This window comes from Schistocerca gregaria, chromosome 3 (assembly GCF_023897955.1).
Source record: "Schistocerca gregaria isolate iqSchGreg1 chromosome 3, iqSchGreg1.2, whole genome shotgun sequence".
Lineage (NCBI taxonomy): Eukaryota > Metazoa > Arthropoda > Insecta > Orthoptera > Acrididae > Schistocerca > Schistocerca gregaria.
Genome location: NC_064922.1, coordinates 324,967,813 through 325,111,991, shown reverse-complemented (window position 1 = coordinate 325,111,991; position 144,179 = coordinate 324,967,813). Strand labels below are relative to the sequence as shown.

Sequence of the window (144,179 nt, the reverse complement as noted above, 5' to 3'; positions counted from 1 at the left end):
TTATCAATTTTCAAAAAAGTCACTGCAAATCATTTCAGCACAAGCAAAACATAACACCTTGGAAACGTTGCCAAACTATTTAGTTGCACTGTCTTTGCATTTGTCGCAACTTCCCCTTTTGCCTGATACTGGATCTTCAACTATTCCTCTTCCTTAGGTGCCTGAGAGCTTAGAGAAAAGCCTGTGAATCTCATGTGGAAGGTTTGGATGAGTTGCACACATTGTCAAATACGGTGTTATGAGAGACTTTCATAGAGTTCTGAGGTATTCTCTTCCAACCAATACGTTTTTGTTTGTTTTGAATACAATGTATCCGTTGAGAGCTGCAATGTTCAACAACTGAAAAAGCAGACAGCAGCGGCGTTGTCTAGTCTATCTAGCAACAGTGTATTCAGCATAGATAGTGTCAACGACAACTTCGCCACTATTTGTTTCGTTATATTGCTTTATTATACTTGTACTTTTCTTTTCGCCTCTGTGCCTGTCTGGTTCATCAGCAACATGCACTGACGAAATAAATAGTACTGATTTGTTTCATTTTGGTACATATGAAAGTAACGTCATGTATTCCAGAAATCCAAACATATTTGAGCACTCTTTTTTCGATTTTTAGGTAAAACCTCAACTGGAAATTCAGGCTTATTTTTTTGACATACCAACAACAGTAATAAACTTTTCTTTTTTGACGCTTCAGCAAGACGTAAACCCATTGTCTATTGTCAGAATTCTTCCAGACTCTTTTTCCTGGGTCTACAAGATGCAAAACAACATCGTTTGCTTATTACTGCCTCTGTATACTCTTTGCGGTTGTGCACGTGCATAGACTTCCAAAGGCTTTACATAGAACCTTTTTAGCATAATCCAGGATGAAAACCTTGATCCCATACTTTGAAGTTTTATTTGGGATATACATCCTGTACCTGCATCTGCCTCTGTATCGAACGAGCATTTCTTCTGAAGTAACATTTTCTGATGGAGCAACATGTGCGCTGCAGTTGGAGACAAACACATTGAGAATTGATTTTATGGCAGCACGATTATCTTGTGCTTTTTTTCTTCCCTCATATCGATTTTGTCAAACCTGATACAATGAGTCAAATATGAGAACCTTTCCAATGATGTAGTTTCAACAAGTCAAAGGACAAAGCAGTGCCATTTCTGACAATGACATCATGGTGTTGTGAGTACCTACAACATAGAAAGACAAGCGAAATTGCTCACAAAGTAATAAAGTTTTGAGATAAACGAAAACTAACCTTTCCTTAAACTGTAACGAAGCACTGCATTAGTGTCACCACAATAAAGAACAAACTGATTTGAGATGGGGAGTAATGAATAGGTCGAAAATGAAGTGTGAAATGCGATTTTGAGGGTGATGACATCAGAACCAATTGAGAAAGTAACCAAGGAAGTGTATTATTATCATTGCTTATATAGAGAATAAAGCTGATAAATAACTCATACATATGGCACAGCAGCAAAGGTGAGATTTGATTTCCTTTTCAAATTATTTTCATCATTGGTATCAGAAGTTCCAAATTTTTGTCACTTCCCATGAAAGTGAAACGATGTACATAGAAACTTGATACACAGTAAATAAAAAATACATATTGTTTCTCAATATGGTTGACAAGTGCAACGTAATGTACATTACTATACCTGTGTTGACAAGTGCAATGTAATGTACATTACTATACCTGTGTGTACTTATTTGTCTCCTGAATAGAATTTATTGTAAAGAATTTGTTGGTAATCCATGAGACATTGTTTTCTTTAATCAGAGGAACTATACACAATTGTAGCAATAATATTAATCAAATAATGGGATACTTGGAACTATATATATGCAATTATTTTGTTAAACTGCAAATTGATCCATTTAATTGCCAAATAGGGGTAATACTATTACAAAAGTGCTTTATTTTATAGCATGAAAAATTCATAGTTTTTTCATAAATTTATAATACAAAAACGATATACACAACAGAGATATTAGTCATCAATAATATCTTCTTCACTATTAAAAATAGTCTGCCAATGCAGGGACTGGCACAGTGGTTAGCACTCTGTGCTCACATTCAGAACAGCGACAGTTCAAACTCGTATCCAGGCATCCTGATTTGGGTTTTTCATGATTTCCTTAAATCGCTTCATGTAAATGCCAGGATAGTTCCTATGAAATGCCATGTCCAGCTTCCTTCCCTATCCTTCCCCAATACGTTGGAACCGATGATCTCGCTGTTTGGCCATCTCCCCCCAAATCAACCAACCAATGCAGGGGTAACTATTGGATTATGCAACTGTAGAAATCACGTGATTTTGAGGCGAAGAATTTGTCGAGTCATGTTTGGAGCTCATTTTCATCCAGTAACGAAATTTCTTGAATGTTGTTTGGCAGTGAGCGAAAAAGGCGAAAACTTGAGAGCGCAAGGTCAGGTGAAGAACATGGTGAGGAATGACTTCCCAACCAAACTACCATACAAGGTTTTTTTTGTCAGTCTAGCAGCATGCAGCTGGGTGTTATCAAGGAGCATCATCATTCCACAGTTTTCTTGGTCATTGTTTTTGGACTGTGTCTGCAAGATGTCTCAGCTGCTGACAGTAAATGTCATCAGGGAAGGTTATACCTTGGGGAAGCAATTCGCAGTAATCATCACTGTTCCACCAGATACATAAAATTATATTTTTAACCTGCAAGAAGGTCTTTGTATGGGGGGTTGCTTCTTTGTTTGGGCTCAACTGTATGTTACCATGAAGACACCGTTTCCTACCACCAGTAACGATAAGGGTAGGACTGTTCAGTGTTGTTCACAAGCCAATTGATAATGTGCAAGCAGATATGCACATAATGTTCCCCTCTAATTTTTGTGATTGTATCTCAGAGCACGTGGTACCCTTACATCCGATTTTTGAACCTTCCCCACAGCATTAAAATGTCGCACCATGGTGAAACGATCACAGTTCATCACATTCACCAGTTCTCGAGTACACTGAGATGGATCATTGTCAATCAATGCATTTAAATGACCTTCATGACACACCAAAGGTGTTCCTGAAGGTGGAGAGTCACCAATGTCAAAACCGACCCATCTTAAAATGCGAAAACCATTTTTTGTCACACTCTGTTCAATGGCATTATCCTATTAGGCGGCGCAAATGTCTCTGACTGACTTCGCTACTGTCACTTCTCAACTGAACTCAAACAGATGAAAATGTTAAAAATGTTCCAATTTCACACTTGACTCTCCACTTCCTAGTGTCCAGAGCTCTATTAACTATTTCCAAATGACAAAATGATAACACATAAACTCAAACAACAACACTGAACTACAAACAAAAAATAACAATCGATAAATTAGATTAGATTAGTTTTTCGTTCCATAGATCCATCCTGAGGAGATCCTCTTGGATATGGTATATGTCAATATCTTTTTTTTCTTTTGTTAGCTGAATTAACAATACTAATAGTATGAATACATCATTTGTTTATATTAAGAAATTCATCAATGGAGTAGAAGGAGTTGGCCACTAGTAAGACTTTCAGGCTCCTTTTAAAGTGATCTTTATTTGTAACAATTTTTTTTATGTTTGCTGACAAACTATTGAAGATGAGTGTTCCTGAGTAGTGGACCCCTCTTTCGATTAAAGTAAGTGCTGTTCAGTCCTTGTGCAGATCATTTTTGTTCGTGGTATTGTACGTATGAACTGAGCTGTTTCTTGGAAAAAGAGATATATTATTTAGGACAAATGTCATTAAGGAGTAAATATACTGAGAGGCAGTAGCTAGTGTACCAAGTTTTTTGAAGAGGTAACCAGAGACCCAAAATGCAAAACAAGAATGATACAAACTTGTGCACCAGGCTAATCCAACAGTTTGTAGCATCAATCATTATTCAAAGAATCCTACATATGTAATAAATTCCATATTCTGAGTTCAGCCACTGAGTGGTTCCATTTCTATATAACATAAATGTCCATGAGCTGTTTGGATTGTATCTTTATTTTTGCAATGAATTTTAATCCAAATCTCTACTGACATGTGATCCACTGTACATAGCTTTTCAACAGAAAATACCTGGATTATGTAAATGGGTCCATTGTCTCTTTCTTAGTCTTCTTATGCGTCTAACTCAATTTTTGGCTATAATGAAGATGTTTCAGTAAACATTTATTTGCTATGAACTGGATCTCCAACAAGCCTACTAAGTGTGAGTGAATACTCTGGGGATGGATTTGTGAAGAAACCTGGCTTTAATATTCTAAGTCCATATCCTGACAAGTAATCACCTTTTGTTGTCAGTTAAGCTTAAAATGTATTGTCAGATCATCATTAAAATTCCTACAATCTTACTTCACAGCATTTACATGACATTAAGATTGGCACCAATTTCACAATCTGTCTTGAGTAACCATGTTATTAGGTTTTTTCTGTTTGTTTATCTTTTAAGCCAAACTGTTGTAGGAGCTTCATGACACCATTCACTCTTCATTTCCAGGGTCTCTGATGTGGAATCGTCCTCCAGCCCTCACACAATCACAGCCGCATGTTCTGACCACCAGAGTCATCTTAGTTATAATTTTTCATCAATGTTAAAATTTTTTCATCTCTTCAGAAAGCTATGGGTTCTTATTTCTTCTCAAATTATCAGTATATTTCCCTGGACCAAAGATCTTCCACAAAACCTTACACTATAAATTAATAGTCTCTAGTCATGATTATTACACACAAGGCCTCAATATGTCTCAGGAACGATGGAAAAATTGCTGCATCATATGAAATTCTACTGTTTTACATTCAGCATTGAGATGTTGTGACAGTCGAGTTAGATGCCAAGGCACAATTGTGCACTCTGCATTGGTCTTTCAAAAGCATTTGGGATGACTGAAATTCAAATCTCAGTAGGGAAGAGTAAAGCTTTTGGTTTTCCATCATTTGCCTAAATCATTTAAAATAAATATGTGGATGGTTCCTTTGTAAGGATTTGGTTGATTTCCTCCCCCACCCCTTCCGCAGTTAGAGTTTGTGTTTCATCTCCAGTGACACTGATATTCTTTCCTTCTAATGACTTTATCATCTAAGGGCTGTTAAACCCTAGTTTTCCTTGTTCTCCTGGAAACCAACATCACTTATGTCTTCTAACATTAATTTTTCAGGCTGGCTTTGTTGCTTTATATGCATATTTCTTGTAGTATCAACCATCTAATCCCCTTATCTTCAAGGACTGTAATACCTTTTGCATATGTTAACATATGAATTTTGCCATCTAGATTGATTACTTATCAGTTAATCATTATTTATCAGACTATTTTCCAAAAGCACGATGTTTTGGTATTTAACTCATTAGATTTCTTCCCCTATTGTTTCACATTTATATCTGATCCTATAGCACAGGCTGTCATCACACTCAATGATTTTTTAGTATACCATGTTCCCTCCTGATGATGTAGAGGCTCAGTCTGTTAACACAAGAGAACGTCTTGGTAAAGTTGTCAAAGCCAAATAGCTTTTTGTAATTCTAAGTACTTCTCCCAATCCTGACTAAAATATTTTGATGTTCTTGCAAGCATGCAATACAGAAATCATTGATGTTACATTATTAATTGGTTTGAGTATTTACAGCCATGTTGTTCAAATTACTTGAAATAATATTTAGATGATAAAGCGATTTTGATTTAATTTCAGTACAGTAATACAGTTGATACAGCGAGAGAAAGTCTCCGACAATTAATATGGACTTGGTGTAGTGTCTTTGCACTTGTGCCATAACCAAATGTGTAACATGATTTTATTTGCTTTTCCATGCTAGTGTCTCAGTATCGTCACAATTTTAGTTGATTATGGTTTCCAGTAGTATTGAGGTGCATTTTGTCCAAGAGGTTTGTGTGTACATATTTCACAGATTCTGTAAGTGAATCCTGACATTTTTATGGTAATGGCTTGTTATAATACTAGGGAAACTAATTTTGGCAATGGGAATTCACTGAAAGATCAAGCAGATAAAATTTTGTTAGATTATGGTACACATTGTAAGGATAAGGTTTAATGGTGGTTCTTTGACAGCAATCAGTAAAATAATCAAAAAGATGACAGAAGCATTAAATATCTCCACAGAGACGTCAAATGGGAGAAGACTGCACATTGAACTTAAAGCTCTCTTCTTGTGACTTTCAGAAAGAGAAAGAAGAGATCGTACCATATAATAAAGATGGATAGTTTTGATGAGAATTAAAGTATAGCACATATATACATCATACAGCAGGGAAGTGTTCCCAACACTTTGCAAATTGGTTCTTTCATTCTCATAATGGGAGAATGACAAGCCATGACATACTTTTAAAGAAAATTAGCTCCAGTTGTAAATGTTTTTCAGGGACATAGGGCTTACCTTAGAGAAAGGAACGTCGTTTGCTCCCTGAAATGCTAGCAGAGAATCTGGAAAATATAATATTGATTGCAGTACCATGTGTCATACAGTGTGTACAATCACTTCTGTTAACAGGCAAAACGCATCATAGAACAAGGAGTATACCAACAGAGAAAGTTGAGGAACTGATTATTTATACATATTACCTCCTTGAACAATTTTCTGGCTGGTCTATTTTGATTTTTCAGTAAAAATACTGTACATTATCATGAAGAAGTGAATCCTGGTTAATTTAAAGTAAGTTCATTTCTATGTTGCTTCCGGTAGTCTATATACATAGTGTTTTCATAGTGTGCTCAATAAAGCACAACCTGTGGCCACAATGAAGGACAAAATTTTAATCTGACTGAAGCAAAGTAAAGTAGACTTCGATCAGAACATGCTAAAAACATAACCTTTAGAATTGATGGTTTATGCAAAAAAAAAAAAACAGCAACTACAGTATATAACTGATTGATAAATACAGAATGACAGTCATACAATTATAAGTCTTTGTCTGTACTGTTACTGCCACATCAGTGACACTCAACGTGACTGCACTCAGCTTTAGCAGATGTTACAAGGTGAAAAATATATCCATTGCAACACATAGAGAAATTCATGAACGACTTGACAAGCCAATAACTCCAGAGAAATGAAAAAAAATGTCAACCACTGTTGGAATAAAGAGGGTATAAGAGATAAGACATTATTAAATACCGTGGTGTCTTCATCACTCGATGAACACAACAGCTGTGACTGAGTTGCCACTGTACTCATAGGTGCGTGGAAGACAGTGTGGCAAACAGTGCTAGCACATGAACATTTTATCAATAAACACATAATTTCGGTACTTGCTTCGGCAGTTTACACTTTACACCTGAAGCACTAACAGTTATCAGAGCCGTTTTCTCACTATAAGAAGTATAGCTATATTCACAGTCTGCCACTAACTAGGTCACACTCCATAAGCAAAGCATTAAACTCGTCGTTTCACAACATACCGATATAGACATAAAATTCTTTTGACTTTCTTATCTTATTACTGGTTGCCATATGGTCATATTATTCCCACCGTTTTTCCTTATTAAATATAAACATTTCGTAACTAGTATGAAGTCATGTGTCCACAACCAACGAAAACTTGTACATGCACCACTCCAACATTGCAGTGAACCAGTGAAAATACCATACAGTCTCAATTTCATGCCCTCTATCATTGCAGTAGAAGGCTTTATTAGCCTTGTGCAACTTTCTCTACTACTGGCCAAGAATTTCAGCAATGGCTTGGTGTTCTGTTTTCAACCTCTAATTCTGCATTTGTCCATTCAGTAACACGAGTTATGAACTGTTAGTGTGATGACCGACAGTTTTTTGACCTACAGGGGTAGTAATCGTAACAGAATTGAAATTATTAATTTTACTAATAAAACTGAACCATTTAAGTATGTTCGAGTTTTATAATTAATAGTTTAACACTGCAAGGAATAAAAAGAAATGACAAAATAATGTCAGTACCAGAGGGAATCACATTCAGGTCCATGAACTGCTATTGTATGCATTAGGTTACTCGGCCACTGTGCCGTTATGACAACAGCTAATCAAACACCCCTCATAGAGAGCGTTTTACGTTTTTCTATATTCCAGTCAGGCGAAATATTCTAGAAACTTGAAAGAGGCATCTACCTGGTTCTATTCACGTAGTTTTACTTTATATGCAGTGCCTGGCAATGGAATTAATAGCCTTTTGGAAATCAACAAACATCTTTTGAATTCAGTAATCTATAGCAAATGGTTGACTTCATATTACATATTTTTTTAGAACATGGTCTGCCCTTCCTAAAGCCATCTCGATATTCATGTAAATTACTGTCCAGTGTTCATTCTGCTCTGTTTAGCACAATCTTGTAAAATATGCCATATGCAAGTGGTTCCTCTGTAGTTTGTAAACATTTTATTTATTGACCTTATGTAATGGATGTATATAGGCCACCATCCACACTCTCAGAAAATTTTCTGCTTTCCATGTTTTCTCTAAGATTAATTTTAGCTCATTTTTTTTGGTTAGATATTGTTTCTAAAGTTCTGGTATAACCGAGTCTTCTCTGCTATCTTCATAAAACTTCTTCAAGCTGACCCAAATGTTTTTCAAGTATTTCCGAATTGGATTCTTATGTAATCTAAATTGACGAACTTTGTCTCATGCTCCTATATTAAATTTACATTTGACGTACACCTACGTAACTCTTTAATCTTACTTTCTCCTCCAATTATCAATTGAAAAACGGCCTATTTAGCAAATAATCTATAGGAAACACTTTCATACTAAATTTCTTCATATACGGGGACTCGCTTTTTTTTCTACAATCTGGCCTGTTGACTTTTGTCTCCCAAGGGTATTTAAGGTGAACATGCTAATTTTATGCATATAAACTGAACTGTTTAAATACATTTAAAACTTATGAGTAATTCAAACTGTTTTGCAGTGATTTCTAATCTGATAGTACATGACAAACTCAAAATTGCAGAGTAAGGAGCTTTCCCCTAAATAAAATTCCATAATGTAAGTTTTGGGGCTTCGGTATGACTTCATGCCATGGTCTTGCCTCATCAGCTGAATGTCCAAAAACCAAAATCGTGGCTTTAGGGGGAAAAGAATCACAAAAACACAAATCTCATCTGATTCCAGTTTTTTCAAGTGTAATTGTCAACATGTCTGTTCAATTCGTTTTCAGGTCTGGGAATCCTTTCATTTGCCAATACGCCTCTTGGAATGTGATAATGTTATCATCGCCATGTGCATTTATTATGTAGTTTACACAGTATCCAAGTATTGGACTTCATCTGTGGAAAAACTCTGAGTGAGGGCAGAGGAGTGTGTCAGTGTTGCAGTTGGTTTCTAGGCTTCTTGCAAGGAGTGCTATTCTCTTCCTGACTCTTTTGCAATTCATTAAATATCAACAGTAAGAGAATATATGTTGCAGCATATCCACTTGACCGTATCTGACGTGTTTGTCAGTGTCACTTAATACAACCCAATAGCTTTTCATTTGTTACAACTGTGTTGTTCACAATTTTATATAATGTTGAAACTACTTCTGAAGGATGAATTGGTTAACTAATTTTGTCCCAAACAGTCTTCTGTATTATACTTGGGTGCTTCAACTAAATTTGGTTTGGGATGTCAGTCTTCTTCAGTGCATCAACCAATGCATTATTTGTTAAAATGGTCTTTCGTAATACATTTTCACCTAAGTAAATTAGTTCCACGTAAAAACTCTTTGATGTGTTTCAGTTTAATGTTTAACTTGCCTAAATTTATTGATGGCTGCATATCTTGCAGCCTATGAATAGCTTTGAATTGATGGTGTCAGTCTCATTGTTTATGATCATGGGTATTCTTCTTGTGAATAATATGCTCACCTTCCTCCTGGTGTCTTGATTTTGTGAGCATGACATAGTTTAATTTGAAGAGAATGTCTTTCCACACAATCCTGCTGGACAGTTGCATTATCCTTTTGGCATTCATTTTTGAATCGAAAGTATCTGCTTTGCAGAATACAAATGTGTAAAAATTCTTTTTTTTTTTTTTTTTTGATGAGATTCTTGGACCTCCAAAAGTTTTCTGTTATGACACCTTGTACGTTGTCTATATTTTGCTTCCAGTTTCTCATGGCCATTTTGATGGAAACCTGTCTATTACAATTCCTAATGTGTTGTAGTTTTCCTCCATCTTCACTTATGATACACATGAAAGAAGGTTACTGTTAATGAACTAAAAGATCCTCACAGTGGACACCAAATGAAAAAGCTACTCCTTATGTTTTTGATCTAGACTGCCATAAAAATGTGAAGGAACTGTTAATCAGAACTCAGGGAGAAGTTGTAGTCTAATTCACAATTGATTTACTGATCTTAAACATGACAAGACAACAAAATTATTAAAGAAACATCATACAAAAAATATTTAACTAAAGCCTTACAAAAATGGAATCTATGGTGGACAAAGTGATCTGTGCGGGATCGACACACGACACTAATCAGAGCACTACTCGCTCTATCTCACTTTATACACGTGAATCCAGGTTATGGCATCAAACCACGCCACCTCCAAGCACCTATATTCTACCATACAAAAAAAAAAGGAAAAATATGTTTCGAAAGAACAGGGTGCTGAGAAATAGATATTATAGCCTTACTTCGCAGCATCGAATACTTTACCATCCTATTGCTCAAGGTGCCACACTACGATGAGTTTGGCGAGTGAAGTCATATACAGGGGCAATCTGTTATTAAATGCGCGTTCCCGAAAAATGCAAGTACGCGGCCTTGCGTTCGGTTAATCCAGAATGCAGGTACTTCCCTAAGAGCATCTGAAACCCCAACGGATTCCAGTGTGCTGGTGGACCTGTTTGCTGCTCTGCCAAACTAGTTTGACTCCATGCCATGACTGTGCGTGTCAGAAAACGTCAAATGTTTAGGCGGCCGACTCAAAAGAAATAAGTACACCCATGCATCACTCATTGTGACTGTGATGATATAAGCAATACCTCTGATGGTTCAGAAGGTGACTGGCACAGGCTCTAAGTCGCGCCCTAGCAAAGGACACAAGTCTCACCATTTAGGTAGAGACCTGCAGTTCTTTACTACAGAAGTGCCAGTACAAGAGACTTGTACAAGAGTGTGTGATGATCGCCCTTCTCTGTGTTGCCTCCTCTGCTCGATTCCAAAAGCACATTTCTCTTTTTTGACTTCCCCCAATTTCGCACAAGCCAATCACGAGCTGGAGCCCGGCATTCTAAGCTCAGTGAATGGTCTTTGCACTGCAAACCAATTTCTTTTGCGGCTTGCTCGCTAACAAGGCCTATAGTGCGCTGTCGGCGACTTTTCGGCACTAGGCCATATGCCTGGACATCTGGCGCCAAAGCTAATGTGTTTTGTACAATACGACCACGGCAGAGGGCCATCTGGAAATGTCTCTTCATCGTTCTCCGGAAAAAATTCGCTTTGTCGCCCAATTTTTACACCTGAGACTGCACTCTATTTGTCAATTTCAGTTTTCAATGTGTGTATGTTGCTTTCATGACATAAGAGATTCAGAACATCATTGGCATCACCTCATAAAGCGAGGTTCGCTCCCGAAATGGCCAGTAAAAATTTGTTTTCATCCAATCTCCAGAGAAGTGGTCCCAGTGACAGCTCAAAAAGCAATGTGGAAAGCAAACTAGCTTATGGTATAGCTCTCTGTATTTTGATGGCCTTTGCCATTTGTCTGTTGATGGTGATCTTTGCCGTGAACGCTGTTATTGTAGTCTGGATTTCTTGTACAGTCTTTTCTTCAAGTCCTATTTGTTTTATTACTTGTTCTAGATAGTGGTGATTTATTCAGTCAAAAACTTTACAGAAGCCTACAAATCGTTACTGAGAATGGTGTCGTGACATAGCATCCCAGAAGGCAGAATTGATGTTTCTTTATAATTTTCTCAAGTAAAGTCCTCATTCTGCTGTTAACTGATTTGGTAATTGTTTTATAATCGAAATTTAGTGAAGTTATCTATTTAGTATTTAGTATTTAGTAGGGTTATCTATTTTCATCTGGCCTTTTCCCTTAGGCACTAGAACAATTCATCTTACTGTGAAATCTGTGGGAATAGTAACATATCTCATTATTTCATTTAAAATGTCACTAAAAGTAGATCTGATGATATTCTAGAATCTAGGATAAAATTCCTTTTGGAGGCCATTTTGTTCAGGTGATTTCCACTGTACTAAAAGCAGCTAAAATCAAATATTATCATTATTTGCGAGCTCCCCATTAAAAACTTGTATCACTACGCCTATCTAAGCTGCAATTGTGTCATTAGATTAGTATAATTGTTCGTAATTTTATAGGTTTTTGCGAACAATGTCATTTAGGTTTGTGAGTAACCTCCCACTGCCTGTTTCCAGGCCTTCAGAAACTGTTAAACTGCAATTTTTCTGGTACCTGAATAAATGGTATACTTATGTCAGTTATTCTTTAATAATTGATTTGGTGTTTCATTGGATCTTGGTCCCTTCCATTTTCCCCATTTAACACTCACCAGTTTAGAATTTATTTGTTATATTTCCTAAATGAGTGTGTCTGTCATACTGGATTTGTTATATAGTCCCTCAGTACGTGCAGTAGAGCACAAATGTCCTCATCATGTCTCTTGCTTTTTGAGATCTATAATAAATTGAACTTTGTCTTAATTTTTATTTGGCTAAACTGGTGCAACATTCTGCTTTAGAAGAATATTTATTTACTAAGTGTAAACAGGCATCCCATGTTTCGCTAACAGGAAGAGGAAATTAATTTTTAACATCTCATCAGCAATTAAGTCATTAGAGACAGAACACAAGCTCAGAATGGGGAAGGATGGGGAAGGAAATCGGCAGTGACCTTTAAAAGGCACCATCCCGGATTCTATCAGAAGCAATTTAGAGGAATCTGAATCAAAATGGCCAGATGTTAGTTTGAACTGACGTAATCCACAAGGTTTTGCTATAAACTCGACTACTTTGCCGTCTTGCAAATGCGAAATGTTGGAACTTACACATTTTGGTGGGCTATTTATCTAAGTTTGCACTTACTTTTAGATTAGATTAGATTAGGTAAATTAGATTCAGTCTTCATTCTGTAGACCCAAAAATGAGATGATTATCGTGGGTGTGGAAGAAGTCAGAAAATATAACATAAAAACATAAAACATTTGAATATAATACTCACTATCCGGATTAATTATAATGAGACTGTCAAAATACGTGAATACATTACTGTAAACTGGAACTGCTAATATTTACAGCATTAATACTCAGTCAGAAGAAAACATGGAACTTTAATAAATTTATTATACACAAAATACCTTACCTTCACTGTTGTGACTAAGTGCTCTCAAAACTGAAATCAAAGACATTGTTACTTAAACGGTTCGAACAGTCCCTGTTAAGATAGTCATCTCTAGAGGTAGTAGGAGTTGTCTACCCAAAAGTCTTTCAAACTCTGTTTAAACTGTGTTTATCTGAAAGTAAACTTTTAATGGTTGCTGTCAGTTTATTGGAAATGTGTGTTCCTGAATAATGAACCCCTTTTTGGACCAAGATAAGTGATTTTAAGTCTTTATGTAGATTGTTCTTGTTCCTAGTATTGCCATTATGGATTGCAGAATTGGTTGGAAATAAAGACTTATTACTGGTAACAAATTTCATTCAGGAATAAATATACTGAAAAGCAGTAGTTAGAATACCGAGTTCGTTGAACAGGTTTCTGCATGCTGTCCTTTAATTTACACCAAAAATGGATCTTATTACACACTTTTACATACTAAATGCTTTTGCTTGGTTTGATAAGTTACACCGGAATATGATCCCATATGACGTAATAGAATGAAAGTAAGCAAAGTTTGCAAGGTTTTTTTGTTTTATATTTCCTACATCTGACATCATTATGATTGCAAATACACACTTGTTTAGGCTCCCAATGGTTTTAAGTCTCAATGGTCAGAGAAACAAGCTGCAAGGATTCTTTCACATGTAATTTAGAATGCCTACATTCTGACTAGCTGGCTGCACGAAGTTGAAGTGAAAAACCTATATTTCACTAAGGTGAGATGCTTCAAAAACGTGTATTTCACTTAGGTGAGATGCTTCAGTTCCCAGCAAAGTGTCATTCAGTTTCATGTAGGTAACTAGGTGACGCAGCTCCTTGAAGAAGTTGAAGTTTACAGACTGATCCTTTTTGTTTAATACATAGTAAAAATCACTGCCTATTAAAAGGTTTTGGGGGTTTCTTCTCCAAGATAAATAATATCGTCTTTTTACAAAAGTGAGTTTCTCTATCCTTTTGCAGCCAATAGATGACATGTACAAGTCTCGATAATGTATAGTGGAATGCCGTCTCTTGATAAGATAAATGTACCTGTGCAGTGTTCAAGTCCTGCATTCGATATTGTTTTAAAACCAAGTATTGATAAATGGAAAATAGCAACTTCGTTTATCATAACTATATCAGCTTCTAAATCATAAATTAACTTTTGTAAACATGCAGTTTTTAATTCTATTAATATTCAGGGAGAATATTTCATAAGCTTGAGTCATAGTTACAGAGAAGCTCAGTAATGTTGACTAATCGATCGTTCTCTCAATCTATATCCATTTGAGTTTCAGACTGGAATTCTCTTCTGTGAATTGCAGTACTAACATATTTAGAGTCTTTGTTTTCTTTTGTACTACTTTGACAAGTGGCTGTATTTGTTTTACACCACACACCACTCATGAACTTCTCGGCAGGTGGAGGTGTCCAAGGGCCTTGACCGATGTCAGAATCCATTTGTTCTCGAATCTTTTCTTGTGTAATCATCACACATGTATTTTCCTCAACAGGCAATCTGCTTCCACTTTTCCTTTCGTTTCCTTCTTGTTTGTTTTCACTGAATCTTTTGTCATGGTGGTTATGGGTTTGGAAGGGACACTTTTCTATTAGTGCACAAGCACTGATATCCTTGTTTTGCTTCTCTAGGGATCGTACTTGCGGTTTTGCTTTTTTGGCTTGGCGACTCTCAGTTGCATGTGCAGCATCAAACTAACCTATTATGGCGCAACACCTGCCTGTGGGTTGGTCAGTGTGGTGTCCTGAGCTGTTGCCTCCCCTGTGACTACTATAGGTTTTGATCCGTTCATTTCATGGACTAGTTTTGGACTCTGTTGCTGCATGATCTATTCTAAATTGGGTAAGTCGTTGTCCGTTCTGCTTACATCATGTGCTTGTTTTTAAGCAGTTGTGCATCAGGTATAAGGAGTGGCTTTTCTGCTTCTGGATTTGATAATAACAGAGGGAAACATGCACGTGGTAATGTTGGCTCCTGTTGTACTGCTGCACTAGGACTTGACCCTTCCTTATTTACCACTTGGTTTACCATCACGAGATCAGCTAGCGTCAGTATCTTGCATTGCTGTAACGATTTTTTTCTAAAACGAATATTCGTCTGGGGCAATTCGTTCTTTCATGACCACTTTCATTATAGATAAAACATGTGTCTATCTGTTCTTCATAAGTAGGAAGCACCTTGTATTCACAAGCAAATAGAGGACAGTGAACATTTTGCCTGACATGCACTTCAGCCGACCTGATACTGAGAAAATGTTTCAAATTTATGTTGCCTGTACCAGCGTTAACCACAAATTTGTTACATTTCTCCATAATTGGTTGAAACCTCTTGTAAGTATGGTAACTATTCTCAACTATAGGAGGCAGATTAAATGCGTGTACATTTTTGTGCCCTATGTCAGGCTTTGAAATCTTGCTCACAGGGACCTTGCAGTGACGGAATCTTTCCTCCATGTGTGAGCAGAATCCTTTCTAGCAACGCAGGGTTTAAGAGATTCACGAAAAAACAGTGGAGTGTTGTATCATAGTAAGCATTGTGTACTTGATCTGATGTGATTCCAGCAACTGACATGCTCCAGTCGTGGACTTCTAGTAAACTTGCTTGAACATTTCTTGTTGGCTTGTCAAATTCGAAACAGAGTGTGCTGGGAAACATTCTTTATAGCAGGTCCTACTAATTTTTTTCAATACTGTTACGTAAGATTGTGTCACAGAACAGTACTGAGGGAAACTATGCTAGCAATTTCTTTTAAATGTCAGCATAATGAGAGAGATTTCAAAATACGAAGCAAGCAGCATGGAGAATTTTGCTTCAGTTATGTATGTGCTGTCACCTCAGTTATAAAGTGATTTCTATCAGTAGCATTGAAAGAGGAATTGAATAAAGCTCTGTGTTGATGTCTGCAGCCATTTCCCTCATCCTTGCTCTTAGTTTCTCATGAATGTGTGACTGCTATCTTCTTCCTCTTCTTCTTCTCCTTATCCATCAGTAGAGGATAGAGACGATATGATGCATTGATTTTTTTTTAATTCTATGAACCACAGTATGTATTAGTCGATCTGCACTTGATAATCCTGTTCAATGCTTTATGTTATCTAACTAAGATATCCTACTTAGTGCGTTTCTTCTTTTTTCCTCAATCACCTCGTCTATTATCGACGGCAGAAACGTGTATTTGATGTTAAAAAGGGTATGTCGTATGTATGCAGTTTTTCTTCTTTTAAATGTTGTTAATATTTCTCTCTGTTTGCATTTTCTTTGCAATGCTTTGGTGATGGTTACTCTTGCTGTCCATGCTATTTTAGGTGTTCTGTGGTTAATTCACAAGAAAAGCCTTTATCTGCCTTACCATTATCATATTTAGTGTCGATCCTTCAGAAATACGTCGAAATGCAGTACAGAGCAGATGTAGCACCTTACACACTGAAATGTAAGATTTAGGTAAAAGTATGTCCTTGTGAGAATTTTCTGAAAATTTATTAGTGGCTTATGGGTGTTCTCTATGTAGCACTTTCTCTCCATTTTTCTGATCTGAAGTCCTCACAGAGCGACGTTCCAGGGTACTTAAACTTGTCTACTCTTTTTATTAAGGAGTCGTTGAATCGTAGATTCGCATTAGTAGAGGAGCCAGGCTGCCGTGTGACATTCACAATATTCGTCTTTTTGGTGCTAATATTGTGACCTATAACATTGCTGTGGCCCTGATGTCCTACTAGAGTAGTTGTTGAAGTTCATTTAAACTATCAGGAACAAATACTATATCGTCAGGGTAGCGAATGCTGTTGATGAAGTCTCCGTTAACATTTTTGCCCTTTCCTATATCGTCAAATGCTTCTTGAAAAATCTCTCTCGGGACAAATTGATGTTTATTTCTTTATTTATTTTATCCATCTTTCAGCATTAACATGCAATTGATGTCGTCAGAAGAGTTACAGCTATTTGTACGTTATGTTTTACATACCAAAATATTACATAGTAAAAATATAGCAATGTTGTAAACTATTAGCTTACTACAGCCTCTACACCTAGATCCATACATAACATTAAGCTATAATTTATCAGCATTGACATGCAATCAATGTTGTCAGAAGTATTATAGCTATTTGTACATTATGTTTCATATAACAAAAATATTACATGGAAAAAAATGACAGTGTTGTACCCTATTAGCTTATAGCTAGCTGCCTCTACATCCATAAATATACATAACAGTAAGCCTTAGTTTATCAATAAATTAGATCATCTTTACAACTATTCTGAAATTCTTCTACACTGTAGAAAGTATTTTTCTTCATCCACACTTTGGTTTTACTTTTGAAAATATCCATTGAAACCAATTCAGCCTGTATGGGTAAAGTGTTGAATAATTTTATGCCTATGTATTCATAGCTAGATTGGGTTTTCTTAAGCCTGGTTGTGGGTATATCAATCATATTTGTTTGTCGAGTATTGTGTTGATGAACTGATTTCCTTATAGTGTAGTGGTTTAAGTTTTCTTTTATGTTTAATAGGCAACACTATGTGTAAAGAGATGGGACTGTGAGAATTTTTAAGTCTCTAAAATAAGGTTTACGTGAGGTCTTGTTGTCAGTGATTCCGTAAAAACGTCTAATCGCTTTCTTCTGCCAAGTGAAAATTTTTTTGGCTCCTGGAGAGTTACCCCATAAAAGAATGCCGTATTGTAGATGGCAATGAAAGAAGGCATAGTATGACTAAAGTAATAAATCTTGTATAACACATGTGTGTAGTTTGGCTAGTAGGTAGATAACTCGTGATAGCTTTCGACATACATAATCTGTATGTGTGTCCCAAGTTAATTTTGAGTCAACGTGTATTCCTAGTAGTTTAACAGATGATAACTCCATGTTACTGTTTGATAAACTGAAGATTATCTTGACAGTTTTTTCATGGTTTATAGATAAGTCATTAGCTTTAAACAAGATATTAGATATTTTGAGACACTCTTCACTTTCCTCCTTCAGTATGTTTATATCGTTTCCAGAATTAGCTAATGTTGTGTCATCAGCGTAGAGGATAGATTTACAGCGTAAGTTATTCGGAAAGTCATTTACAAACAATATAAATAGTAGAGGGCCAAGCACTGAGCCCTGAGGAACACCTCGTTTTACACTTCAAGTCTGTGACTGTTGGTCATTATGCTTTACTATTTGTTTTCTATTGCTGAGGTATGATTCAATTAGTGAGAGTTCCAAGTGTTTGATTCCCTAGCAACACAGTTTGTCTAATAATAATTTGTGGTTAACTGAGTCGAAAGCCTTACTCAAGTCAATTAGAATGGCTTCAGCAGATAATTCTGACTCAAATGCGCTTAGTACAAAAGAGATAAGGTTTTCAACTGCTTTGACTGTTGATAAGTTTGACCTGAATCCATACTGAGAATCATTTAATATATTATTGTCTGATAGGTGTATGCATATTTGCTGCAGTATGCAATGTTCTATTATCTTTGAGAGAATAGGCACAAGTGAAATTGGTCTATAATTATTGATACAGGACTTGTCACCCTTTTTGTGTAATGGTATGACAACTGTTTTTTTGAGACATTGTGGAAAGTGTCCACTCGAGAGCATCCAGTTTATCAGTATGCAAAGAGGATATGATATGAGATCTACAACTTTTTTAATTACATAGTTTGACAGGCCATACACATCTTCAGATCTAGAGTATCGTAATTTAGAGGTTGCTTTAATTATATCAGTTACTTGTACTTCTCTCCATTTACAAGCTGACACTATGTTTGTAATGTTTTGTTGAAAATTTCTGCCAGATATGGGGTGAGAAATAGGTGTATGTGTTGAATTGGAATTTTGGTTATTGTGGGTTGGAAGGCTAAGATTGAGAGAGTTGACCAAAAAGTCATTGAAATCATCAGCAGTGACATTAGCAGCATTTGTGTTGTCTTTGTAGTTTATATCCATACCTAGCTCCGCTTTTATTACTTTCCATGCAGCCTTACATTTATTGTGTGATTTTTTTAATGAGATCACCATTTGCCTTACACTTGGCTATTTTAATTTCAGATCTATATTTTCTTTTCAGGTTTTTGTAAGTTTCTTTATCTACTGCTCCCTTTTTTACCTTATTGTGACAAGTAATTACCAATAGTCTCAGTTTTTGTATTTGGAGTGAAAACCACGTCTGTAAAGTTGAGTGGCTAGGTTTTCTAACTTTTTTGTTTTTTAACTAGTGGACAGCATGTGTGGAAGACTTCAGAAAAGATTTTGAGAAATGTGCTGAAGGCTTCAGCAACATTTCTGGAGGAATGTATAACAGTATTCCAATCTATAGACTTAAGTTCTTCTCGATACTTGGTAACATTTGTATCTGTAGATGGTCTGATACACTGAGTTTGTTCCTCATCTTATTTTGGTTTTTTAGTAATTAGTTTCACCCATATACCTCTATGGTCTGACAGGTAATCGACATTAAATAAGCCTAGCTCAAAATCACATTTGTATACATTTCTTATTAGATTGTCAAGACAGGAGAACTGCCTTGTAGGACTTTCATTAGCACAAAAGAGGTTATAGGATCTTAATATGTTTACTAAATTAACATTTCTGGCTGTCATTTTCCTAATGTCTATGTTTAGATCCCCAAAGATTAAAATTTTGTATTTAGTATATTTTTGTATACTGATCACAAGTTTTTCTAAACGTTCTATAAATTGGTCTACATTACTTTCAGGAGTGCGATATAAAGACACAGTTATGAGCTGCATACTAGGTATAATAAAAGCAGCTGCTTCAAAAACACCTTTAATGCATAGGTCACTAACTTCAAGAACAGAAAGCTTTTTAAGTCTAAATCATTGCTAATATATGTGGATGAACCCCCATAGGATTCACTGGGTCTGCAGAAGTATGTAGCTAATCTGAAACCTGATGGTACATACAGTTTTATATCCTCTTCCTTTAACCAATGTTCGTTTATACATAAAATCATTCTGTTGTTACTTTTTAATGGTATACCAAGCTCATCAGCTTTATTTTTCAGAGACCTGGCATTTAAGTGCAGAAATAAGATAGAGTTACTGTCACAGGAGGGGAGGAGTACAGTATTATGGGGCAATGGAGAACATTTAATTTTTTTTCAGCCCTGGAATCTATGTTAGGTGGAGGTTGGACTTCCTTGGGATAAACCATAAAAAATCTTCATTTCTCTTTGGTAATTTTTTGGGTCTGTTTGAAACACAGTTGGAAGTTTGTTTCACTTTACTGTCTACAAGATTTATAGGAACATGTTTTCCCAAATCATTTGGTATCACTTCATCATGAGACAAAGATGATACTTTACTTACTGTGACTGGCCTATTCCTTTCTGCTACTCTTGTTGGTGATGGAGGAGGAGCTGCTACTGTTTCTGCTGTTGGTGAAGTTGGTTTAGTTGCTGCTGGTGGAGGAATTGGTTCTGCTATTACTGATAAAGGAGTTGGTTCTGCTACTGCTGGTGTGGGAGATGGTGCTGTTGCTATAGGAACTGGTTCTACTGCTGGAGAAGTTGCTTCTGCTGTTGCTGATGGTGTTTCTTCTGCTATTGCTGGTGAAGTAGTTTGTGCTGCTACAGCTGGTGAGGGAGATGGTGTTACTGCTGTAGGAGCTGGTTCTAATGCTGGAGGAGTTACTTCTGCTGTTACTGAACGTGGTTCTTCTGACACTGCTGTTGATTCTACTTCTGTTAGTATTGCTTCTTTAGGTACTTCTGCTGCATTTTCTGTTACTGTATCTGATCCTGCATTAGTCACTCCTAGAGATACTTTCTGTGATGGTGATACAGGTACCACTGGCGATGTCGTTGGTAATTATTGCAGTTTCTGAATAATTTCCATTAGCTTTAATGTAACAAGTTGCTTTCCAAGGCCATTTAAGTGCAGCCCGTGAGTAGTGAAGAATCTGCGTCCAATGGTATTAATATTAACAACAGAAACATTTCTATAGCGTTTGCATATACTGGAAAAAAGTTTATTGGCGGCACTAATTTCCTTGTTTACACACGACCAGGACATCAAGTCGTACCTTTGTGGTATATTTACGAGGATAACATTTGTACGACTTAGTTCAGATAAGCACTTGTTTAATTCGCAGCAGGCTTCAGATGTATCATTTTGATAAATGTCATTAGATCCACCAAAGAGGACAACAAAATCTTTCGAAGTCAGCTTTTTTATTTCTTCAGAAAAAACTAGTTTTCTTATTTCTGAGAGGGACGCCCCAGGCTCTACAAAGCTCATCGATTTTACATTTGAAGCTTTATTTATGCGCGAGACAATACCGTGGCTGTGGCTATCGCCTAAAATGTAAAGTTTTGGAAAATGGTCGGGAGTTTTAGACTGGTGTTTTTTTTCGCACTCGCAAGAGGTTACACCACTGTTTGTGTTTTTCCCGCACTTTCTACAAACATAAACAACGGAACTGTTATTAACTAAAGTTACAGTATCATGAGGTAAAACGCGAAGCCTCTTTGCTTCTTTTTCATATTGTTCCTGTTTGTGATGTTTTATAACTGAAAACTCTTCCAGTAGAGCACTGATAACTTCGTCTTTGGCGTTCCTAATATTAGGTTTTTGGCCTAAGTCGCCTTTGAAACAGCTATTGCAGAACCATAATTTCCTTTTAGGACTGACATTAACACAGGAATAATGAAAAACCGTTGTACAATTTAAGCACATTATACCTTTTACAACACGTTTCTTGCAATCGCATGTTGTAACGAAGTTCACTATTTCCCACGAATGAGTCGAAGTACTTGCTGGATGAGATGCCTGATTATAACATTTTCCTGTTGCCAGGTTTTTTTAGCGTCTACTTTTGCGATACTATAACATGAGATACATGCACTGTCATAATACACACAGAATTTGTTGCCTGTCGAACACTTTTGCTCGTTATTTTTATACTTTTGTACGGAACTAACATACTCCCGGTCTACACTAGGCGCCATCTTGAAACAGACACGTGTACTTGTAGGACAGTTCTACAGATATTTATCAAGTCAGTTAGCTCATTATCTAACTTAAACTGTGGCAACTGATTCCAATGTCAGCTCTCAATAAGGCAGATGTCTTTCTGATCTATAAGAATTCAACTATACAGTTATATAAATTCAGCTTAAACTCTTTTGAGCAGTGACTTGTATCCGCCATTTTAAAATCCACTGCTCACATACAGACAAGTGACGCTAGGCTGGACAAATAACTCACTCGAACGGAACTCGCACACCAGATTTGTGGAGATATCCTGTCTAAACTTTACGACCTATCAACGTTTATGTGACTGGTGTCCACAGATTTGTGCAATTTTCCAATTTTGCACACAACTCGTATCTGTAGAAATCTCCTGTTGATTTGCAACAATCTGTCTGCGGAGACATCGTGTATACGAATAGATCGTGGAATGTAATGAGACGCCAGGCACAAGTCTGGAACAAGTAGTCCTTGCGTACGCATGTGCAAGTTTACAATGCTTGCTGGAACGTTGTGTCAACGCTAAAATCCTTGAGTGAATAATTTTTATCTTTGGACGTTTAGGCATACGTCAAAGATGCGAAATTAAGTATATCCTGGACGCCATGTTACTCAGGAATATTGGGTGCCGTTGTTAACAGATTTAGTGTAATATAGTTTCATAAAGTGTAAAAATTTAACTTTTTTTGATATGGGTCGCAAGAAGAAGAAGCTGTCCAAACCTTGGTGCTGGTATCCTTTTGCAGGAGTTATACATGTTTATTGTAATTGCGTATTTGTTCCAATTTAGCTCCAATTTTAGTATTAGTAAATAGAACTATATGTGTAATAAAGTTGAGATGTTTGTAGACTGGGATGTTTCAAATTAATAATTAACTCTTGTGCATCCGTTGCAAAGTTTTTGAGTGCCAGTATGTGAAATTTTGAAAGAGGGTGTTACCAACTATTATAGACAGTGTTTATGTTGTATAACTATTCATTTTGAGAGCTAAAGCTGTATTTAAATTCTGTGTGTTCATCCCATTGGTTTTGTGGAGCTCAAGCTGTATTAAAATGGTCTGAGTTCATCTCAGTGGTTTTGTGCTGTCTGGTATACAGTAGACCTAATGCATTCTTGCATATTAGTGGTGTAGAATGTTTGACAGAAGCATTGTTGATTAGCATAAGTGGAATATTGGAGTTATAAAGTGATTCTCTCGAAATTATAATTTTATCTCTACTAATGGGTATTAGTTAATTCTGGTGGTTGATGAACTGTAAATACAAGAAACATTTATTATAGAGTTTGTGATTGACGTGATCAATTTTGTTATCGACAAAGAAAGTAGTTATGTTGCACAAACTCTTGTAGACTGAGAGAAGCTATTTGACTATTTTGTTAAGTTGTAACGCAAATTATGTGTAAAATTTTGGTGACACGATGAGTAAAGCAGTTCTTTGTGTGACATCACTAGATGCTGTTGGCCTGTAGTTAATACCAGGACCTGTACATACATTGCTCATTTTTTGAGTGATTGGTACTTAGAAGTATAGAATTTTGCTAATATATTTTGAGGGGGAAGTCATTTTTTATTTGAAGGTTGCATAGGATGCAATATGAAATTGTTTCAGTGGATTCTGTCAAAGACATATATGAGTTTTACGGGTCAAGTTTCCATACCTTTCACACTCTAGCCGAAAAATAAATATCTAGGATATTCAAAGCAGGCAAACCATTAGACTGAAGTAGAGCTGATTTTTCACTATATTTCACCTATTGACTAAAAGTATTTTTAAGTAGTTCACGACAATTTGCTTGAAATATAGGTTGAGAAAATGAGTGTTTTGTTTGTTTTTACAAATTACCTTTAAACTGTTATTTTTAGCTTTAAATGTTAGATATTATTTAATGGGGCAACCAAATTTGAAAATAGTTAATATGAACACCAGAGTCTACTACAGATGGTATCATAGGTTGTGGTATGCACTTGCCTGAAAGTGTCTGATGTGCCCATTTGTGAAAGCTTTGTTGTTTAAAGTGGACTCTCAACCCTGGTTCAACTTTGCATTTTTCATTGTCATGTGTGAAAGAAGCAGTGTGTGTCAGGAAACATCCTAGCGTTGACTACGGATTGAAACTTGGGGAGAAGAGGAGTAATCTGTAACAGTTGTTGTTCCTCACCATTGACGTAGGAAACATGCAGCAAATGTCATAAACAACGTAGTGACTATAACATACCAGTGATGATTTTCCAAATGGGCTATGCTACATATTGGTCTGCACACCAACCAGGTTTTGTAGTACCACATTCAGTGGCTTCACTAACAACTTACAAACTTAACCTAGAACTTAAGCAAAGCTACAGATGAGACTTTCACCAACACAAGGTTTTTTTTTTTTTAAAAAAATTTCTCATTTGTTTGATTTGCCAACTAATAACAAAACTGCAAATACACACATCAAAATGTGACTTCACAGCAATCTTTAACATTATGTCATTTAGACAAAGCTGATGATCCTTTTCTTGTTCTTCTTGGCCCAAAATATGGATCTTTGTTGCTGAAATCTAACAGTTAACCACTGTGCACACTGGATGAAGTGGTAATATACTAAGTATTTCAGAGGAAAGTATTGTTGTTTTAGATAGTGGGCACTGTACTTTGTCATGTAACAAATACTTCTCAAATATGTTAAACTGATTTGTAAGTGTGGGTTCAAACATCAGGAAAGTTTATAACTATAGATATTTACTGTCAGTAGGGAGGCCTCTTCTGATATCCAATTTGTGATACATTTTTGGGTGAACTTCAGAAAGAGCTCCATTTCTTGGTGGTATCAAGCAGATGTTGCTAATGCATCAGGCTGTAGGTAGCCAATCAACATCTGTTAACAATGTGTCTTCATGTCTCGGATATACAAATTAATCTTATTTTGTGGACATTCTTTTATAACACACTGCTTTTACCCTGTATACAAATGTAAAAAATTAAGATATTCACTTGTTATGTTGAAATATTGTAAATGAGTTTGTCTGAAATATGAGAATCTTTGGTGTGGTGACGAAATTGATTCCTCTCATTGCATCGACAGCCATTCTTTGCTTCTGGTTTTGCTATGCACAGGAGTTCCTTTTATTGATGTATTCAGTACTGCTGCACTGCCTGCATTGCAATAAATAAATGATTTTCTCTCAGAGGTGGACAATGATCTGCCCCATAGCTAGAGATCTGGGTTATGTTGGGAGGTGAGTGTTTCGCTGTGAGTTGGTGAAGACAACAGATATGATTACCAAATCCATGTTCTGGTGACAGATTGTAACTGGAATAAAATAACTATAATGTATCTTAAACACCTTGAACAATAAACAGTACCCAGTAAGTGAAAGAAAGCACTGGTCAGACATGTCTACAACAAGAGTAGCCGAAGTGACACATGAAACTACTGTCCTACATCCCTGACATTAATTTGTTCTTGTAGATTCTGAGAACATGTTCTGAGCTCAAACATGCTGAGGTACAGTATCTCAAACAGAATGACCTCCCCCTGGCGAGCCAACATGGATTCTAAAAACATCAATCATTTGAAACCTAACTCGCACATTCCTCGCATGCTGTACTGGAAGCCATAGATGAAGACAGTCTGGTAGAGGTAGTATTTCTCTATATCCAAAAAGCATCTGAGTCAATATCACATTTATGCTTTTCATCAAAAGTATGATTGTATGGAGTAACAAGCAATATTTGTTACTGGATTGAGGATCTGTACTTCAGCCTCAAATGACATCTCTGCCCAAACTCTTTGCGTTTTCACATGTCTGCTTGTGTCTGTATATGTATGGATGGATATGTGTGTGTGTGGGGGGGGGGGATATTTTTTCTTGTTCACATATACAGACTGTAGAAGTAACATCGGGTGTGCCCCAGGGAAGTGTGTTGGGATGCTTACTGTTCACATTTTATGTTAATGACCTTGTGAACAATATTGATAATCTTCGACACTTCACAGATGATGCAGTTATCTATGATGATGTACTGTCTGAAAGAACCTGCATAAATATTCTGTCATATTTCAAAGAGTTGGAAAAGATTGGCAACTTTCTTAAATGTTGAGAAATATAAAATTGTGCAATTCACTAAACAAAGAGCGTGGTATATTAAGACTATGGAATAGAAGTCACGTACATTAGAATATTGCTTAAAGAAGGGCAGCATGAATTTTCACAGGTTTGTTTCACCCATAGGAGAGTCACAGAGACTAAAGAAACTGAATTGGCAGACTCTTTGAAGGTAGGTGTAACAAATCCTGAGAAAGCCTACTAACAATGTTTTCAAGAACTGGCTTTATGTTATGACTCTATGAATATACTGCAGACCCCTATGTATTGCTCCCATAAGGATCATGAGGATGAGATTGGATTAATTACAGCATGCACACAGACATTTAAATAACAATTCTTCCCACACTGCACACACAAATTGCACAGGGGAAATACCTAGTAACTGGTCCAATGGAACATACATCTACCCTGCACTTAACAGTAGTTTGTAGAGTATAAATGTGTATTGAATTGGGGAGGGGGGTGGTGGCACGATCTGGCATGCACTCAGCCATGGTAGATAATGCTCTTTATGTACAGGCAAAACACAAAGTACGTGGCTCTAGAGAAACAACAACAATTGGCTCTTACCATTCAGCTCACTGAAAAATAAGTCACAATATTATTTTTATCGGAGTATAATTGTAGTGTAGTTTGAGGTCTAGACCTGATCCGAGCTAGCTGTTCACAGGACATCTACCAATGCAGCAACCAATCAGAACATGAGTTGGCTACCTCATTTGCCAATTGCTAGTCAGCTGGGGATGACAATTGCAATCTACAACACAATTTTTCTTTTTGAATTGGGTTAGTTTCTCTTTACAGTATGTTCTGTTTACTGAACGTGCTAAGCTAACTGAAAGTGTTTAGGTATGTGGAACTTCTATTAGTACAATTTGAAGTGAACTTAATATTGCACATTAACAGGGGACACTTGAACATAATTGGTAAAGAAACACACATGTGCTGTTCTGAAGCCATATTGGACTTGTGCATAATGGTGAACAGACCATGAGCTCAAAAATGTGCTCAACATACAGTTACTTTGTTGTTCTGTTCCAGGTATAGGTTAGGTTGGAAAGTGACAACTAGGTTGGCTGTTGCCAAAACCAATGAATGTGAATGTGAAATTGTCGTTGGGGCGATGGACTGATGTGTAGTGTAGCCAGAGGTCTTTTTTGTCCGGAAGCTAATAGCGTCATTTTCCAATATTTTCTGTTTACTTGCTCCAGAATCCTGCATTATATGTGGCAGTGACAGAAATGCCAAGGCATTGCTCGCAGGAAATTAAAAACTCAACTAATAATTTATTATGTGCTAGTGTGAATTTTTTTATGCAAGTGAAAAGTTTTCCATAAAAATTCAGTTTGATCACCTTCTAGCATGTAGGATGTTAAGGTGTTGTATAATAAATACTTAATGCTTACTCTGTGTGGTAAGTACTAGTCCATCCTCCCCTTATTATTATTATTTTATTATTATTATTATTACATGTAGGTTTTATTAATTGTAATGTCACAGTGCTGTCTTTGGCTTAAGAATGTTGTTTTGCCCTTTAAACGTTTTTTATGTTATTTCCTTAATAACTTTGGTATTGTAACCGAGAATTTGATGATGAAAAAATTCTCATCCAGCATCAAAAGGCAAAACATTTTAAATGTCACATTTGTCACAAGAAACTCTATACTGGACCCGGATTATCGATACATTGCATGCAGGTAAGAAATTTTGTTAGCATTTGAAAAGAAAAGAGTACTGTCGCACTCTTGTGTGGACACTATCTGTATATTTTTGAGAGATGTATGTGATTTTACATTATGCTATCAAATTTTATCAGTATCATCATGCAATATGGCAGTAGGCTGTTATTGTAATAAATGTGTTGCACAGTGGACGTTGGAACATACAATGTCAGTTTAAAGTTTAAGATGATTTCCTAGCTTGATTTTTCACAAATGAAACTGGTTATTGCAGAATTAATTCATTCAATGTGACATTTTGGGTGCAGATTATGTTGGCTTCTCAAATAATTGGTTTTTGTCTAAAGGTGTTTGTACGGCTTAATAGAAACTCACTTATGTTAAAATTTTTATTCAAAATTTCAAAACAAACTTTTAAGAAATGTTGATCAGAGCACGCTAGACAAAATTTCTATCTGTTGAGGACAGTCATTTCCTTGGTAGATGTGAAATTAATTTTAATCTTGTTAAATTAAATGTAGACTAGAGAAACAAGGATTATAAACACAAGGCCTTTTGTTAGCAAAAGATTAAGTTATTCATTTGTTTTGTTGAGTTACCTGAAGAGCTGTGTAAATGATATAGAGATGTAAAGAGAGCAAATGTGTGATAATAGCATCAGTAAACAGTATTAAACAATTCTGTAAGCTACTTAATTGAAGATGGTGCTTTGAAAGTTTTGTTCATGGTATGTACAGTGTCATGCCCATGGCATAACAGTTGGTTTTGTGTGATAGGCTGTCTGTAGTCCAGAGATACGGAAAATAATGTTGCAGTTACTGTGTTCCTCAGCATAATCTTTCAGAGTGGAACGTGATTTGAATAGTTAGAGCATTGTTTGAAGTCCTGTAATACTGGTTAGGTTCAAGCTCTACTAGATTGTGGGACGATTTAAGATAATTTTCTTTTTTTCTTTTCACCATTGTACTCATGAAAGATATTACAGCTGTGTGAATTGTCACCTGCGAACAGTTGGTGCTCGAAATGAATGTGGCATTGTAAAGTTTGCAATTAATGAAGCTTTTAGTGCAGCCACTCAAGTTGTTATTGACTAGTTGAAAATAGTCAGAATTAGACTTTCCTCATTTAACCCTAGAACACTAAGGGGGAACATTACATAGTTACTAAACTGTCGTTAATTGTACTACTCCATATTTTACTCAAATGAAGCCATAATTTATAGTTTATTCACTAATTAAATACAATTATAAGGCCTCCAACGGCATGTAACGTACAAAATAGGTATAAAATGTCTTGCTTTACACCCTATACCGACAATACCAGACTGAGGAACCATGAATTTGTACCAACTGCAATTGTAAATTTTACGAGGGTTTACTAATCTAGTGTTAATTACCATTTTATGAGGGCAGCAAGCATAAAGATCTGGTAGAACATTCTAGCTGTGTTACATTTTATTTCTTAATGTTTGCCAATATGTCTCAATTTATTATATCTGAATTCATTATTTCAAAATGATTGATTGATACCATATTGTGTTCTTCTACACAACATTGCGTTGTTTGGTGTATTTTTTAATGTCTTTTGTAAACACTTATTCCCTTATCTACTTAACCATTACCTTGAAGAGGATAGATTGCTACTCACCATATAGGTGACATGTTGAGTTGCAGACAGGCACAAAGAAAAAAATGTTACACATTGGCCTTTTGCCCAAAGCCTTCTTTGGAAATGAAAAGAAAAACACGCACACATTCACAAAAGCATGCATGGATGATCTCCATCTCTGGCCCTAGTAGCTGGTGGCAGCAGTTACTTGTGCATGATGTGTCCTTGCTTTTGTGTGTGTGTGTGTGTTGTGTGTGTGTGTGTGTGTGTGTGTGTGTGTGTGTGTTTTAAGAAGGCTTTGGCCGAAAGCTCAATGTGTAATAGTCTTTTCGTTGTGCTTGTCTGCAACTCAACATGTCATTCTTACTGTGAGTAGCAGTCTATACTTTTCACAATAGTGTTGATATTCCAACATGGACTTTCGTTGGTTAATGATTACCTTTGTACTAGTGTGCACTAATGACCTTGTAAAAGAACATAAACAACATTATAGCTGAGAATGTAGCAAATTTCATCAAATTAGCAGCATTCTCTTAAAGTTGGAGTGCACAAAAGTTTGTGACTAAATGAAATAGTTGTTTTGTTGCTCACTAGTAAGCTACGTTACAGAAACACACTCTAAAAAATTTGGGGTATTTACAAGGTGGTACAATAATCTCATTTCAGTGATATAAAGAAACATTAAGGTCTTGGAACACTGTTTTAACTCGCTGAAATAGCTACCTGCTGGTATGTTCATATTATATATTTATCATGTAGTAGCAGGCATAGCCTTCTAACACAGTTTCTCAACTTTCCTGCTATACATTAAAAGTGGAGCCTAAATCTGGAAGTGCAAGTGGCTGTGGTTTAAATTTAGAAACCAATGTTTACTGTAGGTAACACAGCTGACCCAGAAATTTTATTGTAAAAAATTGTACTAAAAATTGTTTTTCTTGAAAATCTGTAACATGCCAGGAGCTCAGAGTAGTATATTTTGCCAGCATGTAAATGATACAAAAACCTTAAAGTACGATACCATAGTTTTAATTGTGGTATTGTCCAGTATAGTGTGAAAAGTAGTTGTCAACTAGCTTCAGTTGTTCCAGCTGTGAAATAATTCATTACCCCCTGATGGGCATTAGAACAAATTTGACAACTGTCAAAGATTGGTAGTTTAAAAAACCTTTGCTATCATTTAGGAAAAAGATAACATTGTTATGCACACAATCAAAAAAGGTATCTAGATACTGGACACTAATCATGATGGAAACCTCGACTATTAAAGAACTTGGACATGTTGCTGAGAGATTAGTTATTTTTGACCCTCAATAACGGTATTTTAGACTTTCGGGCCACAGCTTTCACCTGTATTTGAGTGTAGAGGCAAGCGGTTCTCTAAATAGTTAAAGTTCTCTTTGTTTAATTCTAATGTGTTTCCAGTTTAGTGCTGCTACATTGATATACACTTTTGTAGACATTGTTACAGCCAGGCAGGACAGTGCCAAATCCCCCACATACTATAAATAATGGCATTCACTGTAATTGAGTCCTGATTTATCTAATGTAAAATAAAAGTAATGCAATATGAAAAGATCTAGTTAAGAAATTCTAATAACTGTTGTTCATTAGTGTTATTGGGTTGCATTAACTCTTAGGATCAGTGATAAACACGACAGAAGAAATTAATTTGTTGACAAGACACAATAAAGAAATGACTAAATACATCTGCAAATGAAAAGGTGCCATGAATTGTCTGCAGTCAATTTGTTACAGAGAAAGGAATGGTTTTGAGCTCCTGAACTAAATTTATGTTCTTGCAAGAACAATCTTATATTTTATAAGTTTAGATGCATCAACATTATTTGCTGATTTTTCGCTTTATACATAACTGAAGAACCCATTTTGGTAATCAGATCCTAGTTTCAGTTCTTGTACTTCACTTGAATAATAATTGTGATTAAAGATCACAGCTTTCTTTAGATGTCCAGCATGCTTCTTTGGCATACCTCCTTCAAACATTTCCTCAAATCATCAACAGTAATACCCTGCCCAGCAGGTGCACTTAGCTGCTGCTTTTTTGCTCACCAGGAAAAGGAATTCGGGTTGTAACATTTCTCTTGTGAGTATTGTAAAAAGGCATCTCCTGTAGCATGATGTGCCAACCCTTCATGTTCCTGAAATAGCTTGGAGGCTCTTAATTACGTGTCAGTTATTCGTGAAACATTATTAGAGTTGATTATTAATATGCAAACTGGCACTTGAATGCACTATTAAGCTGTTAATGCTTAACACGTCACATCTTCTGGATCATACATATGAGATCTCACCTCTGGTGCTTTTCTTGCAATGAAAAACTTCAAAGCCAAAACACACTAGTACTGCCTTTCATGAAGTTTCCTAAAATTTAAATAGTTGTTGTTACATGACCAACATTCATTTTAAAATGAAAGACAACCTAGTAAATCAATATTTTCTTACCAACTTTGTCAGGAAAAAAAATACATTTTAAAATGTTACGCAGTACTGTTGGTTCTACACTGCAGCCTTTCGTTATTTTGGTGGTAGTTACATACCAAATTATCTTTCTTTAAACCTGGAGTTACTCAAGATTGCCAATATTTTATAGTGTACAGAACATTGAGTTTGTAGTGACCTGAGTGAGATATGCTCATGTTTCCCAGTTGATGCTTTAAACAGTTTTTTTTCAGTTGGCAATATGATTATGGATTACTATGAATGAACATTTCATGAAGAATTTCGACTAATTCAATAGGGCAAAGTGTGAATTTGGGGGCAGTAGTGAGTGTACTTTTGGAATATTAAGCACCTGTAGTAGTCCATCCAGGCCTCTTTGTATCTCCTATTGCATTTTTCTGTAGGAGACTGCTTGCATGGACTGTGCTCAATTTTTCATTTACTGTGAGTACTGAAATAGCTCTACCTGTTCCCATTTTTCAACACAACACAGCCTAGTGCAACCCTGAGAGACAGGAACACACTACTGTTTGTTAGGCTGTGCAATCCATAGTAAAGAGGGGAAAAAATGAGATGCTCATTTCAGATGTATCGTGGGCTGTGGGTGATCAATATGCATGCTATTGTAAAGTAACATTTTATGTAACTGGTCTTTATTACCAACACTGTCCCTTGGATTCTTGCAGTGTTTTCTTTGTGGTTCATTTAATAAGTATTACAAACATTTGCAAAGTCAGTGCCTCAAAAGTTTGTTCCTCTCCCTCCACCCTCATATTATAATGTGGGTTGTCTCATATCATCGGAGTATTTTGTTTACCCTGTATGATTGTACACTGCCTAGTTAACCTGTCCATTGTGGGGTGACAATTATTTGGCATCTGTTGATGTTTTGGAACTGGTTACTGGGAGCATAAAATTTTGATCAGTTATATGTTGGCATCACCAATTTGTATCAACACTTCATGGGTATATTGTTGCATTTATAAAGCAGTCTTTTTGGGCATTAGAGTTTGTTGAATGTGTTTGTTGTCATTGAATGTTTGTGGCACAATTTATGTTTATGAAATGTTAATTCATATTGGTTGCAAAGTGCAGCTGTATAAACATCATTTCAAATACTGTGCTAAGTCACTTTTCAGCTAATGTTCATTTTGACTAGAATATGTTTTGTTCAGGAAAACATGTACCTATGTTTTAGAATTACATTGTTTTAGTAGGGGACAAAAGCTCCACTTAATGGAATAAGAGCACATTTAGTAGTGCAGGTTGGTAAAGGTAAGGTATTGTGACAATTGAGGGTTCCCTTTCGTGCAAGTTTTTAACCGTTGTTCATCTTCATTGAAAGTAGTTACTGAAAAAATATGGCAAATAATATTAAACACCTTATGCCAAAGTTGAATAAATTCACTTTTGGCCTCTTTTTTACAGGGGTTAGAACGTCATCTAGCACACCACCCAGAATTATCACTCTATAACTTGCTGTTGCCACGCAGGTTTGACGAGAAAGTTCATATTTTTGAGAAACTTTTAGCTATTATTACCAAGAATTTTTAAGCATGATATTAAGAATTTATGTGACTTGTATTGTTTATGGCTTTGTTTGAATCACACCGCTTTTTTGTATTAAGAACATTGTAACATTTTAGGCACTATAGATGTTTTTCTGCTTGGTGGGGTTTACTGTGAGTAAATTAGGAAAATTGGGATTACTTTGATTTAGTGCAACTTTTTTTAAAAAAAATTTCTGATAGCCGTTTTGGAAAGTAAACTAGCAAATCTTATGGAAACACACAATGTATAGGATTAATATTGCATTTATGTTTATGTCCATTGAATTCAGTGTAATAGATTAGATTACAGGCAAATAATTTGATAATTTTACTGCACAGTCATGAACAGAACATTGTCATAAAATATTTTCTGTGTATATATACTGCCCTTAATTTCAGCAGAGCTGTAGATCACTTTTAGACGTATGAATTAATATTATACTTTACATTCCATTTTTTTGTTTACTGTTTTGTATCTCATGTGTTACAAATTGTAACTGTGTTGTGCAGTGTCAATAGTATATGATAATTTTGGCAGTATATGATAGCTAAATGGACAAACTGGTTTAATTAAAATATTTGGCTACATTTTTATGTTAAGAATGTTTATTGTTGTCTTGGAGTATGGGTTTCTTGGTCACATTTTCCTTTTTGTTCCCCTGTTTTATTTTTGCTACTCCATTTTTTATAATTCCACCAACTCATTCTACATTTATTGAGTGTATAAATTATGAGAAGAAGAGTTCTTTGTGCATAATGAAATTTAATCAAAACCTGCTATATAACAGAATTTTCTTTGTGTCCACAATAAATGGAAGTAAAATATTGCTTGAACTAAGCAGTTCAAGGTATTTATAAACAGTATATTCTGTGTGTCCAGCATATTGAAGACCTGTTATACATTATAATAAAATTTACTCAAGCTTCCGGCTGCTCTCAAGTGAACATTGATCCACTTGATGCAGATGGTAGCTCAAATTTTGTTGGTATATATTACCTTGAACCAATGCATTTATTATACATTTCTTAGTGGTATAAAAATTTGTCATTTATACATGTCTGGAAAGTGTAAACATTTATTTTTGAGCAGAATTCTGTAGAAAATTGTGTATGTTTTGATTTTCTTGGGCGTATAATTTCTTTCTTGGTGTCACAGTGGGATTAATGTTTGCTAACTTTCAGGGTGTGCCTTAATTGTTTGCATGCGTAATACAGTGTTTCTGAGTAGTGGTTTCTTAACCTCCACTCTTAGGGAGTCCTAATTTACTTCTTGTGCATGTTTGCCAACTGCAATTTTCTGTTGTAGGTCCATAAAGAAACTATTGATAAAGTACCAAATTCATTACCAAATAGATCTAACATAGAAATCGAAATTTATGGTATGGAAGGCATACCACCAGAGGACATAAAAGAACATGAGAGGCAGAAGCAAGGGAAAACATCTGGTGGTAAGTACTTTTGTCTGTATCCACTTTTATATACCCTAAAATTGTTTTAATAATGTGTATCCTGCAACTCCCCCCCCCCCCCCCCCCCCCCCCCCCCCCCCACCTCTCTCTCTCTCTCTCTCTCTCTCTCTCTCTCTCTCTCTCTGTGTGTGTGTGTGTGTGTGTGTGTGTGTGTGTGTGTGTGTGTGTGTGTGTGTGTGTGTGTGTGTGAGAGAGAGAGAGAGAGAGAGAGAGAGGGAGGGTGGGGGGATTACACGCATGCGCATGTTTCTAGTTATCTTTACTGTAATGTGAGTCCATTCCTAATATATGTATTACAATAACTAGAAAAGCTTAATTCTCAGATGTGTAGTAACATTAATTTTAAAGTTTTGTGGCAAGGGCTGTATGTAGACGGCAGCAGATCCTCATGCCTACGTCATGTTATTCCTGCAGTTTGAGATCATTTGTGTTTCAGTCTCACACTAGGTAGCAACATGGATTTGGTGGATAGGGAGATGTATATATACTTCACAATACTGATTCAGTGGTAGACTTATGGTTGTGTAAGTGTCCTATGTATGTGCTTCTGACCATTGGTTACAGTTCAGTCTGTAAAAAGTACTAATGACTACATGACTTCATCTTATTCGCTTGTTGTGCATGTTATTTTGTTTTCAGGTATTGACTAACTCATCGATTGATACAAACGAAATGAAAATTCCATTTGTCTTACCTGGAAATTATTATCAGGTAACAAAGTACACAGGTTTGGTACAAAATGTTTGTACATTGCTGTTTTCTCAGGTGATAGCAGTAAAAGTTTCTGTGATTGTAATGACCAGATATCCTGTCTCTCTGTACCAACCAAAATTATGAGAGTCACACTTCACACAAGCAACAGTGCTAAATAAATTGTAAGGGGACACTGTGGAAACAAAAGAAAAGGAAACTGATGCGAATAGAAACATCACACTTCCCTTTTCTGCATTATTAATTTTCATATGCTTTTCGTTTCTTACATTATTCATTTTTGTATGCTTCTTTATTATAGTTGTACAGAATTAATACTCATTGACATTAAAGAGAATTTTTGTGTACAGTTTTGAAGTAGCTGATGAGTGTTATCCCTTGTCCTGAGATGATACACATCTGTATTTCGTGTGCTACTTGCTGTGGCCAGTTTTGTACGCACCCAAAGTTCTGCTCATTGTTATTTACTTTTCACATTGTAGGTGAACTATTTGTTTGTGAAACTAGGTAATTGCAAAAGGCATAATGCACACCCTGCTTCTGTTGTAAGGCTGCCACATGACACACTAAAGTGAGTAGCTGCCATTTACTTAATAAGCCAAACTGTGGCTACAGTGAGCTGAGGTTATCTTCACCTCTTGTTTGAAAGGGTACATGCACTGAGGTGACAAAAGCCTAATATTGGATCACCTAGTTTTGCCCTGCACAATGAAACAACTTAATGTGGCATGTACTTTATAAGTTGTTAGAAGTCTCCTGCAGAAGTATTGAGCCATGCTGCCTCTATAGCTGTCCATACTTGCAAAAGTATTGTGGTTTAGGAGTTCGTGCACAAACTGACCTCTTGATTAAGTTGTATAAATGCTTGGTGTGTGGCCAAATCATTTGCTCGAATTTTCCAGAATGCTCTTCAAACCAATTGTGCACAAGTGTGACTTGGTGACATGATGTATTGTCAAGGTAACTGGAAGTACATGGATGGCTGCTAATGGTCTTCAGGTAGCAGGTCATAACCATTTCCAGTCAATGATTGATTCACTTGTACCAGAAGACATTGCCCATTCCATGTAAACACAGCCCACACCATAATGGAGCCAACAGCAGCTTCCACAGTGCCTTGTTGACAACTTGAGTCCATGGCATTTTGGGCTCCATGCCACACTCTATCCCTACATCATCTCTTAACAACTGAAATCGGGGCTCATCTGACCAGGCCACAGTTTTCCTGTCGATTGTCTGTTGCCATAGCACATTAACACCACATTCCTAATGTATATGTTCGTCATACATCCCACATTGATTTCACTCATTATTGCTGACTGTTAGCACTGACAACACTATGCAAATACTACTGCTCTTGGTCGTTAAGTGAAGGCTGTCAGTCTCTGCGTTGTCTGTAGTAAGAGGTAATGGCTGAAATGGGTTTTCTCGGCTTACTCTTGACATTGTGGATCTTGGAATATTGAATTCCTTAATGATTTCTGAAATGGAATGTCCCATGCATCTAGCTCCAACTATCATTCCACATTCAAAGCCTGTTAATTCCCATCGTGCAGCTGTAACCACATTGGAAACCTTTTCATAGGATTCACCTGAGTACAGTATTAGCCGTGCCAATGTACTGCCCTTTAATACCTTGTGTACACAATACTACTGTTATTGGTAAATGTGGCTATCCCTGACTCTTGTCACCTCAGTTTAGTATTCAATACTTGTTAATCACTTCAGGTCTTCGTATCTGGACCTCCTGCTTTTCATGTGAAGGCAATTTGGTAGAGTGTGCAAGTGAAAACTGTAGGGTAGAAATATAGTGGAGGTTGTTTGCCTCTGCCTCTGCAACAACCTTAAATATCACGCTCTTATATACAAGGTGTTTGTGTTACTAAATTAATCCGGTTTGTCACATGAGCTTTAATAGTGTCTGTCATACGTATTGGTTTCTGTAGTGATGCTTTGAATCCATTTTCAACACCTTTGTTTACACTTCATGGCCTTTATTGGACAGCTTTAGTTAATTTATAAAAAACAGGTTTTTCATTTTCCGTTTGGTCCGTTACATTTTTGTTCTCTTGGATCTCAATTTATTCATCTGAATAATTGTTTGTTTGACATCCTTATCTTGTTGCTTTTGTTTTTTAAATCTTCATTGTAATTTCTAGTTCTCTCATGTTTACCTTGATTTCCATAATCCATCCAATGTTGCACTTACTGTCCCATAAAATCTGTTATTTTTGTGATGACTCTTTTTTCTAGTAACCTGATTGGATGTCCAAAGACCAAAATATATTTATTCCTGATTGTGCTCATTACCAGTTCCATTTCCTTGTTTTCTTCATTAGAATTTAGTCGCCAGTCCATTTTCTTGGTATCTTTTGTTTGTGCATTAGATTTCTCTGTAAGTGGAGTATTCAGTCTGTTTCTGCAGTGTAAGTTGTTTCACTTGAATGTGTTATTTTTGAATGTGTATCTGCTTTGTAGCATTTTAAGTATGTGTATATTGACAGGTCTCTCTTGTTGCATGTGTTCTGTTCTGCTGTTGTCACAGTTTTGATTTCCTGTTATTCTGTTGTGGTTTTGTTTGCAAGTGTTGCATCAGTTAGTATAATTTCTGTATTTGCAAATGACATTGTTGGGTTTATTTTCTGTACTATTTATTTAGTGATTTAACTTGATTTTCCTGAATGCTGTGGAGGAGAAGAGTAAGGTCAAATGAAATAAAAAGAAACAAACTTTAGGAGGCATGAGATATTCTGGGGCTGCAAGGGGGGAGCGAGTGTTTCAGGTAGAACTAATGCCCGAGACCTTGTGTTGGTTTAAGTGAGTTTCACCAGTTTTACTAATTTTGGGTGCAGCTCAGAGTTTTATAAGAAGCCTGTTCCCAGTCTCTCTCTCTCTCTCTCTCTCTCTCTCTCTCTCTCTCTCTCTCTCTGTCTGTCTGTCTGTCTGTCTGTCTGTCTGTCTCTCTCTCTGTCTCTCTCTCTCTCTCTCTCTCTCTCTCTCTCTCTCTCTCTCTCTCTGTCTCTCTCCCCCCCCCCCCCCAGCTTCCTAATTGGTCACTACTAAATGTGTCTACTACATTGCTGTGTTTAACACCCAGTTTGTGAATCACATAATATTGAAATTCACTGAGTTTCAAAGCCCTCCTCATTAGATGACTTGAAGGCTCTTTTAGTTGTAGTAGCCATTTTAAAGCTGCATGATCAGTAATCGTTGTAAACTTAAGTCCATAAACATACCATCTAAAATATGAAATACCCTCTATTAACGCTAACATCTCCTTTTCCCTGGTAGAATAATTTTGTTCAGCCTTATTAAGCTGAAGAGATGCATATGGAACTGGGTGTTCATTCCCATCAGTGATTTTTCCCTAAAACCACTCCAAAGCTGTACCACATTTATCACATGACAATATGATGTACCCTATTTATCACATGACAATATGAATTCCTTTGTGAAATCTGGAAAAATCGAAACAGGATCTGAAGTTAATTTAGGTCCAGTTAAATGTAATACCTTTCTGCAATGATTTTGTTAGGGTTTGCGCCACTTCAGCAAACTCCCTTCATGAATTTTCTATAGTAATTTGCTAATCCAAGGAAATATTGTAATTGTTTAACGGTCTGAGGGACCAGAAAGTCATATTTTGCTGAAGTAAGGTGTGGATCTGCCCTTAATCCATCTTGGCTTATTATATGCCCCAGGTAGTTTACTTTTGATCTTGCATAATGACACTTATCAACGGTAAGCATAAGGCAAGCCCGTCTCAACCTGTCTAATACCATCTCCAAACGCTAAACATGCTCTTCCAAGGCATTCATGAATATAATTATATTGTCGTGATACACCATGCATTTGTTTGGTTTTAAACCTCTGAGGACTCCATCTAATAAATTTTGAAACGTAGCTGGTGCATTTTTCAACCCAAAAGCCATCCTACAATTATGGTAGTGACCAGAATTTGTGGCGAGTGCTGTTTTGTATCTATTTTTTTGAGGTCTGTCCTCGGGGTGTACCTCACTGTGATGATATCCATTTCGTAAATCTAGGGTTGAAAACAACTTGCATTGACGCAGATTATCTAATGTGTCAACAATATTTGGGATTGTGTACACATCTGTTACTGTTTTTTTCAGTTAAAAATTTGCAGTCTCAACAAAACTGCTATTTCTTTGTTCCATTTGATGGTTTCATACCCACAGTCACAATACTTGCTGACCTTGGACTATCACTATGGTCTATAATTCCATTAGGTAACTACTGATTCACCCTTTCTTTACTGAAGGCTGTAAATGCTTAGGTAGCTGATACTGTTTTCTAAATACAGGCAGACTATTGTCTGTCGGTATTCTATGTTGTGTGATTGGTGTAGCATGTAACACTCCTTGTGGACTGAACAAACTGTTATACCATAGTACCACTGATTCCATTAATGCCCTGTCATTACGCGAAAGGCATTTAACATTCTCCTGCCATGCAGGTATGTCGACGGTTTTTTCTGTTTTACCTTGTACCCTGCAGTGCTCAATGTCTTCATCTTTGAAAACATTTAATGTGGCTGCCAGTAATCCTTTTGGAAGACTTACTTCATCTCGCCCAAAATTATCCAGGCATATTGGCACCATAACCTGACCATTAATACCCCTTCTGTGTTGTTATACATCTATGTAAGAAACAATGTAGCTCATCCAACATGTCATTACTTGTTAGTGGTTCTCCCAAACACACTACACCCTGTGGAATGTTACTGTCTAATACTGGTACCCAGAATAGTGTTCCTGTACCTGGTGGTACTCTTGTCATGTAGAACAACTTGTAATGCACTTATAAACAGTTTATTCAATGCCACCTTTGCAATGGGTCCATCTTGTGATATAGAAACATTTGCAACTGTTGTACCCAACAGAAATACTTACCATAGAGTTCAGTCGTCCCATCGCCCAAGGTTGATTCTGCGTGATGCCTAACCAGAAAATCTAACTCAAGTATTGCAGTGACATCTTGTCCAACAGTTGGGAACTCTTCCATTTGCTCTTTAAACCCAAGCCATATTGTCCCGTTTGAATCAACTGCATTGCCGCCTATTGTGTACAACCTGTACCTTGGCCCTTGTAGTCCGCTCTTATCCACGAGATCCAGACTAACAACCGATGTGTGTACCCCTGCATCTACCAGAAATTCATATTATTTCCCTTTCAAACAAGCTACAAATGATTCGTCTCCAAGTGTGCATTAAATGCACTTCTATTTAATAGGAATGTTTCTCAATGGAAGGAAGATTCCCGTTATCATTTAACGATTTCTTCCTCCCATTATGCCTTGTTTCGTGACCGACACCCGTGTGCCTTAAGACCAATACATTGACAAAACAATGCTGTTGAAAACACTGTGCTTTAAAATCATCCTTTCTTCCACAACGATAACATTCTTTGTTCGACACAAATATTTTCTGACCATTCCGAGACTTAGCAGCACTATCTATCTCTTGCAGATAATTGGCTACGTGCAGTGATTCTTCTACATTTTGTGGATTTTCCATTCTCATTGCAAGAAAATTCTGGAGAAATCCCCCTTAGGAAAACATCCAGCACTATCCTCAGCCTTTCTCAACAAGACTGCGTCAGCATCTGGTTTGTTAGCCAGCTCATAAGTTTGGGTGGTCAACTTGTGTATCCTGTCTGAAAATGCTTCGACAGTCTCATTTGGAAGTTGTCTCAAATTACTTAACTTTTCTCTAAAGAAACGCGTACTATTTATTTTTCTGTTCTATTACCTTAAGCCAATTGCCAACTCTGTAAATGTGGTTAATTTGCTTAAAATCTTACGGTACGTGATGTACATCTTAGCCTCACCCACCAATTTGCCCATCCACAGTGATGTTTGTTCAGACCAGTTGCACAAGCTGGCTGTGGATAACACTTCCTGAATAAAAATAGTGGTATCTTCCGGTGTTTCGCCAGAAAAAAGCAAAATAAGACAAGCGGTTACAGAATTCATGGATGCGGAAGGTACTGCCAGTATTGATTTAACTTTACTGGTACCTGATTGTGAAGGGTCTCCCATTTTACGTAACTGTTGTGCCATTTACTCTTGTTGTTGTTGTTGTTGTTGTTGTTGAAGTCTTCAGTCCTGAGACTGGCTTGTTGTAGCTCTCCATGCTACTCTATCCTGTGCAAGCTTCATCATCTCCCAGTTCTGTTCTTTTAATGATTTCTTGTGTTCCGTCAAAGCTGACACCATTTATGCTGTAGAAGCTGCTCGCATTTGTGTCATATCTGTGCAGTTTCTGTTTTTATCACAGTAAGCCTTATACACCACAAATACACACTATAATAAATGTCAAAATTTACTTATTACTCACGTCATTGGCACTCAGTGACACTTCACAAAGCTCTCTTATGCATGACCATACTGTTCGTGAAATAAACCTGTCACGAGGTGCTCTATGGCTATACAAATTACAATCCACCGATACAAAATACACTTTACTGCAACTCCCTGAAAAGTAACTCTGAACTCACTGTATCCTATTCCGAATGTGACCGCCACCAAAATATACTTCTGAGAGAGAAAAAGCTTCTCAGCACCTGGCCCAACAGTTGTAACTGCTGGTGTTCTTCTGTACGAAACGTTTCATACAGCCTCCTGATGTAGATGCTGCAAGTGTCAGAAGCTTGACCACTTTCTGTTACCAATTTTGCAAGAGGTGACTGTTGGGAGGGCATGGTTCTGTGTCAGGAGGCACTCTCCCCGTTCACTCCTTGCCCATTTTCCTCAGAAGGATGATAGTGACCTGTGGTCTCCAGTAGGCACAGTGAAAGAAGATTCAGAATTCTTTATTTGTTTTCATAAAAATACGGATAGTGCCTTGACTTGTGGTTGCCATTGTCTCTCAATACCCGCCGAGGAATCGCATCGTAAGTGGCCTTCAGCCAGATCACGGCAGCTGATACTGCACCCTTCATTCTAGCTGGTTGCTGCACTGGCGGTGTGCTGTGCTGTTTGCAGTGGCACAGCTCTGTCTGTACCATGACGTTGTGGCATTGAGTGATGGCAATGCGTTTATTGAACTTAACGCATGCTGACTTGAGAGCTGCTCTGTCCCCTCCCACTCACCACCCTTAGTCGTCATTCGTTGTACCACGATGGCGGTTGCCATGTAGCCATGCGATTCTGGTGATAATGGCCTGCCGTCCAGTTAGGGCCCATTCAGTCCACTGGAAGGTCAGGAATGCTGGTGTCATGATCCTGGTGGGACTGAAAGACCTCCAGGTGCTCCCACATGTGACGGGGGCAAACTTTGTTGCTGAACTCTGTGCCTGATGACTATGGCAAAGTGGCCCTCTCACACAGTAGTGGCTGTGTCCATAGCGTGGAAGAAATCTAAAACAGACTTGTGCCAGACGTCACTTTGCTGCAATAATGGAATTGAGTGCGAACATCATTTACCCCCTCGATCCATCTGACTGACTTACTTATGAGCTAAACCACTGCGGTGTTAATGGAGCAGAGTAGTAGCCAGTGTTTACCTGACATCATTCGTCATGATTGCATAGGGCTTACTAATATGAAGGTATCAGCAGTTTCTCTTCTGCAGTTCTTGCTTAACGAGTTTGTTATAACATAGAACCGGTTCGTGAGAGCTCTTGGTACTATCTGTTGCAATTGCCTTAGCCTTTCTTTCATCACATAATGAAGGTGACACGATACTGTTTGGCTGCTCTGGTCCACTACAGTGCACTGAATTCTGTTGCCTGGCTCGCCAGAAAAGCCAATATTGTGTTTTGCTCTGACCTGGTCTTGGTAGTAAAATGTTTTCTTTGCCACCGCCTCATTTTGATATTGCCAGCAAGTGGACATTTTATGATATTCTGCCAAACATATGTAAATGAAAATTGAATTACTACTGTCGGAAATAGTGTCAATATCTGCAGTTTATTAGTGATGATTGAAATTATTAAAAGCATTTGTTTTTCATCAGACAATGCAAATTTTCAGAAAAAACTCTCTCTGCATAACAGTTCGCTCAAAATCCAGTGTGATATTCCTGTCAGTCTTGCTATATTTCAAAAACCAAACTTCTGGATGATGTCCTCCATAAGAAACTGCCAGGCCAAAATACATTCAGCTGCGGGTCTCAAAAATTGGGTAAAAAATTCTTGTCATGAGCTAAAGGTGTGGAAGAAGAAAGTGCTACAAAAGATGCCAGTTCTGAAAAATACAGCAAAATTGCAGTTAGAAGTGTTTATTTCATGTTTTAAAATAAGCAATTTACAACAATAAAAAAATAATAAAAGAAACTGTTACCCCTAAAGCTAAACCTCGAACTTCCTCGTGTTCTTTTTCATCAGTAATTAAAAACAGAAAAGACAGTTAAATAGGAGAACCCTTCTCTGTTTCCTCTGTGTTCTACTTGTTAAAGGGGACCTAGTTTTCAGTAAGGGGAAAACCTGTGTGGTTAATCCCCAGCAGTGGTAGAGAGCCTCCTTCTTATCACCCTAGAAATTAACACCACCAACTTGGGTTCTGCAGAATGAAACAGAAGATTAATGAATTCCAGTTGTCAAATCCTACATGAAGTACCAGTTTTCGACCTCTTGCTGTAACGGATATGGTAGAAGCATTTTTATGTGATGAAGGAAGAAGAGGTACGGTAAGCTGGAAAGAATTACCAGTCAAAAACATTATTTTTCCAAAATGTCGTCCATATACTGTAGTGATACTGCAGTATAAATTTGAAGTGTTAGTTAACAGTACATTCTTAGTTAACATATTAATTCATTTTTAATCCACAGTTGCACTCATTATTTTAATTATTGATCGGTTTCGCCTTGCAAAGTGGGGTGCACAAAAATAGAATCAGCTTCCAGTGCAGTGAATCTGATCGCTATTTGGAATTTAAATAAAATATATTGGTGCATTTTCAACGGCATATGAAATTTGTAACCTAAACAAGTTTTTATAGGAGGATTAAATTCCAATATTGTTACTTTTCCAGAAAGACAAAATAACTATTACAACTGAGAACTTTCTTTCTCATAAATGTTACTTCAGAAGTGTTTGTCAGTTTCACTGATAAAAAGCATGAACCTTTTTTTTATATTAAATTTCTCTAAGGCAAAATAATTTTTATTGAATCCTTCATTTTCATTTGACTCGTGCTGTCCTACATCATTGTTAAGGTGTTCTGGAGACTCAATCAGAATAATAAGGTAGGGACACTGCTTTCAGCTGAGGTGTTAGAAAATAGCACTGTAACATCAACTTCACTAACAATCTGTCACTCTAATGGCCTTTGTGATAACTCCTACTTTATTTTCTAATGGTTGCCTTCTAGTTTTTCCTTGACGCAGTGGACCTACTGTGCAGTGTCACCAATTGTATAGAGGGACTTCTTTGCAGTCTGTGGAGGGTTGAGGACTGTAAGAAGCATCAAACTATATAAACTAGTACAAAATCATGTAACCACTTCTGAAGCACTTTCTTGTATTGTGTTTATTGTATTTAACAGTTGAAGCATTAGGTGACTAATCTCATATTAACTCATATGTATGAACAGCATCTCAGTATCGAACGAATATCGTACTAGACTATTTCAGAGTTACATTGACGTTCTTCGTGAAGTCTCTTCAACTGTTTCATGCCAACGTTTACATTGTCCCTTGTTTACTCTGTCCCTTCCAAAACAGCGTCACCGCTGACACTATAGTATAAATGCCACCTCCGTAGCAGGTGGAGAGTATTAATAGCATCATGCCTTACCAGTGTTCTGTACTCTCATCTGTTTCCCATTGTAACTGCACAAACCAAAAAAAAAACCACACACAGTGAACAATAATCTACCTAAATAATGTTTTTACATGATCGTCTTTCATACAATTGCGAAGAAGAAGTGGAACAACATGTTACACCACAGGCCTCGCCACTAAGATAAAAGATGTGGTGTAAGTTAACTTACTTAACTAATTACAATCCTTTTATAACTTCCACCTTTTGATAAATTATGATTACTAAAATTAATGTCTCGTGAAACTGAATTCAGTTTTATTTCTCTACACAACAGAACGCGTATGAACACACCTCTTAAGTCAGTCATTTTTAATTAGTAATCACTAGGTTTACCTAGAGTAAGGCGTAGTTTATGTTCCAATTTTGGATAGTTGTTTATGGTATTCAACTTCATTGACAAAAAAAATTCCACATCATTTTAATATGTCCATTATTTTTTACCTGAACTATTTTCAGATTAATAGTAAAAACTGATTCAGATGTGTGGTTGTTTTGGTTATTATAATCTAACTAATGATTATGTCATTAGTAATTCTACCAAATTATTGTTAACAGCCAATCAGTGCATTCTAATTAAAAAAAATTCCTGGTTGATTCTGCTCTATCCTTGGTTCATTATTTTTATTCAAAGGTAATTTCATAGAGGTTATAAAAGGATTGTCATTATTGCAGACAACCTTATAGGTGGTGCAACCAGAGCTATGAGTAGTCACTTTGTGTATTAATAACTGCTTCAGCTGTATTTAGTCCTTTATTATTGGATCACTACTGTTTTCGTGGCACTAAAAACCTTATCTTCAGGTGAACATCTGTATAACAATAACTCCAGAAGGAATAACAACCGTGAGATGTACACTGGTATGGCAAATTGTTTCATTGCGTTTGTGCACATCTAAGCAACACAATTTAATAATTAACAATGGGTAAATATTTGTTCTGGTCTACGATGTTAATTCCATTTCCTTTTGTGTCGAAGAATATCAGACATGTTCTGTTTGTATTTATATTTTCGTATCAATCTAGTGTAGGACAGGAAGAGATTAATGTAGAATTAAAGACTACAGTATAGTGAAGATAGTAGAAACAGCACCAGGGAAAATTGAAAGTGAAATAAAGTAACAGTTAACGGTTTTGGTTTCTGTGGTATTGCACAGAGAACTAAGTGTTACGATGACAGATTCAGCTTTATGTTGTACTTTCAATTCCATTATGGAGGTGTCCATTCCTCCAAACTAGTCAAGTATTAGTCTCACTATCTACCCCCCATGAACCATGGACCTTGCCGTTGGTGGGGAGGCTTGCGTGCCTCAGTAATAGAGGTAGCCGTACCGTATGTGCAACCACTACGGAGATGTATCTGTTGAGAGACCAGACAAACGTGTGGTTCCTGAAGAGGGGCAGCAGCCTTTTCAGTAGTTGTAGGGGCAACAGTCTGGATTATTGATTAATCTGGCTTTGTAACACTAACCAAAATGGCCTTGCTGTGCTGGTACTCCACACGGCTGACAGCAAGAGGAAACTACAGCCATAATTTTTCCCAAGGGCATGCAGCTTTACTGCCCTCTTGGGTAAAATATTCCGGAAGTAAAATAGTCCCCCATTCGAATCTCCAGGCAGGGACTACTCAAGAGGACGTTGTTATCAGGAGAAATAAAAATTGGCGTTCTACGTATCGGAGCGTGGAATGTCAGATCCCTTAATCGGGCAGGTAGGTTAAAAAAGTGAAAAAGGGAAATGGATAGGTTAAAGTTAGTTATAGTGGGAATTAGTAAAGTTTGGTGGCAGAATGAACAAGGCTTCTGCTCTGGTGAATACAGGGTTACAAAAAAAATCAAATAGGGGTAATGCAGGAGTAGGTTTAATAATGAATAGGAAAATAGGAATGCGGGTAAGCTACTACAAACACCATAGTGAATGCATTATTGTGGCCAAGGTAGATACTAAGCCCATGCCTACCACAGTAGTAAAATTTTATTTGCCACCTAGCTCTGCAGATGATGAAGAGTTTGATGAAATGTATGATAAGATAAAAGAAATTATTCAGGTAGTGAAGGGAGACGAAAATTTAATAGTTCTGGGTGACTGAAATTCGATAGTAGGGAAAGGAAGAGAAGGAAATGTAATAGGTGAATATGAAATGGGGTAAGGAAAGAAAGAGGAAGCCGCCTGGTAGAATTTTGCACAGAGCATAACTTAATCATAGCTAACACTTGGTTCAAGAATCATAAAAGAAGGTTCTATACATGGAAGAAGCCTGGAGATACTAGAAGGTATCAGATAGATTATACAATGTTAAGAAAGAGATTTAGGAACCAAGTTTTAAATTGTAAGACATTTCCAGGGGCAGGTGTGGACTCTGACCACAATCTATTTGTTATGAACTGTAGATTAAAACTGAAGAAACTGTACAAAGGTGAGAATTTAAGGAAATGGAACCTGGATAAATTGGAAGAACCAGACTTTGTAGAGAGTTTCAGGCAGAGCATTAGGGAATGATTGACAAGAATGGGAGAAAGAAATATAGTAGAAAAAGAATGAGTAGCTTTAAGAGATGAAATAGTGAAGTCAGCAGAGGATCAAGTAGGTAAAAAGACGAAGGCTAATAGAAATCCTTGGGCAATAGAAGAGATATTGATTTTAATTGATGAAAGGAGAAAATACAAAAATTCAGTAAATTAAGCAGTCAAAAAGGAATACAAAAGTCTCAAAAATAAAATGGACGGAAAGTGCAAAATGGCTAAGCAGGGTTGGCTAGAGGACAAATGTAAGGATGTAGAAGCATGTATCGCTAGGTGTAAGATAGATACTGCCTACAGGAAAATAAAGAGACCTTTGGAGAAAAAAGATCCACTTGCATGAATATCAAGAGCTTCGATTGAAACACAGTTCTAAGCAAAGAAGGGAAAGCAGAAAGGTGGAAGGAGTATATAGAGGGTCAATACAAGGGCGATGTTCTTGAGGATAAAATGGAAATGGAAGAGGCTGTAGAAGAAGATTGAAATGGGAGCTATGATAATGCTTGAAGAGTTTGACAGAGCACTGAAACTCCTAAGTCGAAACAAGCCCCAGGAGTAGCCTGACGAAACTCTTACTATCTGGTGAACAAGGTGTATGAGATGGGTGAAATACCACCAGACTTCAAGAAGAATATAATAATTCCAATCCCAAAGAAAGCAGGTGCTGACAGATCTGAAAATTACCGAACTATCAGTTTAATAAGCCACAGCTGCAAAATATTAACACTAATTCTTTACAGATGAATGGAAAAACTGGTAGAAGCCGACCTCGGGGAAGACCACTTTGGATTCTGTAGAAATGTTGGAACACATGAGGCAATACTGACCCTACAACTTATCTTAGAGAATAGATTAAGGAAAGGCAAACCTACATTTCTAGCACTTGTAGACTTAGAGAAAGGTTTTGACAATGTTGACTGGAATACTCTTTCAAATTCTGTAGGTGGCAGGGGTAAAATACAGGGAGCGAAAGGCCATTTACAATTTGTACAGAAAACAGATGGCAGTTACAAGAGTCGAGGGACATGAAAGGGAAGCAGTGGTTGGGAATGGAGTGAGACAGGGTTGTAGCCTCTCCCCGATGCTATTCAATCTGTATATTGAGCAAGCCATAAAGGAAACAAAAGAAATGTTCGGAGTAGGTATTAAAATCCATGGAGAAGAAATAAAAACATTTAGGTTCGCTGATGACATTGTAATTCTGACAGAGACAGCAAAGGCCCTGGAAGAACAGCTGAACAGAATGGACAGTGTCTTGAAAGGAGTATATAAGATGAACATCAACAAAAGCAAAACGAGGGCAATGGATTGTAGTCGAATTAAATCGGGTGATGCAGCGGAATTAGATTAGGAAATGAGACACTTAAAGTAGTAAAGGAGTTTTGCTATTAGGGGAGCAAAATAACTGATAATGGTCTAAGTAGACAGGATATAAAATGTAGACTGGCAATGGCAAGAAAAGCGTTTCTAAAGGAGAGAAATTTGTTGACATAGAGTATAGATTTGTGTGTCAGGAAGTCGTTCCTGAAAGTATTTGTATGGAGTGTAGCCGTGTGTGGAAGTGAAATGTGGATGATAAATAGTTTGGACAAGAAGAGAGCAGAAGCTTTTGAAATGTGGTGCTACAGAAGAATGCTCAAGATTAGATCAGTAGATCACGTGACTAATGAGGAGATATTGAATAGGATTGGAGAGAGAAATGTGTGCCACAACTTGACTAGAAAAAGGGATCAGTTGGTAGGACATATTCTGAGGCATCAAGGGATCACCAATTTAGTATTGGAGGGCAGCGTGGCAGCTAAAAATCGTAGAGGGAGACCAAGACATGAATACACTAAACAGATTCAGAAGGATGTAGGTTTCAGTGGGTACTGGGAGTTGAAGAAGCTTGCACAGGATAGAGTAGCATGGAGAGCTGCATCAAACTAGTCCCTGAACTGAGGACCACAGCAACATCTGTTTCACTAAATACTTTAATATGTTTACATATCCAAATGTATCTGAGATTTGGTTACCGTATTCTTTCGCCTTCCAAGTTGTCTAGCTCAATTTTTAACTTCTTAGGTAAGTTTACTTTAGTGTGTTTCTGCATCAGAAAGCTTTTTTTATTTCCTCTTTAGAAGAGTGTATCTTAGAAGATACTTCATGTTCTTGTTCCTCTAAATGAGACATACTTCATTGAAGCAATAGTCAGTACAAAATATTTAGATGAATGTATTATTTAGACATTTGTCACATATATTAGAATGGTACCTTGTAATTAGTGTCATTCAGCAAAAGGTTTGCCATTGTTGTTGTTTTTTTTTAAGGAAAAAAAAACATATTCATGGAAAAATGTGGTGAAAAATTGAATACAGTTCATATTTGTTGTCATCTGAAATAGCTGAATTCCGTTTCAAAATCAAGTTAGCATGAAATATTTATAGGTTTCTTAGGTTTTTGTGTGTGTGTGTGTGTGTGTGTGTGTACACCTGTCCTTTTTTCCCCCTAAGGTAAGTCTTTCTGCTCCCAGGATTGGGATGACTCCTTACCCTCTCTCTTAAAACCCTTATCCTTTCGTCTTTCCCTCTCCTTCCCTCTTTCCTGAAGAAGCAACCGTAGGTAGTGAAAGCTAGAAATTCTGTGTGTGTGTGTGTGTGTGTGTGTGTGTGTGTGTGTGTTTGTGAGTTTTATTTATTGTGCCTATCTACCGGCACTTTCCCACTTGGTAAGTCTTGGAATCTTTGTTTTTAGAAAGAAACTTCCACATGGGAAAAATATATTAAAAACAAAGATTCCAAGACTTACCAAGCGGGAAAGCGCCGGCAGACAGGCACAATGAACAAAACACACACACACACACACACACACACACACACACACACACAGAATTACTAGCTTTCGCAACTGATGGTTGCTTCTTCAGGAAGGAGAGGGAAAGACGAAAGGATGTGGGTTTTAAGGGAGAGGGTAAGGAGTCATTCCAATCCCGGGAGCGGAAAGACTTCCCTTAGGGGAAAAAAAAAGACAGGTGTACACTCGCACACGTACACGCGCGCGCGCTTGGTAAGTCTTGGAATCTTTGTTATATGTGTGTGTGTGTGTGTGTGTGTGTGTGTGTGTGTTAGAAGAGCACCACTATAATTTTTGGCGAAGTTACAACATTATAGGATCACTCCATTGTTAACATACACAGCTGTATCAGTTGTTTTACAGTGATTAGTGGCTGAACCCTCCCCACTTCCCTCAATTTCTGATTCCTTCTTCCAAACACACTAAGCCATCTAAAATAAAAAGATTTATGTGCCAAGGAGTGCTTAAATAATTGTTTAGGGAGGACGTCACCAAGCAGCGGTGAGGAAGAACCACCACCAAAGAAGGCAAAGCCAGAAGGCCTGCTTGGTAATGGACCAGGAGCTCTTCCTCCTGGATCTGTGATGCCAGGTATGATGACACCACATCCTCAGGCCCCTATGCCACCACATATGGGACCTATGGGACAATTTGGACCTCCCATGGGACATCATATGATGGGACCTATGACACCTCATATGGCACCACCATTTATGGGACCAGGGTAAGATGACCATCTTTCTTTTTCTTTCCAATTGATGCTTGTTTTAGTTGTTGGTATTCTACCTACCTTCTTTCATTGTTACATTTTTAGTGGTATGCCAGTGATGGGACCCATGGGTTCCATGGCACCTCCTCCAGTGAACATGGGTATGAATGCATCAGTAACAACAACTCAAGCAGCTCAGAACAAACCACTGTTTCCAAGTACTGCCACTGTAAGTATATTTGTTATTATGTTACTCTGATAAGTGTATAACATTTCAGGGAGATAGTTTTAAATGAGAGAAAGGTACCGTAGCGAGAGGGGGGTGGGTGATCATGGCCTTGATACTTACGCTGTTATGGGAGACAGTACAATAAAATCAATAATGGAGGAAGAGGACAAGCTGTGGTAACAAGATAATAAACATATACAAATAACACATCAGCCTCAGTTGCAAATAAAGATAATAATGTTCTAAATAATGTAATGGCAAGGGAGATGTTCCTTTCCATTGAAGCAAAACCATAAATATGTAGCTTAATAATTATTGAATTAAAAGTTGTGAAGGGTTGAAGAGGATTTCTTTCTTCATCAACAGTTCTGAAGCAAGGGTCTGTCAGAGGAAATAAACTGGTAATGCAAGTGACAGAATGCCGTTGCGTTGGTCACGACAGTGTAGTGCTCCTTTGGCTTTCTTGTGCCATGAAAGCTTAGTAATGGACATACTAGTGCGGGTGGCAAAATATTATTTATTTGGTCATGAACCGGCTTTCGGCTTCTTGGGTAAGCACAACAGAACATAACAATTACATATCAAATCGTGTGCGACTTATTACAGGTGACAAGATCCGCATAAAACTTTTTTGTTGTAATTGGAAGGTTATGATTTCTGTAATGATTTTTTTAATAATTTCTTTTGGAAACACTCTCTATCTCATTGTTTTATGTATCTTCTGTATCTGTGTAAGTAATACAGCATCTGCATAAGTCACACATCATGTTATGTATGGTTGTGACATTCAGATGCCACCTGATGATGGCTTAAGAAGCTGAGAACTGGTTTGTGATCATATAAACAATGGAATCAAGAAAGTGCTACATACTAAATATCACTGCGCACCCCCCCCCCCCCCTCCCCCCAAATACCACCATTCACAGCAACTTGCCAACATTTTAGACACTACCATTGTAATTGTAAATGATTACACCTTCTTTACTTTGCAGTCTGTGCCATTGGGAGATGTTGTGGTCTTCAGTCCTGAGACTTGTTTGATGCAGCAACATCATCTCGCAAAGGCATAGACTGCAAGGTAAAGAAGGTGTACTCATTTACAATGGTAGTGTCTAAAATGTTGGCAAGTTGCTGTGAATAATGGTATTGGGGGCGGGGAGGGGGCAGTGATATTTAGTATGTAGCCATTGGGAGATAGTGATTGCAATTTGTTCTTAAACAGTGATAGCTCTAGAATTCTCACAGGATTGGTCCATTGCATGAAACAGGAGATATAGTACTACTATTGTAATAAGCTAGTTTCATCAGTTTGATGGATGGGAAATATCTATATCCTAAAAGAGAATTGTTGGAAGTACGATCAACTTACAATAGATAAGTTTTGAGTGTATTCAGAAACAAGTATAAAAGATTTTACTGTCTCTCCCAAGATATTTTAAGGACAAGAAAGGCTGTTTGTGTCATACACAAGTCTTTAATCAGTAATCAATGACTCATCTTATTAGAAACTTGAGCATTGATGTAAGCAAATAATTGTGGATTGAAATATTCTCCACTTTCCTTATTGTAGATTTTTTTTTGTCCATGTTATCTCCGCAGGTAGTACAAAAAGTGCAGAATATATATGAATGCCTGACTCACCTGAGGTGCTTTTTATATCGGATGTATCTCAAAACTCTTGTGATATATGATCTTTTGGCGACACACACACACACACAGAGTCTTCTTTGCTGCATTTGTTACCTGTTAGACCATCTCAAGATTTCCATTAACTTTAATACTCTATCTCTCATAGTGTTCTTTTGTCTACATTATATACTCTTTTGGTTTGTTATATTAAGTAGATTTGCATCTGATGTAATGCTCCCAAATGTCACTTACCACCCTTTTTATCCCTCCCACCTTTTCGTAACTCTTATGAGTAACATGATTAGAGAGACTAATTAGGTTTGTAGAAAGTGGTCACAAAATCTGAGTGACAGTAATAAGAATGGGAATTCTATAAAGGTAGGGATTTTATAACTGGTGACACACAATTCAGTACTGCTGATACACATGAATGAACTCCATAGAGAAAATGACTGAATTATTTATTATGTAATTGAGAAAACCCCTGTATGTATGGATCGTGAAAAAGGACATTGACATGTTTACATACAGCAGATGTGAAGTGTTTGAGAACAGCAGCTGTGTCGACTTGGTATTTTATTGCTGTAAACTTCATTAGAAAGATAGACAACGATTTCATTGAAGAAAACTTGGTGTATTGCATTGATGGAAAATGCGTGGATAGAGTACGTTTAATTATGGATAAGCATAATTTTTAACTTACTGATAGTTGTCAGGTAAATTGTATCATTGTATATTGATACAACAAATCATTATATGTATAAATTTATGTGTTTGATTATAAATATTGGTAACTTTTATTGAATGTGGTTTTTCTTATTGTGCATACTATTACGTTACTCACTATCAAGAATAATTTTTTTCCAAAACTTCTGTTAGTGTTATAAAATATGTTGAATACATATGAAATAATGATTTTTTTAAATATTTATGTTTTTAATCAAACATTGTCTGTAATGACATAACTAATTTCTGGTGCCAGTAAACAACTTGTAAATGCTTTCTTTATAAACCTTCCTCATTAGCCAACAACTTCAGTCACCACGACTGCTACACCTGGAGGAACTACCACCACAGCTAATGCACCCATAGGCCCCGTGAAACCCACATTTCCAGCCTACAGGTAAACAGTTAATTTAAGTTTGTAGTTAGTATAGTGGTACACAAACTATATGATGCAGTTTATAATTGCAAATTGCATCAGTGTGACTGTTTTGGTAATTTGTATTCAGAAATTATCTGCTTGTCATTATTACTGGTAATGTATACAGAATTTTCTCTCTGCAGTACGGCAACGACTCAGAGCAGTCAGACTACGTCTTCACCTGCTGTTAATGAGAGCCCACAAAAAGTTGCTCTTATCAACACGACTGGTGCCTCAAGCAAAATTATCCATCCACAAGAGGATATTTCCCTTGTAAGTAGCACAGTGATTAAGATGTAATTTGCATTTATGGGTAATGAAAATTGGGCACGGGATATAGCTTTTCCAGGAAGGGATTAAAACATTATTCTGTGGCTATTTGTGTGATTGTTTTTTGTACATTTTTGCGGAGTGTTTCTGTCTATATTTCAGCTTTGCTTTAGTATGTAACAGTCTCACATAAGTGTGTTGAGCCATTTTTACAGATACAGAAACTCGTACATTATTTGTTGCAACTTCTGTAAGAAGGTTGGGGGCAACCTCAATTCATACATTTGCTTTTGTTGTCCTGTCATGTAAAAGTTTGTGTTCATTCAGATGCTCTAAAGTTATCATGTCATTTTAAAATGTTGGTGGCTACAAATAGAAATTGCATAGACAAGTAAAATTCTGTTCACATTTTCACCATATCTGCATATATGCATCTGGAATAGCATCTGCTAGTCTGTGATCTGTAGTTGAAAATATTGTAGTGTAATAGGTCAGAGAACTAGTGAACTGTGACTCTGTTTCACAAAGCTAATGTTTTGCAGATTAGTCAGCAGAAGCAGCTTAAATCAAATTGAGGGAAAGGAGGGAGGGGGCACTTAAATTGGTTTTGCCCAGTCTTCAAGGGAGATATCAGTACATATACACTATGTGATCAAAAGTATCCAGTAATTCCCAAAAACATGTTTTTCATATTAGGTTCATTGTGCTGCCACCTACTGCCAGGTACTCCATATCAGCGACCTCAGTAGCCATCAGACATCATGACAGAACAGAATGGCTCCGCTAAACTCGCAGACTTCGAATGTTGTCAGGTGATTGGGTGTCACTTTTGTCACACGTCTGTATGCGAGATTTCCACACTCCTAAACATCCCTAGGTCCACTGTTTTTTGTGTGATAGTGAAGTGGAAACATGAAGGGACATGTACAGCACAAAAGTGTACACACCGACCTCGTCTGTTGACTGGCAGAGACCACCGACAGGTGAAGAGGGTCATAATGTGTAATAGGCAGACATCTATCCACACAATCGCACAGGAATTCCAAACTGCATCAGGATCCACTGCAAATACTAAGACAGTTAGGCGGGAGGTGAATAAACTTGGATTTCATGGTCAAGCGATTGCTCATGAGTCACACATCATGCCGGTAAATGCCAAATGACGCCTCACTTGATGTAAGGAGTGTAAACATTAGACTATTGAACAGTGGAAAAATGTTATGTAGAGTGACAAATCACGGTACACAATGTGGCGATCCAATGGCAGGGTGTGTGTGTGTGTGTGGCGAATGCCCAGTAAACGTCATCTGCCAGCATGTGTAGTGCCAACAATACAATTTGGAGGCAGTGGTGTTATGTTGTGGTCGTGTTTTTCGTGGAGAGGGCTTGCACACCTTATTGTTTTACGTGGCACTATCACAGCACAGGCCTAAACACCTTTTTGCTTCTCACTGTTGAGTAGTTCGGTGATGGCAATTGCATCTTTCAACACAATTGAGCACATGCTCATAATGCAGGGCCTGTGGTGGAGTAGTTACACGGCAATAACATCCCTGTAATGGACTGGCCTGCACGGAGTCCTGACCTGTATCCTATAGAACACCCTTGGGGTATTATGGAATGCTGACTTTGTGCCAAGCCTCACTGACAGACATTGACACCTCTCCTCAGTGCAGCACTCTGTGAAGAATGAGCTGCCATTCCCCAAGAAACCTTCCAGCAAAGGCTAAGGGTGTGCCAACACCATATTGAATTCCAGTATTACCAGTGGAGGGCGCCACAAACTGGTGAGTAATTTTCAATCAGGTGTCCGGGTACTTTTGATCACATAGTGCACATGTCTCGTCAGCAAACCATTGTTCAGTGCATGTGTGAGATACTTTGTACCAGTGTTAGTGTTGTTTTTCATTTGTGTGTTGATGTAGGTAAATTAGTTGTCCCATGTCTCTCTATAAGCCTAAACTTCCTAATCATAATTACATGATCCCTATGTGAGATGAGTGATGGTGGCAGCAGAATAGTTGGCCATTCTTCCTCATATGCAGGTTTCCTAAATTCATCCAATATGGTTTTGTGAAACCTGTTGGCTTTCTACCAAGGATTCTTGTATAATTTCTCCAAGCATCTCTAATACACTTTCATATCACCTGGACTGAATTGTTCTTAACTTAGGTGCATATCTTTGAATGTGTTTGGTATTGGCTGTCGTGCATATTTGATAAGGACTCTAAAATTCTTCACACTGGTGTCTTGTTCCTAGTTTTCTTTAAAGGTGCACTGCACTTTCCCAGAACCTTTCTAACCACTCTGTCTTTCATTTGCCTTCCACAATTCTGATTTTACCTGAAAACCCATGACATCACTTCTTAGTATTACCTCTTAATATTTGCAAAATATGATGTGCTGAAAATGTTCATCATTTATCTTGTAAGTAGACACTATTGAGTTATTTGTCTTTGCAGTTGGCTTTATCTTGCATTTATCCATATTTAGAATGCTCCTGTTCATTACACGCCAAGTGAAAATTTTGTCCAAATCTTTCTGCATTTCCTTACAATCATACGAAACAGTACTTCCTTAAACATCATCACTGAACAGTCTTACAGCGGTGCTGATCATTTCTGAATATTATGAATGCATATTCAGAAAATTAGAAATCTAGTTACACTTCCTGGGAGTACATCTGATGTAAAAGTAACATGTTTAACATTCACCAGCCACTGTCATGTACAGATTCAAATATCCATAACACCAATCATATATCTATAAAGATCCTCTTCATGATTATATCACCATTACTAGTCAACAATGTGGTACAGTGTTGAACACCATATTACAGTCTACCGGTTCATGAGCATTTGATATTGGCTATGAATAAAACAATTTGTCTCACTCAAATGTTGTTTTCTGAATCTATGCTGATACTTTTAAGAGCAGCTTCTTTTTGTTCTGGAACATTGTAGTTTTTGATCTTAGAATAAGCTCTAGAATCCTGCAGCAGGTGGACTTCAGCAATATCGATATATAATTCTGTACATCCGATCTATTACCCTTTTTGTATTATTTTCCAATGACTGCTGCTTAGGAAAATATTGATGAATATGAGCTAGGAAAAGAACTAATTCTGCAACATCTGTAAATCTAACTGGAATCCTGTCATGACTTGATCATGGGGTTCTTTTGAGTAGTTTTAATTGCTTTTGAATATGAGGGTGCTAGTATCAATATTTCTCCTTTGTGAGTCAGTGAAGTGCTGAAATATTGGTACAGCAGTATCCTCATACGTAAATACAGTTTCAAATGTGGAATTTAATATTTTTGCTTTTCGTTGACTGCCTTCAGTTACAACAGCAGATGAAGCCACTACAGGTACAATGGACCAGCACTTCTTAGGATTTTCAGATAGATCTTTTGTGAGTCTTATGCAGTGAAAATTATTGTATGTTTCACACACAGCCCCTATTAATTCATGAGTTGCTACTGTGTTTTCTGTATTACCAGTGTCTATCATAGTGAAAGTATAGCAGTCATGTTCTCACAGTTTTCTCCACAATGCATTAAGCTAAGGTGGGTCTTTGCCCTCTTTCATTTCTTTACATGGTGTTTATGTATTGGTAGTGCAGTTTGTAACTTCTCTCAGCTTTAACCACAATGATTTTGTATTTATGGCTTATCTTTTACAAGGGGGTGCCCAGAAAACCTGAATTATTCTTTAAAATATATATATAAACAAAGATTCCAAGACTTACCAAGCGGGAAAGCGCCGGCAGACAGGCACATGAACAAAACACACAAACACACACACAGAATTACGAGCTTTCGCAACTGGCAGTTGCTTCGTCAGGAAAGAGGGAAGGAGAGGGAAAAATGAAAGGATGTGGGTTTTAAGGGAGAGGGTAAGGAGTCATTCCAATCCCGGGAGCGAAAAGACTTCCCTTAGGGGAAAAAAAGGACAGGTGTACACTCGCGCGCGCGCGCACACACACACACACACACACACACACACACACACACACACACACATATATATATATATATATGTGTGTGTGTGTGTGTGTGTGTGTGTGTGTGTGTGTGTGTGTGTGTGTGTGCGCGAGTGTACACCTGTCCTTTTTTTCCCCTAAGGGAAGTCTTTCCGCTCCCGGGATTGGAATGACTCCTTACCCTCTCCCTTAAAACCCACATCCTTTCATTTTTCCCTCTCCTTTTCTCTTTACTGACGAAGCAACTGCCAGTTGCGAAAGCTCGTAATTCTGTGTGTGTGTTTTGTTCATGTGCCTGTCTGCCGGCGCTTTCCCGCTTGGTAAGTCTTGGAATCTTTGTTTTTAATATATTTTTCCCATGTGGAAGTTTCTTTCTATTTTATTTACATCATCATTAACTTGAACCCAACAATTACGTTTGTTATTGTCTCTGTTGCATTTCGAAATCTTCTCTATCATCTTTCTCTTTTTGTTTGTACAAGTAGTTTCACTTTGTATTCATCTTCCCTTTTTCCGTAATCTACCATACATTTTATCCTGCCTAATTATACTCAATAATACGTAATTTACTTCAAAACCATAACCTAAAAATTTTTAACGCTTTCAACATAACTGCTGCTATAAAATCCAGTGTTCCAAGTTTACAAACATTTCGTGTAAACTCATGAATACTATTTCTCAGCTTCAGTTCCTTTCACCCATTAAACAACCATCTCAGCTATTTCCAACAACTTTCGTTTTATTTCCATTCCCGTTTTTCCCACATAACCGATCATTTTTTAGCAGCTTCCCACAGGTTTAAACGTTATTATTTCTTCATCAAACAATTGTTAGCCTCATTTTCATAACCTGCCAGTACATAACCAGTTCTTTGAATACATTTACACGGATTTTTTTCAAAACTTTTTCGAATCTTTTTTTGATAAAATTTTTTTCAAAATTTTCCTGAATTTCCCCACCCTTTAACGTGTTTTGGAGACAACACAACTACCTAACCTTTGCACCCATTGTTATTCACCAACCTAAGTTCAGCACAGGATCAACATAGCTCATCTCAAACCAACACTTTTTCGACTTTTTTCACACCTTTATCTCTCCCTACAGATATTTCTATTTATTTTAACTTTAACCTCATATTACCCTTTCCACCTTCTAATACCATGTCAACCTCACAACATCCCCACAACGACCTCATTACATTTTATTTACATTCCCTCCGCCCTAGCCAAATTACGCTCCCATATTTTATTTACTCCGGCTTGTCTGACATTTGGCATTACCCCCAAAGGCCTCACACTTCAAGTTCCCATCTCTGGCTGCAATCCTTCTTTCCATCAGTCCTTATACCAGTTCCAAACTGCACAATCCATAGCCCTCACCCGCCTAATCCTGACAAATGTCTGCTTGTGTGTGTGTGTGTGTGTGTGTGTGTGTGTGTGTGTGTGTGTGTGTGTGTGTGTGTGGGCGCGCGCGCGCGAATGTACACCTGTCCTTGTTTCCCCATAAGGGAAGTCTTTCCGCTCTCGGGATTGGAATGACTCCTTACCCTCTCCCTTAAAACCCACATCCTTTCGTCTTTCCCTCTCTTTCCCTCTTTCCTGAAGAAGCAACAGTCGGTTGCGAAAGCTAGAAATTCTGTGTGTGTGTTTTATTTATTGTGCCTATCTACCAGCGCTTTCCCGCTTGGTAAGTCTTGGAATCTTTGTTTTTAATGTATTTTTCCCATGTGGAAGTTTCTTTCTATTTTTTTATATATATAGAACACCCTTATCCACCTCAAAATACTTTTGATTACAACTAATCCATTTGTCCCTCTGGTGCTTCCACCATTTAAAACATTTTTCTATAGTCATGTTTAGAATTGGCTGTCAGCCCCTCCCTCATTTTATCTTGACTTCTGCAGTGTTGTCAAATTGGTGTCCTTTCATGCCCCTTTTCATGCATGGAAATAAGAAAAAGTTCCACAGAGCCAGGTCAGGCAAGTAAGGTGCATGGGGCAGTAGAAACATATAAATTTTTAGCCAGAAACTGTATAACAGTAATGGTTGTCTGTGCATGTGTGTTGTCGTGGCAGAAGCACCAGTCTCCTGTCTGCCACAAATTGGGTCTTTTTTTTATGAACACTGTTGCACGCTCTTCTTAAAATTTACAAATAAAAAGGTTTGATTGACGGGCTGACTGCGAGAACAAACTCTTAATGAACTACGTCCTTGACATAAAAAAGCAAATAAACGTCGTTTTGATATTTGAATGGAATTTTTTTGGACGGGGTGATGATGATGTCTGCCACTGGCTTTGACTGTTGCTTTGTTACTGGGTTGTAACCATAGCATCATGGCTCATAACCAGTAATGACCTTTGACAGAAAATCTGGATCAAGCTGTTGTTTTAAAGCATGACGTGTTTAAACTCAACATTACTTTTGATTGTCTCTCTGAACCCAAGGAATGAACTTGGCAGCAACCCTTTTCTTTTCCAAATATTCCATTAAAATTTGCTGAACCAAGCTCCAAGATAACCCACTAATCAGCAATGTTTTTTTATCCTCTGATTAATAAGCTACTTGTGCCTGTTGTAAAACCAGTCCTATCCTGGCATTCTTGATGACCCTTTATCTTTTGCGGTCATTGTTCCTGTAATAGCATAGTGAATAATAATCCCTCTCTCAATGGTGATGCTTTCAAAAGGGTTTAAAATATTTCTTTTGTATTTTGTTTGTATGATTTTAAGTCTGCTGCTGCTAATGTCACTGTACGTAGTGCTGGTAGTGCTGATGCCATGGGATCTGAAGCACTACTGACAGTTTTTAACAGTCACTGTTTGATATCAGATCTGGTGATACACTACAAAGTGAAATACGCATGAACTTAGCCAAACAGAAGCACTTAAGGAAAAATTAAAGCAAGAACAGCACACAGCTTTTAAGTATCCAGTTGCTAGAATTGTCGGACATTACAGCTTCTAAGCTATTTAAAGTAGGAGTATTTAATAGCAAATCAAACAATTTCTTACCAAAGTAATCACTAAAATTTTACATATATCTAGAAAAAATTAATTTGTAAATAACTTGTCTCTTTTTCGTGTATTCAACTTTCTGCAGAGATGTGGCTCGACATGTAAGCAAAAATAGCATGCTCTTATAATTAGACTGTTTCAAGAAAAAATGTTCATGTTAAATATCTTCCCAACGCCTAATTCTTTCTTCTTCTTTGTTTTCTAATTCTTCGTAGATCTGCATCTTGGCTAATTTTTTTGTGTTTTATTGAATAACTACACTAGTGAAAGGATGGGGTGCTACTTAACACATTGAGGTGGCATTGAATCACAGACAGCCACAACACCTGAACTTACATCGTTTGATTTTGCGTTTGTACGGAAGGATATTAGTTTTTCGTGGATGCGCGCACACACACACACACACACACACACACACACACAGTGTGTCGAATGTAAAAAAAATATTTATGTAAATATTTGTACTTGACAATGAGAATAAATTATCGAAATGTTATGCTAAGCATGATAAAATACTTAACTGGTGCAGTGTTTCATTATTTACACCAGAAGCATGTGGATTCTAAAGAGGGCAAAGGTGTCACCTAGTGCTACTAGTGGCCAAATGACAACAAATGCGAAATATACTTTCAAGAAATGCAAAGATGTCTTGACAATCACGAAGCTGCGTGTACATCGTAGAGACAGGTTGAATTGAAAACGGTTATGGACAGTCTGATAACTTCATTCAAATGTACCTCGTTACTCCCAGCAGCCACCACATCAAGTAGAGCTTACCAGCGGCAGGTGACAAGGCATAAAATCATTCAGACTTTCACCGATTCAGATATGCTGAATGGAGTACCCTGGCAGCAGTAAACTTCACCGTGTAACATTTGTAAACAGTGCTTGAAGGCCAATGCTATGCTAGTGTCATTTTATGTCAATTACATCAGTTTTTTATACAGGGAAATTGTTTCATTAAGCGTAAATCGTGGAAAATATTATAAACGCAAATGCAAAAACAGGTGCAAATTGACATTGTGAACATAAGAAATTTAACAGGAGTGATAAAAAAAGTTGTAAATGGCAGGAAAAAGTTAATTCTGGGAATGTGAAAGCAGGGTTATACTGCATTTCATTACTATCAAAAGATGTCTACATGGATAGTTTCCATCACAGAAACAAACAGTATCTGAGGTATGTTGACACTTAATTGCTTCCACAGAAAACATGCAAAAGAATCCTCTCTCTCTCTCTCTCTCTCTCTCTCTCTCTCTCTCTCTCTCTCTCTCTCTCTCTCTCTCTCTCTTTTTTTAAAGCAAAATAAGCAGCAACATACTGAAATATAGCGCAACACTAAGAAACATTTTATGAGTGTTGCTAAATGTTCCTTTAGTAGAAATAGCTTTTAGCTTTGCATGTTTACCAAAAGCTGCTTCCAAACTTTATGGCTCTCTTGTCAGAAGCAACAGTCTACTGTCCCAACTTCTCTCAGGTTATACAGGGTGTACCAGGAGGAATGGTCAACACCCAAGCATATGATAGGAACGATCATTCAAAGCAAAATAATCTCATAAAACATGCACAAAAATGTATGCCTGAAGAGCTATGAACACTACTACTTCTTTGAAACTGTGAAACAAATCTCTTACTACAAGCTCTATGTTTTCCATATTTTGCGAGGAAGTAGTACAGACCAAAACAACAAAAAATTGTCTAGTGAACATGGGCTCTAAAATGCTTACCTTAAGAGCTACAATCACTTGTTCAGTAGAAAAGGTTTTTCACAATAGCAATGATGGGCAAGTGCTTGTAACTCTTCAGGGATCTATTTTAGAGCCCATCATTACTAGACTATTTCGTTTTGAATTAGCGTTCGTACCCTTCATATTGACCATTGCTCTTGGGACACACTATATATTATTGCTTCTAGTAACCTTTTTTGATGATTGTGGAATCAAAGTTGAATACATCAGCTGCTTCCAGTAAGGTGTAGACTGAATAGTTTTGAAGAGGTTAAGTATCAAATTAGCAAAAGTAGTTTCTGAAATCGAACGTTTTCTGTAACATTACATAGAAGTGAAACATTAATCCTCAGAAATCCAAAGAAGAAATTTAAAACATTTGAAATAAAGAATTTTACAAATCCAGTGAACAGATAATATACAAAATACTGAAAAGAATATGCCAGGAAAGAAATCTGTGTGGAAGACATGTTCCAGAAGAAAAGGCAGTTACTGGAGCATCTGCTGTGGCATCTGGGAATAGTTAACATGGTGCTGGTAGTAGGTAAAGCAGTATTGACACACCAACAATAGTGTAAGAAGAAAAATTATTGAAGACATTTGATGTAATTATGTGGAGATTATAAGATTCACAGAAGATTTGGAAATATGGAGAAAAGTGTCACCATTAGTAAGATTGATAAAAAGAAAGTTTCTGAAATGTATTTTCTGACAGCGTAGCAAATAATAACTGCAGATTTATGAATAACTATATTATTATGTAAATATCACTTGTTTCACTTTATATGAGTGTATAAATGTTATCTTGCTGTTGGATTGCAGGAGGAATACCGTGCAAGGCTGCCTAAGTATCAACGTCAACCACCACCCAAGACTGTAGATACGTCAACATCTACTCCACAGACAAGTGCAGAGGTAATTGCTACATATAGTTAACACAAAGATTATGATTCTATTATGAAACTATTTTTTTTTTTACCAATAACTTTGATGGTAAAGAATACATTCAGCTAGGTGATAAAGGCTTTAATTTATAGCCCATTGTGTGCTGAACTTAATGCTTCTTTTTTGAAAGATCTGGTGCATCCCATTAGTGAAGAATTTAAAAAACTGCAAGTGCTCATAAATGCAGAATTCTCTTGTCCCAATTACTGATAACTGCTTTCCAAACTTGGCATCTCTGTAAATATATAATAATTACACTTTTTACAGAACACTGCCGTTTAAAGAAGCAAGAAGTTTAGTTTGTTTTGTCCTTCCAGCATATTCTGGTGAAAGTTGTTACTCCTGCTGATTGATTCGTCTACATTAAATGAGGAAAAGAAATTCCTGACAGTATAAATTCTGTTTTACTACTCTGTTCTTCTGGAACAATGTTGTCTTCAACACCAGTGGATGTACGACAGCTAGCTTTTGCGAAATAATTTAACACTGTCTGTTGTATTACAGAATTCCAAGCAGCAACAATCAACAGCATAGCCTGTACAGTGCTGAGTTCCATCACTTCCTTCCTCTCAAATAATAAAATTTACTTCTACAAAACTGCTACTCGGTGAAGAGTGTATCATTTATTGAAAGCTTAACAGCAGGTTTGTTAATTTGGGGTTTTACTGTATATGTGACATGATGCTAATTTACTAGACCTATTTGATTCTGCACATTGAGTGTGTTAACCAGAAAAAATTATTATATCTTATTATATACATTTTGATTTTCTCTATAATTTAGTTGAAGCTACAATGACATTTAGGTCAGCTAGATAGGTATACACAAGGGCAAGTTACAGAAAAAAATTAATGCAATACTTTTGGAACTTAAGGGAATACTTATACTTAAATTCTGAAAAATACAACTTCAGGAAATTGAAAATGAAGATTTGTTGAGTCATATTAAATTGTGCCTCAGAACATTCTTCAAGTACAGTCGTCATCCAGCTGCCATTCTTATTTTTAGAGCTTCCTCTTGGCATTCCTTTTAGCATTCTTGGTGACTTAAAGAGTGAATCTTCCTTCTTATGCTTGTAGTCTGTAGCAGGAAAGCAGTTGGTCTTTCATATTAGAGTCACATTTTATGCCCAAGTTTCTCTGCGCTTCCAGTCTAGCTGTTATGCCATGATTGAAACATATCGCCACATCTAGTACCTCAAACTTCAGTGTATTCAATTCAACAATGTCTTTGGGTACTCTCCTAGACACAATAGTTAAAACTTTCATTTTGGATTCTAGAGAGCACTAATGTAGACACTTACTAAATAAAATTTCGTCATCCAGATCTCTAAAAACTAATTTATTTCACTCAAAACAGGCTCAGGGACATAGTGACTATGAAGGTATGTTTGGCTACTTCCTAGTGTCTCTGTATGTTCATCTTTTTAGAGATGATTGCAGGACTCAGCTGTAAAGTTTTCAACCTTATTTTATGTGGCAATCAGTTTCAGCATTTTACTACACCAACCTCAGACCTCTGACCCATGTGTAGAAAGAATCTACCTTGATTTTTATCAAAACCCATTATGTTTTGTAACCACATCAAGAATATGCTCCTTCAGAGCATCATCTTTGGATAACTCATGAAAATAACCCACACAGCATTTCTTATTTCTATAACATCATTCAGAGGTATACGTGATCTAATGGTTGTAATACTCTAAAGGTCGTTTTAGATTCTGCCACGCTGCCAAGCCCAGGCAGAACTTTCCTATCAGACAGCAGCTTACCATTGATTTCTCCTCATTGCTTCCTCAGTCTAGCTCCTATCCTTTTTTAATTGCCAACAACACTCTAGTTTCATTATCGGAGTATCCCTATAAACATTGAACTCGTTAACTTTGTTAAAGGCTTTAGTGTCTCCAATTGCCTACTTATTTTATGTATCTTTTATTATAAAGAGCATCAGACCTTCGAAATATTTTTAGAGATTCATCATACTCCAAACCTTCCCTGTAACCGTCATGATTTTAGGAAGCACTTATTACATCATTCAAGGAATTATGAACTCGACATACCGTGCCCCATCAGTTGCAGCAACAGTGTCACTGGTTCCACTAACATTTAGAATTTCTAGCACTGAATGTTTCTTAGATACTTCAGGCACAACCATCAAGGTATCTAAAAGCATTTTTATCCACTAGCTAAACTGCTGTGAGACGCGGGAAAGTCTTGGTGGGGAGGAGGGGGGGGGGGGGGGGGGGAGAAGAGAGAAGCCCCCCCCCCCTTTTTTTTCTCCCTCTTGCACACATTGCATGCACTTCGTTTCCATTGTTATTGCAGGATCTGTGCAGAACAACTAATTTTGATACTCAACCTTTTTTATTATTGTTGTTTAGTTACTCGCAGGTGGTCAACACCATCACATTGTTTACATTTCATTATTTCCTATATCAGAAATAAGATGCCCACATCAGCAATAACAATTCCACTACAGACAGCATCACTGTTAATATAACATTTACAGGTTTAGGAATCTAGCAGTGTAACCACTATACACTATCAAACAGAAACACTGGAAGCAAACATTTTTCAGTTCTTGTGAGAAATAGTAATGATTTTCTTTGATTGAAATAAGGGGCATAACAGCGTACATGGTGTCAACTCTGAAATTTGGTATATAGGGGACATTCCTCATTCCAAATACAATAACATACATATCAAAGTACTTGGAACAGGCTGTAGAAATTAATAACATAGAAAATTGATTTTCCATTATTCACATGTATCCAGTTCTGCTTATTTCTTCGAATTATCTTCTGTACTGTAGCAGTTCTATGTATGGTCAGAGTTTCATCTAAGGTCCAAGTTTCATTGAGCCATGTTATTTGACAGTGACACATCATGAAAAAGTTACTTCTGTCTCTAATTTTGCACACTACTGTGCATTATGATGGTATCAACTCATCTGTACCTGCGCCAACAAAACATGGCACTACTCAGTTTGCATTACATCGAGTGAAGTTGACTACATTGCAGTAGCGATGTTGCAACAGTGGTCTCTACACACATAGTAAGCAATAAGTTTTCTGTTCTATCTTGTAATTGTAAGCTATTGAGAAATAACATTATGTATAAGAATTCATTTTTGGCTTGCTACCACAATAAGAGCAAATAAACGACCACGTAATAATGTGTATATAATCATATCGAAACACGTGCTTTCGATAATGGAGCAAAGAAATACAGAAAATAAGCATTTTGTTATGACCAATATCTCGAAAACCATGCGGTACAAGATTTACAGAATATGTAATAACTGAAACTGTAACTGCTTGCTCTACATCTTATTATTATTATTATTATTATTATTATTATTATTATTATTATTATTATTATTATTATTATTATGCAATAAATAATTGATATTCTTAGCTTTTCACTCACCATTTTACGGCAACAGAGGCACAATTCAATCCAGCTCCCCATTGTTACTATGGATGGAATCAACGCCAAAACCAGCTTCATGATTGTCATCACAAAACAAATAACGAGCCACATCATCATGCACATTTTCTAACAGGACTTGCGTTCATGTAGTGATTTGTAAGGGAAACCCGTACTTTTCAGCACTATTTTTAGTGACGTTCCCACCCCTGAGAAGTTCACTTTCTTTTAATGACACTGTCATAGGATTCTCTTTCCAGCTGTAGTAACCGTAAGTATGCCTCTGAATTGGACCAGTCTTAAAAGAATCCAAGTCGATGACAGTGTGAGACTGCTTTTTCTTCTTTCCAAGAGTCACTAAAAATGCATTATCTGATTCATATGGCTCTGAATTGTCAGGGTTCCTGTCTACATCTTTCAACTTTTGCAATAACACTCCCTTGCTTACTACTCTTCCAAGAACTTTTTGATGTCCGTTCCACAATTTTATTGGCAGGAACTGATGGCTTTCAATTATTACTTGGGTACTCTTTCTCCCCGTAAGACTCGAGAGTTTTATCAGAATTTGCTGAACCACCATGTATGAAAGCACAGCACATGGTAGAAGCGATACGCAACACACATTGTCTATGTTCACACCAAACAAAACCAGCCACATGGGAGCTTTGACATCACGACTGGCAGCGATTACCATGCTGAGATTGGTTCACATCCCCCACCTAGTGCCACTTGCTTCTTGTTCTTCACTTGCCAACCTGTTTCGTTGCCAGCTTGAAATGCATACGTCAAGTGCAAAGTATCTGCAACCTGGGTATAGGCCTCCCTGTTCTGCCATCATGAATTTTGATGAAATTTTGTGTCATGTCCCCAATGAACATCAGTAAAGTTTAACGTTCATCAAGATAATATTGGCAAAGATGTAGTAACTTGTTTGATACCATGTGCAGAGGGAAAATGAATTTCTGGCAAATTATAGCTGTTGTATTTTGGACTATGTTTCATTGAAAGAAATTAAATTTGGCCATTTTGTACAACTTTTTGCATTCTCTTAGGAATAATACTGGAAAGAATTTTATGAATCATAGTCAGCCAGAAAGTTTTAGACAAAATGTCCAAAAAAATTTGTCCCAAAAAGATTTCAAAGTTTGGCATCTTATACCTCAGCATGTAGTAACCTAACACAAGGCTGGCTCTCTCATTTATGTGCCACATGCCAATAGTGAATACTGTATTTATCCTAGTATAAGACAACCCCGAATTATTCTTACTAATCAAAATTACAAACTTTTATTGATACAAAATATCTTCCTAAAATGTTAACGTTACACATACTCCAAACTTATGCCATGTATTTATTGTTTACAATTTGATAATAGAAGGAGAAATGAAAGAAACAAAAAGAAGTTGATCACATTAATTTTTATGCTCACTGGCTTTTTCGTTTACTTAGCCTATTGGATCTGGTATCACTATTTTTAATTATCATCCTACCAGTGGAATTTAAATCTTCATTGTCACAAATATTTGGCTATTTCTTCCGAATGTGTTGTGATTTCTCAGGTGGTGGTTACAGAGGGACCTACCGCTGGTTACAGCATTTCCTGTGGAATATGAGTATTTGTCCAATTTTAAAGTCAATTCAATTCCATGTACAAATCGATTCAGGCAAACTGCAATTTAAACATAGTAGACATTCATAAAATCTCAAAGTACACAGTATAAATTCCTGAGTTTGGCTGCATGACAAAATTTCTGCATGCTTAACACTTGGCTTCCTGCACTCAACTCAATTAAGCTGGTGTCACTGTTTCCCCTTCAATGTTCCATAATGCTAAGTTTGAGCAACAGTGAAACACAGATGCAATATCTTCTATGGTGTAGGTCACATGTAACAACAGCATCTAATGCAAAAATATGAGATTGTAATGACAATTCAGTCCAATTCTTGAACTTTCGATCGTCTCTCGATTTGGTCATGGCTGTTGGTGAAAACTGATTAAAAGCTGGTAACATTTTTCCTCTGTAATCTTGAACTATGGCAGAATTTCTCATTAGCAATGCACTTGATAAATCATTAGTGTCTCATAACCAAATGAAATACTAACTGGTTCAGAATGATGCATTGGTTTTTGAATGACAAGGTTTTCGCCTTCAATGTTACCTTAATGTTTAAAAAAAGCATAAATACAGGTGTATGGTGTTCATACATGTATGATAACTTTTATTGCGAACCTCTTCAAATAGAACAAAAGCTTATAAGTGTTCTTCAAATAGAACAAAAGCTTATAAGTGGATAGAATTTAATGCTGTTTCCTCCTGTGTTTCACAATATTGTCAGTTTTTAAGCAGAGCATTAGATTGTTGCTGTGGCTATTCGTAGTTTCTCATGTATCCATCCCGTGCGCTATTGCTGCTAGTCATATGTCATGTGATTTTTCAACTGTGGTCAGTACTGGTTCAAGCGAGGTCGATACTGACTCAAGTGCTTCATCATATCATGAGATCACGAGCCTATTCAGACATAAGTGTTGTTTGCTAAGCCCCACTCAAATTAAATTTGTATGAAACCTCAATAGTGAAAGCTTCATTTCTAAATGTAAGATGACCTGTATCTGGTAAACAGTTTAACCATTTTAGTGCCAGACGTTTTCTCAAAAGATCATGTTAAAAGTGCCATGCGATTTTACAGTAAAATGCAGACCTCTGCCATACTTGCAATAAAATGTAAACTAGTGCATAAAGGAATGTAATTCTTTTTTAATTTTTAGGGAATGCTGCTGTCTACAGTAATATGTGCAATACACATTGTCAAAGAACATATTTTCAGAGAAAAAAATTATTTTCATGATGTGGTTTACCGAAAAAAATTAAAACTTTGATTTCAGTTTACTGTGAGACCCATCAAATGATGATATACTCAAAAATTTCAGGTATTTATAGAATCTCTGTAGTTTCCTTAACAAAAACACCATAAAGGAATACAAATTCTTTTTTATTTCACTAAGGAAAAAATCATAAAGAACATAACATTACAAAAAAATTGTTTTGTTGTGAATGTGTTCTCAGTTCTTCAGTCATAAAACACTGACAAATGTGTGGTTGCAGCTATGACAGCTACTTGCACACATGCTGACCAACACATGAAGGATGCAGTCCTTTCTTGCAACAAACACATACTGTTCGTGAACGCCACTTCTTATCCTTCGTAGAACAAACACTACAGTAGCGTTCCTTTCTCCCTGGAAGAGTCTCTACACCATATATTGTTTGAGCAGGTACATTTGTATCTATTGCACTTGTGGTTGCAGTCCTTGCCTGAAACCACTGTTTAGAAAGTTTGCACATGACTATGCTGTTAAACTTCAGCCGTGTCAGTGGTTTGTCGCTGGGGTTTAGGCTTTCCTTATACAAAACATATGCATTCAGCACCATCCTGGCAATTATGCTGAACACTACATTCTTCCACATCTTGACAGTCCTCCTCTCATCTAAATAGCAGTACGCCATCATATCAGATGAGTCAATGCCACTCATATACTTATTATATTGAAAAATAACATCTGGTTTCTTGACCAACTGTCTATTGCGAATTGTCTTTTCTGATGATGTAGCAGAGGATGATGTACTCACAAGGAGGACTGGATTTCTCTCTGATTTCTTCTGTCGGAAGCCACAGAGGAGTATAAAAGATTTCATGAAAAACTTTAGCTGACCTACAGCATAATTCAACAGAAGACCACGTGGCAGGAATTTTCTGTTTCTTCTAATTGTTCCCGTTAGTTAAGTACCAACTGAATACAGCTTTTCTGCCAGAGGAATAGATGTAAAAAAGTTATCGCAAAACACATGGTAACCTTTTTGCATGTAGCTCCCAAGAGCTAGTAGTTTCATGATGACTACATATCCCAGGCCATTCTCTTTTATTTCGTTTTTGTTATCATCACTTTTTGCACCACGGTATGCATAAAACCCTAGGCAGTAATTTACGACTGAATCACACAGCATCCAAAATTTGACTCCCCATCTGTGATGATGATTATTGGGAAGGTACTGGATTATCTGTGAGTGCGCCTTTGTCCCAACAAGACTTTCATCAACACTCAGTTGCTGGTGTGGAGTGTAGTAGTGACTGAAAACATTGTTGGCAATATCCACTAACACTTGAAATTTGGCTGTTGGAGCATATAATGGGTGACCAGGAGGGTGAAGTTTCGAATTGTCTACAAAATGGAAAAACCGCAGCAACAACTGAAACCAGTTGCGTGAAAACATTTGCAAAAACCACGGTGTCAACAGGTTTGCATCAGTTGACCAATAACTAAAAATCGTTGGTTTTTTTATCAGTCCCATATTCAAAATTACTGCTATAAAAGCCCTCATTTCTGCTACAGTTGTTGGCTGCCATTGTTTGAGTCTCGATTTGGCGATAAATGCGTTGACTGAATCACCTGGCGAGCGTATCTGTTAGTCTCTGTCACCATAATCATAAAAAGGTGCAGCATGAAGAACAAATTGAAAAAAATCAATTGGTGTGGCGTTTGTTGGTATATGTTTAGGGTCTGGTACTTCTGCATACACAAAGCTTGGGGGGAGGTTGATTATCTGATGCCTCATCCAGTACTTCAACAAAAGTATTTGCACTGCAATTTAGTTGTGTTTGGTTGTCGTCGTCGTCGTTATTTGCTGACGCACAATCGTCACTTGAAGAAACAAACGACGAGTCCTCTTCTCCACCGGACATCTCATCATCAGATTCACTTTCTGCAAATCCTGCAAATTCATCTTAACTTCCACTACTTATCATATTATTGTCTAAATCACTTGTATCGAACCGCAACTTCTTACTTGAGGACGCCATGCTGCCGCGAAATAATCTGTAAATAACCACCACCAGAGAAGTTTATTTTACTTGAAATATCACACTGACAATCGAAAAGAAGAACGATATGCTGTGCCTTCGACCTTCATTCTGCGTCTTGGCTAGGAAATACTAACAACTTTGCCTTCAAGCGCGGAAAAAATGAATGAGAAGAGTATCACGATCACATTGTTACTGGCATTTTTCGCCGAATATCTGGATCACGATCAGATCGTATTTGGCACTAAAAGGGTTAAAAATGTTGACCTTAGTAGCAGTGATTTAGTCAGTGAGTATAATATGACATCATATTTTTTTTGAATAACGAATGTCGGAAAAAGCTTCGGTTTATAATCGGGTAAATAATGTAAATGAAGTGCAAGGATAGTGATGACAAGGATAGTGATGACGAAAAAAGACAAATTAACCGCATTTTGGAAGGAAAAAAAGGAACGTTTTATGTAACTTTTCAAACTTGTCTCACTAGAAAGACCATGGTTGTAACTGTCAAAAAAATTTAATTGTTCTTTGTATACTAACAACGCTAAATAATTTGAATCAAAATTGGACTTGAAAATCGTGGAATGAAAAAAGTGCAAATTTGGAATTTTTATATCTCATGGAGTAAACCAGTGCTGACCATGAAACTTAATACACAATAGGTCGGTAACACAAGTATGGGGAATACAAAATTTTCAATTTTTTACAAAAATTGTTACCTTTTTGGCAAATTATTAGATTATTTGGGGAATCGTAGGTGAATGCTAAATGTTATGCTGAAGATATGTGAGCTTGTAATTTTCTTCTCGTTTACCTACAATAGCACAAATTAAGTCAACAAACAAGTATCAGATATTGGTTTGGTTTATCTTTTGCATGGATTCAGATGTTACAGGAATGGAAACAAGTAAGAAAGCTCCATACCATTATTCAATGTGTAATTCTTTTATGGGTAGAATAGATCTTAAAGGTCATACATAAAATTGCAGAAAAGCTATTTAAATGAATGTTTTGAGGTTTCAATTCATTTTCGATTGGTGGAGAAATAAAATGGCACAATTTTTTATTGGGTCACAGCAAAGGAATTGGTCTAACAACTCATGTACATTTCACTGTAATTCTGGTATATGAAAAATCTTTCACTTTACCTAAATGACCGTCAGCAAGCAGTTCGACATTTGAAAGTACCATCAATAGAGGAAAAATTCTATAGTGACAAGTTCAGTAAGAAGGGGGGGGGGGGGTTGCGTTTGGATAATTCATTTAAACCTCTGCATTGCTGAATGTAGTTTCTAAACTAATTAGTACTATTAGTTGCTCAGGCACAGTAAATATAGTTTTCAAAGGAAGAACACCAACATTGCCATTCATTCTATGATTTACTTCTCATTGGCACTATTTTCCTAAAGCTTGTGTCACAACATAAAGATATCTGAGGCCAATATTAATTTATAAGGTTGCAAATGGGCTGTTCTCAAGTTATAGAATATTTCTGCTTAGAAGTTATTGTTGAGGCGTTGATGTGCACAGAAAAGTTTGCTCAGTTGACTTTAGATGGGAAATGTTAGTCATACTGATGTTAGTCATACGGATTATAACATGTGGACCTGATGATTGCTTCTATCAGAAGAAGGTATGAGGATGGAGAAACGGGGACAAGTATCATCGTAGGAAAACTCACTCTATACTACAGAGACTTATTGAGCGAAAGGAGAAGAAAAAATATATTGCTGGTATTGACAAGATTTGAAGAACTGAGAACTTGTTAGTGAAAGAGGTGGGAGCAGGCAAAGAATATATTGTAATGAATGAGAACATGGGGAATTAACAAGATCGTCACACCACAATCAAACTTTTGTAATTTTTTTATACTTAGGTATCTGAAGTTCGGAACTCAAATATAAATTTCTCAAAGCAGTTCAATGCAACTCTCAAAAATTCTGCTCAGAATTGACTTCTGAAGTTTTTCAAGCAACCTTAACTCACTAAAGTGAATTAGTTTTTATTGTTGTTGCGTGCACCCATCCCATGGAGGGCAACCTGATTAGTTTTTATGTTCATTTCAGGTACCTATGTCATTTAAATATGAAGTTCATCAAGTATATGCTAAGTAACACATCCGATTATAATTTTCTTTGTGAAAAAACATGAGAATTCAAGGGAACAGTACTTGCTATCTGTGTGTGTTTACAAACAGTACAATACGTGATTTACTATTAATTGATGATGGTTTCCTTTATTTATACACTTTATGTAGACTTATAGAGTTATGGCACTGTAAGTGAAGGAAATAGCTGTGCAGTGTGTAATTAGAAACAAGATGATGTCCATTTTTCATAAAAAATTATAATTAGATATCTATTAATTAACATAATGTTGAGGACATCCATATTTAAATGAAATAGGTATTTGAATTGAATGGGATAAATTTGAAGAATAGATAATGATGATAACAACCAAAACAAGACTCTAACCAGCGATCTAATGATTGTCCGTCTCAAGTGTTACCGATTGAACTATGCGGTCTGTGATAAAAAATTGTCCTAATTTTAGTGAATTAAAGTTCCTTAGAAAACATAGAAGTCAGTTTTCTTGAAAATTTTTAGAGTTACATCAAAATACCTTTGAAGATAGATATCTGAGTTTCGAATATTAGAAAAACATACAAAAATCTGATTGCTTCATGAGCCCTTTGGAAATGCAGATAAACACTGAACAAGAATTGTCGTTTTAAGTGACTAAATAAAACCCAAAAATCAAATTTTAATTCAAAGAAAGAATCATCTACTTTTAGATGTGAAGTATACAGTATTTAAAATATATGTTAAAACTTACAAATTTATTATAAAATTAAATGTTTGTCATACCTTCATTATTATTAAATTATAACAAGCTCATTCTGTTTTCAGGCTGAACGACCAACAGTTATGCCTCGCTTTCAGCGTCCGCCAATGGCTGTGGCAGCTGTACCTGTATCAATAGCTCCTCCAGTGAGCAGTGTTGCTATAATGTCCCCAATGGCTGGACCACCTATAATGAGGCCCGCTGTGCCCCTAGGTCCCCCAACAATGATTGGAGGTAACATGAACATGATGCGACCACCCCCCATGGGGCTCCCTCCAGGTAATTCATTTTGATTCCATTTTCTTTTCCAAATGTGTTAATTCAGCTTGTTTTCTGTGGATTAATAGTTTTGGTAAGGTAAGGTGTGTAATTTTAAACATCTGAAAACAACCGAATATATTATGGGCAGTTGTGTTATTGTGCTTGTAGAAAGTGGAACAATTTTTATATTAAAATTATCTTAGTTCCTTAACCTCCTCCACACTACCACAGGTATGTGGAAATCTGTGTTGAATGTCATTAACCAATGTTATTCTATTAGTAGTGTTAAATGAATAGTTCTGATTGTCCAAGAAAACCATATAGAGTTACAGCGTTAAGTTTTTGTGTTATATACTATTAAGGTTTTACAAAATTAGCAGTTACGCAAGTTGTCATATTTGCCTGGTTTGTTCGGAGAGGTTGACTGTATTCTGTAGAGAACAATTACATCATGAGAATTACACTGTATATAATGGCTAAAGGAGTGGTAATTTGTCTGGGAAATTTGTAGTTAAAAATTGATTTTACCTGGAACAGGCACAAAAAAATCTCAGACTTCTGGATTACTTTGAGAAATCTCAGTAGCATAAAATAATTGTAAATTCACCACTGGTTTCAACTGTTTTTGACTGAAGCAGAGGTATTTAACGATTTTCTTAAAATTGGTTGTGGAGTCCTGACTTACGATAAGGTGAAGTAGTGCGCAAGCTGTTACTGTGTTTGTTGCTAGAGTCCAGTTGCCTCTGCTGTGCATGCTTGCCTTGGAAGTAATGGTTATTTGGAGCCCCATCTGTTGTACATTGTGTAATTGTGTGTGTAACATGCGTAACAGAATTTGTCCCGTGGATAATTTCCTCGTTTGCATAAAAGTGAAGTTGGAAATGTTATTGATCAGCAGTGGGTATTCAGCAATAAATATTTTAATTACAATATAAACTAGTAATTTGCTGAGTTTCTATTTGTGTCATACTTCAGCCGACCACCGAACAAGGCAGCGCAGTGCTTAACACACTTGACTTGACTTAGTGAGGACATCCAGCTGTGCAGGTTTTGTGTGATTTTGGTATAAATTGCTTAAAGCTGTTGCCGAAATGGTTCCATTGAGAAAGTATGGCTGATTTTGTTCCCCGTCCCTCCCTAATCTTAAATAGTGTTCAATCTTTAATGACCTTCCTTTCAAGTAACCGATGATCACAACATGCCGAACACCTGGTTTTAAAGCACGATCCTGCAGTCTGTTGATGTTGTATTCCAATGACAGCAGTTTGAAGAATTTTTTTCTGAGATTCATCATATGCGTAAGCACAGAACAGTGACAGATAACATTAGCCACAACCAAAGTGTGTGTTTTGTAACGATTTGTGTGGAGAACTGTGTAGCGTTAGCGAAATGAGAAGCTACCAATGCACTTAGCACAAATAGAAAAATGCCCACGAACCACAAATTTTTATAGTTGCTTTTATTTTCATTTGCAGAGAGTGAATAGAAATTTATATGGGACAAAAGTGACTTGTCTCTATTGAATGCAATAAAGAAAGTAATTCATTTAGGAGTATAAAAAATACAGGGTGCATTATTATTAAAATTGAATGTTTAATTTTAATGCTATGGATCCTGGCAATCTGCAAACATTTTCATAGAGCTTCCAATTGTATACACTATATTGTATCTGGCATGAATAGCTAAGGTTACCATCACACTCCACTGTGGAGCACCTTGAGTTAATGTTACATGTGTTGATTTGACTCATTTGAGAATAAAATGCTAGGAGCAGAGCATTCCACAATCTCTTATTTTGTTCTCGAGGCAACTGTGCTTAACTATTAAACACCTTCCAGGACTTTCTTTGTATTTCAAGTAATAGTATATGAGCATAAAATGTTCCATAATTCTAAAAAAAATGATAAAAATATAAAAAAATTAAAAAAAAATGTTAGCAGTATAGACCTGTAATTATGTGTCTCTGCCTGACAACCCTTCTTAAGCACCAAGAGAGCCTGCACCTTTCTCCAGCCACACAGAACTCTTGATAACCCATGATTAGGGTCCTGAAGATGTAGCATCTGTTTTTTCCAAAGTTAGCACCTATTTTTGGTAAAATTCTAATCTATTTATTTATTTATTGTAAATAATTATATCCATAGATTCAAAGAATAGAATATTTTTATTTGCCTTTCAGTATTTTTCATACAATTGGCTTCGTCAAAGTTTGCAATGGAGTACAGTTACGCACAATAAACATTTACATACACAGAATTATTTAGCTTATTTAAGAATTGAAAACATCTCTTTATCACCTATTAAAAGCTTATATTATAATGAGTATTTCCTAGGGATTCTTCAACTTTATAGAATTCACTGCATTTTAACCAATTTTGCAATACACTCTTGAATTTATTAAATGGGGCTGTACGAGCTGAGTATGATAACTTATTAAAGGAGATCATGCTACGTGTTCGAGGAGCCAGCCTTATTGCATTGAAATTTACTATTAAAATGAGTGGCGATTCGGAAGCTTTTTGACAGGAATGTTTGCTTTTGCAAAAACTTCTCTTTTTTTTTAATTAGTCTATGCTTTTTCTCTTCTTTTGGCTTTCCTTAAGCTTCCAACAAATGATTGTTTAGGTTGAGAATCAGCAACATTTTCCTGCTGGTGAATGTAGTATTTTTTTGATTTAATGTGTCTCTTGACAGTATTTCTTCTTTTCCACCTAATTTGATAATTATTAAATAGGCAGAATATTTATTTTACTTTGTGGCAGTTCATAGCCATCAGATCTCTACTTGACTACACTGCTTATAGAAGTGGTAAAAGTACTTAGTGTCGAAGTAGGACCAAAATAATTCTGTTCATGTGTTGGAATAAGATTTTCAGCTTGGATAAAATACAATGCAAGTTTATGTTTTCCAGGCTGTATATTGCAGACTGCAGACAGTTAGTCATGAGTGCAAACGAACTACAATTATGGCGGCCAGAGGGGATGGTCATAGAGGTTACCGATAATTTCTGGAGTTGTGGGGGACCCTAATCTACCTTTTTTGATGGACTAGGAGCAGTTTTTTCACTGTTTTTAAAATAAGAAATGAAAAAAAGTCACACAACACAAAGCGTTTGGTAATAGCTACTGCACAGTTGCTTATTTTGTATGGCAGAGTCTTAACAAGGTAGTTCTGACCCAAACTCTACCGTTACCCAGTCCGAGCACAGTGCAACACACTGCCATCTAAAACTACTATGTTAGTGTGTCCACATACACTGCGTTCACATGGGGCTCCAAAAACTGGTTTTATAAACCAATTTCCCAATTCTGCCTCCAATATTGATTCTGGAAATGTTCTAGTGGCCGGATTTCAGCCCCCACAGTCGACTTTTGCTCCCATGCTGGGTTTTTAAACACACAAACATTCTTGAAACATACTTGGTGTGTCAGGTTACTTCTTGTTGCTTAAAATTTTCAGCTAATGTGGAGGGAGTGACTTTTGTGCTGTGAAGGAGAAGTAAATATATTAGACTGAGTATAAAGTTGTCTACATCCAATATTTAATTGAAGAGAATCAGCCACTGTGCTGACTAAATCAAAAACTGGAACAGTTGATTTGTGGATGTAATAATTAGTTTGACAAAAGCTATTTCAGCCCATAACATGTATACATGACAGTAATAAATGGTTCCCAAAATTCAGTTTTCACCTTCCAGATGTCACATTCATAGTTCTTGTTGATCATAGATAGTGATTGCATGAACTTTTGAAACTAAACTAGCAGGCAAATATATGTGTTTCTTTGTTCTAAGGTGCTAGGTCCCATGGCTGAGTCCTACATTGCATTACATGGCATGTATTAGAGACCAGTGTTCATAAGAGACCACTAAGCCACTAGCAACTGACATGGTTGAGTGCACTGATAGGTCATGTTCATGCACTTTGTTTTATAAACAAATTCTCATGTGTATTATCTTGTGAAAAGTCAGATTGTTCTTTCTAGTTTAGTAGTTTTATTTTATTTTCAGCTCTTCAGGCTCGTATCTCGACGTCTGTCTTTTGGAATACGTGTAATGATAGAAAACTTGTCATCCATTGTCAAACAATGAGACCGAACTAAGTGTTTTGGCCTTCGTGTTGTTATTATCTGTTTTGTGTCAGTACAATCACTGTTGAGAGTAGTGGAAAGGTGGTGTATCTTAATTTTTATACTGTCTTTACATGATGATGTATTATCTTATGGTTAACTGTCAAATTGGGAACCAAAAAACTTGACCTTCACTGCACCTTGCATTCATTTTGAGTTTATTCAGGTTTTATTTATTATTTCAGTCCATGCCTTGTTGTGAATAAATGTAAAATTCTGAAATGATCATTTCAATCCAGGGTACCTAAAAGCAGATAGAAATTCTTCCATTTCAGTCAGCATGACATAATCATTACAATGCTAATTGAAGATGTTGTGTTTGGGAGAGAAAAGGCACACCAAAGATTCTTTAAGAATAGGAGTTAGATACTAAGGGGATATTTTGAAGCATATATGTTTCAATTGAGTAGTCACTATACTCACTTGCAAGTGGCACAACGAAAATGGCATAACTGGAGACAGTATGTTCTTGATTAAATGCAGCTTATTTCTTAGATCTGTGTGAAGTCTATTTGCACTGTGGAATTTCATTTTAACTACTGACACAGCATTACATTTTGGCACTCTTGGTTTCAAATGTTGTATCAGCAATTGTTTCTAATTTTTATGCCTGGTTTGGTGGGTATTCTGTAGAACTTTAAAGTTTGAATAGGACCACTAGACTGCTGCTTATTTACATTAAAGGTAGAATGCATTCATCAAGAGACCACAGAGGTTATAGGTTGTGGAGATGTTTGATATTAGATGTGTATATACTCTTCAGTTGCTATAGCTCAATGTTCAAATGTTCTCACCAAGACACAAGAAAATCTTACTGAAGAAGGTTACAGTCCACTTGTTCCAAATATTGATAAGTGGGTGAATAGATGAAGCATTCTGTAGAACTACTTGAATATCAGTATTGCTACATTCTGTTAAGTATTAAGAATATATTGGTGTCTCCTTAATGTTTTTAAAAGAACCACATGCCCTGAATGTCATAATTGGGAAAACGTATTACAAAAATACTACCTGATTTGGTAATTATTTGATTTTTTCGAGAATGAAAATACGTAATTTGGGGTTATGTGTGATCCCATAACAGCACACTCCCTGACGTGCCATATCCATAAATTATAATTCTATTATAATTCTAAACACACTTTTTCGAGAATATATTTGGAATATCACACCAAGAAACTCAAACCATTAGTATACAAGAAGCAAAAATACTTTAAATATAGCGGCATTGGCGACATCCAAGCTGCTGGACATGTATACTTAAGCCAACAGCCAATCAGGATGCATGTGACTGAGAACATAGCCTCTAGTCTCCAAAATACAAACCTATATTTTAGGAACTTATCTAAAAGACTTATATATCAACATTTAATTTCAATTTGAATTGATTGCTTATATGTGAATATGTATGTGTGTATATATTATATGTGAGTTGATTGTTTATATGTGAATATTTGCCCTTAGTATACAGAAACACATTAACATCCAATTTCAGTTTTACTGTGGATAGTAACACCATCTGTGCCTCATAATACATAGCACTATGTATAAAAATACCATCACCAAAAACAGTTTGTGTATAAATTCATATTTCATTTATACACAATGTCAGGCTGAGTTTACACAGATTTTCTTAACAGAAAGAAAAGTCGTTCATTTCACTTTTTGGCATTAGTGAATCATCCTGATAATATAGATAGTCATTGATAAAACTATTGGTACACTGTACATATTAACCTAACTATACTATACTACCCTACATTACACTGCCCTGTCTTTACAGGTGTTCGAAGAACATGCCAGTCATTACTTGTTTCTTCTGTCCTGATTTTGATATCATATTGTCCATCATTAATGCGTTCACCACTACTTCATCAATTTCAAAGCTTAATTCATAATGATTGTGTCCACGGCTTCAATGGCTTTTGACAGTGTAGGAACTGGCGAAGGTTCTGTTTCATATATGTCTTCACCTTCTCATTTCTCTGCCATCTGCAACTGTAACACTTCATCATTATGGAATGACAGATGGCAACAGGCTCGCAGTATTTTCTTCTTGCCACGTTATTTGCTGCCACTGCTCAGTTGGAGTTTCATTGTTTTCTGACCTGATGTCTTCTTCTGCGATTTCATTGTTTTATGATGTGATCCCTCCTGTGAGTGCCAGTATCCATTAAAGCTATCCCTCTGAAAACAGTTCTAGCAAGGAATCCATGCGTTTCTGACAAAATGCTTAGCATCCAAGATTGTCTCTTTTTACTTGTTGTTATGAAAATATGTGAGCCTCTTCTGTAGAAGAATTTTCTGTATTTTTATTTCATGCCTTGGTTGAGTGGCTGAAGGTGTCTTGTGCAATTGGTTGGAAAAAAAACACTACATTTATATTACAAAGATACAACATATCTTGAGGATAAGCTTCGCAGTACTCAATAAAGAGGATGAATTTCCTGTTTTTGACTCCCAACCTTGCATCGCAAAAGCACAAATATCATTCAGATATACTTGTCGTTAACTGAGATTTTGTATTAGACATATATTTGCATGGGAATGTCAGCACATTTATCATTGGAACTGTATCTCTCAATGATACATGGAAGAATATATTTCCGTGACTCAATAGTTTCAATATTCAAGCTTCCAGCCTCACCTCAAACACATTTGCATGCTCAATTGTGTCGGCTCTTAAACCTTTCGACCCAACCATTGGATGCCTTGATATCTTTGCGTCCCATCTTTTGTGTCAAATATGTAGCTTTAGCAAAAACCATAGTACCATGAACTGGTATGTTTTGCTGTGCCAGCTTGTTTAAACCACTTCAGTATGGCAGTTCCCAGTTCTGGAAACTGATAATTGTGCCCGTTTTCTTCTGTTGTTTCCTCCTTCCGACTATGCAGCTTCAATTATTTTTTGCTTGCTCACTATTTTAGTTTGATCTTGACGGAGGAATATCAACATGCTTCATGTATATAGTTTTGCCCACTTTCTGAATAATGTTCCAGTTCTTTTCATTAATGAATCGCCTCACTATCTTCTTATCCATGATGTATCAGTACACTTTCTTACACAAAAAGAAAATCCCACACTGAGAGGTAACCAAACATCCATTTGCAGCATACCATACATAAACAAAGAATAACCAGCAACTGATTTATATGTAGTTTATTGTTTATATATGGCCAATGCGACATCACTCCTGCCTCTACTGCCGTATACTTCTATGTGCCAAATTTGTCATGTGTACCATAACTAATGATGTGCACAGTTGCCAACACTGAAAAAAAGAACGCCGAATTTCAACATCCTAAATGGGGAGGGTGAACATATAAATGAGTCATATTAACATGTAGTCTGGTCCCTTCAACCTCCGCACAAACCAACCAACCATATTAACATGCATTTAATGTAATTGGGATTGGAACTTACCAAAATGGACTTACTATGTGGGAAAACATGGTAATGAGGAACGAACTAACCAGATTCCTCTGTAAAAAAATTCATTTTGTACAGTCTGTAATAATGAAATTCACAGAAAGATTGTGCAAAGTAAATGCAACTAATTTTGTTGATTTGTGGTGAAGACATGTGTAAAGACATATAGTGCTTTAAATCAAGGTTCTGGTTTAAAGTAACATTTTTTAAGATCTAATTTGTCAGGAGATTCATTTTTTAAAAATCGTGTATCCAGTAACAACAGAATATTTTTAGAAGTACTCATTCAGCAAAAGCAGTATGAATCTTTCATGGGAGCTTATTTAAAGTTTTGCATATATTATGGTTGTTCAAAGACTTATTTCCAGATTCATTCTCTTGTCACTTTCAGCAGTGTATTTTATTGACTTGAATTTGCTTACTTTAGCACTTTTCTCATTAACAGTGTAAGTAATAGTATTTTCTGTCTACATTTTAAAGGCATCATTGGAGCACTTCCACCGGGAGCAATGCACCCGTATGCAACGCCACCTATGGCATTTCCTGGTCCACCTATGCTGACTCCGATGATGCATCCACGCTTCAGATGATCAGGTTTGTTGGGGGGGCTCTGGCTTCTGTGGTCTGGTGGCCTTTAGGTTCACCCCTCCCTTCAGCTCATTTGTGTGCCTGTTGAAAGAAACCACCTGTAAGCAGATAACAGCATGCTAGCCACCAGAAATGAAAGGCATAATTATATGCATTTTTTCTCTTTCCTGTCACGAGTTGTAAATCTTATTGCACATAAGGAATGGACCAATTAATACATTCCGTAAACTTGTCCATCTAGGCAAGGTAAATGTAACATGGCACAAGTGTGTGTGTTTGTGTGTCTGTCCTTTCGTTGTGAAATACCATGTAATCTATTTTATATTTCCAGGATATGTAGAAGGAAATCCTGATTTCATTAGTCCATTTTGTGAACTAAAAACATTTGGCAATGCTAGAACATGATCTCACTTTTTTAATAAGTTAATTGCATAATTGTGTCATAGTATATGGTACAAATTGATGATGGGAGCATTTTCACGTACACTATCAGTGTAACAACTTTTTCGATTTATCTTATTGCATATTGTAAAGAGGTAAGATTATTCTATTGCTGTCGCTGAATACTTTGTTGTTCTCATCACCCTCTCCCTGTTGTAGCCAATGATGCTTTAAAACCTGTACAGTGCTTGGTGTAAAATTGCCATGATTTCAAAACGTGTATCTGTTTCATCGCAGTAAATAATGAAATAGACATATGCATTGAAATTTTGAAATTCAATAATTTTTGCTTGTAGTTATGCCAGAAAGAGATTCACAAAAACTGCATAAAATGTATAATTCACGGAGTTGCTGATGAAGCTTATAAATCATTTATGATAGCTACAAGGAGAGACTAAGGCTTCAGTGCTGCCATTAAGGTGATTATGGTTTCTAGTCTCTCACATATAGATTTGAGCAACTTCACCTGTATACCTCCCCATGTCGGCACTATGTCAAAATCTACCAATGCTCTCTTAATTGTAAGAAGAGAACATACAGTGCAGGCTGTTAAAATAGCCCAAAAATATTCCATTAAAGTGGTTTGTTTTTCAATCATAATTTGTGGTGGTCTAAAACTTCCCTGTTTCATCATGAGTAGAGCTTCAAGGAAGTTTAACTACTCCCATCTGAGCCTCTCTGCATGTTTAATTGAGGGAAAGAAACGGAACTCTTGCAAACTACGTCATTGTTGTTAGGGTAACAGTTTATCCATATGTTTCTGTTTTACCAAAACTTTTATTCACTCACGCATGTGTGTGCGCTCGCTCACACACACACACACACGCACACACACACACACACACACACACCGGTATCAGCTGTGAATTTGCTGTGCCTGGTTTTATTTTTATTTTATTTTTTTATTTGCTTAGATGGAACAACTGTCTGAAAAACTTCATAGAAATTGGTGGTTGTATTGGTCCTTTCCTTTGACTGCACTGTTTTCCAGTAAAACTATTTTATATTTATTGAACTCTTCAGTGATGCAAGAAATTTTTACTATTTTGACAATGTTTGATTGGTATTGTAAAACTTTCTTACATTTTGTAATATAGCTATGTACCTTAATTTTCTGAAAAATTTTAAAATGTTGAATCTGTAATCATTGAAATGTTTTTTCAAGAATTATCTTGCACAGTTTTTATGGAGTGTTTGTATGTATTGTTGCTACTTAGATACACAAGGGTGACTTCTAGAGTACACATATCTAACAGATTTGGAAATCCTTGAAGCAACTCTGTATTGGTTAGCCATGTGCATGTTGTGCATGTGAATTTTGAAGTATTTCAGCTACAGAAGAGTTCAGTAAATCCCAGAGATAATGTGTTTAAGGCACAAAAGAAGTTCATAAACTGTTCAAAGTATGGCAATTCTTAAGCAGTTGAAACAAAAACAGTGTAAATTTGTTTCATATTTAGAAACTTGGTCTGTAATCATACAGCAGAAGCTATGCCACGAGAAGATTATTGATTAAAAAAATAAGCCCTCACTTGCTTTACTGTTGTGCGCTTGCACCATTTGCATTTTGTATTGGCATTGCATCATGAAATTTTAAAAAATCATCCATAAGCTGAAAGAGAATAATCTGATATATTAGCTGCCCCAGCAACTGTAGTGTGGGCATGTACGCACGAGTTTTGTGTGTTAAAGGGAGAGCCGCATGTAGAATCCATGGTTCTCTTGTCTTCACTGTGGAGAAATTATATCAGGTAACAAATGTAACATTGTTTTTATACAGTCTGCCAAGCTGCAAGTTTAAATGAAAACGGATCAGGTAAGGGCCACTTTTCTTTAAAACCCTGTGTAATTTTTCTGTTCATTTATTATAAATCCCAGAAATGGCCTTTATCATTTGTGTTATAATGAGTAATAACTAAAGAAGTTGAAGACAAGGAAAACCTGTGTATTGATTAAGTATATAAATCTAACTGTATATATTTTGAAGATCAAATACAATTAGGGAGATCCATAGTCATATGTACAAACAATGTCAAAGATACTAGTTTATGTTTTCAGACAGTAAACTTACTTCTCTACTTCATTTGCAATAATTCATTTATTTACTATAATTATTGGCAGTTGGAATACGCATTGAGTAACCTATCACATTTAGAAAAATCAAGGTTTTGAATCTTCAGGACAGGTTTATACCATGTGCTGGACTGGAACTTGAAAAGAAATTTGCGGACATTGCATACCACCTTACATGCTTGAAATTAATGAAGTATCTTGAATAGAGCCTGCCGTTATTTGCGTATATTTCTCATTCTATTGATTAACATGAAAGTGAGGAAGCTTAAGTGCGTAAAGGTAGGCGTAGTGATAATGCTTATCATGTCTTAGAGAAACTGCTTCAAGTCCCAGCCTGGCAGAAAGTTGTAACCTCTCATGAACGTTTACTTCAGACACTGTTGGCCTGTGAGGAATTTCACTCAAAATAACATGTGTATCTCCTTTGACAGAGCTAACAGTTATGTGGTAAAATTAATTGTTGCATTCCTTAGGGATCTCCTTTTTCTATAGTTGTTCTCCTTATCTCCCCCCACCCCACCCCCCCAAATACTTCAGATACAAATACAGATGCAAGTCATAAGATGTGCTCATCATATATTGGACTGAGTCCATGATTTTGAGATCTTTGTTATATCCAAAACACACACACACACACACACACACACACACACACACACACACACACACACACACACACACACACCCCTACCTGTAAGATAGTTACGAATTTAACAACAAAATAAAAGTTGACCGTCACTGTGTAAAGAACTTTACCTTTTGCCTCGTTTTCTGACTACTTAGACACAGTTTAGCAGTGCATTTCCAAGAAACATGACAACAAATAACAAAGTCAACCAATAATAGGAAAATTATTGTTACAGCAATGGTATAAGATTCATAAATAGTTTATTCCAAATGTAACCTATCAGATTATGGTGCTTATTATACACTACTGTTAATAGTTGACAAGAAATTGTGCATTACTGACAAGGTGAGACTCTTACGTGTATCAGCGATTTTGATCAAGTTTTGCAAGGACGATCTGTATTGAAAATGAGGGACACGTGTTTTGATTTTTTGGTAAGACATTCTAGTTTTTGAACAAAACGAGGTCAAATTTGATGGCAGAAGATTGTATTTTCAATGCAGTACATTGCAAGATTGTCAAAAATCAATTTTTATTAATATTATGTGGGGTCCAAAGTTAATAATCTAGAGTCATTAATACTTTTGTGTTTTGATACTGTATATAGGGTAAGCATCGCTCTTAGGCATGTACAAGAGCAAGCTCGGCCGTCGAGTAGTCAAGGCATTCGACTACCAAATCATTGCTCAGTATCTGATTCTTGGTCGTCGCTCTATTTTTATCAGTATTTTTCAAGTGTACGCAATGTATTGACAGTTATTTTCATTATTATACCTAGTATAAAAATAGACCTTAAGTATATTATTGCGTAATCTTAACTGATCATCTATTTGTAAGTTTGTCTTGTAATTCTGTGCTCTGCTGTAACGTAGCATAATTTTGAAATCGTGCAGTGAAATTCTATTGCTGTCAGAAAAAATAAATCTAGGTACATTTCAGTGGAATTACTTTCACAATGCAGGTCAGTTGAGTATCATCATCTAGAAGAGTCTTATCCCAACGTGTTATGTATCTCAATGAAAACAGCTATCAGTATATTATGTATACTTATTTTTATTGTTAATCATACATCCTGATGTTATACTTTAAAAAAGAGCAAAGCAATAAAGCGGACACCGACCTCACTCATAGATGCATAGAATGAAGAATGACGAGTATCTTATCTACAGCATGAAAACACAAAAACATTAATTATGTGACCATTATTAATCTTGGACCCCCAAGTTATATTGATAATAGGTTTGTTTTTAAAAGATATCTCATTGTATGGCATTTAAAATATGATTTTCCTTCATCAACTTTTTCTAAGTTCGCTTTGGTTTAGGTCCACATATTGGACTATCAGATATTGATGTAAAAAGTGATTATCTTAATTGTTATTGCTGCTAGAAAACAGCTAGAAAAATTCATCGAATGCACATCTTTCCTTGAAGTTTTGACATTCTTTTGTTATGCTCTTGTCAGTCACCTGCAGAAAAAAGTTCCTCCAAGTATCAGCCAGTCATCTGCAAGAGTTGACTGCAGAAGTGAAATAAGGTGTCTGCTGATACATTCATGATGCATTTACGTGATCTGTTGTTCGTACATTATAACATACATCTACATGCGCAGTAGTCAAGATTTTTTAGGGGGTCTCTTAATGTATTTAAACCATTAACCCCCCCTTTGTGTGTGTGTCATGACATGATCTGCCCTCCCAGCTTTACAGCCGTGAGAGTACCTCAGATCATACCTTCCAAATTTCTCAGAAGTTATTCTGCATACCTTTAAGAATGAATTTTCATTTAGCAATGGTGTGTGTGCCGATCTGAAATTTCCTGGCATTTGAAAACCATGTGCCAACACACAGTTTTAATCTGCCAGAAAGTTTCAAATCAGTGTACATTCTGCTGCAGAGTGAAAATTCATTCTGTGTGTGTGAGTTAGTATATGAAAACTGTGTAGGGTAAGGAATTATATAAACAGGTATTTCCGTGTGAAGGGCAGTCATGAAATGCCCCATAAATACTCTCATTGTAAAGACATAACTTACGTACGTCATTCTTTCTTGAGCATCCTATGAGATGTGTGTGAATTCTGTATTAAGGGAAGACAGTACATACAGAATATACAAATGTGCTGAAAACATAAGAGGTGAAAATGGAAGTAGTGTTTGCATAGGGTGAAGAATGGGAGAGAATAAAAACAGAGCTTGAATCAAATTCCAGGAAGAAAGGAACTGGACAAAAGAATGGAAACATAATGCTAGGGTTTGTCAGTTGTCTCCTCCGTTTGGTGGGATTTCTAATGGAAAACACTTGATTCTGCTTAAATTGGCTCCCTGCGTGTAAAAATAGAGCAAGACCGTTAGTAAGGATTTTGCATTACACTTAGAAACCACATATCGGATAGCTTTAGTGATTAAATGAGTGCATGCGCGCGCGCCCGCCCACACACACACACACACACACACACACACACACACACACACACACACACACAAAAGCGCACGATGCACGCCCCCCCCCCTCACACACACACACACACACACACACACACACACACAACCTTTCCGTCCAACCAGTGTCTCTTCTGACTACATGTTTCTCTCTTTCCACTATCACATTACTGCTTCGTTTTATGCTATCACTAACATTGTTTTAACCATCATTGTTATGCTTTTTCAAAAAGGAACAAATTGCGTCCCTATATGTACTTCTTTATAAAATCTAGTACCAGGATTTGTATCAGGTAATTGATACAGTGGACTGAAGGGAAATAATGTGATGGGATGAAGTAGTTATTAATTAGCTTAAGGGGGATGTATAGTGTTTGTTTCCTTCACTACTTCTCTCCCTCTATTCAAGCATGGTTGAGCACTTAAAAAAACGGGGTCCTTGGTCATAATTTGAGTTGTCCTACAAAGCTTCAATTCCAGTTAGTGACAAATATTTCCCGTTCTGCTTACTGAGATGGAAACTGGTGTGCCTCCAAATTTTATAGTAAACACCAATAGAGTTGGAGCATAAAGTCCACCATTTACAAGAAATGAGTAAAAAAGTTGTAAGTTGATCAGTGTAGCTTTGATGAATTGGCTGTGCCCCACAGATATTCTCATTGTAAAGTCACAAATTTTCTGCTTCATTTGTTCTTGAGCCTCCTGTGAGGTGTGTGAGGGTTATGCATTTAACCTTTTTTCTTTTAAATTTCCTTAATGTAAGAGGCATGTTTTGTTATACAGATTTAATTGAATAGTTTTAATGTAATTTGTTGCAGTTATGCAACTGCATGCCAAGTGTTAAATTTCCTACCCATGGGAATTATTTGGGATTTAGGATCTTATTATTTTATTACCTATTCAGTCCATTGTTGGCTGACCCTGTACACTGTCTACTCTCCCTCTTGCTGATCCCCCCCCCCCCCCCCCCTCTCTCTCTCTCTCTCTCTCTCTCTCTCTCTCTCTCTCTCTCTCTCTCTCTGACACACACACAGACAGGCAGTTACCCCATACTCATGAGCACTATCTCCTGGTACATGCAGCAGTGAAGGTGATTGTTGGAGAGGCAAGTAAGAGAGTTCACCTGCCTCTCTTCTGCATACTTCTTACATTGTCAGATTCTTATCTCAAGCCTTTGAGTTGAAATAAGAGGCCACCGGGTACATAGTATATTTGATATAGCACTGCTAGTCCTTACAAAGGATCAATACTCTTAGCACAGTAGTAGCTAAAGCTTCTTTGTTGATCCTTACTGTTTTTAATTTTGTATTTTTGTGAGAACTCTAGTGTATGTCATAGCAAAAACATTACTTTTGCACATCTGTCAATTTATAAAGCAAATTCGACTTCAATTACACGAAACATTTAAGTATATTGCTCTGCATGTCAGTTACAACCTTGGCACAAATACAGTCCAATTTCTTTTGTAAGCAACAAGTGAGGCGCGGTGCAGCAGCTGTGTGCATAAAGCACAGTGAAGCCACGATAGGTACAGTGAAAATGACAACACAAGCATTTAAAGTAAAACTTGAAAAATAGGTTTCTTACTGGCATTAACACAGAAGTGAACTTTAAGATTTGGAGAATTGACTTCCATCTCCTAGCCCTTTATCAGGTAGTCCACAGAAGAACAACAAGGATAATATTTAATGACTTGATTAATGCAGAATATGAAGAATTTGTTGGGAGTTTTGTTACTGATTGTCATCACTATTGACTGTGGGTAGTATTACTATCCATACACTCACTAGTTAGTACTGCAATACCTGTCTATAGCAGCTTCTTTTAAATGTGCATAGGAATTGATTTTTTTGTAGTACTAACTACAGAACTGTTGACCTATTTCTTGTCAGTTATCATATGTTAAGTAGAAAAACTTTTTTTCACTGTAAGTAAGATGTTGATACGTGATAAAAATTGTGACATTAGTGTTTGAATAATTTCTGCTAGCAGCAAGGCAAAAGAAGAAATCATTTTAGCTCTGCTGAAGCAGAAATGAAGAATGTAGTTTTCCTTTTGACAGAGTAGTGAGAAGAAAAGGATAAGTAACAGATATTAATTGCAGAGGAGTAAATCTTTCATAGCTAACAAGAGATTAATAATGATCAGTCCAGATCTTGTATGACATTTTTCCTATGTGTAATGTGCAATTAAGGAAGCTTATGTGGTTTTGTTAGAAACGGGTGGAATTCAAAAAAGAGGGCTACAGAAATCAACCATATGTTTGTCAACATGTAGGTGTTTTGGTCATAGTTCTTTGTAGCGAAGCGTTATCCTAAAGTGTTAGTGTAGAACTTCATAGCTTTTGATGTCGTTGCAGTAGGGGCTATTGATCTGTTACATAGCTGAATTATGAGAGACTATAATCAAAACTCATCAAAGTGCCCTCCTTTCCTGTTGAAAATAGTCTGATGCATTGTTGAAACTGGTTAAAGCAGATGAAGAGCTCTTTTTAGTTTCCTGTATATGTTAAATTCTGTTGTGGCTGACACTTGTCTGAAGCTGCTTGCTTCTCCTTGTTTGTGTCCTCGTGTATGAGTAAGTTGTGTGTTGTACTCAATTGCAGTAACATCACCCAACAGCCATTTTTAGACAGCATTTAAAATTTTTGAAGTAATATTTTGTATTCTGTCTCTGTTATTACTGCAGTTGTTTGAGAGCTTTTGTTGCACTATAGTAAATTTCTGTATTTTTAGTTTACAAAACAGTAAACAAAACCTCAGCTATCTCCACTGTTGAGGTAAGCTTACATTACTGCTCGTGTATATCATTTATCTAGATATTGGGGTCCTTTGTGTCATAAAATATAAATTGAGTTATAGTGTTTCAAATTGTTCATGAAATTTGCAGTTTTGTCACTGTACTTCCAAAAAGTAGGCAATTGTCACCCACTGAGTGATAACTGAAAAATATAATTAATGTTAAGACTAATTTATGTGTGTATAAAGGGGAAAATTGCATAATAGTAAAAATTTCTGTGTAACATGGATGGACCCATCTGTATTGTTGATTATTTTTTATTCTTGTCATGCTACATGTTTATGAATCATTTTTAATTTTTTGACACTTTGGACTGCCATTATATATACTAAGGGAATAGGACACTCTGTTTTGTTTAGCTTTATTTTTTCTTACTTCCAAATTTTGTTTTGTAACACTGTGGTAGGTTCTCACTTGCATTTGCAATAAGTTTTTACTTTTGCCAGCACCAAACAGTTTTCAAGTAATTCTTTAACAGCTTACACGTCAATAACAAATTTCCTCTATTTTCTCAAAGACTGAAATATATTTACTCATTTTCAAAAACATATTGTGTTTCTGTTTTAACATCCCTTAAAAACTGATAAGCTAACTTCAAATGCTATCTTACCATTTTTTTCCAGCCAAGCCAAACTTAGTCCTGGAGATTTAACAATAAAAAGAATAAACGATCAACTTAATCCAACTTACATCTTCAAGCATCTAGCCACCAGGAAATCCATTTTATCTTATTTGTTGTGTGTTTGTGAAATATTAGAAGCACCACGTGTACTATAGTGTGATGTTAGTATCAAATAAGCAGCCTTTGTTACCTAATTATCATATACAGTGTAGCTCATATGTAAATCACTGTACACTATTTTTGTATTGTTAAGTGTATCACTCAGTTTACTGGACATTCATCTACTGCGGCATTTATGTTCCAGTAAACACTGTTTTTGATCAAATTGGATTGAAACCTTTGTGGTGTGAACTAAATTTTATTAACTTAATGTTTCACGTTTGTGAAATTGTATTGTGCTGAAAAATAAGATTGAGGAGTCCTATTCCCTGTTAGAGGGAATAATTATTTAAATAGTAATATAATGGTGGTGGTGGCAAAGATCAGACATTCCACTCACAAGGTAGTAGCAACAATCACAGCACTGTAAGCTGTTGGACTCCAAGTCCCCTGCCTTATTTAGGCAGGCGATTGTCTTTATTATCTTTCATTCAGTTATAATTGTCAGCTAAAGTGCTAATGGACATTGCTCCCTGCTTTCCGACAGGTGATTATTTTCATATTATCTAACCAATCACAGCTCACAGCTGTTGGACAGAAATGTCCCCTGTTATGAACAGGCGATTGCTTTTGACCAATCACAGCTGAGTGCTGTTGGACTATTAAGTCCCCTGTCTCATGACAGGCGATTGATAGTTTGTATTAAATGATTTTGAATTGAAAAGTTAAGAAAAGAAGATGTGTGTTAACTGCCAAAATGAAAGGCAAGTACATATTTATAATTTAATTGCTGCTGTCAGTCATTTCAAAACAATATTCAGTTTTCACTGTTGTGCATATTCATTGTATAAGACTTGTAGAAACACTGTTTCTAAATAAATTTTGTTAGAAACTCAGAAATCTGTTTGTCCGTTACGTGTTTTTTCCCCCCTATCTGTTCCTCTGCCGTGCACTTCATGGTGGTTTGCAGAGTAGATGTTTTGTCAGAAGGTTGTGTTACCTGGTTGTTTATGTGGACAAAAATCTTAAAATTACATCATTGTGCAAATTTGTGATCCAATAGGACACTAATGTTTATAGTGTTATTAAAAAAACTTGCCAAATGGACATTTATTTCCCTAGAGAGGAGATGACAGAATTTCTCTCTGCTGTCAGTGGTGAATAAACTGTCCCTTCACACAACAAATAGGTTGGTCGGTGGATCCTGTAGTAGCCATGTCATCAGTACATAGAAGCATATGCTGTCCAGCACCAGTGGTAAATGTGTGATGTGGTGGCATTAACACTCCTTTTAGCACATGCAAAATTGTCGTGAGTTGTTTTAATATCACTATAATGTGTTGGTGACATCTTTATATACTAAAAAGCTTTGCTACATACAAATCAAATCATGATGTAACATTTAATATGTCCTATTTTTAAACTTTTATTGTGAAGAATTGACTTCTGTCAAAAGTACAGCAACAGTCTATAAGTGACAGAACAGTTTTGCCAAAAGCATTTCATTAGGGGGTGCCAAAAGCTTATTCTAAGAAAATGAAATAACAAGGGATGGAGTTACACTGTTAACAGTGAAATCCTTGAAAGTAAAGTTAGATATGTACTCATATTACATAGTAGAAAACCAAAAGAAGGCAGTGCTTTAACTTTTCATAAAAGGTGTTGAGATACAGACAGGCGTAATGAAAAATAATGCTAGATACATTCCGCTACTAGACTAAGTCCTTCATCAGACATACAAAACATACACATGACGTTATAATTATTTGGCAGTTTCGTAACAACAAAAACTTCAGGAAAGGGAGTTTAAGTATCGGGTTGCAGTCTCTCTTTCACACCTTTTTCATCTGTAGGGGGATGATTGAGGTTGCAGTGGTTGCCCCAGCATGTGTAGGCACTGTGTTATCTACTGTGGCTCCATAATACCACATTTAAAGGAAAAAATTGCACTAAGATAACTGTTCAGCCACAATTATTTTATTAAGTGGAGCATAGGTGTCAAAATATGGTGAAAATATTTTAGTGGTACAGTAGATGCCAGTCTATCATTTACCATTAAGGGAAAAAGAGAGAGTCTGAGATTTGCTTGGTCAGTGCAGTTTTAGGCTAGTTAGGACAATGTTTAGAAGGATGTGATGAAACTATACTTTTGCAGGCTGACTAGCTTCACAATTAAGACTTTTTCCTTTCCTCTTCCCCAGGAAGCTTAGCTGTAGTGGCTGCTGTATCAACGTACTACTCTATCCACAAGCAGTTGAATAGACTGGCTCTGTTAGAAAGTGAACTGTAATTATGTCTGTATCTGAGATAAAAGTATTTTAGTATTAACTGGATGGCAATATATTCATTCGTTTGTTTTCTGTCTCTTTCCTCATTTTATGTCTCGACCAGTTTTGAATTATTTGTCATGTTATGGCTTGGGATGCACTGCAGAATAACACATTACTGTGACTGCAATAGTAGGTCCCCATTTGATTTGCAAAAAAATGAAAGTACAGGGGTTTGACAAAAATATGGAAACACCAAAAACACAACACATTATCATGTGTACTGCAGCATAGTAAACCTGTTGGCATTCAGAACAGCTTCCACTCATCTCAGAATGGATAAATACATGTCCTGTATGGTTTTCAAGGGAATCTCATACCAGTCTTCGTGCAAAACAGTTGCAAGTTCTGGTAGAGATGATGTTTCACCCAGCCTTTCCTCCAAAGTAGAGCATAAAAGCTTAATAATTTTGAGATTTGATGACTGGTGGGCATGGAATATGTGGCAATTCATCCTTGTGCTTGCAAAATGAGCCCTGAATGATGCAAGCTTTGTGGTCTGGGGTCCTGTCAGGTTGGAACACAGGGTCACCATTGTGACAAACTTTGTACCATGGGATGGATCTCATGAACGAAAATGCTCACCTAATCCTTGGGTACTAATGCGATGTTGCAGTGAGACCATGGGACCCATGGAATACAGTGATATGGTAGCCCAAATTATCAATGAAACCCTGCTATGTTTCACGAATTATCAATGAAACCATGAGATGTTTTACGCAAACTCAACCAGAACTTGGAAACAATATGAAACAAGACTCACTCGACCGAATGACTTTCTTCCATTGCTCCATAGTTTAGTTTTTATGGCTTTGGCGCCATGTTTTCCTGTAAATGGCCATTAGCATCACTAGTGAGTGATTTTCGCATTCCAGCTTGTTCTGAATTCCCTGCTTGAAGCTTCCTTTATGACGTTTTTGGTGCTGACATGGTTTGATAGTGCAACATTCGGCTCTGAAGTGACTTTAGCAGCTGTCGTTGTGTTTTCTCATTGCAGCCCTCTTCAGTGACTTTCAGGGTCATTCGATACACACTTTCGTCCGCGTTGTGTTACTCAATGGATGATGCTTTAGTGCCTTCTGTGTATGCTGTAAAAATCTTAAATACGGTGCCTCTCCACCAAAGACCTCAGCTCTCTTGATTACTCGTCATACAAGTACAATCAATTTACTTCATTCAGATTCACTTAGCTTCGACATAAAGCACTGACAACTTCACAGAACACTGATATAATCGCAACTGACATTGTGACGTATTCAGGACAGTGCACAGGCGCACTTAATAATCAAATTGCAGAGTGTTTCAAGAAGAATTACCTGATTTTGGGCGGTAATAATTAACGAAACACGGGACGTGCCAGTTAGGAAATGGAATGTTGAATGGGCGTGGCTTAGAGATTCAGAAACTCGGCTTTAGATGTCAGTCAGTGCGTCTCCCCGGTTTGCAGTCTGTCATAAGAAAGGCTGTCCGCTCAGCAGAAGACATTATGGTGTACTGCAGCACGCAAAGAGTGAGTAGTGATTTCTGTTTTCTGTGGTATTCATTGGCGTTTCTGTATTGACCCGCCTGCATAAAAAAAGCATATGTCGTTGGTATCGCCAATTTTAAGAGACAGGATGTTTGCGCAAAGGTTGACTCGCACTTCTGATGACATCGTGGAAAGAATTCGGCAAATGGTTGAGCAGAGTCCATGAAGAAAAGTTTACTCGTTGGGTAAGCAGAGAGATGGCAATGCCTCATACGACTATCTGGCGAGTGTTAGGCGTCGTTTGGTGTATGAACCATACAGACTGGCACTAAAAACGACGTCAGTTTCTCAGTAACATTCTGCCTTAATGCTGGATAAGGCCCAAGGGACCCCCTAAGACACTGCTCTGATTCTCGGTCTCTAAGTTTATGTTTTTGTCTTTTAGCTCGGTGTCAAACGAAGCAGCTGCAACATTCACTTGGTGGCTGCCGCACTCGTCTGCGGATATACACTATGTGATCAAAAGTATCTGGACACCCCAAAAAATATGTTTTTCCTATTAGGTGCATTGTGCTGCCAGGATACCCCTGGTGATTATCCTTTTGAGTGCCAGGTCCTTAACGTACTGCTGCCCCACCCCTCCCCCTCTCCTTACTCTCCCTCCCTGATACAGGTAAGCTTCCATAGCTTGGTTATTTGAATAGTCCCTCACTTAATCAATTTTATTGACTGCTTAATTAAATTGATCGATGAATTAATCACTCCCCTTTGGTAAACCCTCCTCGATCTGGAAATAGGCGGTTCCATGTTGTAGAGGAAGGATCTCACCACAGGAAATTCAGTTATGTAGCAGAAAGCATAGTGTTTATTTATTAAAACAATCCAGTTTGCAGGGGTTGGATTTCTCTTGCTCATCATTCTCTGCTGTTTGGGAAGATGCAGGACTTGTAAAGAAATAATTAAATCTATCGCACAGTGCAAGGAATACCATCGTGAAACACACATCACACGTAATTAAACTTCTGTTCGATCACGAAGCATTCACCGTGCACTGGATGACACACCACCACCCGTGCATGTTACCAGACCTCGCAACACAAGCGAGAGCGTGCTTGGGCCCTGCGACTGACACACTGGATGCCACGCTAATCTCGGAACAAAAGTACCTGAGAAATTCCTGTCGAAACTTGTGCCCCTGTGGAACACCAATGCATGCGAGAACTCTTGCCAAGATAGATTCCTGACTGAGGTTGGATTCCGCCATGGACTCTTTAAGTTACCATCTCTGTTAGAGAGAAAGAGGATCTCACAACAAGAATTTCAGTTATATAGCATAGGATATATTGTCTATTTACAAAATTTAATCTGGGGGGGGGGGGGGCGGTGGATGGATCTCACTTTTATTTGGTGGTAAAAGCTCAGGATCCAGGAAAAAGGATGCAAGGTGCAATTTCTCAAAGTATTTAAAGATATGCTAAGTCAAATAATAAAAATATGAAAAGTTATAAGCCAACAATCTAATGAAATTATGTTGCATATTTAGATGCAAACAATTTATATGGGTGGTAAATGTCCCAGTTTTTACCATTTAAACATTTACATCGGTTAGAACCAACATATTTTCACGCTTAAGAAATATTTAAAGTATCAGACGACCATAAACATGGTTATATTTGAGAAGTTTATTTAGAATATCGAAGTTATTTACATAACTTACATAAAAATTTACCGTTAGCACCAGTATAACAATTTTAAATAATAAAGAAACACATGTTTCACATGATAGATATCTTGAACAACGTTTAAATCTTGGATTAAAATTAAAGAAAAGTCATAGAATCTTAACATTTGAACAATCAGACTGGTTGAAGAAATACACTTTAAAACAGAAATAAGAAAGAATGCAGCTTACGATTGTGAGAAAGATTTCTACAAGTTAATGAATGATTCAGTATTTGGAGGAAAATGGAAAATGTTAGAAATTGACACCATATTAAAATAATATCAAATACAAGAAAATATATGTAACATATTTCAAAACAAAATGTTGAACATACTACTGTTTTTTCAATAAATCTAAACCTGGTTCATATGAATAAAATATTGTTCAATAAATCAATTTATATTGGAACGAGTACACTACATATTTCAAAAAGAAAAATTTCAGCATTATGCTACAAAACCGAAATAAGACGATAATATAGGTTTATACACTCCTGGAAATGGAAAAAAGAACACATTGACACCAATGTGTCAGACCCACCATACTTGCTCCAGACACTGAGAGAGGGCTGTACAAGCAATGATCACACGCACGGCACAGCGGACACACCAGGAACCGCGGTGTTGGCCGTCGAATGACGCTAGCTGCGCAGCATTTGTGCACCGCCGCCGTCAGTGTCAGCCAGTTTGCCGTGGCATACGGAGCTCCATTGCAGTCTTTAACACTGGTAGCATGCCGCAACAGCGTGGACGTGAACCGTATGTGCAGTTGAGGGACTTTGAGTGAGGGCGTATAGTGGGCATGCGGGAGGCCGGGTGGACGTACCGCCGAATTGCTCAACACGTGGGGCGTGATGTCTCCACAGTACATCGATGTTGTCGCCAGTGGTCGGCGGAAGGTGCACGTGCCCATCGACCTGGGACCGGACCACACGGATGCACGCCAAGACCGTAGGATCCTACGCAGTGCCGTAGGGGACCGCACCGCCACTTCCCAGCAAATTAGGGACACTGTTGCTCCTGGGGTATCGGCGAGGACCATTCGCAACCATCTCCATGAAGCTGGGCTACGGTCCCGCACACCGTTAGGCCGTCTTCCGCTCACGCCCCAACATCGTGCAGCCCGCCTCCAGTGGTGTCGCGACAGGGATGAATGGAGACATGTCGTCTTCAGCGATGAGTCACTTCTGCCTTGGTGCCAATGATGGTCGTATGCGTGTTTGGCGCCGTGCAGGTGAGCGCCACAATCAGGACTGCATACGACCAAGGCACACATGGCCAACACCCGGCATCATGGTGTGGGGAGCGATTCTCCTACACTGGCCATACACCTCTGGTGATCGTCGAGGGGACACTGAATAGTGCACGGTACATCCAAACCGTCATCGAACCCATCGTTCTACCATTCCTAGACTGGCAAGGGAACTTGCTGTTCCAACAGGACAATGCACGCCCGCATGTATCCCGTGCCACCCAAGGTGCTCTAGAAGGTGTAAGTCAACTGCCCTGGCCAGCAAGATCTCCGGATCTGTCCCCCGTTGAGCATGTTTGAGACTGGATGAAGCGTCGTCTCATGCGGTCTGCACGTCCAGCACGAACGCTGGTCCATCTGAGGTGCCAGGTGGAAATGGCATGGCAAGCCGTTCCACAGGACTACATCCAGCATCTCTACGATCGTCTCCATGGGAGAATAGCAGCCTGCATTGCTGCCAAAGGTGGATACACACTGTACTAGTGCCGACATTGTGCATGCTCTGTTGCCTGTGGTTCTGTCAGTGTGATCATGTGATATATCTGACCCCAGGAATGTCAATAAAGTTTCCCCTTCCTGGGACAATGAATTCACGGTGTTCTTATTTCAATTTCCAGGAGTGTATTTAATCAGTTTGCAGGAGATGGGGTCACTCATTAAGAAGGCATCATTACTGCACCCCCGCCCTCTTGCTTCCGATGACATAACTGTAATCACAAGGGAATGGAATGAAGTGCTATATAATATCCTCTGTTTGGGGGGTCTCCCGTGTGTGTGTGTGTGTGTGTGTGTGTGTGTGTGTGTGTGTTTCATCAGGGTGCAAGTCAAAATAGCCCACTGTCCTAATTACAGATCACATTACTAAATACCACAGACCGGATATCGACGGCCACCAAACAGAGCATCAAGTGGCAGCATTCTGTTGATTGCCTAATTCCAGACTCGCTTCTTGCATCAGTCACTCTCAAGGAGCTACTCCCTGCTTGTTTGTGTGAACCAACATCTTCAAACATGAAGATGGAGGTTTTCATCTCACCTCAGAATACTGTATTCCTATTGGCCAATGCTGGAGACAAAGGGAAAGCTGACACAATTTCGATATCAAAAATATAGTGAAATAATCATGTGCACTAACCTGTGTAATTGTTTAACAATTTACAGATCATTTCCAACTTTAAAATGATCCTTCTTCTCAGTAAAGCATACTTTCAACGAACATTATGCGAATCAAGTAATGAATTTCCGTCACAAATAGATCGTGGCGCTAAACACTCAGAGGTCTTGTACGCGCCCTCCACCACCACTATGTTTCAACGAAACGTATATGATGGAAAAAATGGTGATGCAATAGAGAGAACAGCAAATACCACTGCAAGAGACAGCCCACTGCATTGTATTGAGAAGCACTAAACACGACACATTTAAACTATGATTCAGTCCATAGCAGTAGTTGTCATGGCTTGATGTTGGAGATACCTGAAAACACGTGCACACCTCACGCACTCCCTTCCCGAGGTCTCCATGTACAACACCAGCGCCGCATAAAGAGGTCAGTGAAAATTTCCGTCGTGGCTGCAGTCGTGGGCGCGCATGTATGCCAGTGTGTACCATCCCTGGCGATGGAGGACATCCAGGGCTGATTGGAGTGATAGAAATCCAGATGCTATTAATACGTCAACTGTAAATGCCCATCGATTTGTATCTCCTGTCACGTCAGACACACACGTCCGCTTCTGCCACGCTCACCCAGCACACTGGTAACTTCGCCAACCCTTGCTGTCTCGGGCAAGATCAGAAAAATGCATTCTTTGTGCACGTCAAAGGCTGAGCTAATCTGTCATCCCCTGTTGCCGACTCCTCGTGACGTCCCCTGAAGACATCCACGGTGCATTATGAAAGCAGCAGCTGCAGCTTGGACGTATACAATAGTTCTAAACAATTCCACCCCGACGTAGAGCATACAGTTTAAAAACTCCACTTTACCCAACCCAAGGTAGCGATGTTGTTGACCACACACCTCAAATTTCTCATGCAAAGTGTATATTCCTCCCGTCTATACGGGTTATTTTCGAAGATAGAAGAAATATACACATTTCGACGCCGCTGAAGTATTGTTACTTGTGAAAATCTTGTACAGGCCTACGGCATAGGCTGTATTCTCTCTTTAAGTATTCTTTCATCAACTAGAAAATTATCTTTCGTTTCCTGTTTTGAAATGCATCACAGGGCTAGGATATTAACACAGTTTTGGTTCATGATGGAGCGCTAAAAGATCGACCACAGCCACAGGAAGCCTCACTTTCAGACTCTCTTAAGGTAAGCCCAAAGTAAAGTTGTAAATATAAGTTTTATGCTACATATCGCTTCATAAATCCGGTAGGCGAGACATTCAAATATCGTTAAAAGATATCGCCGCAACGAAAAAACACCAACTCAAGAACCGTTCACTGATCTCAAATTGATAGTCTAATTTATTAAACTGATGATGAGTCACTTTGGATGGCGAGTAATTTATCTCTTTCAGTAGTTGGATTGCACTCACCAGGTAGTTCAAATGGGAATTCCTGGAGGGAAGACGATGTTCTGTCCGAGGAACACTATTGAGAACCGACGTTTGAAGCTGACCACATAAGGGATCTATCACCGTCAACAAATATTACGCGTAATGATCGCGCTATTAAAAACACGATCGCAACTATGTTGTCGTCATCCTGCATAAAAAGCTGTCTTGCTTCTACGGGTACACACAAGTCTCTGATCATGTAACACTTTCTGGTAGAAATGCTGTCAGCGATTTGTGAATGAAGTCTCTCAATTCAGCCACTTACTTTGAAACGTATGGATTTGAAATATGATTGAAATTACTTAACTGACATTAAACACAACTGTTACAATGGGAATGGCACATGAAAGTGTGATTTATCTTGTCGCTTATGTGCACTATGCCCAGTATTGAATTTTTCTGACTGTGAGTATGTAAAGTGTCAATAACTTTTAACCAAACCAAAACTGCATGAATTATGTAACACAAAAACTGAATCGTACAACATTATTGATTTGAAATTGGGCTTGATAATAAAACAAAACTTTGTCAATTTGAAAATAATGGTCCTTGTGCTTAATGAATCGTATCTCTGAATTAGTAAAATTTATCTTTATCTGCGAAATGGTAACGCTCTTTGCAGTGCTCTCTGTTAGTACTTTAAATTGCATAGTCAGCCAACAGCTATTCTAGCATGCATTTTAATTAAATCGAATATGACCAAGGCAGTGAATTACTGAGAAAAATAGTGAATCAAAAATGATGTGGATCTGGGAAGTGGTATTGACTTGGGGCAAGTAACAATATGGCACTAACTTTAGAACTTGCATTTTGACACCGAAAATTAATAATGCTCAAAATTAACACACTCGATTAGCTGATTATACATCAACAATTATCTTTACAAAATCGTTGGATATGAAAGCTATACATTGTCTCAATCACCAGTTATGAATGCTGGCCGCGGTGGTTTCGCGGTTCTAGGCGCTACAGTCTGGAACTACAGTCGCAGGTTCGAATCCTGCCTCGGACATGGATGTGTGTGATGTCCTTAGGTTAGTTAGGTTTAGTTCTTCTAAGTTCTAGGGGACTGACGACCCAAGCAGTTGAGTCCCATAGTGCTCAGAGCCATTTGAACCAGTTATGAATATGCACATTGCATTTGTAACAAAACTTTCTTTACCTTAATGATGTCCAACTTCTGTTGAAATTCCTTCTACAGTCACCAAATATCGTAGTATCTTGCAAACAAATAAATCATTACTGTCCGTAGCGAGTAGTGTAATATATATTATATGCAGCACACATCATGTACAACATGTCCTCACACTTGAGTCCTCCATACATCTCTAAACGAGTCACCTTTTTCGATCCCATCTGCTACAGTAAAACTATGATGTAGTTTTAAATAGTGACTATGCAACTTGTAAATGTTCCTCAGTCTCTGCCCCCACAACCTCAGCGGCTTCGCATATGCGACCGCTCCAATTCAAGTCGGAGAGTGCTATATCTACCACGTTCTGCAACCCATGTAGAAAGAGGGTAAGCTGAGTTCATGTGACAGGACTGTGTTTTGACCATTCGATGGAAATGGGAACATACTGTCTAGCTTCGCCAACCGTGTACAATGTGCAAGGTAAGCGCCAAAACGAAGCTTTCTTCTGCGACACGAAGTAGTATAAAAGTCAGTAGAAACAGTTACAGTGATGTTTCTTATTGAGAAAATTAGGAAGAGTTATCATACAGGAACTGGAATAAGGACGAGGATTTTGCTACTACACTACAATGTGTTAATAAAGTAATACAGTCTGAGAGAGATCTATGTCCCTCAGGGTGCGTTTTTGTCTGTCACCCAAACATTCTGTCGTCGCTATTTTGTATCATCCAACAGAGAAAAACTACGAATTACAAAAGCTCCGCTAACTTCATTTGAGAGAACTCGATAAGATTTTCACTGCATCTCTCTCTGCTGATGTATCTATAGCAAATACAGTCTGCTTGCCAGCATCGAGTATATATGGTCATCCCATTAATTATACAGGTATTGATCGATTGGAGATGGTGGCCAGTGATCGAAGCCACTTGCACAGACCAGTGTAAAGTTTCATCATCTGTGTTGTAGAAGGACCACATATCATACACTATCTGTCGCAAGAGAGGGTCCTGTTTTCTTGATTGATACACCTCTTTTCTGCTGTAACACACTTTATATACCACCATACATTTTGTTTTTCTGTGACAACTTCAAGGTCTGTGTCAGGTTCTAAACTGATATTAACATGTTTTAAGCCATTGGCTCTCACAGAAAAAAAACATACTGGATGGTTTTAAATAATACAGTCGCAACATATGGAAACTGGAAGAGTTTTATGGCGCTGTGGAGTATTTCCAGACAGGTGTCCTAAGGTGCTGGACGCCTTCTACATTTAGACACATGTTTCACAGATATAGCTGATTGCTCGGGGTTCCATTACGATTTATTTCTCGTATTGCACTCATGTAGCTACATGATTACTGTTTCGGTGCTAGCCATCCCCGGATGATGTCCTCCACGGAGACTCTTTCGCCATCTCAAACGCCGGCCGCTGTGGCCGAGCAGTTCTAGGTGCTTCAGTCCAGAACCGCGCTGCTGCTACGGTCGCAGGTTCGAATCCTGCATTGGGCGCAGATGTGTGTGATGCCCTTAGTTTAGTTAGGTTTCAGTAGTTCTAAGTCTAGGGGACTGATGACCTCAGATGTAAAGTCCCATAGGGCATAGAGACATTTGAACCATCTCAAACAAGTGATGTCACTCGGTCATTATGTCGTAATCAACAGCATATCAGTGGTCAAAAAGGATGGAACTGTACTGTACTGTACTGTAATAATAAGCATCACAATTGATAGTGCGATCAATTTTGGCAGTTTTACCAGTTTTATTACAATGCTGTTTAGCGGCAGATGGTTCTCTTTTTTCCTGCTGTCGCGTACTCGTTCCCACATGTAAGAGTTGTTCTGCAGCAAGCCGGAAGGCATGGAAGTAATCCCTCAGTTTCCCGCATTTCGACGTATTTTCCCTCAGTTAACACTTATTTTTCGTAATTTTATCGGTTTTATGTAGCTTCTACCCATGCAATGATATTACTTCTTGTTCCGTATTATAAAATTGTTTGTAAATGTAGTACAGTTGCCAACACCTAATGCACTATTTTTCTGCTCAGGTGACATAGTACAGCACTGTACTTTAATCCATCCAGCCACCTCCAACCACATATTCTACAGTTGCGGTACGTTTTCTATGTTGATGAGTTTATGGGATAGCCAAACATCTAGCCCAATTACTAAAACCACTTCTGGGTAACAGCCCATACCATGTAAAGAACTCGACAGAATTTGTTAAGGTACTCCAAGAGCTGTGCATAGATGAGGGGGATCTACTAGTCAACTAGGCTGTTGTGTCCCTTTTCACCCATGTGCTGCTCGACGATTTCTTAGCGCTTCTCAAGGGGCACTTCGATGAAGACGCAATGAGACTCTTCCGTCACATGCTAGCTACCAATTATTTCAAATCTGCTGGGGAAATTCTATGAGCAAATCGATGGGGTTGTCATGGACTCCCCCTTAGCCCCGGGTATTGCCAACCTTTACATGGAACACTTTGAAGATGTAGCACTTAACACTGCCTGTTTTATAGATATGTTGATGACACTTTTGTGGTGTGGCCACATGGCAAGGAAAGCGTACAGGAGTTTCTGTGTCATCTCAGTGGCATACATGAAAAATATCAAGTTCACCATGGAAGTAGAAGAGAATGGATGCCTACCCTTCCCTGATATTTTAATTGAGAGAAATCCATGCAGTACATTGGGACGCTCGGTCTACAGGAGAAGGACACACAATGACCATTAACTTAATGCTTAGAGTTGCCACCATCCAGCACAACGCAACTGAGTACTAAACACCTTTGTACATGGAGCCAGGTCCATCTGTGACAGGGGGAGTTTGCCACAGGAGTTGCAGCATCTGTGGGAAACTTTCCGTAAGAGTAGCTACAGAGAGACGCAGATAATATGCACGGAACGTGAAAAGTAATGGACATACTTTGCTCGACCAAAAACACTCTAGGGTAACAGACGCCGGGCATCTACACAGTATCAAGTGCGAATATGGAAGGCAGTACATCGGACAAACGCAATGGTGTATATCACAGTGCTGTACAGAGCACACCAGAAACGTGCGCTTAGGACAAATAAGCAAGTCTGCGGTTGCAGAGCATAGCGTTAACGAGGGGTACACATTTATATTTGAAGAAACGAAAAATATATGCAGTGCTAACGGATTCTGGGATTCCGTCTTCGCCGGCCGCGGTGGTCTCGCGGTTCTAGGCGCTCAGTCCGGAACCGCGCGAATGCTACAGTCGCAGGTTCGAATCCTGCCTCGGGCATGGATGTGTGTGATGTCCTTAGGTTAGTTAGGTTTAAGTGGTTCTGAGTTCTAGGGGACTGATGACCACAGATGTTAAGTCCCATAGTGCTCAGAGCCATTTGAACCATTTTGATTCCGTCTTCAAGGAGGCAGTGGAAATACATCTCCACAACAATCTGGCCAACCGGAATAGTGTATTTCAATTTCATGCAATTGAGAAGATACATCAGGGACGCTCAGTTGTGAAAGTGACGGGATCCGCGGACAGAATGGACAGCGATCCGGACCCAACGCCCGCATCAGAGCCATGCATTGGTTACCCCACCACCATCCGCACTGTGAACCCTCACCACCGGCTGCGCATCTCTTCACCCCTTTCCGGAGGTGCCCGCCTGCAGAAGAGGAGAACGGTCAAGTAACTATATAGAAATGTGCAGCACAGAAAATGGGCTGACCCTATGACACCATTACTTGCAACATGAAACACATGGTCCTGCAGATAAGGTGTGCACTGTGTGGGAAAAACCACGTGGCAGGGTACCAAGGTTGTGAGGTTCACAAAAAAAAAACACACAGAAGGTAAAGGGTGCGAAGGTCGCCCCCCCCCCCCCCCCACACACACACAAGTAAATAAGACACCACCACCCCATCAAACTACACAGAGACACAAAACAGGACAACACATACAGACTTGGGCAAAACGAAGGCCTTACAGACCAAGAGCAACATATGCAGAAGTGGTTTCCCCACCAAAAACTATGGAAGCGTCGAGATATCGATACAAGCCTTATCGCACACACGCACACGCACACGCACACGCACACGCACACGCACACGCACACGCACACGCACACACACACACACACACACACACACACACACACACACACACACAAAATAACAACACCAGGAAAACCACAATGACCAGCTCCACCAAGACAGAGGAAGTTCTAGGGAACTCCACACTCAATCCACCCTCTCAGAATCAATTGTTAGGCATTATGGTCAAGACCGTGAGCCTCATCTTGGAAACGTGAAGGAATTCACAGAGGCCCAGAAGCAGAACACTCAGATTCCCACTGCCCTTCAGGCAGCAGTCCAGCAGTCACTCCCCTCTGCGACTTCCTCAGTAGTTTCGAAACCCCATCATGGATAGATGACCAATTATCCAAAGCCTGACAATGTGTGTCTTTAATGCAGATGGCGTTGTTAATCAAGAGGTCAAGTTCAGAGAACTCATGAAGGATTTCTCCATCGACATATACCTGATGGAGGAAACCCACCTAAAACTGGGAATAAAAGCAACAGTTCCCAACTACATTAACTACCATAAAGACAGGCCAACCCAAAGTGGAGGAGTGGCCATATACATCAAAAGATGGGTCCTCCACTACCAAGTATTCTTACCAGCTACCAACAAAATCGAAGCAGTGGTGGTGGAAGTAACAACTGCCACTGGACCCCCAGTTTTTGCAATCTACCAACCCCAACAAGACGAGGGAGACATAGCTGCTCTACGGCAAATTGAAGGCAAATACATAATAGGAGGTGACTTCAATGCCTAACACCCCAATTGGAACTCTAGAGTAACCTCCAGAGCAGGCGCCAAACTGCAACAACTAGGGTGCGACCACCACTTCGAAACATGGGGTCTGGTAGAGCCCACACATTTTCAAAAACTGGAGTTAGGTCCAATGTGTTAGACATAGCTGTCACTAGAAGGGTCACGGGGTTTGTGGCTGCAAGGACAATCAACAGAATGTTCTCTGACCACAACCCAGTGATTCTAGAGGTTTGATATGGGAGAATGGGTAGCACTCCCATGGTTCCAGACGTCCTACAAACGTACAGACTTGGAGCGATACCAAGAATCTGTCGCCTCTTATGTTGCTCACACTCCGCTACTTACTGCCAAAACAGTAGAACAAGCGCTACAAACCTAACAGGAGCCATCCTGCAGGCAGCGGAAGGTGCCACTCCTCCACAAAGGAATGGACCGCCCCCACACGTACAACTCTCGGAAAATTTGTGACAATAGAGTGGAAGATCACCAGAAATCTGGCCACCAGGAGGATGCTCAATCGTCTACAGAGAGAGCTGAAGGTAGCGCTCAATGAGCATAGAAACCATCAATGGCAAAACCGCCTCACGGCCCTCAAAGTAGACGATCACACACTATGGCAAGCAACCAAGCACTTTACCAAATGACGCAATAGGTTGCCGCCACTGCACGGCGAGAGGGGGTCTGGCCTACAGCCATTCTGGAAAGGCCAATGCCCTTGCCGACACCTTTGAGAAGTAGTTCCAAGTGGCAGAATCCCAAGATGGCAAACATGAAGAGGTAGTACATCAACTGGCTGTCTTAATGCTGAGGAGGACCCAGAGGACGAACCCCCACTTTTCGTCCCCAAAGATATGGCCAAATTAATTAGGTCCCTCTCAAACAAAAAAGGCGCCAGGACATGACAGTGTCACCAACCAGCTAATTAAAAACCTTCCACCCTCAGCTATCGAACACCTCGCCAATGTCTTCAACAAGATTACTCATACCCGCGAGTTCCCAGCTTACTTTAAACGTTTGGAAGTGGTTGCAATACACCAACCAGACCCTTTATTCCCACAGCACTACAAGCTGACAAGCATCTTGCCAACTCTCAGCAAGACCCATGAGCACCTCCTCCTAATTAATACCCCTATGAGATGACATCACCAACGAGTGACTTCTGCCAGATTTCCAATTCGAATTCAGACAGAAGCACTCTGCCCCCAACAGATCATGAGACTGGTGGAAGTAGCCACAGAGGGCTTCAACCATAGAGGCTACTCTGGGATAGTGCTATTTGATGTAGCCAAAGCCTTCGACTCAGCATGGCAAAAGGGCTACTATACAAGTTATACGCACAGAGGTCCCCCGGGATCATAGTCAGGCTACTCCAAAGCTATCTCATGAACAGTACTTTCTCTGTCAAGGGAGAAACAGCCACCTCCACCAAAAGGCGTATTGGTGATGGAGTACCACAGGGATTTGTGATGAGGCCCGTTTTGTACAGTCTGTACACTGCAGACGCTCCCACAGGCCCCCTGGTGCACACTGCACAGTATGCTGACGACACAGTCTTTTACACTCGTATTGCGAAGAAGGACTTGGTCATTCACAGACCACAAAGGGTTTTAGATAACACAGAAACATGGGCCCGTCGCTGGTGCATCACCATCAACCCTGAAAAGACATAGGCTATGCTGATTACCCAGAGGCTCAGGAGATACGGAAACATGGAAACCCCACATAGACGAGGTCCACAGGAAGGTCTGCACCAGAATGTCTATCCTATACCCAGTCCTCAATACAACGAGCTCCCTTCCCTGCTCTGTAGGAGTAAATGTCTATCAGGCACTTATACTCCCAGTAATGGAGTATGCATGCCTTGTCCGGGCATTAGCGCCAAAGCAGCATCTGGAAAACCTCCAGAGGCTGCAGAACTACGCCCTCAGGAGGTCACTGCATCTACCCATGGGATTTCCCATCGACGGTCTTCACGCTGCTGCCGAAATCCCCCTCCTCAAAGAAAGATTCCAACATCTGGCAAGTGCTTTCTATGGGAGCTCTTCCAGATCTGGAAATAACCTCATCCACTCCCTAGGTCGGTATGACTTGTCCCGTGATAAACACAAACGCCATATGACGATATTTGAAGACTAAGTCGAAGAGAAAATTCCCAAAATCTCCAAATCCTAATTCCAATCCTTAAAATACACAACATCTCGCCAACTTCAGGCAAGTACAAGACACCATCAGAACACGACCACAATCTACATCTACATCCATACACCGCAGGCCACCGTACGGTGTGTGATGTAGGGTACCTTAACTGCCTGTATCGGTTCTCCCTTCTATTCCAGTCTCGTATTGTTCATGGAAAGAAAGATTTCGGTATGCCTCTGGGTGGACCCTAATCTCTCTGGTTTCGACGTCCTTGTTCCCGTCATTTGGTAACCAACCTGCCCTATTGTGTAGCAACGAGAGCGAAGTAGTACTGTAGACTGAGTGGCAACTGTAATGGGTGTATCATTTTGAGCAAATCTGGACATAGCCAGAGAAGTTTCTAGATAAAAATATTTGTAAATCAACGTTGCAAGACAAAGTAGAAACGAAAATTCATAGTAATAATAATAATAATAGTAGTAATAATAATAATAATAATAATAATAATAATAATAATAAAAAGAAGAAGAAGAAGAAACGTTACCTCCACTATTAGACAGCCCATGAAAAAGAGACTGAGAGCCCCACATGCGAAATTAGTTCTTACTCTGTGCATGTAACTTCACTGCTACTACTGTTCTCACTTGCTGTTTTTTCTGGATTTGTAGGAGAGCTACAATTAAGCAGGTATTCCAAAAATCTTTGGTTGAAATGACGAAAGGATGGACTGGGTGAACTGCGTCGTCCTGATTTATACCACACCAAAGTAGCTGTGGTACTACTGAGTTTTGCAGTTTGACGGATTGCTGTTAATGCAAGGTAAATAATGAAACAATTTTGTTACCGCAGTCAATCGCTCTCAGGAATCTATCATCGCTTTCATGCGCTACTTTCAGCCAAGAAACAACTTTTTTTCTTAGTAAAAAGATCGTATCGTAAAATGCTGCCCAATTTCATGAACTGAATCTACAACTAAGAACCTCAGTCGAACGCTGGGAGATACATTAAGGTGACAAAAGTCATGGGATAGCGATACGCACATATGCAGATGGCGGCAGAATCACGTACACAATTTATTAAAGGGCAGTGCATTGATGGAGCTATCATTTGTACTCAGGTAATTCATGCGGTCGCATGATGGGAATTAACAGACTTTGAATGTGACATGGTAGTTGGAGCTAGATGCATGGGACATTCGATTTCGGAAATCGTTAGAGAATTCAATATTCCGAGATCCACAGTGTCAAGAATGTCCCAAAAATACCAAATTTCAGGCATTATCTCTCACTACAGACAAAGCAGTGGCCGACGGCCTTTAGTTAATGGCAGTGAATCAGCATTCTTGTAGAGCTATCAGTGATAACAGACAAGCAACAATGCGTGAAATAACTGTAGAAACCAATGTGGGACATCCGAGGAACATATCAATTAGGACAGTGTGGTGGAATTTTGCTAAGAACATGACTGTCCGCAGCACCTCACCTGGGATCGTGAACATATCATTAGGTCCCTAGATGACTGGGGAACTGTGACCTGGTCAGATGAGTCCTGAATTCAGTTGGTAAGAGATGATGGTAGGGTTCAAGTGTGACACAGACTCCAGGCAGCCATGGACTCAAGTTGTCAACAAGGCACTGTGCATATCTAGTAGTGGCTCCATACTGGTTTGGGCCATTTTTACATGCAATTGACTGGATCCCCTGGATCAACTGAACCAATCATTGGCTGGAAATTGCTTTGTTCAGCTACTGGGAGAACATTTGCAGCCATTCAAAGAATTCATGTTCCTAATCATAGATGGAATTTTTTATGGTTGACAATGCACCATGTTAGTGCATCACAATTATTCGTGATGGGTTTGAAGAACATTCTGGACAGTTCAGTCGAATGATTAGGCCACTCAGGTTGCCTGGCATGAATCCCACTGAACATTTAAGGCACATAATCAAGAGGTCATTTTGTGTACAAGATGCTTCAGTGGCAATAATTTCGCAATTATGGACAGTTGTAGAGGCAACATGGCTCAGGATATCTGCAGGGGACTTCTAACAACTTGTCGAGTCCATGCCATGTCGAGTTGCTACAGTACACAGGGCATTTGTCACTTCAGTGCAATAACAATGTGCTGTGGTTGCATACACTTTTCGATTTAACACAGTAGTGTTTACCACAGCCAAAACACACTATAATAGTTACACAGTAATTTCATCATTTTTTTCGCTCATGTTTTAGTTCATTTTCTTTGTACATAAATAGAAATTGGCATTTTGTTGGTAAGAACAGATACGCTGGGACTCAAAAATAGCAGTTGATTGAAAAATACAAAATCGACAACTTGTCAGTTATGCAGTATTGTTTCTTCACTGGCGATTTGTGTTCAAGCACGGATTTCTCCCTGTGATTTCATATTTTTATCCAACCCCTGTATAACAAACAAGTTAAAAAACATTTTTCTTGTAAGCCTTTCGAAGTTTTGTTTGAAATTTTTTATACATAAGGGCTACTGTTTAATGTTCTTCTTGTCATGGAGGCACCCTTGCTCTGTCATCAGAAATAATTAATGTTATGCTTGGTTACCGAACTCATAATGCACATTTGTTAACCGAGTACATGACACACAAAAACGATGTTTACAAAAATGATACATATCATAAAAACTAAAATGTTGGTAGAAATCCTGTAATTGTGAGAAAGTGAATGAATGCCACTTGCTTTGGCTATGCCACAGCTGGGACTCATGTCCCAGTATTACCTCGCCTAGTAATAGTGTGGAAAGAACCTTATTCTACATTGGGTTAAATGCAAACAGCCTTCTCTAACCCCCATGAAAGGAAATAAAAAGAAAAAAATAATATTTGTTACTTGAGATTCTAGTATTTTTCTTGCATTTACATTCTGGATGCAGTGTGTTTAAAGGTTATGAGTGTTATTTTACTGTTAGAAAACGGGTTATCAGATGACATATTGTTCACTTTGATTTAATAGAGAGGTTGAGGCACTGGAGGGAGCTCAAAAAAGTTGGCCGTGCGTGGGGCTAGTGCCATGCAAGAAAGTTGTTCTCTTGTTTCAAGGAAAACCATTTTCCAGTGAAAGACGATCTCCCTTCAGCGAGACCTACAGGCTTGGATGAAGAAAGTTTACATTGTTTCATTCACGATGATTCACTCATTGTGATGAATAGCAAATGTGTACAACTGAGACCTTTTCATCTTCATGTGACATGTGCGTTAATTGGGCAAGGTTCAAAAATTGAGTAGAGGTGTATTGCATACTCTTATTCTAAACATCAAAGATAAATGGCTGGCAATATCTTCTGGGTTGTATGGCAGTGGCCCATTGAACTCTTCTATCCCTGACATTTCGTCCAAAGCTACGTTGGACATTTCTGGAGGTGCTCCTGGTTTTGCTGAGTCTTGCCGACTGATGAGTCGGACATCGAAGAACCGTGGAAAGTGGTCGTGGCCTGAATTTCATGTCATAGCAGCGATAAACCTTCTCAAGGATAAAATATAACTACCAATCTTAGCACGTCAAAGATAAAAACTTCTCTTCGATTCTGTAGCGCCCCTCTCCATATATCGCTGAGTTTCATATCTTCTTCTTTTCTGTTAAAATTATCACCATGTTCATATATTTCGATGGCTTCTCTATATAGATGAGGATAATAATTTGTCATAGTACTTAAAACGTCAGTGTCCAAAAAATTCACTATGTGATCACCTGACTGAAGAGCATGTTCTGCTACAGCTGACTTGTCTGTTTTCCCTAGTCAGCAAAGACTTTTATGTTCCTTCAGCCATGTATTCACGCTTCTCTTTGTAGTTCCTATGTAGACCCTATCACATGTACATGGAATCTTGTACATACCACTTGCAGACAGAGGGGAACATTTATCCTTAACGGAATGAAGTGCTTGGCCTATTTTCTTAGTTAGTCTGAAAATCGGTCGAAAGTTGTGTTTCCTTAAAATCTTGCTAATGTGATCCATTACTTTTTTGATGAAGGGTAGATAAACCATGTTCTTCCATAGTTTTGTCCTATTGTTGTCTTTACGCCTCCTGTTATTCGGTCACAAAACTCTTTTTATTGCCTTACTAGAGTATCCATTCTTCTCAAAAGCCTGCTTTAGAAAATTGTAATCTTAATTATCAAAATCCTGAATTTATTCCAGTTTATATTCATAATTTAACAAATTACGACGTTCGTTTGTTCATGAAAGAATTACCAATAGATAGTAGATACTGATGTTATTCCAAATAATGAGGAAAAAATATTTCTTTTAGTAAATATGTTGAAGATGGATTAATATTAATATTTTTAGATATGTTGGAATTTATGGCTTCAGGTGTTGATAAATTATCTTCTAATCTTACAAAAGAAGAATTTACAAAAACAGCAAAATATTTTGCAGGTGGACAATGAAATTTAATAATTGAAAAATGAGTTTATCCTTATGAATATAAGGACTCTGAAGAAACATTACAAAAAACTAAATTACCGAAAGAAGAATATTTTTATTCAAGACTTAATAAAGATAATATTTCTGATGAAGATTACAACCATCCAAATACAGTTTGTGATGAATGCAATATTAAAAGTTTAGATGACTATACAAAATTATACAACAAATCTCATTTTTTAACACTAGAAGATATTATCAAATATTTTAGAGATACATATATTAAATCTTATAAACTGAATCCATCTTGGTTTTTTACTGCGTGAGGCTTACCTTATGATGCTATATGGAAAATGACAAAAGTTGGATTAGATTTATTACAAAATTATGATATGCTTCTATTTCTTGAAAAAGGATGCAAGGTGGAATTTCTCAAAGTATTTAAAGATATGCTAAGTCAAATAATAAAAATATGAAAAGTTATAAGCCAACAATCTAATGAAATTATGTTGCATATTTAGATGCAAACAATTTATATGGGTGGTAAATGTCCCAGTTTTTACCATTTAAACATTTACATCGGTTAGAACCAACATATTTTCACGCTTAAGAAATATTTAAAGTATCAGACGACCATAAACATGGTTATATTTGAGAAGTTTATTTAGAATATCGAAGTTATTTACATAACTTACATAAAAATTTACCGTTAGCACCAGTATAACAATTTTAAATAATAAAGAAACACATGTTTCACATGATAGATATCTTGAACAACGTTTAAATCTTGGATTAAAATTAAAGAAAAGTCATAGAATCTTAACATTTGAACAATCAGACTGGTTGAAGAAATACACTTTAAAACAGAAATAAGAAAGAATGCAGCTTACGATTGTGAGAAAGATTTCTACAAGTTAATGAATGATTCAGTATTTGGAGGAAAATGGAAAATGTTAGAAATTGACACCATATTAAAATAATATCAAATACAAGAAAATATATGTAACATATTTCAAAACAAAATGTTGAACATACTACTGTTTTTTCAATAAATCTAAACCTGGTTCATATGAATAAAATATTGTTCAATAAATCAATTTATATTGGAACGAGTACACTACATATTTCAAAAAGAAAAATTTCAGCATTATGCTACAAAACCGAAATAAGACGATAATATAGGTTTATACACTCCTGGAAATGGAAAAAAGAACACATTGACACCAATGTGTCAGACCCACCATACTTGCTCCAGACACTGAGAGAGGGCTGTACAAGCAATGATCACACGCACGGCACAGCGGACACACCAGGAACCGCGGTGTTGACCGTCGAATGACGCTAGCTGCGCAGCATTTGTGCACCACCGCCGTCAGTGTCAGCCAGTTTGCCGTGGCATACGGAGCTCCATTGCAGTCTTTAACACTGGTAGCATGCCGCAACAGCGTGGACGTGAACCGTATGTGCAGTTGAGGGACTTTGAGTGAGGGCGTATAGTGGGCATGCGGGAGGCCGGGTGGACGTACCGCCGAATTGCTCAACACGTGGGGCGTGATGTCTCCACAGTACATCGATGTTGTCGCCAGTGGTCGGCGGAAGGTGCACGTGCCCATCGACCTGGGACCGGACCACACGGATGCACGCCAAGACCGTAGGATCCTACGCAGTGCCGTAGGGGACCGCACCGCCACTTCCCAGCAAATTAGGGACACTGTTGCTCCTGGGGTATCGGCGAGGACCATTCGCAACCGTCTCCATGAAGCTGGGCTACGGTCCCGCACACCGTTAGGCCGTCTTCCGCTCACGCCCCAACATCGTGCAGCCCGCCTCCAGTGGTGTCGCGACAGGGATGAATGGAGACATGTCGTCTTCAGCGATGAGTCACTTCTGCCTTGGTGCCAATGATGGTCGTATGCGTGTTTGGCGCCGTGCAGGTGAGCGCCACAATCAGGACTGCATACGACCAAGGCACACATGGCCAACACCCGGCATCATGGTGTGGGGAGCGATTCTCCTACACTGGCCATACACCTCTGGTGATCGTCGAGGGGACACTGAATAGTGCATGGTACATCCAAACCGTCATCGAACCCATCGTTCTACCATTCCTAGACTGGCAAGGGAACTTGCTGTTCCAACAGGACAATGCACGCCCGCATGTATCCCGTGCCACCCAAGGTGCTCTAGAAGGTGTAAGTCAACTGCCCTGGCCAGCAAGATCTCCGGATCTGTCCCCCGTTGAGCATGTTTGAGACTGGATGAAGCGTCGTCTCATGCGGTCTGCACGTCCAGCACGAACGCTGGTCCATCTGAGGCGCCAGGTGGAAATGGCATGGCAAGCCGTTCCACAGGACTACATCCAGCATCTCTACGATCGTCTCCATGGGAGAATAGCAGCCTGCATTGCTGCGAAAGGTGGATATACACTGTTCTAGTGCCGACATTGTGCATGCTCTGTTGCCTGTGTCTATATGCCTGTGGTTCTGTCAGTGTGATCATGTGATGTATCTGACCCCAGGAATGTGTCAATAAAGTTTCCCCTTCCTGGGACAATGAATTCACAGTGTTCTTATTTCAATTTCCAGGAGTGTAGTTTAGACAAGAAGAGAATAGAAGCTTTCGAAATGTGGTGCTACAGAAGAATGCTGAAGATTAGATGGGTAGATCACATAACTAATGAGGAAGTATTGAATAGGACTGGGGAGAAGAGAAGTTTGTGGCACAACTTGACCAGAAGAAGGGATTGGTTGGTAGGACATGTTCTGAGGCATCAAGGGATCACCAATTTAGTATTGGAGGGCAGCGTAGAGGGTAAAAATCGTAGAGGGAGACCAAGAGATGACTACACTAAGCAGATTCAGAAGGATGTGGGTTGCAGTGGGTTCTGGGAGATGAAGAAGCTGGCACAGGATAGAGTAGCACGGAGAGCTGCATCAAACCAGTCTCAGGACTGAAGACCACAATAACAACAACATTAGTTTCGGATTTAATATTTGAAAATCTTTAATTTTTTCTAAACTTTATTTCCAAATACATCCAATTATTGAACATAAAATGTTATGAAAGTTACAATTCATGCATGATAGTTTTAAAACAAATAAACACAGATGTCCCCAAATTACTTCATCATATCTGTCGATATTGTAGGACAGATTATTTTTCCCTAGTAGTTAACTAGTTGTTTCAGTATATTGCTTCCATACAAATCAAAAACAAATTCAATTTTTTGGTTATATAATGACAAATCCAATGAGTACCAATATGCTCAGTTGTATCTAAATTTACTGTTCCACATTATGAATTTTTAGATTCATTCCGTAATTTATCAATCACAAAAACGCAACTGAAATATTTAATTTTTAATTGTTTAACATATTCTTCTGTCCCAGAATTAAATAAAGGATTATTTAATTTCGGAATTTTTCTATGAATTTATTCCGCTTCCTTTCTTTTCCAGTGCTAAATTATGCCTTTTTGCTTTTTTTAATTTTTATCATCCTTTTCTTCTTTATAAATTTATTTGCAGTTGCTGTAGAACCACTGACAAGTGAACCAATTGCAGTTACATATGGTCATTGCTGCTAAGTGTAATGGTAAAAATCCACATCCATCTTGTGTTAGATCTCTACCTTCTTTCCTGTATGTTAGATGTTCAAAATCTTTGTCTCAACTGGAATAGTTGATGAAAACGAGTAGATTTTTGTTAGTTTTCTCTCTACTTTCCTTTTCTGTGCAGGAGTGAAAATTGTATAACTATTTCATTGTTCATTATTGAGTTTAATTGATTTTGGTTTAATGTTTCAACTAGCTAGTAAAGTATAATCACTTTTCACTTACATAGATTAAAATTAATAAGGATTTTTTATAATCCCCATCCATTGTTATCAAAATTTAATCCCATTGCTAAATCATATCGATTATAAGGAATCATTTCGTTCTCACCTTCTCTATTTTCTTCATTTGTTTATTAATCTTTTTACCTAACACTTCAATTCCTTGGTTAACTTTATCAATATGTATCGATAAGTGATTGATCTTTTTTAAATTTTTTATATTGGTTGTTTTTTCCATATCGTAATTTTTTTTAATTGTTCCTTTTTTCCTCTATTTTGTCTATTTTTTTAAAAACTTCTGGATCATACTTTGCAAACATCTATTATGGATAAAAAAACATGATAACCATATTTATTTTATGATCATCATTTACCTGCTGCATTTATCTTCATCGTTTATGTTCAACATTTATGTTGAACATTTCAAAAGTTTTTTATCTTTCCTTTAATCTTTTCTACCATCACTAATCTTTGTAGTCATATCTTTCATAGGAAAACAAAATAGATCTTTATTCCAACATTAAATACATATTTCTTTAAATTTATCGAATTTTAAATCTCTATTCACAGATTCATGATAAATATGATAGAAATTTGTATCACCTTGCCTCAAGATATTTAAAAATGTAAACTACCACTAACTTATTGTTTAAGAATTTTCGAATATGTTTAAATAAAAATAATTTATTTCTTGAAGTCTGCCTCTAGTAAAAAATTCCTGAGGTATATCTTGATTTTCAAGAATGACATAATCAAAAACCACAACTGATTGTCTTCACATTCATGTAATGGAATAACTTCATTGTTATTTGCAATAAAAGTGCCGAATATTCATTAATTGTATTCCACATTTTTTCATGCTCTCAATAATTCTTGATTTTTTGGTTGAGCTAGACCTTTAGAATAAATATATAAATGTTTTATATTTCCAGTTCCCTCGTGGAGCTAGAATATAATTATCAGTCATTAATGTTGTTTTTCCACGAACACTAGGTCACATGATGGGACATAAAATAGAATTTCGTAAAAATTAACATCATTTGTTTTTCAGTTTTCTTATAGAAGTCTTGGTCCCCAATCAATTATTAATTTGCCTTATATTATATTAATGTAAATGAGTAAACTATTTCATTTGAGTGATAGTTCGACTATTCTGAAAAAGAGATTTAACTATTCCAATAAGAGAAACTTATAAAAGTGTTTCACTATTGTGATTTTTGTTCAACTTTATGAACTCATTATATTACATCAAAAAATGTGGTGGAGAAACAATAGAAATTTCTGTCTTTCAATACGGTTTGAAAAATATAGAAAAGTTTATTCAATCTAAAATCCAAGTATTCATATTAGAGGAGATGAAATTATAAATAGAATTGTTCTTGAAAGTGATTTAAAAATTGTACATTGATATAAACAAAGATAATATTACGAGGCTCTGGGGTTTAACAATTAAATTATTAATAGAAATGAAAAAACTGTAGTTAAAGATGCTCCTTAAATCATTTTATTAGAATTAATTAATATAAATTTTAAACTAGATAATGAAGTGTATCTTAAACATATTGATCATTTTCGTTGAGAAACTAATATCATTGCTTTATTTAAAACTAATGCTGAATTTGCTGGACCAATAATTTATGAACCAATTACCCCATATATATTCAAATTTTTGATACTATTCAGAATTCAGAAATAACTATAACTGATGAAAATGATAATTTGATTGACTTCAATGGCGCTTATGTAACAGTTGCATTAGAAATTACTTAATAAGTTTTTCCCTTAATAAAAAATTCAGCCAAATCTAAAGTTATCAATTTTACTCATTTCCAGATAGGGAGAAGACAAAAAATATTTAAATCTGCATTAGAAGGGAAAAGAAACTAATATTAATTACAGTAATGGTTGAATTCATACTATTTGTTCACAACTTTATATGACCTTTGACGTTACTCAAACAGATGGAACTGGTTTTCAGCTTCTGATGGTAAATGAAATATTAAACTAGTTGATAAATATGTTTTAAAACTGTTCAATGTCATTGCGATTAAAAAAGGAAACTATATTTGGTCTAGGATAGGAGATGCTTTTGTTTCTTTCTCAACTCTTATTCAATTTAATTCATCTCTTTCAAATGAATTAAATATGGAAGGACACATTCTTAACAATGGAAAAATTTAAACCAAACAAAATTAAGTTCTTTATCTTTGTGAATTAGTTTGATTTTTAAAGATTAGAACGAAATTATGTTGAAAGGAGATTTAACTGTAATTTTTACTTGGAGTTCTAGAAAAGATCAAGAGGATTCTATTCTTTGTTGGACTACTGACATGATAATAGTACACTTTCTAAAGAAGGAAAATTTGTTGTTAAAAGTATGGAAAATTGTGTTCCTGTTGTTAAATATGAACCAGAATAACACTTGAACTAGAACAAGAAAGAGTTAAAAGTCCAAAAATTTGAATTTCTTGCTTCGAACTTCAAAAGATATTTTGAACTATAAATTACAATTTATTATAATTACTAATTACTATATATTGTAATTCCACCAAATTTCATATGCCTTACTTTATGTCATTGTTTTCCAAACTAAGAAAAAAATAATCATTTAAATGATTCTCCTTTACTCAGTCATGTTAAATTATAGAATATCTACGTTAAAAATGGAGGAACTAAGGTTTTCCTCAAGAATTACGGAATCTTGAACCACCAAATACCTTTTTAAAAGCTTACAATGGCTTTAGAGATTTTAAAATAATAGGAACATTATCTAACAATGAGACTGTAAATCTTTTCAACTTTATTTACAATTAATTTATCTATGTAATTAATCTCTAGGAAAATGAGTGTTGTAACTAGTCAAAAAACAACAAAGAAATTATCTGCATGCTTTAATAACAATATCCAAAATGATACAATTGCATATGTTATTATAGATGGCAAAAATATAACTTATGATTCACAACTGTGAATGCTTACTGAACATTTTTAATTAAAAAATGAATAAAAGTTTAGAAACATAGAGAGGAATTTTAAATTTATACCCCCATTTCCTTTTGAACTATTTTCAGAATACAAAAGAAGATAAATAATTATAGCGATGGTTGTGCAGAAGTGTTCACTAAATTATCAGAGCTTAAAAAATATGAATCTTATTCCATTTAAAAAGCTGAAATTTTACCAACTAAATTCGAGGTTAAAGTTTTATTACTTTTAGATGTAAGATTACTCTTCTAGATTATGATACTATAATCATTACAAATGATGATCATAATTACATAAAATTGTTGGATTACATTTTATTTATCAAGGTAAAAAGCAAAATAAGTATTGTCCCATTCATGTTTTAGATTTTATATATATTTTAATTTTTAATTAGATTAAAATTTCGTTTTAACAGTGTAGACAAATTTTTGGTGGGGAGTTACTGCAAAGTCAAAATATTGGTTTGTATCCTGGAATTTTTAACCAATATGCTCTCTGCACCAAAATTCTCATAAATATACTACTACTACACAATGTGTAGAAAAAATTACATTAAAGACATTTAGTAAGCATTTGTGATTGTGTCTCACATTGCATAACACATTTACATATGAATACAATTACAGTTATTAATTAATTAGATAATAATCCATTCACACTGACAAAACAACACTTTGTTGGGCAATTACGATATCACACCTTGAGGGTGGCAGCAATTTGAAATGGAGAACAGTCATCACAAAGCGTTCTGAATGGTGCACTGCCAATGATCAGTACTTGGGTGCTGGTGACAAACTCATCACACCTTTTCTGTAGCTGGTCTGTTAGGGGTTAAAGACATACTAATTTATGTAGGCCATCAATTTAGAATAAGGTTGGCACATGTGCAGTCCAAGGTGGTGGCTCACAATGTCAGTATTGGATCTTGAGCGAAAACGTTTGACGATCATTGGAATGAAATGTGACTAAACACCTGTCGACAAGCAACAATCTGTCCATGCAAATCACATCTACACAGCAGTTCATTGTGTGTTAACAGGAGATTTGCCTACATATGAAATGTGCACAAACCTGGAAGTTGGAGGTGAGAGTTTAAGCAAAAGTGCTCAAATCTGTGTGCCCCATCCAAATCTGCACAGATAAATAATGACATATGAACAGAAGATCACCACAAATCTGGTGTGCGAAACATGTATGAGTTAGTCGATTGATCAGTGTAGTGTTTCAAGACTGTGTTTACATAGTGAATTTTGAAATGAAAGATAAATGTCAGTGCACTAGAAAGTTTGTTGCTGAACTTACTGAAGTTTGTAGGAATCACGCATGTTTGTGGAAAATTAAGAGCAAGGAATATAGTACTTTAGATAAGAAGGCAGCTAATTATAAGTTTTTAAGACAGAAATTTGTTGACTTTACAGCAAACAGGAAGATGGTAATAATAATATAAAAAGAATTATAACAGATCGTTTGCAACAAAGAGCTAAACAAAGTTACAAAATCTGTTTTATCTGCAGCGGGGAAAGACGATATATATAAAACGAGTTGGTGGTATTTTGGCACCTCTGTATTCTGTGTGATTCCAATGGAAATTAATCACATGAAACATAGTTTAATGGTCATCTCATAGATGACAGTAACTAAATTATGTTGATGTGCCAACGAGATTGCTAGCATAGTTTCACACTGTAGCTATAACACCAATATCGATTAGAAATATATTTATTGTATGTGATTATGTATCTGTCATTATGAAGTGATTGTTCTTTGTTAGTTAAAGTCATCGATTTGGGACAGGAAAGTTAAAGTTTGTTATATATATTGTATAAGCTAAATGATGTTTAAAAATAATGACATTTTATAATATATGTATGTTCATAAAGAAAAATTTGTATACTGGAAGCTGGTTCATTGTATTGTGAAAGGTAAAAGCTGTAGGGAAGTCCGTCTGCAACGGAAGTGGCTTGGCGCCATGTAGAAGGTGGCTTTGGAGGTCGAAGTGGGCGGCTACTTGGTGGGAACAGTACGCAAACAGTGGCTAGCCGTTGTATGGTAAACATCAAGGGTGCCAAGGGAGGTCTTTGGAAGCTGTTTTGCATGGAAAATAGTCTCAGATGTGGATATGGCTGTTGCACAGTACTCTTGGGAATATGAAATGGCTCTAGCATATTAAAAATCCTTTGCCAAGAAGAAATTCTAAAGAGCATTCAACGCCAAGAGCCATGAGTACAGTTAGCCACCACGTCACTTGCTTCCACTAATGCGCCACTGCTCTACCAGCTTCAGGGACACAGATATGTACTATAGCATGGACCAGTAAATTTGTGTGTTTTGAATAATAATCCAAGTACTACAAACCCTTGTTTTAACGCTAACATTACCCTAATCATGAACCGAAGCATTATACCCTCCTAAGTGTGCAGAAAACCGAGTATCCCGTTTCTAACTAATTAGTGATTTGTTTCTGTGTATGAAATGTGCAAAAATGTAGTGCCAGGGAGTATAAATGTTACTGTCTAAAATACCTGCTTCACAGGTGATGAAAAAGGCACTTAAATTACACTTATTTGAAATGTAATTTAGTCTTGAGCTCACTGTTGAGTAATTTGCTTTAAAGGATGAAAACATAAATTATTCCAAATGGCGCTAAGAATTAATGTTGATTGAATTGATCTTTTCTTCTGAAGTTATCATAGAGTTTGCCTAGAGAGACAATGTTAGTTTATGGGTCTCCACTATGTTCTTCTCATATCAGAATGATAATTGGGATATTTAGTGCTACTAAAGAAATCTGATACTTTTATGTAAATTGGAGTGTAAAATGTGTATATGTAGCATTATTTAATTTTATTTGTGGTATTTATTTGTCATTTAAATCAGAACTCTTCCCATGCCCAACTTTAGCTCCCTGTTTCCTGCAGTAACATCTCAATAATGACTTACATAATGATTGTGATCATAACTGTTATTATTATGAGTGGAGTACAATCTTTCAATGATAACTGGTTTGTGCATTAGTGGTAACTATTGCCACCCACATCTTAGATCAAAAAAATGGCTCTGAGCACTATGGGACTCAACTTCTGAGGTCATTAGTCCCGTAGAACTTAGAACTAGTTAAACCTAACTAACCTAAGGACATCACACACATCCATGGCTGAGGCAGGATTCGAACCTGCAACCGCAGCGGTCTCATGATTCCAGACTGCAGCGCCTAGAACTGCACGGCCAGTTCGGCCGGCTCTTAGACCACCCTGTAATCGTGTGTATCCAGTGTAGTACTCAAAGGTAACCATAATGAAAGTCACTCCAAGTGCTAACCTTCAATTTCGTCGAACTAATGTTTGAAATTAATGTTCCTACTTAGGCTGGCGACCGTTTATTGTTTCATTTGTATGAACTTTTCTGTTTTCATTATCCCCAAAGTAAAGCATGTTTAGTTTGTTATAAATTGCATTATAAAGGAAATTACTGTCCAATATCCCTTATCCATTAGACACACACAGGGTCAAAACCCAAAATCCTCCCAGAGGGTGTCACTAGTTTGTGTCATAGCAAACGATTATAGCTAGTGTTATATAGCGTCCTATCCAATGCTTTTAGGTGACAGTGTACTGAAATAAGTAACCTCTATTTATTCTAAAGGAGAGATTTTTTCACTTGCTTTACTTCCTAAAATAATAATTGGTTCATAACAAGAACGAATTAGGGGTGAGCTGCAGAACTTTCTAAATGGACTGTGACTCTCTGTCTAGAGTTAAATGTGGAGTTTTATATTCTGATGCAAAAATCTATAATAGATTTTTGGTAGAGTGCAGGCAGCGAATTTAAAATACTGATTCAGAAACAAACTAAATTACAGCTCACTGTTCGCATCTATAATTTCTAAACATGTTAATCCAAATGGCGAGCTATAGTGTACAGCATACAAAAACTTGGTATGGTTCAGACTTTATTATACACAAAAGAGAGAACCACATCCGCTCGATATAAGATTATAGAGTTATGAAACGTCCCCTTAGAAAAATTTATACACGACTGTGCTTAAACTGACACACAATATCTTTAGCGCAACGCAATCTGACTTCCAAAAATCCCTACGAAAGAATGGCCCTGACTAGCATTAACCTATACGTTTCACAAATCACTTACCTCACAAAAATCTTCGTTACTCAAGCTACTGCAATAGAGCGAGCGCCAGTACTGCCAGCTAAACAAAAGATTCAAACTACTGAAGGCACTAACTACTGATAGGCATAGTTAGCAAATGAAAGATTTTAATGCAGAACAAACAATGTATTTACCTTAATAGTCATAATATATACAGCAGTTCATGACATCCAGTCTTACAAATTTCAAAACTCCGCCATCTCTCCCCCCAAGTCCACCACTGCTGGCGGCTCACCTCCAACTGCGCAACGCTACGCGCTGTTAGCATCCAGCTGCCTCTGCTCAACACTACAATGGCAGACAACAATGCAAACTAAACACACACTGCGCACAGCACAGCCAGCGATTTTTCATACCGAGCGCTACGTGGCGGCGGCGTTACCAATAAAAAAAACCTAAACAGCCTACTTACAGAGTGTACTATAACTGCCCAGTCAATACCAATCCATTGTGAAGCAGGATAGATTTTCAGCAGGGTTGCACATTGTGGTGTCCCCACAGAGCTGCCCCTGGCCCCCTTGCCAGTAGTGTGATTGCAGATCACTAGGGAAAGGTGACATGGTTTCCTTTGCACAACATTAAAATGGTAATCTTGTAGGTGTATGAGAAGGTGCTGAATGCCACTATAGCTGTACTGTGGGCTGTCAGTTAGCAGGGACTTTCTATTGAGGGCAGCTTGTGGTGGGTACTCTTCACGGTCCTTCATTGCTGTGGAAGAAGGGTGTAATGTTCTGGGAATGGTGATGACGAGAAAACTGTCAGAAGATAGCTGCAGTGTTGATGTTATTGGGGAATTCAAAAGAATGTGTGAAGTGATTGCTGATGAAACCATTCCCTTGCGTCGTGTTCAGGGTGCTGACCATCGTGAATTAAACCATATAAACATTCTTCATGCAAGCCCATAGGTCTTCCTTATGAGGAGAATCATTCATATCAAAATAATTATCCTTGAAACGAGAATCAGTGCACTATCATGATTTCTCCAGTGACCCTGGCCCCATACACTACTCCGTTGTATTTCCCAACTGTAGTGTAGTATTTCAACTTGCATACGGACAGCACAAGCATTATGCATTATGTTTGTTATGTTAGTAATCACTGCTGGTGCCACCACTGCTATAAAGTTAGACATGGAAAAATAGATACAGAATACAGAGAGTGGTTGTGACAAGTCATTTATCCCTCCATGCAGTGCCCCACTGAAGTATTAGCCTGATGTCAGAAGCAGCTACTAGGTTAGCGGAGGAAGTTAGGGGACAAATTTCGTCACCTTAGTGCATTAGGACCTGTATAAGTCCTGAAAGATTATGGGAAAGGCTACAAATTCTTAGATATATTTTTGAATTTATGGTGCACTTCTAGGCAAGTTATAGTTCAATTTGTATGATGCAGTAAAACCAGTGTTTGTCACAGACGTTAACACAGCAAAACGAGAAATACAATAAAACTTCATTCTACATAAAAATTCCCAGAAGTACAATAAATTTGAATATATTTTACCATTCTAACATAGCAAAGCACTTTCACTATAATGAATCACTTTAATTCTATGAATGAACAAAGTTTTCAAATTACTTATGCCTTCTCAGATGTTTCACATATGAATTTGTATGTCTGTGTAGATGAAGATCATGTTTCGTGATAACAAACTAAATATTTAATGCAATGAATCCATTTCTCACCCCTTTAGTTATCCTATATCAAAAAATAAAATAATCTTTATAAATAGCAAATCAAATCAGTTTTTAATAACAGTTCCACATTTCGTCCCTGGAACGAAAATAGGAACTGCATGGGGAACGAAATTACGAACATGCACAGATTTATTACACTGAAGCGCCAAAGAAATTTAATGGACTTTTAACATATACTATCATATTCTCATATCATAACAGTGGACATACTATATTAATTTCAAATAAATAACTCCGCAAAGATAAAACTTATATGTCACTTTGAATACTTAGTTACTTCCCGCTGACCCTCTACACATATGCGAAGAAACTTGCCCACCTTCTAGCAGCAGTGTACCGTAGGTCTCCTGACGAATAAAGCATTTCTAATGACTGAACAAAAGCATAGGTCATTCCCGTTCTCAAGAAGAATCGTGGAACAGACGCACGAAACTATAGGCCTACATCTCTGACGTCGGTTTGTCGTTGAATTTTGGAACATGTTTTATACTCACGTAATGTTAAATTTCTGTAGGCTGTAAATCCCCTCTTTAAGTACCAAAATGTGTTCGGAAAACAACGATCATGTGAAATTGAGCTCGCTTTGTTCATCCACGAGACACAGAAAGCAGTAGATACAGACCCCCAGGTAGATACCATGTTCCTTGACTTACGAAATGTGTTTGATACAGTTTTACTCTACTGCCTGATGAAACCATGCGAACCTATGGAATGTCAGAATCAGAATAGAAAAACAGGACACTGCACCTCATTCCGAATGGGGAGAAGTCTTCAGACATAAAAGCAACTTTAGCTGTGCCCCTGGGAGTGTTACAGGAGCATTACTTTTCACAGTATACACTGATGTGCCAAAGAAACTGGTATAGGCATGCATATTCAAATACAGAGATATGTGAACAGGTAGAACGGCTCTGCGGTCGGCAACGCCTACCTGAGACAACAAGTGTCTGGCGCAGGTTATCTAGATTTAAGTGAGTTCGAACGTGATGTTACAATCGGCACACGAGCGATGGGGCAAGCACTTCCGAGGAAGCGATGAAGTGGGGATTTCCTGTACGACCATTTCATGAGTGTACGGTGAATATCACGAATCTGGAAAAATCAAATCTCCGACGGAAAAAGATCCTGCAAGAACGGGACCAATGACGATTGAAGAGAATCGTTAAACGTGACAGAAGTGCAGCGCTTCCGCAAATTGCTGCAAATTTCAACGCTGGGCCATCAAACGCCACTCATCGAAACACCATCGATATGGCTTTCAGAGTTGAAGGCCCATTCATGTACCCTTGATGACTGCACGACACAAAGCTTTACGCTTCGCCTGGGCCTGTCAACAGTGACAATGGACTTTTGATGACTGAAAACATTGTGCCTGGTCGAACGAGTCTCGTTTAAAATTGCATCGAGCAGATGGACAAGCATAGGTATGGAAACAACTTCATGAATCCATGGACCCTGCAGGTCAGCAGGGGACTGTTCAAGCTAATGGAAGCCCTGTAATTGTGTGGGGCGTGTTCAATTGGTGTATGTGGGACCCCTGACACGTCTAGATAGATTCTGACACATGACATGTACGTAACCATCCTGTCCAATCAGCTGTATCCATTCATATCCATTGTGCATTCCGAGGGACTTGGCCAGTTCCAGCAGGAAAGTGCGACACCCCATCCGTCCAGAATTGCTACAGCATTGCGCAGGTACACTCTTCTGAGTTTAAACACTTCCACTGGCCACCAAACGCCCCAGATATAAGCAAGAAACGAGCTGTTCAGAAGATATCTCCACCCCCTCGTTCTCTTACGGATTTATGGACAACGCTGCAGGATTCATAGTGTCAATTGCCTCCAGCATAACTTCACCCATTAGTCAAGTTCATGCCACGTCGTGTTGCGGCACTTCTGCGTGCTCAATGGGGCCCTACACGATATTAGGCAGGTGTACCAGTTTCTTTGACTCTTCAGTGTATATAAATGACCTGTAGATTACATCAGAAGTTCCATGGCGCTTTCTGAGGATCATGCTGTTGTACACTGAGAACTCGCGACACTAGAAAATTGTAGCAGTATGGAGGACTACCCGCATAGCATTGGCGGTTGGTGCATCGGTGGTTGCCCCACAGTGTAAGCAAATGTAATGTACTACGAACACAGAAACAGAAAAGCATATTATAGGATGATTAAAAAATTAAAAAACAGTCACTGGATGCAGGAGTATGCAGACGGAGCGATTTAAATTGGGACGGCCACGTAAAATTAATCGCAGTTAAGGTTGACGCCAGACTGAAATTCGTTCAAAGAATCCTCAGTAAAGGTAGTCCATCAACAAAGAAAGTAGCTGACAAAACACTCGTTCGACCAATATTTGAATATTGCTCATTAGTATGGGATCTGTACCAGATAGGACTGATATAGTTAATACAGAAGCTTCAAAGAAGAGCAGCTCATTTCGTTACAGGTTCATTTAGTAAGTGCTTTAGCATTACAGAGATGATCAGCCAACCACAATGGCAGATGCTTCAAGAGAGACGTTCTCCATGACATTATGGCTACTGTCCATAAGAGTCCACTAATATATTGCTTCATTCTAGTATGTATATCTCACGAAAGCACCATGAAGACAAAATTAGAGACATTCGAGCCTACACAGAAGTTTACCAGTAATCGTTCTTCCCATGAAACATATGCAGCTGGAGCAGGAGTATGGTGAAATCGCACTGGTACGCAAACTGCCTTCCGCCTCACACAGTAAGGTGGTTTGTGGAGTTCAGATGTAGATCTTTCATGTGATCATCTTGAAATTTTTCCGAAAGCTGGGAACTGGTAACAGATTTTGAAAGTTACACAATTGTGTCTGCCATGTGATCTCTGTGTAAAGACACTTACATATCTGGAAAAATGATTGAAGATTGGTGTACATATTTTTTACATATGTTCTGTAACTGAGCTGCTTCTTGTGTACATGTATGTATTTGTTTTCTTGTGTAATAAAGCTTGCTTCCTTCAGGTTTTCCTTGTGATATACCTTAAGTCATAAGATACTTCCAGAATTTTGTGACCATGGAGAACTTCTGACAAATAATTGTTGTTTATTTCATAACATTTTCGAAACATTCGGAGCATAAGATCGTAAGATTTTGATGCAATTGAAAACATAGATGATGGATGGAAGGCATCGTTAATTAGGACTTTTTTGTAAGAGTATTATAAAATAATTTACTTTGCAATAGGCATTCCCCAATATATCAATATATGTTTTTGCCACCTTATGCTAAATTTTAATTGAACTAAGTTTTCACATTAGAAAATATGGGTGACAGACAGAAAAGCCTGTAATTTCCTGTGAACAGGTAATTATTAGTTTTATATTATAGTGTCAAATTATAATAAGTACCTTTTGGTGGCAAAGTAAAAAGTGTAAAGTGTAAACTACTGTATGAAACAATGTTGGTATCCTTTTATATGTCGATTGTCATTTTGCAAAGTTTGAATCTATTTAACATGCAAAAGATAAACTGATTCAGAAGAAAGCCAGTTTAACTAGGCAGAGTCTTACTTATTAAACTTACAATCAGTCAAGACCTTTCCAAATGACTGGTTGTGTGGATTAGGTCGTATTTTACCTTACCCTTGAGTCAGAGTTTCCATATCTCATCCAGGGATCACAGCTTATTTCACTTATTTAAAATTCATATACATATTTAACCACATGCTTCATTCAATTCGCATAAAAACAAAATTTTTACAGAATGTTTATTTAAGAATTCACTGTTCTTTGCAACTTGGGCATTGCATATAATCTCCACGTGACATTGGAATTTGTCTGTACTGGATATATCTTATGTATAGGAAAGGGTGTATTAAACAACACAATACTGATCGTAAACTAAATCATCCAGAATGTATCTTCCCATTCTGAATGACATGCAATCGATATCTGGCACTTGATCGTTTATACATATGTTACAGTTACTGCTGAAAGACGACGAATATCAAGTGTGCACATAATATTATCAGAGGTAATTTTGTTTTTCATTTTAATTGCTGAACATTAACAGTTCGATGTTATTCCGTAGTTACATGACACATTACCTAAGTTAGCAAACGCCTAAAACGGTTTACCATGCTTGGTCCCACTTGCATTTTGCGTACACAGTGGTTCCAGGGTAAACAAAATACTGTTTTTAAATGTTTCATATAATTATTGACCGAATTTAGTAATTTAAAATACTTTCGAAAGCTACTCATTAAGAAATTAAATCTTACATTCAAGGTTTAACACAATACAAGTACTGGGTTATTATAATTTATGTGCCACTACTCATGGAATTCCAGTGTGGGCTGTAATTATCGTATAGCAGCGAAACTTGGTAGTTATACTAATGGACTGACGTGAAACCGATATATGCTGGAAAATAATTAGTTCCAGTTTTGGCCAGCAAGTGAAAATCTGGCACTGTACAGCATTTCATCAACATTTCCAGTGTTCGTAATGAACAAACTGTGCAAGCTGTGGTTACTAATAAAATCAACGTTATGTCTTTATCACTTTTTTGACCTTTTCTGTCTATGTCTAGTTCCCATCATTAGATACGGAAACATTATTTCTATACCTTTTTCTCACATTCACAGCGTCAGATTTGCGTCCAATGACCAAAATGGGAATTAATTTTTTCCAGGCTAAATTGATTCCACATTAACACATTAGCATATCTAGCAAGTTCAGTTGCCATAGAATAATTACAGGTCACACTGGACGCCTCTGAGTAGATGCACTTTAATTATAACCACCCAGTATTACAGCTAGAAACTATATTCAACCAATATTTGAGAATGAGAGAACTCAGCGGGTTTTAACAAACATTACACATCATTTCCAAACTTTACGAAAATTTTTCTTGCAGACAGTCCCCAAAATATGATGAAAGCAAAAAAGGTTATCGTGCACCACATTTTCCCTGTTCATATAATAAAACTTCAAAATCAGGCCTGATATATTAATTTATTACTTCTCTGCCACTAACTTCATTCGCAATACATTATGGAGACAGTATCCACATAACTACTGGATGTACCTGCAAAATTATATCACTGTGTGGCACAAAGTTCAGTAACAGGACGACATAAACGTTGAAATTTGTGAAAAGCTAGCGTTTGCTTAAAACAGAGTTCAAATTACGCCAACTATACGCATACAGGATTTGATAATGAGGAGCACTTAGCAACTGTAGACATAATTTCAAATCGTTTCTAAACTTTCTCTCGCTTATCATGTTTAATGTCACATGTTTAACACATTAAATCATGTGTAAAGTAATCAGATGTTTGGAGCAATTTTACATATAGGACTTCGCTTATTTACAGATGGAGATGTGGCGATTTACTGGTATATCTCTATCCTATACCATGTCCAACTTTTGGACAACATCAAATGTGGTGGAGAGGTGTGCAGTTGGTTTCACTGTTGGTGTGGTGTTGCCTCTCTGTGGTATTCTACCACTCTGGACTCAGTGGTGCTATTACTTATACCTGTATTGTGGTGCAGTATCAAATTTTTGGATTTCTCCCCATTTACATGGGGCTTACAAAACCGGATTTTGTAAACCGATTCCCCAATACTGCTTCTTAGTGGCCATGTAAAAGTAGTAGGACAAAGTATGTTCTGGTCCATTTTGTAAGTGCAGGTTTCTACATCAGGAGCAGGTATGCACTCCGGGGCAACCCTATTGTTCTCCTTTGAATGACAGCTACTTAACCTATTGTTCGCCTTTCATTTACAGGTACTTAACCTACTGTTCCCTTTCATTGACAGGTACTTAACCTATTGTTCTGCTAAAATGATCCTTCTTTTTGATTGACTTAATCTATCGCTCCGCCGCCCCCTCCTACTCCCCTTCCCCTCAGGAAACCTCACCCCTCGCTGCTACAGGTACACTTTCAGGCCTGAGTCACTGGATAGCCCCTCTCACTACCATCAATTTGATTGACTACTTAATTTAATTAATTAATTAATTAACCTCCCCTATGGTAGACCCCTCTCCCAGAAGGTGGCAGGAAAAAGACTTAGTTGATCAGTCATTTGTTTAAACACTTTAGTCAGTGTATAGAATATTATTTAATTATTTATGACAGTGAATGGAACATAGTTTATTTATTTAGTTAAAGAATTTGTCCGGAAATCGATTGCTGCATATGAAATATTGTTTCAAAACTTTAGACAATGTGTGGAATATTGCTTATTTAAACAATTTAGGGGATTCAAGGCAGTGTATGGAATATATGGCAATTGGTGGCTCTTTGACGGACAGGAAGGATCTCGTAACAGGAAATTCAAGGGTATATTGTTTATTTATAAAAAATTCAGTTTGTAGGTGTTGGATTTCTCTTGTTCATCATTCTCTGCTGCTTGGATCATGTAGGTCTTGTAAGTAGTAATTACATGGGGCAAACATGTAATGTTGCATAACCTAATGTTTGACACAGTACTCTGGGTGTCTTAACCTAATGTTCAACCCTTCGTTGGCACTTAACCTAATGTTCTGTTAAGTGGTTTTTCATCTCATCCCCATTTTCTTAAACTATTGTGCCCCCTTTGATACCAAATTAAGTACACTTTTCGAATTTCACATGCTTTTGAACGCCATTTCTGGAGCCATCTTCTTTTCATCCACCCCTTTAAACTACTGTACTGTGTTTTACATAAAAATTATGCAAATTAACCTAGTATTCTGCACTTAACCTGTTGTTCTGCTCCAAGTCACCGACTCATGCAAATCCTCCCCATTAACTACTGTACCACTAACACTACGTTGATATAAAGATGTATGTAGATTAATTAATTCGATATTCTTCGCATGTATGGAATAGATTGATTTAATTCACAGCATCCTATTGGTCGGTGAAATCGATGGAATATAGTTTATACAAAAGATCGCTAATAAAAGCACACTCGCCACTCAATGCCCGACGCCGACGCCACCGATTCCACACATGCCCCCGGGAGTCGGAAATACATCCTGGTGACAGCTGTGGCTCTGGAAATAGAAATATCTGTATCATTATTACGATTTGACGTACTCTTCCCTTCGCAGTATTCCAGCCGAACTGCAGTGCCTTAGACGGCTCAGCTAATCCCGCTTGGCGTCAGAACACACACACATAGTTTATGAGCCTGATTTTCAAGGGTAACCAATCACACATCCCCTACTACTGAGTATAATACTTCGTCAATAACTGATTGCTGACGATACGAAATGATACTGACCGGATATCAACGATGGTTGGACATGTTTTATAAGTTTTCTTGCGAGTGGTACCACTGTGTATTAGAAAGAGAGTCGTAATTGCCTTACAAACCGCAAGATATTAAACAATCATGATCACAACAACTACTTATGGCATTACCTCCCAATGAATTGGTTTTTCCAGACAATTCAAAAAAAGAATTCAAAAAGAATACCACAACTTTAAAAATGAGTATTTAATGAAAAAAACATAATATAACCTTCTGTTATACATCATTACAAAGAGTATTTACAAAGGTTTTTTTTCACTCAAAAACAAGTTCAGAGATGTTCAATATCGCCCCCTCCAGACACTCAAGCAATATCAACCCGATACTCCAACTCGTTCCACACTCTCTATAGCATATCAGGCATAACAGTTTGGATAGCTGCTGTTATTTCTCGTTTCAAATCATCAATGCTGGGTGGGAGAGGTGGACGAAACACCATATCCTTAACATACCCCCATAAGAAAAAATCGCAGGGGGTAAGATCAGGGCTTCTTGGAGGCCAGTGATGAAGTGCTCTGTCACGGGCTGCCTGGCGGCCTATCCATCGCCTTGGGTAGTTGACGTTCAGGTAGTTACGGACAGATAAGTGCCAATGTGGTGGCGCTCCATCCTGCTGAAATATGAATTGTTGTGCTTCTTGTTCGAGCTGAGGGAACAGCCAATTCTCTAACATCTCCAGATACTGTAGTCCAGTTACAGTAGCACCTTCGAAGAAAAAGGGACCAAAAACTTTACTGGCTGAAATGGCTCAGAAAACGTTCACCTTAGGCGAGTCACATTCATACTGAGTTGTTTCCCGCGGATTCTCAGTGCCCCATATACAGACATTGTGACGGTTGACTTTCCCGTTAGTGTGGAAAGTTGCTTCATCACTAAACACAATCTTTGAAACGAAAGGTTCATCTGTTTCCATTTGAGCAAGGATCAAATCGCAGAAATCGATTCTTTTAATCTTATCAGCTGCAGACAGTGCTTGAACCAATTTCAGACGATAAGGTTTCATAACTAACCTTTTTCGTAGGACTCTCCATACAGTTGATTGTGGAATTTGCAGCTCTCTGCTAGCTCTGCGAGTCGATTTTCCTGGGCTGCAAACAAATGCTTGCTGGATGCGTGCTACATTTTCATCACTCGTTCTCGGCTGTCCAGAACTTTTCCCTTTGCACAAACACCCATTCTCTGTAAACTGTTTATACCAACGTTTAATACACCACCTATCAGGAGGTTTAACACCATACTTCGTTCGAAATGCACGCTGAACAACTGTCGTCGATTCACTTCTGCCGTACTCAATAACACAAAAAGCTTTCTGCTGAGCGGTCGCCATCTTAGCATCAACTGACGCTGACGCCTAGTCAACAGCGCCTCAAGCGAACAAATGTACAACTAAATGAAACTTTATAGCACCCTTAATTCGCGGACAGATAGTGCTTAGCTCTGCCTTTTGTCGTTGCAGAGTTTTAAATTCCTAAAGTTGTGGTATTCTTTTTGTATCACCCTGCTACTGCTATACTGAATATCGCCAGAGTGTATAGTATCAGACCAACAGTGCAGTTATACATCGCCGACAGTACAACCTCATAATATAATTACCAAATTTTGAAAGTGATTAGGCTAAGGAGCGTGATATGAAACCGGTATTTGCAACTACCTCACGCAGCCACCTCTAGACATTTCTGTAGTATTTGTAACGCATTCTGTCTCGATACCACTTAAGAGGTTTTGTGATATATCGACTGGGTTATAGGCGATGGCTGATTGAGAACGATCACATTCACATCTATCGCCCTAACATGCTATCTTCGTTATTCTGTACCATCCAACAGAAAAAATTACGAACTATAAAAGCTCCACTTCAATCGATAGAGAACTCAATAAGACATTTACCACATCTCTATCCTCCCATATATCGAAAACAAATACTGTATGCATGCTGGCATCTATCACATGTAATGATCCTATTAAATATACAGCTATTGATCTATTCCATGGACTAGTTAATGTTGCATCACCTGTACTGTAGGAGGATGACCGTATCACAGAAACTATACTATAAGTCGAAGAGACCCTCGCTGTGACCCTGTATCATTGTTTGAAGCATTGTTTTTTCTACTGTAACATGCTTTCTACACTACCACACATTTTGTTTTTTCGCCATGACTTCGAGATCTGTGTCAGGTTATGAACTGACATTAACACGTTCTGACCCATTGCCACTCAGAAAAGTAGACATCGCAAGGTCTAAGTCCTTTTGTTACTGCTGCTACTATAACACACCGGATGATTTTAAATACAAGACAGTTACAACATAAGGAAACTGGAAGCGTTTGGCAGCATTGTGGAGAGTTTCCAAACTGCTGTCTGAAGGTGATTGACAACCTCTAAATTTAATCTCAGCTGCCACAGTGACGGAATAGCTGATGGCTCTGGGTTCCATTTCGACTGATGCCTCATACTGCAGTCAAGTACGCGAGCACTGTTTTAGTGCTAGCCATCCCCAGAAGGTGTTGCCCCTCCACCAAAATTCTTTATCCATCCAAAGAAGCGATGTCAGTCAGTCATTATGTGGTAACCAACAGTATACCAGTGGACGGATGGGACAGAGAAAGCACCGTCGATTTACTGTAATAATAAGCATCGCAGTTGATAGTCCGAACAATTTTAGCACTTTTACAGTAATTTCAACACCAACCAGTGATGCGAGAGCATCCCTATTTCACAGTATCGTAGCTAAACCACCCCTTCTCTAGTTTGTGAGTATCATTGCGAATGTAGATAGATGACTGTGCAGTACATCCATTCATTTTTAATTCTCGAACACACACACCATCAAAGCATATTTCTAGCACCTCGAGCATAGTTCATAATTTATGATCTATCTCTATGCGGATGGGAATCACAGAGCTTCCTCGCTGTCTCAGGATAAAATCAGAGACTGAAAGCCCCCTTGCACTGTCTTTGACCACCCCACCCTGCAGCACCGTTACTGATTTAATCTGTAACTGACCAGAAGTAGATCGCTACATTCGGCGTCTCGTGAATGAATGGAGCTAGCCGAGTCGTCGACCATCCAAGGACACAAGATCTCTCCAGATGCGCCCGTGTCGAGGAGGTTAGCATCCTTTATCGGTGTATAGTAACAGATATGAAAATGTTGGGATGTAATAGCAGATGGTTAAGAAGAACAAGAAACGGCTGGTTTTTGTGCATGTTGGAACTCCTGGCTGATGGAGTTCGAAGAATTTTTACGCAAATCAGCCACGCTAATCAACTCTAAAGTATTGTTCTATAGTCTGGTATCAGTACCTGGAAGGTATTGGTAAGAGAGAACATAAGAAAACGCACTCCTAAGGGTACAAGATTCCGCACATAAAACAGGCTACAGTGTTAGATCGCTCCAGTTTCCGACTTATTAGTTGTATGGAACGTAACACTGTTAATATTCCAATGTAAGAAATATATTTCCAGTCCATGACATACGTCCTTCTTGCGAGTTTCTCTAACAAACTGTAAAATGAAAAAACTACTTCCTTAAAATATCGATTATGTGTGATATATGCACAATATAACTTTCCAGAGATGTAAGCGTCCACTGTTCACATCCAATCGCGGTTCAGAAATTATACTATGCTCTAATCAGTTCTATATAAAATGAGTGTTAGTAACAGAGAATACCTCTTACAAGGAAACGGATAAATGCATAGCAGCGGCGTTTGACATGTGAAATTACACGTCATGCCGCCAGTACCTCTGTAAACAGGACATCTGTCAGGCAAATGTACACACAGGGATTGCAGTGCCTCACAAACATCTATCGCTAACTTAGAATCATCTTAGTTATGAAACTGAAGTCTTGATTTTATACCCAAGATGTGATAGGAGAATGGAGTTCATCCCATAAATCTTCGTTCGTTTAGAGGAATGTGTCACATTTCATCACACATGAGATGGAATTCCTCTGATGATCAGAAGGTTTACTGTTAACGATCACAAGTAGGTGCTGCTCTAAGACCCACACAGAACACGCTGTTGTATAAGAGTCGAATGCAGGCTATGTCACGCAACCGCTGCATCCTGACAGAACAGCGGAAAAATTTACCTGCAGCACCTTTTCCTTCTATCTCTCTCTCTAGAATGCATCATCAGTCTACCATTAAATCGTACCTCGTTACAGCTCCATCTCATCCGTCCACTCCATCCACTCTGTCATCCTTTAACGCAGATGCAAGTAAGTTTAGAGACATATGGTTCTCTGTCTTCCTGAAAAGCGTCAAATACAGTAGTCAACATGCGTGTATCACTGTTACCTCAATAGACATTCAGTAAAATACTGTCTTGATGGAAAAAGGTGACTGTTTCCCAGGTTCCCGATGCTTCCATGTCGATGTTTCCTCAGATTGCTATTGCTGATGCATACTTGTTCCCATGTACAGGCATTGTTCTGCACCAGCCAGAAGACACGCAAGTACTTCCTCAATTCCCCACATTTCAGTGTATATTCCCTCAATTTATACATATTTCCCACAATTCTATCGATTTTATTTTTGTCAGTTCTACCCATGTAATCATGACATAACCTCTCGTTCTGTGTTCTCAAATTGCTTCTAAAAGTAGTACAACTGCCAACATGTAGCTCAGATGCACTGATCAGGAGGCATAGTATAACACTGTACTCGATTGTATCCAGTCGTTTCCACCCTACATATTCCGCATTTGCAGAGCGTCTGCTCTTTTTTTCTGTATGTCTGTGTATGTACATGTGTTGTGGATGGCTCCCAGGACTTGCAGCAGACTCAAGTTAGTGCTCGAGTGTTATATCTGGAGCAGCAATATTGGGACATGGATCCACAATGTGCCATGTCTGGGATAGGCTTTGAAGGTGGATATGCAACGCACAATGTATGGAGCAATGTTGGGATGCAGAACCACAATATACCACATCCGAGTTAGCGATCGAGTGTGGATCTTCCGCACACTATATATCCAGACCTATTTTCAGAAGCAGATCCGCCACACTTTATATGTTGGATAAGACTCGCAGATGGACCAATCACTCATTACATCCGAAGATGTGTTCTGTTTTCGAAGCTGGGTCCACCAGTGGCAAGACCTGCTCCTGGGAGCCATCCGTGACACATGCACATACACAGACATACAGAAAAAAGAGCAGACGCTCTGCAAATGCAGAATATGTGAGGGGGAGGCGATTGGATACAATCGAGTACAGTGTCTGTACTATGCCTCCCGATCAGTGCATTTGCACTAGGTGTTGGCTGTGAGCACTATGGGACTTAACAGCTGAGATCATTAGTCCCCTAGAACTTACAACTAATTAAACCTAACTAACCTAAGGACATCACACACATCCATGGCCAAGGCAGGATTCGAAACTGCGACCATAGCGGTAGTGCGGTTCCAGACTGAAGCGCCTAAGACCAGTCGGCCACAATGGCCGGCGCACTAGGTGTTGGCAGCTGTACAACATTTACAAGCAATTTTAGAACACAGAACGAGAGGTTATGTCATGATTGCATGGATAGAACTGACATAAAAAAATCAATATAATTGTGGAAAATATGTATAAATTGAGGGAATATACACCGAAATGTGGGGAAAATGAGGAACTACTTGCATGTCTTCTGGTTGACGAAGAACAATGCCTGTACATGGGAACAAGTATGCATCAGCAATAGGAATCTGAGGAAATATCGACATGGAAGCATCGGGAACCTGGGAAATGGTCACTTTTTTCCATCAAGGCAGCATTCTATTGTACGTCTATGTAAAGGTCTTCACAGATGGGATAAGATTCTAGTTACTGAGTGGTTTACAGCATGCTCCACCTCAATGATGTTTTGGGTTTGTAGAGAAAGAAATTCCAGTCCATATCTTCAGAATTATGTTGTGGGAGCGATCTGTAGGATACTACTATGTGCATGATATCGAGAAGTACTGCGAAAATGGTATGATATTCTGGTAAACCAAGCGAAATTACATATGTTCTTGTAACCCCAGAGTCTGCAGATGGGTGTAGAAAAGCGAGCAAGCAAAGAGGTCGAGGCCGAAAGCAGAAACGCTTTTGTGCCGAGGGGGGCCGACCCCGAATTTGTAGAACAGTTCTCAGAGTGACTTCAGTCCGCTGAGGGCGCTCTGGTAACACGCCGGGAGTGGATGAGTGCCCGACCTCGCTGGAAATATCTAGTCCAGCGAGGAGTATACCTACAGTTCATGTGCTTCTGCTGTTTAACTTTGCAACGAGCAATACAGCTGTAACAATATGTCCCCTCATCGGCACCCCTAAGCGTACCCTCTAATTTTCCTAGTTGTTCTATCGATAGTGATGTTGATTATAGTACACCAATCCGTATCGCTGGTGTCTTGCCAAGCATTACGTCCGTGGTTGCAGTATTCATTATCACATAGTGCCAGACGCCTGTTCTTCATAATAGTTCTTTGAGAGAATCTTGGCAGGATGCAGCACTTTCCAGAAGCGCTGATTCGAAGGACTGAGGAGAATCGAGACAGACAGCCAGTGTGAGTGTAGATATACCATAACACTGTACAAACATAAAAGAAAACCGCACTGTTTGTGTAAACTGTGTATATATTGCATTGTAATGTTACTGTGGCTTATGTTGTGCCATTATAAGAGAAAATGAGTGTGTGTCCTATCATAAGGGGAGTATATATTCAGCACATTGATAACCTCGAGGGTGTGACAGAGATTTTTATGTGGGAAATTATGTGCACTGATACTGAGATTCGTTCCAAAACCACAGCTGTCGGTGTCAGACTGTTGCAACAATCGTAATACTTAATTGTTATTCTTGAGTTTCTCCCGGCGTATTTGATAATCAAAATATCCACGGGTGTACTGCCGGTCTACAGTGTCCAACGTTGGACACTGTAGACCGGCAGTACAACCGTGGATATTTTGACTACTTAATTGTAGTTACACTGGTAAATACATTCCTAGTTCCCAGTATTCTTCTGAGTCTTGTATGTATTTGATGATCTGTAGACAACTTTTGCGGGATTTAATTGCCTGTGCAATATGGCGATATGTACAAAATAGTTTTTTGGCACTGAAAGTCTCATCTACAGGGGAAAAAGGGCATATAGTGCTCCCACACTAGCAGCAGCAGCAATTTGACGAGTAAATTCAGTGATGGATGGGCTATTCCATTAGGACTGATATGAAGAATGCACCCTGTACTATTCTGGGAAGCATTGCAACATCTCTCTCGGCACTGGACCCACACCGCAGGTATGCATCATCATGCCAGCAACGGTGCCTAGGTGAACACTTGTTTTGACAGGTATTTCTCAGATGTCATGTATGAAAGAGATGTCGTCGCATCATCCTTGCGGAGCCTGAACTAACTCCTAGGTGTGGTGTGCCAGCTTACAGCTCGTTGTCACTTTGTGGGGATTGCCAGTGCATCCTGATACCTGGAGATGTGTGCAGAGTCAGCGGCATCAGCGTCAGGTGTTGAGTGGTGGGACGTGCTTTTATAAGCGATTTTTGTTTAAACTATATTCCATCGATTTCACCGACCAACAGGATGCTGTGAATGAAAAAAAAACTACCCTATACATGTGCAGAATATCGAATTAATTAATTTTCATACATTTTTATATCAACCTGGTGTTAGTGGTACAATAGTTAGGGGAGAGTGTGCGTGAGTGGGCGACATGGAGCAAAACAACAGCAGGTTAAGTGCAGAACACTAGGTTAATTTGCATAATTTTTATTTAAAATGCTGTACAATAGTTTAAGGGGGTGAGTGGCAAAGAAGAATGCGCCAGAAAGGGCGTTCAAATTCATGTGAAATTCGGAAAGTGTACCAGAAAATGGTGGGGGGACATAACAAATTACTTAATTTGCTATCAAAGGGGATACAATAGTTTAAGGAAACAGGGGTGGCTTGGAAAACCACTCAACAGAACAATAGGTTATGTGCCAACAAAGGGCTGAACATTAGGTTAAGACACCCAGAGTACAGTGTCGAACATTAGGTTATGCAACATATTTGCCCCATGTAATTATTTCTTATAAATAAACAATATACACTTGTATTTCCTGTTATGAGATCCTTCCTCTCCACCAAAGAGCCATCAGTTTCCATATATTCCATACACTTACTTGAATCCCCTAAACTGTTAAATAAACAATATTCCACAGATTATCTAAATTGTTCAAACAATATTCCATACACAGCAATCGATTTCTGGACAAATTCTTAATTAAATAAATAAACTGTATTCCATTCACTGCTATAGATAATTAAATAATATTCTATACATTGTGTAAAGTGTTTAAACAATATTCCACACATTGCAACCGAATGCCCTCCTAATGACTGATCAACTGAGTCATTTTCCTGCCAATTTCTGGGTGGGTGGATGGGAGGGGAAAGGGTTTACCAGAGGGGAGAGGTTAATTAATTGATCAGTTTAATTAAGTTGTCAATCAAATTGTTAAGAGTGAGATGGGCTATCCAATAACTCAGACCTGAAAGTGTACCTGTAGCAGCGAGGGGTAAGGTTTCCAGTGGGGGAGGTAATGGGAGGGGTGATGGAGCGATAGGTTAAGTGCCTGACAATCGAAGGATCCTCTTAGCAGAACAATAGGTTAAGTATCTGTCAATCAAAGGAGAACAATAGGTTTGCCCCTGAGTGCATAGCCTCCCCTGATGTAGGTAACACGCCCTAACAAGATGGACCAGAACATACTTCGTCCTACTACTTGTACACACTTCAAAATCGATTCTGGAGATCCGCTTCTAGTTGCCGGTTCTCCAATCCCATAATCGATTTTCGCTCCCATGTAGGCGCAAATGGTTTTGTTTGTGCTGTCAGGTTTCGTCTTGTTTTTGCAAATTTTCAAGTAATGTGGGCAGAGTGGCTTTTTGTACAATGAAGGATAAGTAGAAATGTTAGACTGAAGCTGTTTACACCTCCTCTAATTGAACATAAATAGCAATTATGCCGACTAAATCGCAAACTCTAACTGCTGTTATCCAGACGCCATATTTAATTGGGCTACGAAATCCGCTTCAGAGCTTCACATGTAAAAGTGGCAGCGTAAAACAGTTTCCGAAAT

General features: G+C 37.8%; 1 protein-coding gene across 1 annotated transcript; it reads left to right on the top strand.

Annotated features, from left to right (window-relative positions):
• Nucleotides 1-22,861: 22,861 nt before the first annotated feature.
• Nucleotides 22,862-94,187, top strand: LOC126356246 (BUB3-interacting and GLEBS motif-containing protein ZNF207-like). The gene is made up of 11 exons (XM_050007077.1): nucleotides 22,862-23,031; nucleotides 27,967-28,089; nucleotides 34,993-35,134; nucleotides 51,481-51,724; nucleotides 51,815-51,938; nucleotides 54,593-54,690; nucleotides 54,855-54,984; nucleotides 64,529-64,621; nucleotides 75,847-76,060; nucleotides 84,081-84,194; nucleotides 93,190-94,187. The coding sequence occupies exons 1-10, from the start codon at nucleotides 22,987-22,989 to the stop codon at nucleotides 84,188-84,190; spliced, it is 1,323 nt and encodes a 440-aa protein (XP_049863034.1). The 5' UTR covers nucleotides 22,862-22,986; the 3' UTR covers nucleotides 84,191-84,194; nucleotides 93,190-94,187.
• Nucleotides 94,188-144,179: the final 49,992 nt, after the last annotated feature.

What these genes read in the sequence shown, in the direction of transcription:
- LOC126356246 (XM_050007077.1), top strand. Translation starts at nt 22,987, where the DNA reads ATGGGTCGCAAGAAGAAGAAGCTGTCCAAACCTTGGTGCTGGTAT. An exon ending in GCAAGGGAAAACATCTGGTG is followed by an intron (nt 35,135 to 51,480) that starts GTAAGTACTTTT and finishes ATAATTGTTTAG; the next exon opens with GGAGGACGTCACCAAGCAGC. An exon ending in CTCCACAGACAAGTGCAGAG is followed by an intron (nt 64,622 to 75,846) that starts GTAATTGCTACA and finishes TTCTGTTTTCAG; the next exon opens with GCTGAACGACCAACAGTTAT.